Genomic DNA, 144,179 nt, shown 5'->3' with positions numbered 1-144,179 from the left:
TAGCTACGGACGTAGAGATTCATTTGACGTCAGGGGGGATGTTTGGAGAAGATGTTAAAAATATATTTATATATAATCAAATCACATGGTGTCACCGGCGCAAACCTCACCTGATGGCAAACTTGCATTTTTTCACGTCAAGCTGACATTTATTTGGAACGCAATTTAGCAGAGCGAGCGGCGACGCTGTCACGTCGCTAACGAAGGAAGCCCGTTAGCGCTGATGAAGACGAGCACATGCCGGCCGCACTTTTTGACACGCGCTCCATCAATGTCAGCGAATACCTGACGCGCAAATCTAATGGAGCGAAAAGTCAGCCCTGCAAACACGCTATTACGAGAAATCCATCTGTTTTGCTATGTATACGTAATGGGATTGTCAAAGTGGGAATATGAGGACCCTCCGTATCACATTTTCACCTTTACTGGATTTAGAAACCATTTCTTACCCGTCGGTGAGCGTACCACACACTTTACGCGAGAAAATATCATAGCACACCAGCCCGATTGTGTCTGAATGTTCGCGAATGCTGTTTGATAGCACAATCTTGGGATATTTCAGACGATATTTCGAGCGAGTCGGTACGTCGGCAGATTTCCTGGCAATTACCGTATTTTTCTGAGGTTTTCATCGTTTCCAACCTCCATATTAGAACTGCGTTACTCAAAATAGCAAACCAATTCTTTCCACGTACCTGTGTTTGAATAACAGGAAATAGAATGCAAAATAAGTAAAAATATGTCATTTACAAGGTTCAAAATGATTACACACATACACACACACACATATATATATTATATATATATATATATATATATATATATATATATATATATATATATATATAGCGACGTTGACTTACTCTAAAATAACGGGAAGCCACGGAATAGTTTGACGTCTTATTAGCTCTCCGCGCGTCTTGTTTATGAAAGCTAAATGCTAATGAAATTGCCTTTCCAGCTTTGCGTCCTGACAAGCTGACAAATAATCGATGGCGCAACATCCCAAAAGCCAAAGATGATATCCGCGTGATAACGTGCGAATTGAAGCGAGAAGCTCCTGCCCAACCATGAACTGGAAAATAATATCATATCAAAAGATAATATAGAGCTCCAGTGCTTATATCTGATGTGAACTGGAGTCACACGACATGCGCCAGAAGTAAAGGTCAGCATGCAGATTAGTTTGACAGACAGGCGGCGAATAAACACGGCAACATGAATAGGTCCGCTGACAGGAGAAGACAAATCTACCCCACGACGGCGTTATTAGCAGCATATACGCTTCTCATATGAATTTTTGATTTACGAGGAAGCCAACTTTTCTTCGTCCTACTTCGGTAAAACGTTTGCGCCCTCGCTCTTTTGTTTTTGTTTTATTTTAATGCAATTTTGCCCTATTTCCTATGAGGGTTTATACTATGAGTGTTTCAACGGAAATAAATTGTTATCACCTAACTCTGGTGTTCTCAAACCTTTTGGAGTCAAGGAAACCTTTTAGGGAAAACAAATCATTGCAAATGTGTAAAATATATATATATATATATATATATATATATATATATATGCTAACAACATGCTAACAAGCTAAAATGCTAATATTCAGCAACCTGCGAAGAAAAAGACACCAAGGAATTCGATTATTTAGATATTGCGTTATGATCCGGATTTATTTCTTATAAGAACTGAGAAAGGTGCTAAAAGTACCGTTGCAAAATGAGAAATGAACGAATTGCTGTGTTCCTGTGGCAACATGTGCATTTCTTTCATAGTTTGTCAGCAGATTTAAGGTTAGCAAGCTGGCTTAGAAACTCACTAATATGAGGAAAAACGCTGGAAAAGGTTAGCTTGCTTGGGAGATGACAGAAATGTCAGGAGTTGTTCTTGTTCAAATGTCAATATTTTTGCAAGCGCAAACGGGCCATCAAGACAGAACCTTTGCACTATTTTTTTTAACTTTCTGTCAACTTGTGGCATTTTAAAACATGCTCAGTGTCTTTTATTTACTCATCTTTATTCTTTTGTCTTCTTTCAAGTCCATTTTCTTTTAAATTCACTTGTTGAGCTTTGAGTTTGATTTACCGTATTTTCCGCGCTAGAACGCACACCTGATTATAAGGCACGCCTTCATTGCCTTTTTTAAAATTGTTTTATATATAAGGCGCACCGCATTATAAGGCACATAGAATAGAAGCTGCAGTAGTGGCTTGCCTTATGCATCCACTAGATCTTCAAAACACACAAAGTTATTAAAAACACATTTTTTGCACCTTGTCCTCATATAAATTGCTTCAAAAAAAGCATATATTGCATATCAAAATTTCAAATAGGGCGTTACAAAAATTTGAATAAAATTAAATTAAAAAACTATTTATATTAAATTAATTGAAAAAAATAATTTAATTTAAATACAATTAATTAAAATATTAAATTGAAATCAAATTATATTTAATTGAAATATGTTTCAAACTAAAATGCAGGGGTAAAATTTGAAGAATTTTCATGGCGGTTAAGTTACCTTTTTTATGCCCGTCAGTTTTTGAAAACATTTCAGGCGTGCCTTATAGTGCGGAAATTACAGTAAGATAGGTCCAAAAAGAAACGTCTAAACATGGTTGGTGCTAATCAGCGACTGAAAAAGTCGTCACAGCGCATCATCGCAGGCAGCCAATCACATTAAGGTGCTAACCAAGCGAGGGGAGAGAACAGGTGAGGCGCCGATCCATCAATTTGCCGGCGAAAATAAAAACGCCGACCGAGCAGCTGAGGCCCGCCGGCGTGGAAGCGGGCCAAGGACTGAGGAAGAGCGACAGCTGTCAAACGCTGTCAGACGACGCCCACGCGCCAAGGCCACCTTCAACCTGGGCCGTCTAGCGGGTATTTCCAGTCGGTGATGAGGTGAAGGACACCAATTATTTGTTTACAACTTTCGCTTCACTTTTACGGAAGACTTTGGTTTTCACGGAGTCTCGCTTGCAAATGTTTGCCACTTATTAGCCCAATGTACAGGTACTTCTTTTAATTTCGTAATGTGAAACCTCCGTAAACAGAGACGCGTTTTGCATGTAAAAACGCTAATCCGTTCCAATCCCTCAAAAATGTTCCTAAACCCTTTAAATGAACATTATTAAATTATAAATAGCCATCAAAAATGCACAGAATGCATTCGAATTACATTACTGCATAATAATCAAATATATCATGTAAAGAAAAATCAAAAACAAATCTCCAAAACGTTTTGAATTAGCAATAAACGATATGAATGCAGTTCACTTATTTGCCTTGAGATGGTGCTGGTGTGTCGATGACGAGTGCAGAGAGACACCTTTTTAGGACGTTTGATTTATATGTTTTTATCTTACATTTCCAATGATCCAGGAATCGTTTACATTATTTATTTTGATCATTATTATCATTTTGAGTTAGCTTGATTTTAGCCTTGTTTTCACCTGAAATTAGCCACAAAGTAGATGTTTACATGCTTTTAGGCTAAAGTCAGTGAAATTTCAAAATACTACTGGGTGATTTTAATTCATTTTTAGCGCTTGGTTACCTTGACGTGAGCCAAAAGTAGTTCAATGTTAGCCCATAAGGATCTTGATCATGTACCATGCTAGCCCAATCGCGCCCCGGTGTTAGTCCAACGTTAACCTGATTTTGTCTTGGATTAGCCAAAATTTGTGTTGTCGGCCAAATAGTAGCTCGATTTCATAGTCGATTAACAAATAAGATCGTCAACGAGAAACAGAAGCGAAGTTCGGATACATAATTCGCTCCAAGGTACACTATATCACAAACTACGTTAAAAAGAACATTCAAATTTGGGATTTATCTTCATTTGCGGGCACCGCGGCTTGTCGCACAATCTTTGCGAGGCCGCTTTCTGAGCATCATAAAGTCGGCGTGATGATACATAAAAAAACGCAATACAAAACACATACCTGTATCCACTCTCATTACGCGCACTCGATTTCAACGCAAACATGCTATTTATGATTTTTCATCCCCGAGCTCCGCGCGACAGGAAACGAGTGACGCGTGGGAATGGCCACATCTGCCGTATTACCTTTCTGTATTATTTTCATCTCACCTAAGCAGTGCATATACCCACGCGGCACGGAGCGGCCACTTTCATGCATACAGACATCAGCTTGGAATTTAGCCAATATTGGATTGATTGTGTTCGCTGTTTTGCAATATTATTTTTCTCTAAATCCAAAGCAGGATCGCGGGAGCGGAGCGTAGCTCTTATTTGATTAAACAATGAGTGCGTCCATGAAAAAATGATGAGTTGAAAGGTGATGTTATTAATAATAATAACGTAATTAAGTGGCCGGGGAGGCTTAAGGACATGTGATTGACTTTTGATGAGAAAGAAAAACACTGTTGTGCTTCTTGATACCGTCTCGTTCTTACAAGTAGGTGCATTTTATAGACCGTGAATCCCCAAATATAGGACAGGCCTTTAATTTTTGGGTCAGATTCTGGTCATTTCTATGTTACTGTGTGAAGGACGCACCAACAATCTATACTATTTTAAAATTATAGTATTTCCTTTTCCTTGTCACACTTTGCCATAAATAGCTGAAGTTGCGCACCAGTTTCTGATTGTGTGGAATGCCAAATAATTCAACGAGTCAATGGAATACTTTTCCGTAATCTCTAACCGGCGCATTCTTTCTTAATTCAGCTGGAGACTTCATGAGCCTCTCCGCTTTAGTCATATTTCTGTGCGTGAACAAGGACAGACTCGGACTATGGTTCAGTCTGCTTGCTTCTTTACTCGAAAATAATGCCGTAAAAACCTCAGCTAACATGGGCTACTGTTAGCTGCTAGCTCATTTAGTTACGGTAGTTATTATACGTAAGTGCTGGCGTCCGCTCCGTCGGGAAAGGGATAGACGACCCGAAAACCCGGACTAGCATTCATCGTGAGAGTGTTGTGTTTTTCACGTTCGCTGGGGCCTGGCCGCCGTTTGCCGAGGAGACCGGACATTAGCAAACATGAGATCGAGCAGCCAGACACTGTGTTTATCACAGCGGGGGACTTCAACCACTACGACCTCAGGACTGTTTTTCCTAACATTTAATTACTATTTTCTCCGTCGTGGAACGTCGTCTGCTCGGAAAGTCAACAGAATAGGAATTTCACTGTGTGCTATAGTATCATACATGTGACGATGAAATCTCTTTGAATTTTTGGATGATAATAAAATGCACAACTGGGCGTCAAAACTCGAGTTATGTCGCAGACGGATCAAGCTTCCCTGAAAGGTGTGGAATAAAAAAGAAAAACAATCAAATCTTTAAGTTACTGTTTATAGGACGCACCCATACGTTTTACAATTATATATTTATTTATAAAATCGTGTTGATAAGTAATAAGTTATCCTTGTGAACAACTGTTACACACGCTTGAAATCTTAACTCGGGCTGGAATCCACAATTTGCACTCAATTGCGAGGGTACGCCGCCAAGACCAGAGATGCTGGCTGACTTTGTGGGGGGAGAAAAAAAGAGAGAACAGATGGCTAACAGAAGATTAACACGATTAGCATCAGTGTGCCCGGTTTCCTTTCGGATTTTGTTCTTTGTGGCAAGAAAGCGTGAACTGGCGGCCAAAAAACAGCAGTGCGGTTTAGTGTCGCCTTCATTAGCAGGCGCCCTCCAGGAAGCAAACATTACGCAAGATAACAGCTATTGTTGTTCTCCATGCTAATTGTTAGCCACGAGGCTAACATGATTCTAATTATTAGCCAACAGGCTTTGTGTCTTTCTTTACTGGCTGCGGCATTTTGGATCCGGTAGCGGCAGCAAGCTCGTATTGATAGCAGAGGTTAAATACAATTAGCACATTCTGATAAAGACAAAACCTGACTGGAACCCCAAACCTTATTTGAAACCAAAGCCCTGATTTAAAGCTCTCGTGATAAACAACAAATGCAATTATACAGAAAACAGAACAAAATGATGCCACGTGTCAGAAATGACCTTCTTACATAATCTTTATCCTTCAAGGTTTTTTCTTCCAAGGTGGGAAAAACCAAATTGGTTGCTTTGGCACTCACAATCAAGCTAACCACTCATTTGTCTATTTGGACTAAAGGTGAATATGGTATTTTGTACAAGTTTCACACAATCAACTGGAAAAATATATTTGCTGACTCAAATAGCCAAGTTAAGTCCAGTTCCAGGACAACAAAAGCTGTCAGAGTCCGGACATGAGTACTACAGCTCAGATTACGAAGGACCGTCAACAACCCCGTTACGGAGAAGACCATCTAGGCACAAACGGCAAGGAGTCAGTCAAGTCCAAGACAGCAAAAGGTGTCAGAGTCAAAATCTGAATACTACCGCCCAGCTGACTAAAGACCACGAAGAACCCTGTCAAAGAGAGGACCACCTGTACAAAAACGCCTAGAAGTCCGAGTCAAGTCCAAGACAACGAAAGGTGGCAGAGTCCGGACTTGAGTTACGACAGCCCAGCTTCCTAAAGACCACAAAGAACCCTGTTACAGAGAAGACCACCTGTCCAAAAACGCCTAGAAGTCCGAGTCAAGTCCAAGACAACAAAAGGTGTCAGAGTCCAGACTTGAGTTACAACAGCCCAGTTTACTAAAGACCATGGAGAACCCTGTAACAGAGAAGACCACCTGGGCAAAAACGCCTAGAACTTCGAATCAAGTACAAGACAAAGTTGTCCGAGTCAAAATCCGAATACTGCAGCCCAGCTTCCCAAAGACCACGAAGAACCCTGTTACAGACCAAGACCAAGTCCAAGACAAAAGGTGTCAGAGTCTGGACTTGAGTAACTACCGCCCAGTTTACTAAAGACCACGGAGAACCCGGTGACAGAGAAGACCATCTGTGCAAACCGTACCACCCACGGGACAGAAAGTGTTGATTTCTCCAAGACGACATATAGGTGCTGCCTCCTCAACTCCTTTGTTATGGTTCCCCCCAGAGAAACGAGTGAATGATATCTTCTCTCCTGACAAAAGCAGTGACCCCCGCAGTGACAGGCGCGTCTATATTTATTCATCGCTGTAATTATTTTTATGCGACGTGACCATGGAATATGTCAAAATCCTCTCCTCTTGCGGCTTTTATCAGCCCGTGGTTGTCATCGCCATGCCGACGCGTCTCCTTTGAGCTCAAGCGCACGCCGTCGGACGTAAATAAACCTTTGAAGGCGTCACTGTCGCCTTAGTCGTTTATTTACCATTGTGACAGAATTCCACGGCATCTTTTGATTGGCTTTGTTTGCCAAAGGCATTAGCGCTTAACAGTCTTTTATATGTCTTATAAGTGGTTGCAAATTGAAAAGCTCTTGGGAATCAAGGAAACATTTACATGGGAAATATCAACGACTCAACGTCCCGCAATTTAGCGTCGCGATAAGGCGGCGGGACAGAACCAGGCTAAAATGGCCACCTCGAACCAAAATGGCCGCCATACTGTGTCTTTTCAGCGTTTAGCGTTTTTTTGTGAGTCTCCAAACTCCACCGCAGAACTTTGTCACGTCAAACTAGCTTCTGGGTTCGACCAAAAGTTGGTTCGGCGTGTTGGTCTTCTGTAGGATACATATCTCAAATTTGGTAGCAATCTGACAGAATCTTCAGAGTGCATGAATACCAAGAATCTTCTGGAGAGGATACTCACGGTAGCTATGCCGACCAAATTTGACCCTGCCACGTAAAATTGGTTTGGAGGACTGAACATGATTCGACGAAATTGCAAGGCGTACCTTTAAAGGTCATCCAGGACTGGGCAGTTTTAGCCGGAATTGTAGACTTTTTGTGTCATCAATCTTAAGAACTTTTTGTGAGTATCTTAATGATTGTCATAGGAGCTAGCAAATTTATCTGCCAAGTCAAACTAACCTCTGGGGCAGAAATGTCAAAGAACATGTTTGACATGCTCCGCTCAAAGCGTGATTTTCGCAAGTACGCCGACTTATATATGATTTTAGAAGCAACCTGACCATCTCTAGCTCGTCCAGAAAGAACTCGTGAAAATGTCCAATGAGTACCCAAGAACGGTCATTTCAAAAACCAAAATGCTGTCTTATAAGGCATGACTTCCTAATATATATTTATATAATTTTTTGGGCTCTGCTCAATATGGACACGCCTACCAAATTTGACATTGTTAAGCAAAACTGGATCGGAGGGATGAATCCGACGAAAATTGCATAGCCGAAGTTTGAAGGACATATGGAAATGGACACTTAACCATACATGTCACTTTGAAATTGCAGACTGCCGCTGTGTTTTCCATCGCGGCTTCCCGGACAATATACACGGACATGCCTACCAATTTTCATGCTAAGTGAAAGGAGCTTCAGGAGAAGATTGTCACATTTTACGGCGAGTGGCCCTGCGTGCGCGAATTAAATAAAAACAATGCGGGGTGGTTTTTCCAGACGTAAAATTCCTCAAACGGCGAAGAAGGATCGGGTGCATTTGCAAAGACGGGTGTTATTTTTTTTTCTCCTGTTGGATTTCATCAACACGTGTATCTAATGAAGTCTACAGTACGCACATTGCAAAATAATTGGCGTGTAAACATATCTTCGTCCTGAGAGAGAGAATCAACCATCTCCTGGCGGTAATTGCCTCGCGCAATAAAAGGCATTCCGTAATAGTCACGCTTCAAAACAACATGTTTGACGCGCCCGACTCAAGCGTGCGCGCGATTTTTCTCAGCTCCACGGCAACGGCCCGGCTAACTGGCCGAGGGCAGATCGATGGCGGGTCGGCGTGAAGTCAACCGGCAGCCATGTGCTCCTCCTTAACTTCGAGACGAGCGCCTTAAACCTCCAGACGCCCTCCGTCGCTTTCGCAATAGCGTGTAGCTCGTTAGCGCTGCGAGGAAAAAGAATGCGGTTGCAGAAGAACAATGTGCTTGGAGATAACGGCGCAACTTTGCAAAAATTCAGATTTTTGATTACCGTTTTTAACCTGCGTTTGTACTGCATTTTGGGTGATTGTTTTAAAAACTTGATTATAAGTCTGCCCCTGAAACTTTTGGTTACAGAGATCACGGCTGTCCGTTTTAAAACACAGTGCGTGTTATTAAAATGACAAAATTGCTTTTAGATGCGTTTCTACATCATAAATCGAGCGGCTGTTCCGGTGGGAGGGGGCGGAAACAAGAAGGAAGTTTCGATGCTTTTCTTTTTGACACAGCTGAATGTTCGCTTTTCTAAAAGTCATCATCACTATCCGACACGCTAAAATAGCTCCTCCCATTTAAATGTATGGATATCATTTCCTGTCGTGTTCTTCTTCTTCCTCGTCATTTTTTCCAAACAAGCTCTTTCACTGCCAGTCAAATGATTTGATGATCGTCTTACTTGGGATATTCTCCCAAGTTTTCTTGCCCCAAGTGACGAATGGCAAGAAGGTACGCCGTGTGGCTCCCCCTACCTGCTGACATGCTCTCGTGATTTTGTCTTGAACAAAATGGCAGATGTTTGAAGGACATGAGGAATTGGACACTTGACGATAAGCACCACCGTTCAAGCACACGTCACGAGTCCGAGGAATGAAAGAGACAAGTTAAGTCGTCTTTTCCTTTTCGTAATGGGTCAAAGTCCATTGAAAAAATTGGCCATGTAGCCTTGTTGTTGATGACGAATAGGCAAATGGGCAGTGCATGACTAAAGTGCATTTTTACAATGTTCTGTGTAAATACTCCAAACAGATCCATACTAAATCAAATTAGAGGTATATGTAATCATTTTAAGCCTTGTACATGTCATGTTATGACTTATTTTACATTCAAATTTGTTATTCAAACATAGTTGTGAGGAGAAAATTGGTCTGCTTTTGAGTTATGTGGTTGGAAGTCGACCCCCCTAATATGGGGGTTGAAAATGACGAAAAAAAAAAAACTTGACTTGTACTCTGAGAAATATGGTATATTATTTGAACAAAATTAGCCTTTCCTGGTTGTATGACATGTTTCGGGCAGGTCATGACATTTTTTTTTTCCCATTTAAAGGTAGCCGCCTCCATGTAGGTTCTGGCCACCTGTGACACCATAAAAATATGTTATTTTTTGACCGGTGTTGGGAATCTATTTTTAACGGCAGTGGTGGTATTCTGTCACAGCAACAGGGCAACGAGATATGGGAGCTGGAAGTTGCTCCCAAAACTGGTGAAGATCTCCCAAAGCAGTTCAACTACTTTGTTAGATATTGTTTCTCTGAACAAAAACTATATTTTCATTGATCGAACGTCAGGTTTAGTGAATAATAGCGTTTGAAATAGTAAATAAAAATCAATGGAGTTTGGAGCCAAAATCGTTTCATTGCTTTTCAAGAAACGGCAGTGGGGATAGGAATGCTTTATGTAATCTTCATTTCAACCTTGTTTCTTATAACATACTCATTGTGTCATTAATAATATCCGTTTAAAACACAGGTGTCGAACCCCAGTCCTCGAGGGCCGGTATCCTACATGTTTTCAAACCTGTTCCCTCAAAAACACCTGATTCAAATGATTGGGATCATTTTGAAGCTCCTGCGGAGCTTGCTAATGAACTAATTATTTGAATCAGGTGTGTTTGGGAAAGAGAACCGGAAAACATGCTGGATGCCGGCCCTCGAGGACTGGAGTTCGACACCTATGGTTTAAAAAAAAACAGACATATTTTGCACCAGGCACAAGAGTTTTTTCTGATAACTTCAGAAAGTGATTTCCGTAGTCTCACATGCTTCCTAAAGTGCCTTCACGTCCCGCCATTTCAGAACTTCACTATCTTCTCCAGAGCGCCTTACCAAGCCTCATATTTACTTTATTAAAAACGTTTGAGTATACCAAGACTGAAAGTGTCCAACAAGACACAAATTTTGCTTTTTAAACTTAAATAAATCGCTTTAACCTCCAGTATCGTTGTTGTTCACTGGCCAACGGCAGAACCCAGTTTGTTACTTTTGGTAAAGTTTTAAATCCATCGTCATATCCATGATAGACACGTCTACTAAATGTCACATTGCTAACAAAAGTTTTCGAGACAGTGGGGGAGATTAGGGAAAAAAAAAATCTGTGATTCTTGGCATTCATTTTTCAGTCTTCCTCATAGACAGGACAAAGTTAAGCATGAAATATGGCCCCTTTTCTACCGTCACTTCACCAACGATGAATAAACGGTTTATTCTCAAACAAATGAGTTCTGGCAAAATTTCCCTCAAGGGAATGAAGACTCATGTGAGCTGACGTTGACATTTCTAATTAAGATCATTTTCCTAATCGTTTGACGCTCACATTTTGCAACGGGCTCAGATTTTTTTTTTTTTTTCCTGACTTTGACTCGCTTCCCCGTTGCAGTTGTTTTGCGCGAGTGAAAAAAAAGCAACAAATAGAGTTGTGGGAAGATCAAAGTCAATGAGTCATTAATAAGATGGAAGACGCACGCGCGGCCGCCACTTTGCTCCCATGTGACAGGAAATGAAAGCGCGCTTGAATATTCATCAGGCTCCTGCTGTTAATTGATGTCACGGTGACAGGGGAACTTCTCAAACTCGTTCGCGTTGTCCCTGCTTTTTAAATTGCTTAAGTAGCAGCAATATGGGCCCCTTTTTATCTTGTGTTATTTGTTATTAAAACAAGACAATGTCATGTACATCTTCACTATTCGAGTAATCTGCTTGGATAATGACCCGACAAAGAAATGAGACAACACGGGATTTACTCAAGGGTCCTTGAAGCTTTTGCATTTTGACAAGGACCGTCATTCTATATTCTAGATTGCAGATCTTTATTATGGGCTCATATAGGGGTCTGAATTCCTGGAATTCCCCAAATATATAACACACTTTTAATTTCCACCGAAAAATGACGACCAAAAGGGTGCGTCCTATAAACCCATAACTTGAAAATGAGTGTTGGTGCATCTTATACATGGAAACAGTGAAAATACCTGAATTCGACCCCACAATTAAGGGCCCGTCTCGTTACTCTAATTATTACCCAACAGATCTTCAGACAATGTTTAAAAACATTTCCAAATGCTTGATTTAAGCATCTAACCTCTGCATTTGTTTTTGTTTTTTCTTACAGATAATACTAACTGCAAACAATTAAATTCAGAAACAAGGGTGAGGTGGCAGAGAAAAATAACACAAAAATGACCACAAAAAAACAAAGGAGCTGGACGGGACAGCTACATCATTGTCGACGCAACATCGACAATGAGCAGATGAGAACTGAAACAGGAACCTAAATGCACTCAAAACTGACGAGACAACGAGGTGCAGCTGGACAAGACACAAGGTTCATGCCAACAGGTGGACGCAATCACTTGAACAAGGGAACATGAACTAACATGAACACCAGACCAAACAACCCAGAAAAAAAACCCCATCAAAACCCAACTAAAACCTCAATACCAACCAAACCAAAACACAAAAAACGCTCAGAACAAAACTAATTCAAGCCCTAATCTTAAAATAACTTGAATCCCAAGTGCCTTCCTGCCGCGCCCCATTTTGTATTCAAGTAGGATTTTTATTCAAGCAAATAGTGTCTATATTAGTCTTAGATGACCTTTTGTTTGTTTTCCGTCTGAACTGCTACGAATGATGAATGTCAACTCTCAGCTATTCAGCTTACATAACGTTAATATTTAATATGGGGGTTATCTCATTTAAGCGCTCACAAATGCCACGTTCATTTCAGCCCAACAAAAACATGCAAATGGAAACCACCTGCCATTAAAATGCATTAAAGTGTCCAAAGCAGAAGAAAATATGCATATGATTGAATTTTAAAAGATGAGCCATATGTTCTCACTGTTGCACAACAACAGATAGCCCTCAACAATGCGAGTGCATGCGCGTGTGTTTGTGTGTTCAGTGGCACAATGTACTCGCCGAGACACAAGTGGACCGCCGTCTCCTCGCCCGCGTCGTTGTGCTTCCCGCCATTAGTGAGATGAATCCATTGGCGGGCGATTTGCATAAACACCTGTCAGTGCTTTGTCTCCCGCTGATATCTAATGAATTTCAAGCGTTGAGTGCGTCTTGGCTGCAATATTGTACCCCCCCCCCCGCGGCACCCACACGTCATCGCGACCCCGACGGCACCGTATCCTCTGCTGACACCCAGGCGTATATCTCAAGCTGTTTTTATTTCCCGCTTCTTTACTTTGTACGATAAACTTTCCAAGTTGACGGCTTTCATTTGTGCTCGTTAAGCCCTGAGAAATTAATGCGGAGGCGAAAAACTACTAATTGCTATGCCTAGGTATATTCAATACCTCATCACGGACACCAATAATATTTTTGACACCCAACTACCCAAGCTAAAAACAAACAAACAAAAAAAAACATGCAAATTAGTTTTAAAGAAAGACCCATATATTCCAATATAGCATTTTTCCCATTGAGAGATAGATAGATAGATACATAGCTAGCTAGCTAGCTATGTGATACATTGGATAGCTAGGTAGCTAGCTAGATAGATAGATACATAGCTAGCTATGTGATAGATTGATACATAGCTAGCTATGTGATAGATAGATATATACGTAGCTAGCTAGCTAGCTATGTGATAGCTAGATACACAGCTAGCTAGCTGAATGTGATAGATAGATACGTAGCTAGCTAGCTAGCTATGTGATAGATAGATCGATAGATAGCCGCACGTGCGTCTTTACTAAATAAGGTAAGGGCATTTTTTTCAATTCCTTTTTATTGTACAACATGTTGCAGTGTTTAGGTTGTATAATTTTTTTTTCTTATGTATTCTCAGGGCTGTGCTATGCAATTGCCTCAATCATTTGCCCCATTAGAGTGCACTAAGCCATTTAACGCCTATTGAAAAACTAAGAGGCTTACATGAAATTGCTCCCTTGTCCAACAAAAAAAAAAACAAATGGTATTTCATTGAAAGAAAAAAATAGAAGTGTTGAATTCCCAATGCATGGATAAACCAATAAACAAGGAATTTAAACAAAAATGTAGATTACACTGGCTTTAACTGGAAGGGTAAAGAAAACACAAAAGGCAGTCAAAGTGCATTTTAAATAATGAAGCATTAATCAAATTCAATTTTTTGCACAAAAACTAACCACATTTTTGGCATTATAAGGCGTGCCGAATTATAAGGTTCAATGCATGGCCAATGCTACAACTGCTTTTATATGATGGGTGCATTATAGGGCGCATAGAATAGAAGCTACAGTATTGGCTTGCGTTACGTATCCACAAGAGGGCGCTGCCCTAAACATCAACAAAATAATCTTTTACGTGCACCTTTTGTGTTAAAAATGCTACTAATATATTTCCAAACAATACGTGATCAAGCCGCAAAGCATCATGGGCGACGAGCAACACACCCCTGATTGCTTTAAATAGATCATGAATATCTTTTTGTATTCCAGTGATGGATGGCCGCTCCGCTGTCTATTTTTTTTTCCTTTTAGTCATAAAGACAGCAGAGGCCGTGGCTCGATATGAGCGTTTTCCACTAAATCGATGTCATCGTCATTAGCGCTAACAATTGCTGACGTCACGTTGCCCTGCGCGCGCTCTCTCTCGGGAGAAAACGGCGAGCGCTAGTCCGCCATCACAAACGGAGGCGGCTATAGGAACCGCGCATCACCTGGCCGGCGAGAAGAGCTCTTAGCTTTTATCTGCGGAGAATAGATGTCGCAAGGTCAGCCTTGAAGGTGAAACGCCTCGGCCGTCACTCACCCGGGCGCAGCCGGAGCGGCCTTAGGCGCCGCCGATTATCATTTCAACGATCCCTTTATGGCCGTGCCGCAACGGCTCTGCAATATGAACTTTTGATTCCCTTCATGCATATGAAAGCGTACCTGAGATGTGACTGATAATTCAGCCGTTGCTCATCTATCCCCCGAATGGGCCCCATTGGTAGCAAAGGCCATAAAAATCAATCACGGGGTCAGAAACCAATGGCTTTGATTCGCCCGTCTTCAAACTAGCGTGCGGTGATACGACTCAAATTTAGAGCGTCCTTATCACTTCGCATACCGATATCACAGCCGTTATTGATCTGATATCAGCTGGAACGATACACGCTATTGTTTGTTTAATATGCTGCTGGATACAAGAGCAGGAGCGGAGTTGGGAATGAACTGATTGTATACAAACGCTAAAATCGGAAATGACAAGCCGATACCAATTTTTGTCTGATATCGGACCGATATCCAATAGCAATATGAGATCATGACACCCCCACTTTCTTCCATGCCAAAGGCTTTACCACACCGGTGTTAAACTCAAGGCCCGGGGGCCAGATTTGGCCCGCCAAATCATTTTATGTGGCCCGTGAAATGCTGATTTGACTTTAGGGTTCTGGCTAAAATAGCAAACTTGCAAGTTGCCTTCAACATTTACAAATTTGGGAGAAAAAAACAACTAATTTTTGTTCCCAATCTGTCTTTTGAACAGTTTTTACTGACCTCTGATTTCAAAACTAGCAAAGTGTGCGACAAACTCAAAAATTTGACATAATTCGGCCCTCTGACAGAAACTATAACTACAATGTGGCCCACGATAAACATGAATTCGACACCTTTGCTTTAGCAAGAGTCAGTGTTAAAAACTAAAATAAAAAAAATGAACTTGTAAACAAACAAAAAACGAACGTGAAAAAACTTTTCAAGCAAGGCATCTTCATTTATGTGGTGCATTTCATAAAAAAGTTCACTCAATGTTCTTCACATACTGTATTAAAACAGAAATAAACAGCAAAGTTAAGTATAAAATATCTTAAATTGCGAACTAAATGTAAAGCATGAAACAATAAATGCTTCAAGATGCTTAAAAGGGCAAAAATAGAAATGTGGGGTAAAACCCGCCCAGTGGAAATATTCTGGTCAAAATATCTGATAGATTGTACGACATCCCCCAGATAAATGTAAATAACTTGGCCAAAATATGAAATATATGAATACATTTTCTCCTAACTGAAATTACTCATGATTTTCTCAAACAAAGCATATCCAAGCAAAAGGACGGAAGAGCCGCATTCCAATTCCGAGGAGGCATTCGGACCGGTTGCCGCCTCCCAACCGCCAACGGCCATCGCTAAAGCGATACATCACCATGACAACAGACACTGTGGCATCTGCCGCGCAGCAGCTGACGGCTGACAAAAATCATCTGCCACGCCGGAGGTCCCATCAAACCAGACGTTGGAGGTGCGACGTTTTTATATTTGACGCAGCCTCAATTAGTAACGCCGCCGCCGCTCGGACGTGACCTTCAACGCACTGCCGACTGTCGACCGCCGCCAAATGACTTCAACATTTACCAGCTCAAAGCTCCATGAAGAAGTTTTTCAACTCATCACGACAACATTTGACCCTCCGAGTTTCAGCGCATTAAAACCCAGGCGTGAAGCAGGACCAAGTGGACCAAGCGTGAGAAGAGTCTAAAATCTACAAAAAACGAAAAACACGATTTTAACGTTAGTGCCAGACATCCCGAAAAGAGAGTACCATAATTCTCCAAATATAGGGAACACCAGTGTGGAGGACGCGCCCTTAATTCAGGGTCAAATTCGGGTATTTTCTACGTTAACGTTTACAGGACGCACCAACAAATACAAAAATTATAGCAAAACAGAACGAATCTCCTCTTCGTCAATTCTTTTCTCGTGTTCATATCCATTAGTTATGTATTTTTAGCAGGTTTATTGTCTTTCAGATTTCCCAGCTCGTGAGCGGTCAGTGAAGGCTACGCCAGTGTCACGTTAAATGCGCTTGTTTGTCCTGTTCCTCGTAGCTTGAATGTAGTTTGAAGACACAAAGTTGCGTAGCATCCATCTTCCACCAAGTTTATGATCGCGTTTATACGCAACGGTTAATAAACAAGTCATATCAAATACTTATCAAATATCAACCTGATGAAGACGTCATAATCTTTACTCGATCCTCTCCATTTTAGTCATATTCGGGCGTGGGAACAAGGATTGACTCAGACGTTGGTTTAGTTTGCTTGCTTATTAAAAAAATAATGCTGTAACAACCTCAACTAACACCAACTGCTGTTAGCTGCAACAGAAAATTGCTGCTAACATCCGATCAGTCTTCCTCGAGTGGTGTTGAATAAAAAATAAATAGTTGCCCTTCATTTTTGGGGAAAAAAAATAACATGTCATATATTTGAGAAATTACGGTATTTCCCAATATGCTCAAGTGTGGTCATTGAAATCGCCGACCTTCGACGCAGATGTTTCTCGCTGTCTAAACGTCGTTTACCCTAAAAAAAAACAATATCCCTCACGGTCATAAATACTGCATGTGGGAAAACGCTTGCCCTTAAAAAGCATCACGAGCATATTTGCTCGTCCGTCCCACCGAGTTAACGCGGCCCGATAAAGATCCCGACCCGGCTCTATCCATCAACAACGTGGAGTGTGAGCGGGCCAATTTATTAAAAGTGTTCAAAGAGCGGAGCCAGGAGAGGTGAGTGTGTCACTTTGGCTGAGCGCGGTGATACATCAGCCGCCCTGTCTAAATACCGTACTCATTTACACCCGGAATACCGCACAAATCCCTCAAAGTGTCTTTTGGGGAAACACTCCGAGTAAACATTCCCGACATCTGGGAGCCTTCATTAACTTCAACTGCTTTGCTCAAACTCTTACTTGCGGGCTTGCTATTGATTTTCTCCCCCCCCCCCCCGGGGTTGTTGGCGGGAATCCCGGCGGGCCGAGTTAGAGCAGAGGTGGCAAAAGCAGTCAAACGTCGGTGGTATGGTGATGGTAACGTATTTTTCAGGTGCGCCGGATTATAAGACGCAGCCTTGATGGGCAGATCAATTTCGGGAAATTTCCATATATAAAGCACGCTGGGTTACCAGGCACATTACCGCACGGATTGAAAAGGCAACATAAAAACCGTATTATATGAATCGCCATATTATTAATTTCAAAGAAGCGATCTATTTCAAAATCTTGTCCTACATAAGGAGTTCCGCATTTTTGTAAAGCAATGCCTGGTAAATAGCTTATCAATCTATCACATTTTATTTGTATAGCCCTGAATCACCGAAGACTCAAAGAGCTTCACCGATGAAAAGAGGTCATGTGAAGACTTCTTTCGTCATACTCAGACATCTTTTGGGTGTAAGCTACACAACAGCATCCCCTGCTCAAAGCTCCCGGAAGGGGGAGGAAAAACTCAAAAAGTCCAATTTGGGGAAAATCAGAAACCTTCAGAAGGGACCACAGGTGGGAGGAGCCCCCTTTCAGGCCCACAGGGTGAAGTGGATGTTGCACGTACCAGATACAGACAAATAGATACACATTACATAGAAAAACAGGTACACAACATAGTATAAGTATAGTATAGTATAAGTGCAACATTTGTTTAGTTGATATATTTTAAATTAGGTTGACACAGGACAGGAAATATAGCGAAGAGCTCCATGACTCACTTGTTTCTTTGTCCTGCAGCCACACGGGCCTTGTTTTGCCAGTAATCGGAAATGAAATCGAGTAAATCAAGTTTTTGCTTGGTCCTGGCAGCTACTGCGTTGACTTTGCACCAATCGCTTATTTCAAAAATATACTGCCTCTATTTCCCATGATTCTTTGACACCGGATACATTTGTTCGACTTTCGGGATGACGAAAACATAGACACAACGATATTTAATTGAGAATGCAGACATAATAGAAAGCAATCCAGAGAAAGGCACATTGTCAAGTTTTGAGAAAATGAAAGATTTTAAGTGCGTATTACGGCCTGACAAATACGCTAAATATGTAAAACGAACCACACTATGAGGCACACTGTCGATTTTTGAGAATATCAAAAGACTGTAAGTGCGGCTTGTGGTCCAAAAAATACAGTGCTAGTTGTAAAATGAAAAAAAAGTGAGCGGGAGGGTACTATAACTTTCACAACGCTCGTACTCAAAAAAATGACGCATTTCCGCATTTTTAAACTCCATGACCTTGTAGTTTTTAGGACGGTACAAAACAACAGATCTTTCCCTGAACAGACATCAATCTTTTTGGATAAGAAATGGTAATAATTTGCCGTGACTGCCTCGTTATTGTCATTCACGCTCCCTTGTTCTCGCATGGCTCTGCAGTTTGTTCCTCTACCGCTGATCTCAATTCATCAAAAAGCAACCAAGATTTCAACCGCAGTGCAGAGGTCCAAAAAGCAACATGGCTATTTTAATTGGAAAAAAGTACAAATTGTTTTTCAAACGCCGCGGGTCAGAAAAACGAACACTAAAGTCCGGATACCTGCAAAATCCAATGAAGTATTTGCACTGTATTACTCCCCGCCCCTGAGTAATAAGTTAGACGAGGGGTTCGGGGACTGTTGGTATTTTTGGAACGTCTGACTTCATGGCTAGTGTTGTGACGAAAAGCGCTTAGAAGAGTTCCCAAGTCAAATAAACAAAGCATGAATTAACATGTATTAATAATAATGTGTTGCTCTGCTAACAAGGCCATGCACCAATGCGTGTGTGTGTGTGTGTGTGTGTGTGTGTGTGTGTGTGTGTGTGTGTGCATGCAAGGTGTTTATTAAAGTGATGATGAGACACAAGTTCATTGTTAAAGAGGTTACGTCTCCATATTTTGGGGGTTTGTTTAAATGTATATTTATAAGCAACCCTGGCACTTGAAAGCAGGCTGACCCATCTTAATGAATGGATTTATTCCGGCAAATACACCCGCCCAACTGCTTTCAAAATGCCCCCCCCCCTCTTTTTTTCTTCCCAATAACAAAGACGCGTACTTTTCTCTTTCGGCGATAACGACCAAACAGTACACATATAAAAATACCTTTGAAATAAATATATAAATATTTCCAGCGAGCAAGCTTAAGCCGGGAATCATAACACACCACAATAATTTCCCTGTTTCCATAGCGATAATTTGTTAACACCAATATTTATCTATGATAACAATAGCAACAGCCCACTTGGATTATCAAAAGGACAAACAGAAGTGGACCAAAAAGCGGGTGGAAATGAAAGTTGGGCATCGTTACAAAACGGAGCTTGGAACGCTACGACTCCAAAACAGATTCCGAGGCAACATCGCAACCAAATCAGGGGCCCCTCAAAAATCCCGACCGCCAAAACCAGGTTCCCAGTCGTAAAAACCAGGTCTATAATAAACATTTTTTTATTCCTGCCTTAGAATTCACTCAAAGTCCCAGGCATTTGAGCCGGCCTAGCATCGATTCGGCTATTGGACTTGCAAAATGTTTTTAGAGACTCGACCAAGTCCAACTCTGTTTTTAATTCCTGAAAATGTGTGTCCTCTGTCAAAAGAAATTTGAAATAAAGCTTTTAGATAAAAAAAAGTCATCTGACTAGTTAAGTGTTCTGTTTCAAGGTTTAATCTAAATCTTATTTGGACTTGGGCTTGGAGCTTTGTGATTTGGGCCTGACTTGGACTCGGACCTTTGTGATTCAGACTTTACATGGATGTTTTTGACTCGTACTTGACTCGATAAAGGTGGATCTGATTACAGCCTTGGTAAAACCGACAATAAGTCTAGGTTGAGTCATCCAACTTATGAAATGTAGACAACTATCTAGAACTAGAATGACTCTGACTTAGTGGACTCAGGACTTGACTTGGACCCGGTAAAAGGGGACTTGATTACAGCCACAGTAAAAACAACAACAAATTTAGGTTCGGTCACCCTGCTCAAGAAATGTGGACAACTATCTCGGAATGACTCTGACTTAGTGGACTCGGCACTAAACTTGGACTCGGACATTTGTGATTCAGACTCGGCTTGGACTCTGAGCTTTGCGACTCGTACCTACAACGTACGTACGTACTTTTAGCCAACTCCTAAAATGTAGGCGACTATCGGACATCTGACCTGACTTGGACTCGACATTTGTGATACAGACTCGGCTTGGACTCTGAGCTTTGCGACTCGTACCCACAACGTACGTACGTACAATTCCTAAAATATAGACGATGATCTAAGAATGACTCCAAACAGGAAGCGTTATTTCAATTTGAGTGCAATAATGAAATCATGGCGGGCCAAAAAAAAAAAAAAAGTCATCAAGGAGGGCGGACCCGGTCTTTGCCCGCGCTTAATCTTTGTCATGTTAATCTGTCCGATCGCAGCTGGGACACATCGCGGGAAGCCGATAGCGGTTGTCCCCAGCGACACCATTAGCGCACCTCCAAACTTTCCCATGATCCCTGCGCCTTGTTGATAACGGACACGCATGTGTTTGCGCAACATCTCCCGGGACGGAATCGATTAGCGATGAGGTCATAATTGCTGACGAAATCAGCCGGGGCTTAATCGATAGCGTTGGCGTGGGGATAAATGCGTTGGCCGCGAGAGGACAATTCCTCAGCAGGCTGATGAACGCGTGATAAAGGACATTTTCATTCATCCCGTCCAACCCGCCTGGCGGATAAGCTGGCGCCGATGGTGCGGCCATCCATCAATCAGCGGCGGGGAGGGGAGGTCAGCTTTGAAGATCAAAGTCAAGCGCGCGTGAGACCGTGCGCACGGACACGCCTTTGAGGGGAATGTGAGCGGATAATCACCTGCTGCAGTCCACCTTCAGCCGGCCCGTTTGTCTCCTAATCTTCAGGTTAACTGGACGTGGGAATAGATTAGCCTCCTATTATCGGCCCAGGGACATTGGTAACGATAAGTTCTTCAAAACTTTTGCTTTCGGGTGACAGCCTTGTCTAAAAAAGTTCTGGGAACAAACAAAATCAGGTAATATGCCAAACTGGTAAGTATCGGCGAAACACGAAACCGTTTTTGACCTTTGAGCGATTTTTGAATTAGCGATTTTATGTTTTCTGTAATCTATACTGCGGACCTGTATTTGTCTGTAATGTGTATCTATTTGTCTGTATCTGGTACGTGCAGCATCCATTTCAACCTGTGGGCCTGGAAGGGGGCTCCTCCCACCTGCGGTCCCTTCTGAAGGTTTCTGATTTTCCCAAAATTGGACTTTTTGAGTTTTTCCTTCCCCTTCTGGGAGCTTTGACAGGGGACGCTGTTGTGTACCTTACACCCAAAAGATGTACGACGCAAGAAGTCTCGACATGACCTCTTTGAAGCCCTTTGAGAATTCTGTGATTCAGGGCTATCCCGATAAAATTTGATTGATTGACCAACCAAAAAGTTTTGACTTTTTGGACATCCTGATGTGAGGAAGATAGCCGGTAGCGTCCGTACATTCTATGCACCAAGTGACCCTTTTCGACATAACGTGGAGAAGTGACGTGAGGACATAAGAACCTGCTACATTCCAATTTCAACTAGCCCATTTGTATTCTAATCTTCAGCTTAATAGGACTTGGGAATAGATTGGTTTTCCTATTATTAGGCCAGGGGATGAACAGAAACGTTTACAACAATCAAGTGAAAGCTCTTTAAAAGTTTTAGCAACGACAGCTTTGTCCCCAGAAAAATCCACTCCATACAAAAATGTTGTAATGTTGTTTTTGGGACTGTAAGGCACGTTAAAAAGTATTTAATGTTGTCAAAAATCCATTTTGTGTCTTTTGTAAGGATTTTGAAGTTCGATAAAGTTGAACTCATTTGCTGTACTTTTTTCCCCCTCCTTAATAGTTACCTTATAACCTAGTACATCCTATATGGGGACATTTTTAGAAATAGACCTGTACACTGAGACTGTATCTTTAGTCTGGATCAACTATCAGAATAGTTTTGCTTCATGGGGATTCCGGAAAACAAATACGGTGCCGCACGACTTTGTCCGTCTGTCTGTCCAGCCCGTCCATCAAATTTCCTGACGGAATTTCCGTGCTGAATGTTGAACTTTGAGCTCAATTGGACAATACCGAAGTTTTGTAGTCATCCAGAACTCGGCCTGGACCATTCTTCGCAGTGTAATCCGAGAATGCGTTGGTGCCAGTGGACCATCCGGACTGCATTTCAAGATGAAAATGCTTTCTTAAAGATTTTTATTTGTAGATATCATGACGGTAACATTGAATAATTTACATATACGCTCAAGTCTAACGGCTTGTTTGCCTGTCTGGTAATAATGAGAGGTCGGCGGAGGGAGAAAGGGATTGAATGGCTTTTGAAAGAATTGAAGATCAGGATGCACGCAGACGCCGCTCGCATGCCTCAGTCGTGATAAATAATGCAACACAGAGATCCACATATCAAAGTGTGATCTGAATCCAAGAAATATTACAGGCTCAGGGGGATCCAGAACGTTCCAACATTGGCGGGCTTTAGCATAATTGGCGACATTGTTTCTTAGACCACGCTGAGTCAGCGGAAAGTGGCTATGACTCATTGGAAGCTAACAAGCGGCTGCTAAGTGAACAATGCTTTAGCAGTTTCAGCAGTGTTTCGGTTCGTCTCAGATGTGTTGCTGTCGTTTTATCGTCGTGTTTCAGATTTTTTTTTTGATCGTGCCTTAGTACAGCGGGCCCCCGCGTTATGAGATGAATCCGTTCCGCGGTTGGGCTCGTAAGGCGAACTCACAGTATGGCGGGCGATCCGAAGGCTAATGCGTGAAACGGGTGAAGCCGACCAATAGCGGACCATCATCTCCGTGAGGAGACGCCGACCAATAGCAGACCACCATTGTAGGACGCGTTGCATGGAAGCAGTTTGACGGCGATACTAAAATAAGTGCAATAACCTGAAAACGCCACAGTCAACACCGTCAAACAACACAGCCAAGCCCCTAGGGTCATGACAGTTGTTTTTGTTGCAAAGCCAGAAAATACCATACAGAGGGGACGTAAAAAACTCAGTTCTCCACATCGCAACATGCAAAAAAGGTAAGCCAGGGACGCTGTAACACGGAGGTCAACTTTATTTTGTCTATTTGCAGTGTTTCAGCAGCATTTTTAATAGTTCGCTTTAGTTTTAGACACATTTCTGTTTCATCTGAATGCAGGTCCCCATAAGAATAAAGGACAAAGTTGGAACTCTGGTGTGCCTCCTCCATGAATCCTTTTGTCCCCGATAAGGCTTTCAAAGCGCTTCTTTCTGAGCGCCATGTTTCAAAGTCTATATTTAACGTGGTGGCAAAAAAGCATCATAAATCTGCAAGGTCCTCATCGCTTCTCGGCGCTGGCAGTCCAAATCAGTCAGCGTGAGAAAAGGCTGACACTCCCGCCTTTGCCAGCCCGCAGAATGCGGGCTATCTCTTTGGAAATCCTCCTGACTTGTGGATCATTTATCAGGCGGCGAGATATCCCCTATGCCTTTTGTCAGAGAAAACGGCATATTTTTGCATGGGCTTGGCGTGGCGTCCTCGCAATGACGGAGAGGTTTATCGCACCGCGACTCAAGGTAAATATGGAAGTCGACGCGTAATGTGGAATTCTAATGTCGAGAGCGGTTCACGGTCTTGGATTTCTCAATCAAATTAAAAAAAAAAAAAAACAACTATTTTTTGCAGAAACAAAATGGGCCTGGAAAAATCGCTTTTCACTTCTATTTTTGCCAACTTAAGGATCTCCTTTGACTACATTTCCTCGCTCGACTAAGGGGAAAATGGACAATCGAAAGAGCAATACTGGAATAGCTGTTTGTACATCAGTTCTGAGGTTCAGAGCTTTGCCTTCAGCCGGTGTGAAGCGCGCATATTCGTGCCTGTGAGATTCACGTTACACAGGAAGTTGTCTGGAGGTGTGATAGATAGAGAGAATTTTTTGTTTGTCTATATTTGCCCCATTACCGGCTGGCGTCCTTGCCCAAAGTCAGCTGGGAATGGCTCCAGCTCACCGGTGACGCTAATTAGGACAAGCGGTAGAGAAAATGCACGGATGGATTGCTCTGAAATATTTACCGGTAACATATAGTGGAAACCACAACAATTGGATGCCTTTAGTAGGGTTTTAGTCTAAGGTGAATACAACTCCATACATTACGAAAGTACGTAAAGATGAATCAGATTAATCAGAAGATATTTAAAACAGGACCAAATCACTGTCAAAAAAAACTACCAAAGCACTAAAAAAATCAGGACGGACACTGTTGGAAAATAACAAAGTTTGCTCGACATCAACTGAAGCAATTGTGAAAAAGACTGAGGCAAGATCAAGACTTTTGAAGTTTGAGACAGAAAAAAGACCTCGTCTTTCGGGGATAGAGACAGAGATAAGACCAAGACTTTTCTGGTCGAGACCAAGACGAGCCCAAATAAAATCTCCTTTGATTGAAAGTCCAGACCGAAACCCGTTAAAAGTAGTCTACATCATTAGACAAAGTAATATGATGGATTTGTCGGGACTGCGAAAGGAGCGGCTAAACCGCATGCACAAACCCATACAGTAACTCAACCTTTCAAAACTCTGCTTTTCTACTTTTGTTTTCAAGCATAATAATAAGAAAACGACCCATGCAAAGATTGAGAACTGAGGCCAGACCGATACGTTTGATATCGGGGGGGGGGCCAAGACAGGACCAAGACTTTTGGAGGTCAAGATCGAGACGAGACCAAAAACGGATCTCTCGAAACAAACAAAACCAAAGATGAGCTACTATCTTTTGTATTACATTTATAACAAAAACAAATTCACTTTTTTTTTTTTAAATTGTTCATTGAAACGACGGGTTTCCAAAACTGTGAAGCACTTGTGAAGCACAAATGACACATCGCTCTTTTAACGAGTTTTTTTCTTTGGCGGGTCGTGTCACCAGCTTTTCCCGGTGTCAAATCTGCGCATGGGCTCTTTCAAGGTTGGGAAACACTGCTCGAAGGAAAAACGACCGCGTGAGGCGGCGCCTTGTCTTAACGAAGGCAAATATGAATAAAAGAGTCGGCGGGGTAACGCAGTTCATGTAAGTTGAGCTCCCTCAGATATCCATCCTTAATCCATATTCAGCGCCGCTCTCCATTGATTGGGAGCGTTCCAGATAAGAGATGCTGAATCGCGGGCAGATAATACATTCTCCGGATCACAGGAATGCAAATCAAATCTGATACGCATGCAAATTTGTGGCAAAGTCATCTTAAAGCAAAAAAAAAAAACGATGTTATTAATTCAAAAGCCCAAATTTCTTATTTTAAGTGGGTATCTGCGTGATTAGCATTTGAGTCCCGGTTTTCCCTCCGATACTGAAAATATTTCGAGGGAAAGTCTTCTCTCCACGCCAGTGCGTTGTCTTGTATCGTACCTTTGTGCGACTGCGGCGAAACGTCCCTTTGGCCTTGTTAGATTGTTTATCAAATAGCGGCGAGCCGTGACAGGGACGAAGAGCCGCTCGCCTGGTTTCCGACAAGAACTGGCGGAACTTTAACGACAATCAATGGTCACATGCACAAAATGAGCGGACGGGCAATCCTCTACCGCGGGGGAATCCACTCGATTCGGCTTCATTTGCGGACCTGACTCGATTCCCTCCTAAAGGGTTCAACGTCGCCGGAAAACGTCGATGAATCCCTCCGGCGTTTCACTTTTTGCTTTAATTAACTTCAACCACAGGCTAAAAACGTAAAAATTACAACAAAAGAAGACTTTCTCAATCATTCAAATGCACTCGGAAATACATTTGAACATAAAGTGGGCTCCCGTGTTACGAGATGGATCCGTTCCGCTGGTGGACTCGCAAGACGAATTAACCCTATGGCGGGCAATCCAAACCCGTGTTAAATCGCTAATGTGTTTGGAACCCCGGGTAAAAACATTAAAATTGTACATACATATTAAAATTGGTACCAAAATAGTATAGTAAGTGGTACTTATATGTAATATACATGTATACAATCAGAAGATATTATAAATAATATATATAGAAAGGATTTATTTACCTTGGGTTGCCTAGGCTAGGCTAGCTTCGTATTTTTAGATTAGCTCCAGCTTTGTTTCCACATAAATCATCTTCTTACTTTTCTAGTTTACATCACTCGCAATCTTGGGAGCCATGGCTAACCCTTTCAACATTGAATTAAGCAGCAAAAAACACTATAAATACGCTTTTGTAATCACTCGCGATGGAGTAAGGCTTTATTGTTCCGCCATTTTGAAGCGAGTGAGGCTGACCAATAGCAGACCAGGATCTCCATCATGTAACGACAACTGAAAATAAGTGCATTTACTTAAAAACGCTAGCAGATGGAGACAAAACAATACACATACAGCCAATCCCCTAGGGTCATGACAGTTGTTTTTGTCGCAAAGCTCCCGGCTTTGTGACAAAAACAACTGTCAAATACTGTAAAGAGGGGACGGAAAAACTCAGTATTCCACATAGCAACGTGAAAAAAAACGTAAGCTAGGGATGTTGTAACACAGGGGTCCACTGTACTTTTACACTAAATGTCAAACATGGCATTTTATTTTCCAATGTTGCCCAAGGCTATTAACTCATGCATGCTCATTTTTAACAGTTAGGCTAAGATATGTTATATTATTATTGTCTAGTCTACACTGGCAGACTCACACTTTAAACTAAAACAATGAAATATGACCAGAGCAATTTTTACCTTGCTTGATGAACCACAAATATTGTTTAATGAGATACACTTTAAAATGCAAGAAGTGGACAAATAACATAGCAAATATTCATTTTGAAGGCACAATGCGGCAATTTTTTATTGATTACATGGCGCAGTCCGAAAAAAAATGTCTCTTAGTGGCTTCATTTGTGTTCGTCTAACAAACCACAAAATTTTTTCGATAAACGCGACAGACCCGACGGTTCATCTGCAAGATGACAGTACCAAAATCAATTAGTTCAACGATCCACACAGATGCGTTTCCCGCCTCAAAAGGGTTGAATTCCATCAGCGCGTTTTTTTTTTTTTTTTTTTCGCGCTCCCTCTCCACAATCCGGGCCCAAACGACTTTCAGGCTGCGATCAAAACAAAGCCGGGATAAGAAGCGGCCCGGCGGTGTTCGATAGAATTATGGTCTTCACAAGTCGTTAAAAATGAGAAAAGTGAAGCGCGGCGAAAAACAAATCGATGGAAGGAGCAGATGAGTCCAATTGCGCCTCATCAGAAGAATCCTCCGGGACTGCAAACCATTACTGCTCAATCCTGGCCCAAATCCCAACACAAAGCCGGCGTATCCTCGGATTCAGCGGCTGTACACTTGACATGAGCGCGACCCGCGGTGCGGGAAGGACGTCCTCGCTTTGCGTCCTCCTCAAAGTTGGAAACAAACGGTGTGTTTCTTCTCACTTTTCGGAAAGTTTACCGGAAATTTCCAGAAGTTAAGATGGGGAGTTTCGGAAACTTGCTGTAGAAACACAGACACATACTGTACACAGATATACATTATGTACCAAAATTCTTAGATACGCGTCTAGGTTCTTTTTCTTAACCTTAACCCTAACCCAAATCCTATATGAGGAAGGATCGACTTATAACCGTATAACTCAAAACAGACCAATTTTTTCCAAGAAGGTAAAGACGGCTTGACGGGGATGTCGGCAGGTGGGCGGAGAAACAGCGGAGGGCAACGTTCCACGCATCACTTGGGTGATGAAAGTTTGTGAAAATATCCCAAGTAAGATGATCAGCAAATCATATCCGAAGATTTCCTTTTCAAACAAAATGGACGGGTCCGAAGATGACCACCCGAGGAGGAAAAACAGGATGTACGTGGGAGAAACTATTTGACGTGACGGAAAGGGATGATGACTTCTCGGGCTTTTCGACGAAATAATATTCAGCCGTGTCAAAAAATACAGCTTTGAAACATCATATAATTTAGCAAAATGATTTTCAGCATCAACGCGCACATTGCCTCGCAGTCTTGTCTCGCTCCCACCCCACAAACAGCATATTATTCGACATACGATGTAGAAATGTCTCTGAAACTACTGTAATTTCCCCATTATAATAACACACACCAGAGAAAGAGAGAGAGCAAACGATAAGTGCTGATTTGCACTGAGTGGCTAATTGACCGTTGCAAAAAAAAAACAAAAAACGACCAAAATTCCAAAGTGTCAAAGAATATTGTCATCAGGAAGGAAGTATTTGTGCAGGTTTTAGTCAATTAATATTTTTTTTCTGGATTTTTACTTCATCTTTTTGCCTGCATAAGCGCAATGGTAAATGGACTCTCTCTTATATAGCGCTTCTCTATGAGTATTAAGAGACGTAAAAAGTGTAAATAAACACATAATCAACGATTAGCGAGAAGACGGCGCCGCGGTACCTTTGTGCAAATCGTTTTATACGAGCGAAGGTCCTTCACACGATAAAACCCGGCCTCTGGCCCGTCGGCCATTTGCAGCCTTCAGCACGTCGCAGCCTTCCCTGACATTGTTACGCTGGATGCCTGCCGCACAACGGCCAATTAAAAGAGAAAAAAAAAAGGTTAGCGAGTGCAAGCCAAGGTGAAACGTAACCTGAAGGATGCCGCGACTTTGAGAGCTGGAAGAGAAGTCGAACCTGCGACCATCTGTTGGTACCGAGGCCAGTGCGCCTGCTGCTCAACTGAATCAAGTTCAGCGACGGCGAAAGACAAAAAGAAAGTTTCCGAGCAAAGATCAGGGCTTGCGAGTCTGGATTATTGCTTCAAATGACAATTGAGGGTGCAAGTATGCGATTTAATAGTATTTACAGGACACGTATTGGGGTTTCCCTCACTACGCGTTTCCATGCGGCACACCAGCTAAACCCGTCATTAAAAGAAAATTAAGCGATAAGTTGCTTCATGTTCCAAATAATTTGCTCTTAATTAGAAAATAATCATGTTGTTTGAGCAGCTGATGCCAGCAGAAACCCTGTTGAAATGTATCATACCCCCAGAAGTGCCTTCACGTACCTCTTGGGGTATTCTCACCCCAATTTGAGAATGGCTGCTGTAAGAACGCAAACCTTTGGGTGATTTTCGACAAATCTAGTCTAGACACGGTTAGGGCTCCCCGGGTAAATCAAAATCCAAACTGTCACCCTCCTCCAGCCGTTGGGAAGTGATATGATATTTCCCATTTGTGCGAGATTTTGCGTACGCTGTGGATTAGGCCCTGGACGTCATTATTCAAGCTCAGCTGTTCTGTCGCACACGGTCCTACGCGGTTTGCCTCTCCACAATCGCAATGATTGTGACTCATAAGTCCGTCGTGCGTGCGCCAACATGAGTATTGATGACTCACTTTTTGGTCTTTCTGTCTTTTGCTACACGCGGCGAGGCTTTTATTAGGCCAGAGGCGCTAGAACAACAATTGGATTGGACTTAAACGTGCGCGGTGAGAGGCGTCGGCTTGCTTGAAAAGCTTCGCCGCCTCTTTTCATTAAAGTCAAGGTAAGTATAGTGACAAACATGTCATGTCACACAATATACTCAACTCTTTATTCCGTCTAGAATCAATGTAGATTGTCAGGAAGAGGTCAAGCTAGGCGCAGCAACAAGTGTTGATGCTATGCGTGAAAGTAACACGTCGCCAACGCAGAGAGAAATCCCAACAACAGGATGCAGTGGAATAATGTTAATTATGCTAATCATGCTAATCGGAGATGGTTAAAAAAAATGCTGACAGTGATTAGCGGCCGTAAACACAAGCCGAAGCTATCAGCACGCGATGCTAGCAGCGTTAGCAGCTAGCTCTACTCAATTATCCAATATAGGCGAGCAAGACCGTAGCTGACGTCAACAAGTTGTCCTGATAGCAAGTTCAATTGCTAACTATGCTAATTCAGGAAAGTTAAAAAAGACAACAGTGTCTGTTGCTAGTGGTTATCTGCGGCACCGATGTTAGAGACTAGCAGTGTTAGCAGCTAACAGTACTAAATTACCCAATATATTCGGGCAAGACCGTAACCGACATCAACAAGTTATCTTTATAGCAAGTTCAATTGCTAACTTTGCTAATTCAGGAAAGTTTAAAAAGACGACAGTATCTGTTGCTTGTGATTATCTACGGCGTCAATGTTAGAGGCTAGCAGCACTCGATGCTAGCAGTGTAAGCAGCTAGCAGTTCTCAATTACCCAATAGTCTATATTTGGGCAAGACCGTATCTGACATCAACAAGTTATCTTGACGGCAAGTTCAATTGCTAACTAAGCGGCTAATTGAATTAAGATATAAGTCCCCCAATTTCAAATACGTTTTCAATATGAGGCTTCAAGCCTAAAGGTTTCAAAGAAATGAGGGTGTTTCAATTCTGACAGGTGTGATGTTGCTGCGGCTCCTCTGTGTATACAAGACAGAAGTTGCTTCCATTCCATACGTGCACCTTTCAGAATGTAAGACTTCCCGCGAAAGGCCTCTGATCTCTGCCCCGGTCTTGTTTTCACGTCGCAAACGAACGCGTGTTTGTTTAGGGCCAACGACCTTGCTCTGAGAAAAATTCTTATGAAAAAATGAAGAGGACAAAAGACAAGAACGCACAGCTAACTGGAAATAAGTCCGCAAAGGTCGCACGGACGCGACCGCAGCCCCAAAGCTTTGAAGCCGCGAGAGGGGCCCGAGGGGGACGCCACCGGCCGCCCGCCCACCAAGACGTTATAAAAAATGGAAAAGACGCATGAATAAAAGATGGACGGCATCCGTCCATAGCAGATGTGCGCCGCGCAGGGAACTTGTCTGTGTGCACAACACGCCTGACGACTTTGGAAGAATGAAGACGAGTCATCATGTTCCCTCAATAATTGAAAACTTCTAAACGCTCAAGCCGGGACACCTCATTAAGCAAAGGGGGCATAAATGTAGTGGTGGTGAGAGCGTTGTCTAATAAGCATTGTAAATACTTTTGTTTCTATTTTATTGCATTCGTGGACTGTTTTATTTGCCATCATATAATCAAGCATGCCTTCACCTTTCACACCCTTCCTCCATCTGCTAACCGCTTTCCCTCCTGCTGTGGTGCCTCTACTTACGAAAGCCTCTCGTTACGAAACGTTCAGGTTACAAAACGCCTCCGAGGAAAAATATTGTCTCTAGTAACGGGAGAAAATCCAGCATACGAAATATGGCGAATAATATGAGACGCGAGACACCAGTGCTCGCTCCAACAAGATACATTATCATAACCCGTGATGTCGACTGTGTTTGTTAGTTTTTGATGCATTTTTATAATTTATTAACTTGCACACAAATGAGACAGTAGTTTTTCTTACCTTTACTGTGTTCTTGCTTTTTATCTTTGCTCAATTTATCCACACATCCCACCAACGATTTACACCGTAGAACATACAAACATAACATTGACATTAGCTATGCCTAACATTGTACATATTCACATAAAAACACATATGTAACATATCGTTTTAGGGACATTGGTGTTGTTAGCATATCGTTAGCCCTTTGGCTTAATGACATCACGCAGGAAGCACTTTGCATTACTCCAAACTAAACTTTAATAAACGTACATGCTCAAAATAATCCAAACACAAATATTCCTTCCCCTGTGGAGTTGTAAATCATTCAAGCGTCACTGGAAATGCAAAATAAAAAGGTACAAACTAAACGACCTAAAAAGGTCTCCCTCTCTCTGCATTCGTCACCAACACAATAAGACCGTCACAAGGCAAACAAGGGAACTAGTTTCAAATTATCAACTGCCACAATTCATACGGGTGATATATTTAAAGGCGTTTAGGAGCATTTTTGGAGTCTTGGAAAGGATGAGGCTATTTATGTGTACAAAGCGGCTCGATGTATGAAAGATTCACGTGACAAAATTACTTCTGGTATGAAATAATTTTGTAAGAAGAGGTACCGTTGTGTTCAACCGTTCTTTTCCTAACCGTAGTAATAACATTTCTCCCGACCTCCACCCGCTGCCGGTGCACCTGAGTCGCTTAGGTGCTACTCGGCCAACAATTGGATGGCGGCCAAGGAGAAGTTTCCCGTTTGCGAGGCTCTCGGAGGAAATGGCTTCCCCGCGGCTTGTCGGACCTTCTCTGATGCGGAGGTGATAGTGAGGATTAGCTGGTGGACTCTGGTGATTAGCCACAGGCCAAATGGGAACATGGGGCAATCACTGCCGGCCGTCGGACCAATAAGGACAAACACACACGCACACACATGGACACAAACATTTTGTCCTTTTTTTGTGGGAATAGCTTAAAAGAAGAAATATTGAAAAAATATACATTTTCCTTCCCTGGTTAAACCTAGTCGTTACTATTATAACAATATGGCTATTAAAGTTAATTTCCTGTACAGATGATTTTTTTGGAGTAAACGGTCTACATCATTTCCCTAAAAAACTGGATTTCTAAATGAAACATTAGGATTTGAATTAAATTTTGAATTTTCGGGGGTCAGCTTCATGACGCGGCTGGCACTTACGACCTGGAATGACCTTCAGCTACGCATTTTGACCAGAACCGCATTCGCCGATTGTAATAATGCACGACGCACATAAATTCCGGCAAGTACATATTGTGATGCGGGAAGCGCGTTTGCTGCGTCCGATGAGAAATTGTTAAGCTTGCGTAAAGTGCGCTTTGCATCAATTCTCATCAAGCGTTTGAATATTCATGCCGGCCCGCTCGGCCTTGGACGCCAGCGCAGCGCAGCAAATCGCGTCTCCTTCATAAAACCAAAGCCCATCCCGCAAGTCCGGCCCGGCCTTGGAGATGAAACGCTTCTCGCCGTTCGCCGAGATAATTCACCAAACGGGAGTCATCATTTGTTTGCCGTCGGCGGCTTTGATGTCAAGACGGGCTTTGATTGTCCGACGGACATTTTCAGGGCTGATTCCGGATGCCGCCGTTTGCCGTCTCTCGGATCCCGGCGGACTTTCGCTAAGGCTAAGGCTAGTGTCGGTGAGCTAGCAGAACGCAATTAAAGGCACCACCTGTTTCATCCTCCGCCGCGGCATAATTGGAAACCTCTGTCTGCCGGCGCTCGGCTGCAGCTGCCCCTGAAAAAATATCTCTAAAAATAACTGGCTTAGGGACAAGCGCACTTGTAAAATTCATACGTTTCCTCTTTCCTTCTACTGATTAGAAGAAAAATCGGGTGGTTTTCTTCGTGGCTTCTTCTGAAGTTTCACGGTGGGACGCTTTTTCAAATGGCAGAGGTGCTTCTCGTAATAAGCGCTATGTTCCAGGTAGGTTAGTGTGACACGACTAGTACAAAGAATGACCGGGTATAACAATGCAAGGATGAAAGCGGATTGATCGATACTTTAGATCGGGCTATCCGCAGGTTTGGGAGAAGGAAAATCCAATTAAGGCTTTGTAAGGCCTTATTTGAAGGCCAGATCAAACAAATTCGAGAGCTCTCATTCATTTATTTTGTCCATTAGGAGTCAAAGACTTAGGCTTAGTCTAGTAGTGATCGCTCGCTATTTCACGCCTGACCCATCGCGCCTTCAGTGCTTCAGTTTTTTGTTGTTTTTCTAAGGACTGTCACCTCAAAACAGCGGATAAGGCAATGCAGCACTCCCGCGCTTAATTTTAACGTGGAGTCTGACGCAATCTAACAGCCCTAATACAGAGGTCCCCAACCAACCGTCCGTAGCCCAGAACCGGTTCACGGACCAACTGGGCCCCACCTTAAATAATGATTATTTTACAGTTCATTCATGTATGCTTTGCTTGGATTGATCATACTTTTTTCTGCCGCCTCTTGCCACTGTTGATTTTACGTTTTGTAGTGAGGAAGGACGGTGTGGTTGAGAGCGGTCACTGTCGGTGACACACACGCAGTTCTGTCACTGTGAAATCTGGCCCACGAGTGTCGGTAGTTTGTACTTTCTTTGTAAGAATCTTGTCTTGCATCAAACTCTCAAGCGGGGTGATAAAACGGAACGGGACCCCTGCCCTTATACGGAATCTTGTTCTCGAATCGCGACACTTTCACTTTAAACTAAACCACTACTTTTATATGATGGATCGGGTGTAAGAGTGCAGAGTGACCTGGCATGTAGAAATGGGCGGGGCAGCATGAAGTTTGGGCCCCAAAAGAGACGTGTTTACCTCCTTACAAAACTTTGGAAGATCACTGGGCATAGGAAAAAAGCATTTTTCCGGTAAAATCTTTTAAACATTTTAGTACAAATTTAACATCCGTAGTTTATGATTATTATTATTGTAAAAAAAAATCTTGTAAAATTGATCTAGCATTGCGTCACTTGTGCAAATCCTCGATTGATGAGCTAAATGGCAACTGGTTTTCAACAGCTTGATTTTTAAAATGAAAAATTAATGATATTAATTTCATTTATTGCTTTCAACAAAACCAGTATTTCCTGAGTCCCAGTATTGCGGCGCCTTCACGCCCTTTTCAGCTTCCATTAACATTTACCATCTGCTTTGTCCGACCGAAACGCTTAGCCGACCCGATCGGCCGTGAAATTGAGCACTTAGGATCCTCTTTAGTCAATAGCGATGAAACAAAACTTAAAGTGACGTCGCGTTCGGGGGTCTTGCCGTAGGGGTCCGGATGAAATATTCATGGCGGCGCCGTCGCGAGTTCAAGAGGTCCGTGCGCGAACCGGCAATGGCATCGGGGTCCTCGGAGAGCTCTTTAGCGGCACTTTAGCGGCCGATGAATAACCCGAGCTCAAACGTGGTCAATGCGCCGACCGGCTCGAAGGACCTCCTGGTGGTCTTGCCAAAGGAGCCGTCCCTTGCATGTAAATGACCGACTTGACTCAGGTGTTTGCATTTGCAATCAATGTGGAGTGACTGCTTGCTCTGTTAACTGGGGGCTTCGCTCTCAGCGGGGGAGACGCAAGACAATTTCAAGGCGCCGCAGACAGGAAGTGGACTGCAGAGACTGCACGCTAATTTCCCAGTCTTTACCGAATGGAAGTTTACGAAAGGGGCAAGATGTGCGACGTGCGGATCGTATTTTTCCGTCAATTATGTCATGCCTCGGGCGTTATATGGTGAAACTAAATTTGACTTTGATATGCTGTATTCAAAGCGTGCATGCATTAAACGTGATGAAGAAAAGGGAAAAAAAATAACATCGTACAAGTGCGTGCATTAATTTGATGGATGAAAGCATGGTATGGGTGGCATGGTGGAACAGTGGTTAACACATTCGGCTCACAGTTCAGACCCGGGTTTAATTCCAGTTTGCCTTTCTGTGTGGAGTTTGCATGTTCTCCCTGTGCCCATGTGGCTTCTCTCCGGGCACTCCATAAACAATAATTGGACACCCAAAATTGTCCTTGGGTGCGTGAATTGTTTTTCGTCCCTGTGTGCAATGCAATTGGCTGGCAATCAATTCAGGGTGTTCCCTGTCTGGGATAGGCACCAGCAAGCTTGCGACCTTAAATAATGGTACACTTTGGAACATAGGGCGCAACTTTTTTCTCATGCTTTGAACCCTCATAGTCCCGTGTAGCATATCTGCAGTTTTAAATGACGAAACTTCATTTTCTGTTATCGTTTTGTTGGTGAGTTTTCTTATCCGGTGCATTTATAATCTGGAAAATATGGTAATTAGATAAAAATATATGGTGACTTAGAAACTACATATAGACATTAAATAGTCAATAAAATAAAGGTATAAAAATGTGAAGCATGCTTGATAAAGTATAAACTTGGTTAAGTATAGCTGTAAGTCTGATATAAATAATGCAACAAATAATACTAAGCTATAAAAGACTTAAAATAGCATGCCAAAAGACCATCATTAATTAACGAGTCAAATGGATTACCTTTCAATGTTCTCTTAACGGTGCACACCTCTCTTACTTGGATAAATTGGACATGTCCTAACTTTTCCATCGTTGTCTCAGTTTTAGTAATATTTCTGTGCATATACACAGAAGGACTTGAACGTTGGTTCAGTCTGCTCGCTTCTTTTATCCGAGACATCGCCACAGCAACCTCGGCTAACATGAGCTGCTGTTAGCTGCTCACGGCTTCTGACAACCAACTTTTATCCGCCCTTTAGCTTGTACCGTTACGGTAATTGTTCTAAGTAAGAATACTGTAAGTAAGAAAAATGACACAAAACCGCAAATCTGTGCGGAAGCCCCCATACTTTTTGCCTTCGTTTTTGAGGTACAAAAAGTGTCTTATAGTTGGGGAATTACGGTAATATATGAGTGCGCTTCGAGGGGGGTCGCGAAAGGTTTTCTCTTTCCTGGAGGGGCTTGAGAAGCAGTGACGTAACCCCATTTGAGAAGGGCCGCTCCGTCACACATAAAACGTGATGGAAATATGCTACGTGGGGACTTTCTGACCAACGGTTGGCACTTGTAGTGCAAAAGCAGCATGAGATAATGGCCATTGGAGATGAGCCAGAAGCAGCCCACAGCATCTCCATGGATTCACGAACGCAACAAGTGCAAGGTCGGGCGTCTTCGACTAAATCAGAATTCCGAGCGGCGCCTCGGCGGCGATGGAAGTACCGACGGGGGTCAGCGTTGTTGCCGTCGATGCTCTCCCGTTCGCCGATGCCGAAAGAAGTAGTGCGCTATATTTTTTTATTATTATGAGCCTGGGCGGTCATGACTCTGGCACTGCACCACCGTCGCCATGGAAACCCTTTGAAAACGCTCCAGCATCGCTTACGCTCATTAGCGCTCTGTGGAGGTGCCGCATTGTTTTGGGGATTTTTTTTTGGTTTTTTTTCACGGCGCACCTCCCTCGCCCCGAGCGAGGGCTGATGGTTTCGGAAACACCTGGCTCGTATGAGTGTGACATGGGAGGCGCGCCCGGCGAGTGGAGGCTGCACTTTGATCCGCGCTGACTCGCCGCTGCTGCGAATTCATTACGTACATCAGAGTAGTCGGAAACAAACATGGGTGGGAGGTCAGCGGGTGCACGCACCCCTCGTCATTGCATCATTGCTTGACATCGCCGGCCGCGCCGCCAAGGAAACGCCGACGGGAGAAAAGTACACACGTTGCGTACTGTATTTCTCCAAGTATTTTTGTCCTCGTTTTCGGGGCGCCAAAATAACTCGAAACGGACAAATTTTGTCCACATCTCTGTGTTTGAATAGGATTAATTTGAACGTGAAATAAATAATTGATTTGATGTACAGTGGGCCCGTGTTACGAGATGAATCCGTTCCGCGGTTGGGCTCGTAAGGCGAATTCACCGTACGGCGGCCAATCCAAACCTATGTTAAATAGCTAATGCTAATAAAGAGCTAATCTAAATTGTACATACATCCTAAAAATTGTAACCAAAATAGATTAGTAAGTGCTACGTATAATATACATGTATACGATCAGAAAACACTGTAAATAAAATATAAAGAAACAATTTATTTACTTTTGAGTGGCGCTTGTTATGCCCATATTAGCTAGTAAGAGTAGCCTAGGCTAGGCTAGCCGTTTTTGTATTTCTTGATTATCTTCAGCTTCAATTTCATAGAAATCATCTTTTATTTCTCTATTTAACATCACTAGCCATCTTGGGACCCATGGCTAACACATTCAACTTTGAATTAAGCAATGAAATGCACTATAAATACGCTTTTGTAATCACTCGCGACAGAACAAAGCTTTACAGTTCCGCCATTTTGAAACAAGTGAGGCCGAACAATAGCAGACCAGCATCTCCATCGTGTGACGGCAACTGAAAATAAATGCAATTACCTAAAAACGCCTGCAGATGGAGACAAAAACAATACAGCCAACCCCCTAGGGTCATGACAGTTGTTTTTGGCGCGAAGCGGGGAAAATGTCGAAAAGAGGGGACAAAAAAATTCAGTATTCCACAAAGCAACATGATGCTGCAAACCGGGGGTCCACTGTACCTCTAATCCGATGTAGTATGCATCCATTTTAGAGTGTTAGCACAGAACATGGCAAGAATGCACTTTCTTCCAGCGCCCGCATGTGAAATGCTAATAACATAGCATTATTTCCCACAATTAGATTACATTTGGACTTTTGAACGCGCATGCCCGTGGCAATACAGGGGAAAAAATTTGAAAATTAACTAATATTCCAAGGTTATTCTCAAATTTTTCAAACATATGTCTACACTTTAAGCCATCAAATAAATGTTTGTGATTACATTGGAATGCACTTGAAGGCTAAACGCCAAAATATAGCATTGATATCGATTCCTATAATGCCACAGGCTATGCACATATTTGAACCATCCTTATAACCTGCGGGCAGGACACGCCGAACAATGTTTTGGATCACTTTTTTCGCCCATCCATGAACATTTGAAATAGATCGTTGACGTCTATTGGCCGAGTTAGCATCCTTCGAAATGAAATTTAGATCCTCCTAGGAGAAAAAACTCGATGCCATCAATCGCAGTCAAGGTAGGAGAGCTGCCGCACGTGCGCCTTACGTTCCTCCAGCGTCAACGACATTCCCAGCGTAGATGATGACATGATGATTTGTTTGGCTAAGCAGTGTCCTCACAATGAAAACAAGCCCATCATATCAGATCAGACTCCGTGCCGCCGCACATTGCAATCTGTCATCCCTTCGCCGGCAGCTTTTTAATAAAAACAAATACAAGTTGCAAGCACATCTGCCTTAGGATTCAGGCTTTGAATCTCAATTTTTATTTTTTTGACGCCCTGTGGAATATTTATTCAGCTAAGTACCTCTTAACTAATGCAAAGAGTTTTGGAATGAAAAATATAGAACATAAATAAACTTGTTTTGCGCCATCTGACGTTGCAATATCGTCTTTTATTTCTGGCTCGTCCGCCAGAAAATTGTGTCCGTAACAGCAACGTGCATCCATAATAAAGGCATGCGGCATGTTGCAAAGGAGTCACTAGAACACAATTAGGCAATTGTTTCATTTTCCAATTCATTTGCTCTTATTTCGAAAAAGAAACATGCACTTTGCCTGTGTGCTGTATTGTGTCCAATTCTTTGCTCTTTACATCAAAGTCAATTCCACATCGAAGGGAACGAATTGAAAGAAGGAACTAAGGAGCTGAAATTTCACCCAGTTCAAAACGGCATGAACACTTAGTTATCACACTAGCAGCGGTGCGCCGCCCCTTGGCTAAAACACTGCCAGAATGATGTGGAAGAAAATGACCCAAACACGGTCCAAATAACTGCACAAGGGTTAAATAATTATTCGATGAAGATGCAGCCACGAAGGAAGCTTTCATCTGACTGGTGACGAGTGGAGTGTGTTACTCCGCCAGAGCTCCGGCTCACCCACAACTCTAATGAGAAAATGGATGGATGGAAGTCTGACAGGCTTCTAACATGGATGCTGCTTGCGTGTGTGTGTGTGTAAGATGCTTGTTCAGAGTGTGTGCATGTGTGAGTACAAAGGACCAATGAGGCGCTTCAACCTTTTGTAGTAATTGATGCCTCCACCTGAGGGCACTGCTTTCTAATCTAATAGAAGATAAATGTCTTGCGCCTCTTCGATTAAGCCGCCATATTGTGCGGCCACTCTAAGAATATTCTGGCGCCGAAGAAAAAGAAATCATGAAAATAAAATATCAAAAGTGAAGCGCTTGTTTGTATGGAGACGCTTTGAAGCCGGGGCGGCCGCCTCTTCGCTCTTCGTTTCTGCGGGCGCTCTGGACGCCGGCCGCTATTCCTCGCTCCTCTTCCCATTTGCTTCTTCTCTCCAGGAACAATTACACTCTCCCTCCTCGTGACTCCATCACAGGGGCGAGCGAGGGAGGGAGGGAGCGAGAGAGAGGGAGCGAGGGGGCCCGCGGGCCTCTCTCGCCCTCCTCCTTTTTTCATCCAGAGCATCTTGCAGCCCCGGCAGCCAGGTTCGCTTAGCCGCATGATATTTGCGAGATGTGTCTATCATGAGTACATACTTAGCACTTGTGTGTTTTTTGTGCGATCCTTTGATATTTACATCAAAGGGAAAGCATTGAAATAAGAGTCTATGGAGCTGAAATTTCTCCCAGATGGTGATAACATGTCAAAGTCCAACAAGGTCAGACCACTTAGTTTTCACATTACCAGGAGCGTGTCATCCCGTGGCACTAATACTGCCGGAATGATGTGAAAGAAAAAGACCCAAAAATGGTCAAAATTCCGAAGAAGTGGAAATTTTTCAAAATTTCATCCCCCAAAACTTGTTTGACCTAGCAAAATGACAATTGATGTGGTTCAACATGGTACAGCCACTTCGTTATCGCCCTAGCTGGACTGCGTAATCCCTCGGCTAAAATACTGTTAGAATGATTTCGAATAAAACGACCAAAAATGGTCAAAATACTGCGCAGGGGTGAAAGCTGCTGAAAATTTTCAAAAATTCAGCCCCCGTTTGATCTATAAGCATGTAGTTTGGTAGACTTGTCCATCATGAGTAGTGCCACAAAACCATCTCAGGAAGTCATGCCCTGACAGCCACGGGACGTCGGCCATTTTGGTTGGAAGCCGCCATTTTTTGGATGATTTCATTTCATTCATCAAAAGCGAATCACAAAGTTTAACAATCTATTCTCGACGATAGGTAATCCTACAAAATATTTGGCTTTTCGTCAAACAGACGGTTGGGTCTAGCGTAAGCAAAAAAAAAACAAAACAAACATTTATTCTGCAATTTGGCCATCTAAACGTATGAATAGTCACGGAAGCAAAAAGGAATACACGTAAGCATGATTCCTGCACGTATATCCAGATTGCATATTTGTGATGGTCTGGAGGGCGCGGGTGAGGGAGGAAACGGGGGAGGGAAGGAGCCCCCAGGCCTCACTCGCCCTCTTCCTCCTCATCCAGAGAGCATTTTTTTAGCTGCTGACTGCATGGATGCCTTGCCGGTACCGATGAAATATTGTTCTTTGTCGACGAAAAGCAACAAAAAAAAAAATGCGGAAAAAAAAACAGCCGTAATGTTCCGTCTTCAAGTCAATATTTCATTCTGTGTGTGTATTTCGTTGCACTGCATGCGACCGCTAAAACATCCACTCCATTGATTTAAAGGTCCAATAAGCGAAAACGGCAAAGTTACGCCGATTCGGTGACAAAACCCAGATGACGCATACCAACGCGGAAGCAAACAATCCAACTCGAAAGCGCCAAACCCTAATTTGATATCCAAACACGGACCGTTATTCCATCGCTTCCATCAACGACCTCTTAAAAGCAAAGCGAGTCTTTGAAGACCACTTTGCCTGATGAAATAATGAAATATTTGCCTTTGCGACAACTCGGTGGCGGGCCGCCTCGTGTTTGCGCGCGCTGATGAGCCGGCGCGTGCCAGAGCGTTAATGAAGCGCCGGGACGTCGTTTGATGGCGCGCTAACTGGATTAGCGTTTACACAGAACAAACCGTTTAAGAGCTCGGACGATAACGGCGCCGCATTAAGGCCGTTTTCTTAAGCGGGGACCGTTCTCTTTAATTCCTGCGCCGGGGTTGCCGTGGAGACCGCGTAAGCTGATGTTGCTTATTGTCGGTCTGTAAAACGCAATAAGACGCGGCGACGTCCCCTCGTGTAGGGCTAATTATTCGACCGCCGAAGGAACACACTTTGCTGATCTTGCCTGTAAGCTCGTTTTGTTTTTGGCACGCTTCTGCCCGCAAGCTCATTTTCGGCCTTAAGTGACGAGATAATTAAGGGAGAAAAACACATGGGTTGATGGTGCTAATAAGTGTAAAGGGCCTGACACAACAACGCCTTCTGTTGCCGTGTCGGCTAAATCGCTGACTTTCGGTGAATGTTTCAGTACTGAGAGGGCTTCCGAAAAAGTATTAGACAGGGGGTTTCAAAAAAAGGTTTTGAGTTTTTGCAAGGGTTCACAGCTCGGGTAAGGGTTAGGGAAAGTTCGAAGAAGGTTTTCAATCTCGAGTTGTAGTTTCAAACTATGTTTAAGGTTTGACCTTTGGGATAAATCGCAGACTTTCGGTGAATGTTTCAGTATCGACAGGGCTTCCAAAAAAGTATTAGGGTAGCTCAAGACGGGGTTTCAAAAAAGGTTGCGAGTTTTTGCAAGTGTTTACAGCTCAGGTTAGGGAAAGTCCAAAGAAGGTTTTGAATCTCGAGTTGTAGTTTCAAACTATGTTTAAGTTTTCACCTTTGGGCTAAAAACAGAGTTTCAAATTGTGTTTCGGATTAAGGACAGGACTTCAAACTGATGATCCAAGACTAAGGTTTCAGGTGAAGATGATGGAGTTTGGTTTCAATTTGCTTGAACAATCTTCGTTCTGTCTACAGTTTAAAATTCATTGTTGTTTTCTTCTTTATCAGACTAGTAGTAAGACTTAAAAACTTTTAAAAGAGGTTTTAAAACCTCAAGGTGACACTCAGGAAAAGGCGAAAGAAAAAAAATGCCGACAGAACCTCATAAAAACTGTAAGATTTTAAAGTTTTTACTTTCGAATTTTAAAGTTTTTAAGTCTTACTACTGTCTGATGAAGAAGACGGAGGTTTCAAATTGGGTCTCAAGCTCGGAGGGTTTGGGTTTCTAATTCAGGTTTCATGTCAAAGTTTTAGGTCAGTTTTTCAGATTATATTTACGAGCCAAGACCGGGATCCAAAGTCATGCAAGCCATATTTACATTTTCAAACGAGTCCTTTTAAAGACACCCACACTCAAAGTCGTAGATACTACTTCACCTGCATATTTGGAATTATTTTGTATCCTTCAAATTAATAAATACTGTTTACGGTACCCACTTTCCATTTTTTTTTTGGACTTCAGTTTACCGCTTTGCTGAAAATTCCCATTCATTATTAGGTGATACGCAAGGCTTGGTTGCGCCCGTACACGCAAACTTCCCGTAATCCCTGCTGACTGTTTCCGAGTGCAGAGCGCTTGGCCCTCGTTCATCTAATCTGCTAAGTAAACGTTTGCGCTCGCATGTCTAAATGCTAATGAATGTTGACATGGAAGCTCTCCGCTCGCCCGTCGCCAAAAAGCATCGCCGACCAACGAGAATTTATTATTCCCGCCGCCGGTGTGACGGCTGGAGCGCCGAGCGCAGTGCAAACAACCAAAGCGATTCATCAGGCCTGCTGTGATGCGCGTGTGTTAGCGTGTGTGTCGTTTGGGCGCCGCTGCCGCCGCCGGCCCGGTGAGCGCGAAGCGACTCTCCCCTTGTAGTCGGAGCGGCGCGTTATTACGCAAGGAAGATAGATGGCCCCGTCCGCTCGCCCGCCGTCATAACGTCCCTGTTTACTAATCCCCGGTAGCACACATATACATTATTAATCCCTGGGCTGGACCGGAGGCGCTGCACAGGTCCAGCCTGTGAATACCTGCTTCAATAAAAGGAGTTCCACAGGGATCAATGTCGGGGCTTTGTAAAGTTCTCAAGATTCACTTTTTTCATTGTTTGGAATGGAAATTTTGAGGAATTGAGATGAAAACATAATCAGGTCATCATCACATTATAAGCGGTGACCTGTTTGACATAAGAACATTTTACACCACTACCGCGCCGTGTATGATATCTGCCCCGTCGCCTCGAAGAGATTTGAGACTTTTCAAAGGGTTTTAAACGGAGGTCAGCCGCTGCTCTTGGGGCATGTTGTCGTCGGCACTATATACTTGTCCGCCTTGGAAACACAAACGGCGCTGGGATCGATACTTCAATATAAGTGTGCGACCTCAGGCTCGATTAGGAGCAGGCCGAGTCACAACGCGCTTTCATGGACTCTCGGTGTGGCGTCCTCTCAGATTCAAACGTCGGCCGAGCGGCACGTCCGGAGCGGCCGCCGCTCCATAAGTGGCGTTTTTTCCCAGCGAGAGGCCCGGATGCTTTTTAAGCAAAAAGCCGTCAGCGGTGAGGACCGGCCGGGACGGGATGGACATAAATAAAGTGATCCGCCAAGGGACACAATGTCGCTAATTGAATCCCGCCCGAGAAAAGCCAAAACGGATCGATTGATTTTCCTGAGTGCAGGCTTCCCATCGGCCTAACTAATAATCTTTATATCAATTACCGCTGCCCGTGTTGTAAACTTTGTGATTTCTCAAGATGTCAATTTGTTGACCTGGAAGTGAAAATGTTTTGCTACACCAAATTGCATTGGAGGAAATGACCTTCATTGATTGGACACGCTCAGATGATTAATCATTTCTTTTTCTGGTCCGCCTAACATTTCGAGACGACTTTGGGCTTTCTAGTCAGCTTTAGGGTTTCCGGCTAAAGTTCGGGTATTGATAATAGGTTTCAAGTTAAATCTGTGATATAATCTCGAGTTTTAAGACGGGCGGCCCGGTGGCGCAGTGAATAGCTGGTACGCCTTACAGTAAAAGAGACCTGAGTTCAAATCCACCTGACTCCTGGCTTCCTGTGCGGGGTTTGCATGTTCTCCCCGAGCCTGCGTGTGTTCTCTCTTCCCCCCACTTTTCAAAATCATCCATGGCAGGTGTGTTGGACATTCTAAATAGTCTGGGAGTGTCAATGGTTGTTCGTCCCGGTGTGCCAGCTGGGATAGGCACCAGAAAGCCCGCGAACCAAGAATGGGTACCGAATAATGGAGATAAGGTGTCAAAAAAAGGTTAGGGCTTTGATTTCGATTTAACAGTATAAGGGAAAATCACGCCATGGGAAAATAAATAAAATACTGAGCGTACGTTTAAGTTGCACCTTTGTTTGGTTGCTGGAGCTTGTCTTTACAGATGGGGAGCGTCTCATCTCCACCTGCTGCATTGTTCCCCGCCTGTCAATCATCACACATGCGCCGTGACATGCTGGTGCTGACAGCTGACATGTGACTGAGTTCACATGCTCCACTTTTTGTCGTGTTTTTCACGATGGGGTTTCCTCCTTTTGTAAACAAACAGGCTGCTTATTTTCAAACGATTCATTGGGTTCAATCGTTAGCGCCGCTTTGGAATTAGAGAGAGGTGCGGAAGGCGAAACGCCTTTGCCGGACAACAGAGCAGAGAAAATATGACGTGGAAACTGTGAATTGGCAAAACTCTCACGCTACTTGAAACCTGATTTCAAATCGATCCATTGGCTTGAGTTATGTTTTAATTTAGGATTTAAAGGAGGCGTGAAGGAAGGATGCCTCTGATGACTACAAAAAATAAAAACATGACCTGAAAACCATGAAGTGTAAAAACCTTCGCCACGACTCGAAACGCCATTACGAAATAATCTAATGGCGTGCATCGTTAGCAGTACTTGTATTACTACAGGATTTAAAGGAAGTGAGGCAGTAATCTTATGACTGCTGGACTAGGGAGCAGACAAAATATGACGTGGAAACCGTGAACTGACAAAACCCTCACGGTACTTGAAACCTGATTTTAAAATTGTCCATAAGCTTGACATTTGTTTTACTTTAGGATTTAAAGGAGGCATGAGGGACTTCAGGCTACAATAAAAAAACATGATGCGAAAACCACGAATGGCAAAACCCTTGCCACGACTTGAAACCCCATTATTAAATAATCCATTGGCTTGCATCATTTGTGCGACTTCAGGATTTAAAGGAAGCATAGCGGCGCTGTGCCTTTGATTGCTTGACTACAAACCCGAAAAAAAACATCCGGTGAAATCCAGGAAAACCAAAAATTGAAAACCATCACAAGACTTGAAGACCTATTTTGAAATGATCCATTGGCTTCAATCAGTTGTGCTACTTTGGGACTTAAAGGAGGAGGGAAGCGGCACATCGATGATTGCAGCCCTATTGACCAGGGGAAAAAAAAAAAAAAAAAACATTGACCGTGTAGCATAAGAGCATCAGAGTGTCTTTTGTGGTGCTGCCAGGTGATTGCATCTTCGACTCCCCGTGGAGCAATTGGACGTCTGGTTAGCAATTTGCTAGCCGTCCCACGGCCAATCAAATCAGCCCGCATTTACCGCTAATGCGCATTCACGCTACCTGTCACGCCGGGCCCGGTGGAGACATGTTTTGGTGCCGGATGCAAATGAATAGAGAATAGCAATCTGTCCGTTTTCATCAAGCGCATCACATATTGTGAAAAAGAAAATATTCAACGTTTGCGATATTCGCCGATTCATTTCAGCCCACCGTTGTGTCCAGGTTGTCTCAGCAGGACAACAAAGCAAATTTGGCTCCGGCCAAACACGTAAGAAATCTTTGGAAAGGTCAACATGTCCTCTATTGAACCCACTTATTAGGCTAGCGGCATGTGTTCTTGTTTTTGCTTGCTCCTTTTTTGAGTTTCAACACAAGGAGTCGATGAGACGTTCGAGTCGAGTACTTTTATATAGCCCTGAATCACCAGGCTTCCTCACAGGTGAAGAGGAATTACACACAACAACACAAATACGCAACGGCATTCTCTGAACAAAGCTCCCGAAGAAAAAAACTCGGAAAAAAACATCTGGGGAAAATAAGAAACCTTCAAGAGGGGATCGCAGCTGGGAGAGGCCTCCTTAATATTCACCAAACATCCACCAGATGTCGGCCTGTACCGTTCTCGACACAAAAACCTTAAACCCGTCGGCGAACATCTGGAAAACGTTTATGACCTTGAGCGAATCCCTGATGCGATGGAACGTTTCGTAAACGCCCGCCAGCGTTCACCCCTCGAGGTTTTATGCCACTGAAGGCCGAATTTTGGTAAGGGTAGAATCTCCGACCGGGTTTCGTTTATAATGGGGGGCACCTTCCAGTTTCCTCATGACACTTGCTGATCATCATATAACAACAGCGACCTTATTTATGATGATGGGGGGGTTCAAAAGAGCGCCTCCATATTACAAGGAAAAGGTCAGGAAAGAAACAGGGCCGCTGCAAGGCGACACACGTCCGTCAGGCTCAGATGTCTGCCGACCGGCTGTCAAGATGAGGAAATCCACTCCCGAATATTTCGCCGCGGGATTGAAGCGCATCGGAAGCGGGATTAGCCGCCGGCGTGGGGCGCATTGAGTAGCATTGACGGATTGAGTGGCAAGCCATCAAGCGCTGCTCTCCACGCCGCACGCCAGCGCCTTGTTGATAAGCCCCGGGCAATTCATCATAGTCAGAGGTACGCCGCTAACCTGCGCCGCGGTTGGCCGGCGAGGAAAGACGCTTTGCGGACGGCGTCATCTGGGCAATTACGGCTCGGGTTGCCGCCAGACGGCCGCGATGATGTCCAATCAAACGCCATTATGCCTTTTAGTGTACCATCTGATTGGCCAGATGACGCGAGTCTTTGCTAATCGCATTACCGCGCCGTAAACCTAAAGGGCACGCCGCTGAATTTGCCGGCCGTCTATTGATCTGAGAATGTCACGGGATGTTGGATTGTATTTGTTTAATTCCTTTATTTGTCCGGGAACGTGTACAGAAAACATGCTGCAAAAGAGACTACATGAAAATCGTTGCAAATGTGCGTCTCTACTGGGACATCCAACAAATATGCAACTGTCTTTCCCCCAATTTTTATGAGAATTTTTAAGTATGAGAGTGTCCTACAAATAAAAACTGAAAATGATATATCGTTTTGTTAATTCGACACCATATGAAAAAGATTGATCCGTCAGCCACAAAAGCAGAGTTTTGATGGACAGTTGTGCATTTTTATAACTACCGTATTCTTACCATTACCATAATGGGGTGAGCTAGACGCATAGGTGTCAAACTTCAGTCCTCGAGGCCCGGTATCCTGCATGTTTTTCGCTTTTCTCTACCCAAATGATTAGTTCATGAACAGGAGTTTGAAAATGATCCTAATCACTTGTATCAGGTGTGTTTGCGTCTGCGAGGACTGGAGTTTGACACCAATGAGCTAGAGGATGGGGATGTAACATCAAGTGCTTGTTGCAGCTAACCGCAGCTCATGTTAGCTGAATTTCTTACGGCACTTTTTTCAATTCAAGAAGCAAGTAAACTGAACCACTGTTCGAGTCCACACGTATTCACGCGCAAGAATTTGGCTAAAACAGAGAGAAAAAAAGTCAACCTCAGCAATACATTGTTTTACTTGTTGTGTATGTGACAGCTGAAATTTGTTGAAATGTTAATGAGACCGTCTTCTATAGTTGTAGGGCAGGCAGTTATAAATGTAATTAATCACAAAAACATCTTGCCTACTGTAGAAGCCCGCGTCATAAAAAGACCGGCAACCACCCGGCAGTAGTGCGATAAACCGGAAGCACGTGATCCCTTTCCAAAGGTGACACGGACACACGGCGCATAAACGAGAGAATGGCGCCGGCCCTTAATTGGATTTGCACAATGTTCATTTCAACAAACATGGCCGCTGTCGCTTGGCCGGCGTTCAATGTTAATGGCGTGATTAGCGCTTCCCTGGCCGCGGCCATTTATTGTGGCCCATTAGGCGTGCGCCGCTATGCCCTGCTGACTCAGACGCACTTAGTAACAAACAGTATTATTAAAATGGCTATCAGCGCCAAAATCTATCACCGGGAATGGCCTGTGAGGTCATCGCCGAGTGTACCCCGAGTGGATTGCCTGAAAGGGGAGGCCATAAATCCACATTCACGCCTTATTAGCGAGAAACGCCAAATGTGGCGGCGGTCGTACGCAAAAGGTAGCATCCCGCCGCACGCTGGGCGAGACGGTCTTAAAAATGAAACTTTGGATTTCTCTTTGTAATCGATTTTTCCCCCTTGGTGTTGAAAAAGCAACCGGAGATGAAATTATTTGAAATAAGTTTTGCATTTTGTTTTCCTTGTCCCTGTAACTCATGTTTAATAAAATAAAAAAAACTGTTTAATTTTGTACCGGTGAAGAAAAAAAAATGTTGGATGGATTTTATTCCCTGCAAAATCACTTTGATTTAAATAATACAAAACAAGCCGGGAATGGGTCAGAATTGGAGGTAAAAGTATCCTAATTTCATGTAATCGTATAATCGGTTGCGAATAATATTTCAGCGGAACTGGAGCGAATCATATCACACGGATGTGTTTGTAATGAATCAGGTCTGAAACGGAATTGGAGTCATGGCGGAACTGGAATAAAGTGTTTTACATTATAATTGGATTGAATCGTATCATAAGTGGATCGAAACGTCGTATCGTACAAGAATTGGAGCAAATTATCTTTTGCGTCATGATTGGACTCATCCCCTTTTTGTGTATCAAAGCCGTGCCATACGTGTTACGAATGAATCCTAATGTCGGAATGGTACATTATCAACCTCAGAGAATGAAGACTCGGTCCAAATAGTTTTCCGTTCCGGTATGCAACTCCCGCCCTCCGCTATACATCCAGATGAATGCTTCTGTTGGGACCCGATGGTATTTTACCCCAGCGTTGTTGTGTACTGGACCCGGCCAACCTTTTGTCATTTTCAGCTTGCCGTGTTCTTTGCTCCAGATGCAGCGGCGGCCCGGGAGCGCTTCATCGATCTGGGCTGCTGTTTTCTGCTTCTTATTGACCAGCGTCTGCAGCTGCCTGTCACTCACTCCAGAGGAACTTTTGATCCCCGCGGAGCTTCTGCTACTTGTACCAGTCACGGGCCAAGCAAAAAGAAGTCCGCGGCGACGAGACGACTTGTGCGGTTGCTTAAGGGTCGATACAAATAACGTGGTAATCCAAGCACTATTTTAGGAGTGGTGTATCATTTCGAAAATTTGCATACAGATTTTCCTTCCTGAAGCTGCCAGTAAAAAAAAAAAATGACTTGACTGATTTCTTATGAAAGAATAAATGAGTGCTCATACGAGCATACCGTACTTGTTTGTGCATCGGGGCTGCAGTCCTGAGTCTGTATGTTTTGTGTACAATGAACTAAACAATTCTTATCTTGAATGAAGTTTTCAAAAGAGGGGTCTGTGCAAGCTCTTCAACCAACACACAAAAACAAATCTCAGACACCCCACACAGGATGTCCAGTTAATGACTGCATTTGCATGAGTGATGCTCCCCCCAGCAAGATAACGGTGTGCAACTTCTCTTCTGTCAATTTACATAACAAAGTTAGCCATTCACAGGTGATTCAGGATGCGAGCTATAATCCTTGGTGTCATTTGGCACTTCGGTGGTCTTTATAGTTAAGTGTCAAATGGCTCCTCTCTGGTCTTTCTACTGTTAATTGTCTAAAAAGTCCTTCAAATGTTCATCGTCAACCGTAATGTTTTTCTTAGAACAGCATCGGCTTGCGACCTTGAAGGATCGCCGACGAGCTACCTGTGCGACACTAACTGGGGATTTGGACGGAAAAAAATACCTTCAGCATCGAGAAATTTCATTATGAGTACTTTATTAGGCTCACTCAATGATGTTAAACCAAATGTTACATTGCGGCTCTTGACTGACCTGACTGAACAAAGGAGCTTACAAATGAATTGGCTATTTCATTATCTGACTTTCATTTTCAAGGATAAAACTATATATTTTGTGCGTCCAACGGCCGAGGCTGAGAAAAGGCCGAGTCAAACGCCAAGGAGTCTGAGTCGAATGCCAAGGAGTCTAAGTCAAGAGAGACAACCATCCATTTTCTCAAAAACAGGTTTTCCAGGGCGGGCATTGACGTTCCAATCCCAAACACTGATGCGAAAACATGCTAGGATCTGTCTGTACCAGCGTGTCCTTGAACTAACCGCACTCGATGGACTCCGAAAGACAGCGGGAGAAGATTTCTTCACAGTGGTGGAAGTAAGGCCGCATGAATGTATTGAAGGCGCCGCGGCGCCTTCTTGTCGCTTTGGGTATTCCGCCGCGTTTGCCCGCGAGTGCAAAGCGAAGGCGCTCTTTGCATAAACCGCCTTTGATTGACTGTCGACGCATCCTTCGGAGATCACCGGAGGTAAACTACTGTATAATAGACACTTTTCATATTGACAGCTAACCGATAAAATGAATTCTCCGCTGCAGGATCGCGGAGGTGAGTAAACAAGGATCTTCGCCGAGTGCGGCGCTAATGAAATAAATAAAAAAGCTCGACAACATTAGCTTTCTTTTGTGCTATATTTGCAGTTCAAGACGCTCTAAACGCGCCCGCCGATGAAATATTCATTTCTCTTCGGCGTTCCCGCATCGAATTCGCCTGGCTTTTTCGCGCAAATGCGAATCCTCGCGCCGTGTGGGGATATTTATTGCTTTTCCACGTGGAACATGCAGAGAGCTTTTTCCCTTGAGTGGATTCCTCTTTCTTTCTTGATTGATGACGATAACTAATGACCACCAAGGAGCCATCTGGAACTCCTGGGAGTAATGTTTCATTTAGGGCCGGAATAGACTCGAACCGAAGCCCCGCTCGGACGGATTTGATTGAATTATGGTGAGGGAAGACACTGGCGTTCGGTTGCATGCATCCCTCCTGAAATTGGAAACATACAGAGAGAGCGGGGGCTGTGTGAAAAACTCGATTTCTACTCGGAATACGTTTTCTTTGAAAGCCGCACCGGGGTGTCACCGGATTCTTTGAACCATTGTTGCTTTGAGCCAGAGCGATATCTTCATATGAAGTCATTAGTGTTGTGAATGCCTTTTAAAAACTGCATGCGGTGCAATGTTGATTTTCTATTCCAGCGCTTCTCAAACGGGGGGGACGTGAAGGCAAATCAGGGGGTACGTGAGATTTTAACGGCGTGTCCAAATGTGTCAGCAGATCTAGTTTGATGCTGTTGTGTATCGACGACGCCTTCGCAAGAGGATATTTTATTTGATTAAATGACTTTTTTTGAACGGATTTTGACGCATTATGAAAAGGAAAAGACGGATTGACGTCTCCTCCGGCCCTTGGATGTGCGCTTCAATGAACCGGCATGGATGTGGGCAGGTGGGGGGACGAACAGCGAAGCGCAACTATCCACGCCCTGATCTCACAACAGTTGGCACTTGGGTAAAGAACATCCCAAGTAGGATGATCAGCAAATGATCTCCGAAGACTTCCAATTCCAAACAAATTGGACTGCTCCGAAGATGTGGAAGAGTACCGAGGCCGTTTGCGCAAAAAGCGAGCAGGAAGACGAGGACATCCCTGAAGAAAATGGGAGGAGTTAATAACTTTAAGGGTTTTCGACAAATTAATAAAGAGCTGTGTCAATAAAATAAAGCAAAAAATGTCTAATCATTTTCTAGTTGCGACATTAATTTTAGTATTTGCATCTACGCGCACGCGTACATTGCCTCGCGCTTGTCTCTTTTCCACCCCACCCCAATAACCGCAAAAATACATTCGTCAATATGCATGACAAAATTTCATCAATAAAAAACAAAACACAGCATGTGTTATAATTGGACAGCCATGATCTATGTAAGCACAAGTCAGGGGTATACTTATACGAGCAATTTGGTCAAATTCACCCAAATTGAAGTTGCTGTGCAATATTAGAAAAATGAATATGTGAAAATAGGCAACGCCAAGCAAACAAGTGGAGTTGCTATCAATTCGAGTGCCTTGCCCCCAACATTAAATAATTCAATAGTCAATGACCTGTGGGAACCCGTGCGGCTCGGGGATCAAAATGTCACCAACTCATCTGGAAGCCTCAGAGGTAGAAAAACAAATGAGGCCCCATTGTCACCACCTAACTTGTTAATTAGCGCGTGTAAAGTCTCACGCACGCAAATGAGCAGTGGCCTCGCAAGTCTTATATTGCTTTGTTGTTGCATCACTTGGCTCACCCGCGCTGTATGTGTGTGTTGTTTATTCCTTCACTTATTTAGCGGCTCCTTGGATGCCGCTTCAAAGGGAATACAAAAGCCACGAGGTTCTTTTTGCGAGCGAGGATCCAAGCAGGTGGCCGCGCTCGAAAAAAAAACCTCCGACGCTGCCAAAAACAACAACAACACAAATTTTGGACGAAAGGTCCAAATGTATTGGGCTAATAGAATTTGGATGTTAAGGTAACATTGAGAATAAAGGTTGTGGTGGAGCTTTATTTTGTTTATATATTAGAGGAGATTAAAACGCTTATAAAAGACATTGAAAGGCCGCAATGTCTTACACTTGAATCATGTACCAATATTGTCAATATCTGAAGGTACTGGAATACAATATGTTTTCAAAGCCGTCATATCCATTTCGTTGAGGTACCGGCTAGTAAATTCACGCTTCATGTAAGACTAATGTCAATCAACTCTATAGCAGATGTAAAATTCGACTAGAATGGCTTATCTGGGCTGTGTTTGTCATGAGTAATAGATATGGCCCATAAAGGCGGAGTAACTGCTCGATTACAAGCCCAGCATGTAATTGTTCCTGCGTTTGTTCCAAAGCTATAAATTGCTCGGGCAAAAACGCGGCGCTGGCTTGCGTGGCGCCCGACTGGGTGGAAATTGATTAGTGTGTGTAAATGTGAGATGGCGGCTCGCGAAGCCAAACGTAAAAAAAAAAAAATAATAAAACGGACAAAAATGACCTTTGGAGGCCAAAACAAAGAGGCACGCTAGCATGGCAACCATGACAGGTGCTGCGCGCTATAGCAGAGCTGCTAAATGATTAATAATAGCCCGTGGCTTGAGGTGTGATGACTACGCCGGGGAACGTTTACTGGCCCTTCCTCCGGACCCCCACAACTTGCGGCACCTGCAGCAAGCGCCGCTTGCCAGAAAACACCATCCACACCCCCCGCCCACGCCGCCGCCTCGCGAAAACGCTTCTGGCCACCCGACACATCTGCTCGTTCCACGCACGGGCGTCAGCCATTGCTCATGTGCAATTAGGCATCTGAGATCGCAAATCAGGATGTATCGTGCCGCTGTTTTATTTCTTTCTTTTTTATGCAGGCGCTTGGAGGGACATGAAAGCGAAGCGCACCATTACGGAAAAAGCATATATCATTAATGCCACTGTACGGTATGTCACACTGCGTTTGTTGCAGGAGCCAGCAAAACAACGCTATTATGTTTTGTTTCATTTGCACCCCCCAAAAATGCTTCGAAATGGCTATTGAATAAGTCAAAAACATAAAAAACGTACATGCAAATGATCCGAAAATATGCTAATATTACAACCTCATCTTTCATTACCTTTAAAAATTCTTACAAGAGCAATATATAAAACATACATATGCGTAATATATACATAAACATATGTACAGTACTTATATACACACAGATACATACAAACACGTACAAATAAATAAACACATGCATGATTTTATATATATATATATATATATATATATATGGTTGTTCGTCCATGTGCGTCCATCTCCTGCCCGAAGCCAGCTGGGATAGGCAGCAGCAAGCCTGCAACCCGCTTGAGGATAAGCGGCTCTAGAAAGAACAGATAAACCGCACTGGATTATAAACCGCAGGGCTCAAATCGTAAGTAAAAAGTTGCGCAACATTCAAAGGACTGTAACCTTGTCAAATTTTCTTCCGCCTCCATGTGTTACGTATCATTTTACAGGGCATAAGGCGTAGAATCGGACTATATCAACATCTAAGCTTTCGTTTTCGCAGCCCAAAGCGCAATTTTGCGAAAACGCATCACGTCCATCCATTCTTTAAAATATAAATCTGAAAGAAAGAAATCTTTGGAGAGCCACAACTCCATATCCTGCACACGCCGCGACGTCCCAATAACGATGATGATCTCCCTGCATAATGTTTCACCACTGCACTGAAACGTGAGCGCTACGGCGCGGAGCATAAAGCCGCGTGTTGGACACGATCAATCGTCGTGTCGCGCTGCACTGCAGTGGCGCATCCATCATGTTTCATGCAAGGTCAGGCGCTAATGAAGGGATCTTTGAACAGGCTAAAGTCTCGCTTGCTTGTGGAGTTTGGCTCACAATGTGCAAATATGCTACATTTGCGCGCGAGTGTGAACTTGTAATTTTCTCTTATTTATTTTTTTACACTGCATTTTCATTCGCCGCGCCGAGCGTAAAAGCCTGAGGGAAATCACAGTAAGCATTTCCCCCCCACCGCTTTAATAGGTAGACCGCCACCCAAGCATTCAGCCTCGTTCTTTGGACTGTAAACACATGTCATGGCCATTACTGCCAATATCACCTAAAAAATAAAAATTCATAACACTTATTTATCCCGCTCCCGCACAGCTTTCAAAGCGCAAACAAAGACGCCGCGTTTCATTATGGAACAGCTCTTAGCGGAACACGATTTGTTTACCCGCTGTAAACTGTGTGCACGTCGACCCTTGACGATTCTGTTCCGGTACAAACTGCATTTATTCTCAACTGCTTCTCCAGTGTATGAAACGGAATGAATAGAAAGACCGCGGATCACAAAGCTTTAGCAAAGACGTGCTATCCTGGTCTACAAAGTGGTCGAAATTACCTTCTGTGCTGCTTACATAATGAGTAAATGCTAAATCTCAAGTCCGAGCTAACTGCAGTGGACCCCCGTGTTGCAGCGCCGTGGCTTGCATTTTTTTCATGTCGCGGGTTTTTTCGTTCCCTCTTTATCGTGTTTCCGGCTTTGCGTCAAAAACCAACTGTCATGACCCTAGGGGGTTGGCTGGATTTGTGTTGTTTTGCCTCTATCTGCTGGAGTTATTTACTATTGCCGTCAAACTGCTTCCATGCAACGCGTCACTCCAATGCTGGTCTGCAATTGGTCGGCGTCTCCTCACGGAGATGCTGGTCTGCTATTGGTCGGCTTCGCTCGTTTCGAAATGGCGGAACGATAAAGGTTTGATTGGGAGTGTTTAGGCCAGTATTGGACGCAGTGGGCCGGACGAAGAAAGGGCAACACTCTCAAAGCAAAATGTTTACATTTCCGTGCAAAATTCCCGCCTCCTTCCTTGGGTCGACGCATCTTCGGTACACCCAAAAGCGATTTCCCCTCTCCGTTTCATTGAGGTTAATAGTCTCCAGACGCCATTAAATTAATTAAAAGCAAAATGGAGCCGGCACATAACAGAGATGGATGTTTGCCGGGCCGAAAAAAAGATATTTACAGGTAACTTAATTACATTCACCAAATAAAACACATCTAGGTCACAAAGAGGAGAATTCCAAATAGGCAATTAAGTCAGCGGTAAGAGCCTTAATAAGGGAGGCAAAGTACATAAAATGAAGGGAAGTGAGCGAGCGTCAGTGCAAACGACTTTGCCTAACACCATTCATCATGGGACTAAGTGCTAAGATGGTGTCGAGCTTCTAAATTCTAAGAGCATTAATCCCGGATAGCAGGGCTCATAGCATGCAAAAATCAATAATAGCAATAATAAGTCATCTATCTGGAAGCCATCCAAATCCTGACTGGCTAATTATGCTTCCCTCATGAATATGCCTCCGGGTTCTCGGTGGCGGGAGGAGACGAGGAGCGCGGCGGGGGCAACAATAGCGCCGTCGCTCATCCAAATAGCTTTTCGCTCGCCCGTCGTGGCTCTTGATCACGCCGACGTCACCTTAGGGGACGGATGCTGGACGTCGGCGTCTCAAAGTGTGACACCGCCGCATTTCATCACGCGAAGACGGCGCAAAGCTTTTTGTCTTCAGACGTCATATCGCCTGACGCCGGGGATGGGGTGTGATCGTGTGACTGGACTCAACGGGATCGCACCTCCATCTCATTCCTGGCTGATGATCTTTCTCAGCGACATCTAAATTAATCGCAGAGGATTTTACTTTGAAACGTAGCGCGGATTGGAGTCGAAGCTTTGGCTGATAACGAGACTCAACCGATACCCAAAACAACTCCTCAGATGCACAAATATTTGTGGGACCTCGGTCCCAGACTAAAAAATAAGAAAAGGTCTGGAAAGACCTCGAAGATTTGGACCAAGACTCCATCAAGGCCTGTAGATCCAACTAGGTGGCAACACTTGATCCAACATTGGCCTGAAGACTTCCAAAGTGACGAGTCAAAGATTTGACCAAGAAGAAAGTGAGGTACTCCAGAATAACCTGATAGATTTGTCCCAACCAGCACCAAAGTTGTTGGTCTAACTCTCAACGAAGAACTGAAACCTTCCCACCGGATTGGGATCATGTGACTGGACCGGACACTATGCCGACATGATGTTCGATGAACTTCAAGCATCTATTTGATCAGAAACCTGATTTAATTTGGAAATATTTCACTTTACCCAGACAAATTTCCAGTGAAGTCAAAGGTTCAAGCAAGGAGCATATCATCTGGTCCACAACTCACAGAACACTCAAAACATCTGGTCCAAGACTCAAAACTCAGAACGCGTGCTCCAATCGCTTTCAAAAAAGGGTTTCAACAAATATTAAGGCAGCGAGGGTTTTAAGACCGGGTTTGGGTTTTGAAAACAACGCTTTGGGCTTGCAACTCAGGGTTTCAAGTTATGGTTTCAGTTTTTGGTCCCCACCCCGTGCCTCTGAGGTCTTTTCTCTCACCGAGAATGTTTTGAGAGAGCACTTTCTACTCTAACCTAATTCTATCCTTTAAGATGAGTATCCCCTTAACTTTAATCCCCGGTCGCAATAGCAAAAAGCTTCCGTCCCAGAAGTTTGATCCCTCAGGGCCGGATGCCCAAATTGCCCTCCGCTTCAAGCCGGCGGTGCTTTCACTCCTTCCGTCTGCAAAATGACACAGGAGAAATAAAAAAGCAGGGAGTGGATGGCATCCAAGTATTTTGACGTCGTCGCTGAGCTTTTTATACTCTTTCTGGAATCCGTCATCCATAAAATACGAAGAGTACCCGTGCACTATGGCTGTCAAATAAACATTTGGAGTGGGCCTGACCCGCTTTCACTTAACCCGCCCTCCCCTCGCCGCTCATCACGCCATGATATCATAGCGTAGGGGGGGCCGATACGGCCGCGTCTCGGTTGGGAGAACAACGATAACGGCGATGCTGCGCTACAACTAACCTTTTGTAAAGGTCGCGTATAATCATGAAAAAGCTCGGGCCGTGACTTAATGGAAATACTTTGCGGCGGCGGCAGGGGGTGAGGATGGCGTGTTAGCGCTTGGCACGGATGAACGGGAAAAACACTCTCATCCATCAGCGCGCCGGCTGACTTCATATCTCTTTAATAAGTGACAGCGCGACACAAGCGGTAAACAAGCCGCTGCTGGTTTTGCGAGCGACGAAGGCCCGACGGTATGAAGTGACCGAGCAAAAAGGAATTGATTTCATTTCGTCAATTCATTCTGCTTCTCGGATTACCAGTGTAAAATTTCAACGTAAGTCTCGACCGTAAGTCTTTCTATGGGGCGACTCGGCAACAAACGGACGATCCAAAACAACGGTTGAGGGTTTTTGGTTTTGGTTAAAACAGAGGAGCATAAAATCGGCGAGAATGTACACCAAAAGGTAAAAATATGGTTTACGCCATGTCGTGTGACAGCGACTACAAAAATTCAACACGTGAGGCTGGAATGAGCTGATTGGTGGACGTAAAAACAAAAACTGAAAAAATAAACATAATTACAACCACTGATTATTGTAAAAACATCTATTCATCTGTTTATTAATTTTCTCAATGAATCAATGAATTTGAGTTTTTACAAACATTTAAATTCTAATTCTAAAGTGAATCAATTACTGGTTTGTTCATCATGTAAAAAAATGTCAGTAAAAGTACTGATGATTGTGAAAGTTTTAGTTTGATTTAACACAAATATGATCAAGCAAGTGGATTCTTCATCATGAGTACCTTTTCATGACAGGAAAGATCGGTGTATTGTGATATACAGTGGACCCCCGTGTTAAAACATCCCTGGCTTATGTTTCTTTCATGTTGCGACGTGGAATACTGAGTTTTTCATCTCCGCTTTACGGTATTTTCCCACTTTGCAATAAAAACAACTGTCATGACCCTAGGGGGTTGGCTGTATTTGTGTTTTGTCTCCTTCTGCAGGCCTTTTTAGGTAATTGCACTTATTTTTCTGTTGCCGTCACATGACGGAGATGTTGGTCTTCTATTGGCCGGCCTCACTCGTTTCAAAATGGCTCTTCACCCGTAAACGAAACTGATCTGTGCTCTCGCGCTTCGGTCGCTTCTCAGAAATGAGGGAAATGTTATCTGCGCACCACAAAGTCGTTTTTTTTCGCAGTTTTTCCTCCTCACCTTTGGAACACCGCCTCACTCTGAAGTACTGTAACATTTGAAGCGGTGTTTTTGAAGCGCTTTGACTGATTTAAATGGAAAACACCATTCATAATAGCACAAAAATCATGATACGAAATCGGATTGATGTCGAAAACGAAATATTAGGAAAATAAGCCTGTATATTGAAAACCGTATTGCGAAACACGCGTTGCATCACTTGGTATCGCAATACATCAATATTATCCGCAAGCACAAGTAAATATCATCTTTACAATTTCAGCCAACAAAGTAAGCATCCTCTGGCACAGCGTATTTGGAAGAATGCCCTGAATATTTTAGCCCGCTACCTCTCATATTCGCGTTGCTTGCTTGCTTGTGGGAAATGTTCTTTTCTTATCGTGCTCGGAGGAACACAATACTGCTATCACGTTTGTTGTGCAATCTGTTTTGTGGCAGAAAGAAGTCCAATACAATCTTTTTTTTCTTTTTTTTTGGGGGGGGGGTGTTTTTTTCATTTCGCATCCATGTTGCACAATTGTATCCTGCTGTGTTTACATCACTGAACATCGTGAATTCTGAGTGGTGGGTGGGTGGGGGTGGGGGTGGCGGGTGGGGGGGGGTGTACTTTCTTGTTTGCTTCTATTCCGTTCCATTTCCTAACGTGAACCGATGACAAGCATGTTTGACTTTTCCACGCTCGGTTCGTGCTTTCAACCGTAATCTGGTTATGTTGCGTTTGTGCTCTCGCAAACATTCGGCGCCGGAGTACGCTTAGTCACATTAAGTGTGCACAACTTGAATCCAAAAGTAAGCGGCGGGCTTTCGAACGACATTTATGCACTCCGTGTCTAAGAAAACACAAATTTAAACCCCCGGGCCATGTTTGATTTTACTTCTGATTCAGCTTGTGCGTGACCTGGAATTTTTAACTATATTTTACTTTCGTTTTTTTTTTTTTACTTCTGAGTATACAATTCATGCCGATCCGTGTGAAACGGCATGGTAAAAATAAAAATGACTCGTAAGGAACGCAGCGCTGTTTTTCTAACGAAACATAGAGAAAAAAAAATGACGTATGAGATGTGTCAGGAACGGGTAAAACAAAAATGAGTTTTTAATTTAGGCGGGACTATCAAACAGCATGTCCGCAAAGAATAGAACGTTTGACACATCTTATAATGGAAACACATTTCGGTGACTGATGTGTAGATGTGGTAATATAACGCACATTTATATGGTTTTCATAGCTAGAACAGCCCTCTTAGAGAAACCGTAATTATGATTTCGCCTGTGACAAAAATAAATTCGACACCCCTCCATCATGAAAATGTGAGACTGAAGGGAGTATTGCGTCATCAGGAACTTGGAAAAAGCAGCAGTAAAAGCCTACCAAAGGATCAAAACAACCCGAAACTTCAGATTTCATTAAACTCGTATCCCATGTGATTTACCGATACCGATTACCGGCGCTCAACTAAGACTGTAACCGATATACCGTCTTTGTTTAATTCTAACAAAAAGTCTTAACTCATTCAGAGTCAAATCTCTTTTTTTTTTTGTAAACAAAAGCTATGGAGAGAATGTCCAGACTGTAAAAACGTATACACTGGTCCCTTGTTTATCTCAGGGGTTCCATCCTAAAAATAACCGATGAAAACCGGGAGGTAATGATAGTCATTCACATGTATTTCACAGATCGGCGAGCTTAACCAAACATCGACCGCTTTGACTTGAATTCAACACTGAAGTAACATATGTTGCTATCTGGGGATACACACATGCTGTTTAAAAAAAAAAAAAAGATAATAATGCAAAATATGAACTGCGTTATAGCGACAGACTACTGCAAATACGTTTGGGACTTTATGACCATTTAGATTAAGCTATTTTCAGAGCTTTTTGCTCCATAAATTCAAACGTTTGAATGTTTGGATTCTGTATAGACATAAAAATGCGTAATTGAAATTCAATGACATAGTGTTATTTTAAAATTAACATGAATTAACATAAGTACAGTACATAAAGCTTTTCAAAACTTCAAACGAATTGCAAATGGAAATTTCACAAATTTTTGCTTTCATTTGTAAGAAAATTGGCTGTATCAATGAAAATTTAAATACCGTATTTTCCGGAACATAAGGCGCACTGTATACAAGCTGCAGCAGCAAAAATTGAGAAAAAAAAGAAATCATCTTTTGACACAAATAAGCCACTCTGGACTATAAGGCGCAGGGCTCAAATCACGATGAAAAAGTGGCGACTTATACTTCGATAAATACGGTAATTTCCAGGAGTTAACATTTTCAGACTGATCTTTGAACATACGTCGGCTATTTTTAAGAGGCCGATTGAGTCATGGAAATGCGGAGCGCCAATAATTCCTACCCGAATATTTTGCCCGACTATAATCGCGGCGTTTTGCCGGTCTGAGAACGGTACCGACGGCGCACAATTACCGGCTTTAGGAATGAAAAAAAGCCGAGCGGTTTTGTCTCATTAATTCCCGCTCCGAGTACACGTCGAAGCCTCCCACGTGCACCCAAAATAAATAAATAAAATAAAGAATAACACGGCTCTCGGTAGACTTCAAAAGAAGCGTCTGATACAATAAAGGCGACGGCGGCACAGAAAATGTAATCGGCGGCGCGAGATTGAGTCCAAAGAATTCCTGATCTGTTTTTGTCCTCCGCCGCATTACATTTTGTCAGGTGGACAAAGTTGTCAATCAAGTCGGCAAAGCTATTTTACGTCGTCAATAGGACGGAGGAGCCGGCGTTCGCTCCTTCAATAGAGGCCGAGAGATTAAAGTAGGCCGAGCGGAGAGGAAGGCAATTTTCTGGGCCCGCGTATTGACACTAAGACTCGATCATCTGCCGCATTGTATTTCTGATCTGCCCCCAGAAAGACGGCGCCGGAGGAACGCCGCCGCCGTTTCCTCCGACTCATTTCGACGGGAGGGCCTCCTCCTCTCCTTCCATCATCGGAAGGTGGAGGAGATTACCGAGGTGTTTGCGCGTATTAAAACACAGATTGGCGTTGGGCCCGGGCTGAATAATGCATCAACATTCAAATGACCGGCTTTTGCGCGCCTTCGGGATTTGCGTCTCGGCTTTTACTGACTCGGTTTATTATTTCGCCGAGGCGCCGGGCGACTTCGAAAAACAACCGTTCTGGAGACGGCGAGGCGCTCGTTTTGGGTGAGTCTCGGTTCAATTTCCAACTAGGACATGGGTGTCAAACTCCAGTCCTCAAGGGCCGGTATCCTGCATGTTTCCTCTCTAAAACACGCAAATGGTTAGCTTATTGGCTAATGATTAGGATCGTTTACAAACCCCTGCAGAGCTCGCTAATGAGCCAATCATTTCGGGGATGACCTGAAATCATGCATGATACCTGCCCTTGAGGACTGGAATTCTACACTTGTGTTCTAGATGATTAGGGTCACTATCAGGCTCCTGTAGAGCTTGCTAATAAACGAATACTTTGAGTCAGGTGTATTGAGGAAAGAAAACCAGAACTCATGCAGGATACCGATCCTCGAGGACTGGAATTCTACACTTGTGTTCTAGATGATTAGGGTCGCTATCAGGCTCCTGTAGAGCTTGCTAATAAACGAATACTTTGAGTCAGGTGTATTGAGGAAAGAAAACCTGAACTCATGCAGGATACCGATCCTCGAGGACTGGAATTCTCCACCTGTGTTCTTGATGATTAGGCTCATTTTCAAGCATTTGCAGAGCTAATAGATTGAATCGGTGTGTTGGGGAGAGACAACCGTAAATCGGGCAGGATACCGATCCTCGAGGACTGCAATTCTACACCTTTGTCCTTGATGATGAGGCTCATTTTCAAGCATTTGCAGAGCTAATAGATTGAATCGGTGTGTGGCTGAGAGATAACCGGAAAACATGCAGGATACCGGCCCTCCAGGACTGGACTTTGACACCCAGGACTAGACCAATAGAACAGTGTAACCCCATCTATTTGTTGTACATACATATTAAAGATTGCTACTAAAATAGAGTGTTGATTGCTACATGTATATACTATACATGTATAGGATCAGAAAACATAAATACCTGAAAGAGGGGACGAAAAAACCCAGTATTCCACATCGCAACATGAAAAAAAACGCAAGTCGGGGACGCTGTGGTCCACTGTAAATATTGCACACTTAAACACCAAACGTTCCAATCAAGCCATGTAATTTTCCCCCACAAAACTCCATATACGGTCCAGTAAATTGTCATTTATTTTATTCAATGGGCAGCGTGCGGCGAAATTGTTCACAATGGAAAAGAGTCACAAGGAACGGGGAAAAAAAATACCACGGGCGAGTATTAATAGACGAGAGCAGGCGGCTCCAAAAGCCTCTTGAAGCCGTTTGCCGCGTAAGGGGTTAAGAGGCGCGTTAAGTATTCACCACATGAATATTCCATCAAAAGTGTCCAGAAAGTGCGCCATGACAAGCTTTTGAATAGCAGAACTTGCAAGCGGAGCATGTGGAGTCAAAGGCTGCTCTAATCTATTCCTCTTCCAATAGGTGAACAAAAGTATCACTACTGTACTCTATTACTGTCGGCCATTTAATGATCATGTCAGCGTTTCCGTTCAAAGGCTCCCCTTCTGATCCCCTTATTTGAATTCCCTTGAACTAGAAAATGGATCTTCCTCATCTATTGAGAGAGCGTAACCGGATCCGAGGAGTGCTTTCGGACGGGAATTTTGATTAAGGACATAAAAAGAATGAGACGCGCCCCGCGAAACCGCCGGCTTTCGGGAAATTCTCTCGGCGACGGCGGGAGCGTTCGGCGACGAGGACGCCAAAGGAGCTTCCGCCTGAAATTAGGAAGGAAAAAAAAAAAATTCCGGGGAAGATGTCGGTTCAATAAACGGCCTTGGTGAGGATTAGCGGGCCGCGTCTCTGGATGTTTTTCCCTTCACCGCGTTTGCAAGTTTGATCAGCGGCAAATTAAACGGACGCTTTTATCTCTCTCCTTGTCTTCCTCGTTGGCGGTAACCTTGAATGTCTTCCCGTGACGTAGCCAACTCTGACAAGTATCCATTTTAGCCCCGGGGAGCTGAAGATAATGAGTCAAACGTTGCCTTTATCCGCCATCCGTAGCCGCGATCGCCGCGGATTGAAGGTGGCGAGCTACGGGGACTCGGGGAGCGAGGAGAAATCCCGGTCGCCCCAATTCTCGCGTATATGTACAAAAATCTACATACGTTATTTTTTGGACGATGAACCACAACTTTTTTCTCGCCATTTGAGCCCTGCGGTTTATAGTCCTGTTGTTTTTTTTTTTGTTTTTCCTCGATAAAAGAAGAAGAAGAACATTCCTGTAACTGTTCCATGTGTCAATTTATGGAATAACTATGAAATAGAACTAAGATGGAAACCTGCTCAAAAGATGCGCTCAAAAAGACTAATATTGAGTATTAGAAGTATGAAACGCAAAAATTTAATAAGCTCTTGTATGAAACTTTGTGACATGTAAATACAGTATGGATGATTGTGTGTGTATAAATATATATATGCATATATATATGTACACATATATATACATATATATATATACTCACACACACACAATTGAAGATTTTATATATGAATTATGTGCGAGATGTTCAATAAAAGACTCAGCCAATCAAACAACTGGAGGTAATTTCTTGGCGTTAAAAATATCCATTGATCCATACATTTTCGATAAATATATTAAAATAATAATATTCTACAAATATGTTGCAGCCATGTTCAGTCTGTTGAAGATAAAAAATGGTTTCTATGAAAAAAAAAAAAACGCTTCCATATCCTATGTTCCTGCATAAATATGTGATGTTATGTCCTGCAGCTGTTTTTTTTTTTTTTGCTGCTGCGGCTTGTAGTCAGGAAAAATGGTACGTACCGTACACATACTGTATACACATATAAGTATTGTATATGCATATATGTGTAGGCGCACACTTACACTATATATATATATTTTTATCGTTATAATATGACTCTAGGTGTTTACTTCCACAGAAAAAAAAATTCAATATACAGAATTGGTCCGGCGCACCACTTGGCGCGCTATTCATTGTGTCTATAAACGTCCCACCCAAAGCTAAACTAATATTTCTGATTTAGAGCGTCGGCGTCGGGGTCGTTACGAGCTCGTTCCCGGCGGCGCGAGGCCTCGTCATTAAACCGCCAAGAGTTACATCCTCGCTTGCTAATGCCGCGCCGCTAAGCATTCTGATTGAAGCATTTTTACGTGCGCTCATATAAGCGACATTAGCGTCTCTTTCAGCGAGGCCTATCGGAAGCGCCGTATCGATCGCGACCCCCCCCCCGCCGCCGCCGCCCCCGTTCCGAGTGAACTGCTGATTTACGTCGAGGAGGAGTCCCGGAAGTGGTAAAATCGTCAGGGGGAGGAGTCGATCAAGTCGGCTAAGTGTGAATTTGCAATATTCAAATCTGTACTTTTCGTATGGAGGTTATCAAGCGGACAAAATACGAAAAAATGTTACAAAGAGCCTAAAGAGACACGGGAGAAAACAAACAAAACAATGTTCCAACGCCAAAAACTTTAGGTTCCATCACAAAGATCCTCGTGTTTTGAAATGAGTCGATGTACGTCCCACGAATATGACTTTTGAAAACATATTTGCAAATACAATTGAGTGCATATGAAAGTATTTTTTTTGAGTCAAATGTTCACAGCTCAATGTCTCTATGTGTGTAGTTACCGTAATTCCCCAAATATTAGACACGTTTTATTTCCCCAATACGAAGGCTTGATGTACAGGTGCGTCCCATAAACAGTAATTTAAAATTTTGATTTTTTTCCTACAGGCGAATCCGTCAGTCACATAAGCCGAGTTTTGACGCATAGATGTGCATTTTTATATTACTTACGAGAATTACCTTAATGCGATGAGGTCCGCCATATACACGGTAACAGGAAATAACATAATGTGACACGGAAATTAATTGTGTATCCTAATCACAGATACGTCCTATATTTGGGGAATTATGATTACCGTGATTTTCGGACTATAAACTGCGAGATTTTCCTCATGTTTTGAGCCCTGCGGCTTATAGTCCAGTGTGTCTTATCTGTGTTTTTTTTGTCGTCGTTGTTGTTGATTTGTTTTTGTTTTTTTGATGTGTGTATCTTTGTCTAAATTTAATAAGTGAAGGTACAATATAAAACAAAGAAATTATAAACTTCATATACCATCGTTTTGTATAAAGATCTGATATTTTTACCTGCGGCTTATAGTCCAGCGTGCCTTATCTGTGTTTTTTTGTAGTTGTTTTTTTCGAGCCACCAGCAAACAAATGTGTGTATCTGTGTCTAAATTCAATAAGAGAATCTATAATATAAAACAAAAAAATGATAAACTTCATATACCATCTTTTAGTGTAAAGATCTGATGTTTTTACCTGCGGCTTATAGTCGGGTGCGGCTTATCTGTGACAAAAATATATTTTTTTTTTTTTGCTCATATTTTGCTGCTGCGGCTTATACACCAGTGCGCCTTATAGTCCGGAAAACGCGGTACATATAATTGCGATTTTCACTTTCTGGTATTTTCTATGTTGTGCATTAAAAAATAATAAATAAATTGGACTCGCTGGGTTATTCGAACCCACATATTCACCGAAGAAAAAAAATATAGAACGACTACACCATTTTACCCATGGTGCTTTTTTTTGCCGAGAACAACAATCAGACAATCAAGCGTTAGACACCTGCACTTGCAGGTAACGACCGCTCGGGGGGGCGGAGGTCGCACGCTGCGCCGCGCACGCTCAATTGGAAGCAGGTGCGGCGTAAAGACCTAATCACATTTGCGGCTCATTACCCAGCGACGGCGCGCGCATATTTGCCTCTCGGTGTCCTTATTAATCAGGCGCGGGCGACCCCGAGCGCTCCCCGCCACTTTTCCGCACGACTCGCTACGAGCAACAGTCGGCCTCAACGAGCTGATGAGACCACCTGCCGCTTCTAGAGCGCCGCCGGCCGCACCTGCATCATCATCATCACGCGCCGATTGACCTCGGCGCGCTCGCCAAGTCGAGGAGCGGCGAGCGCTTGATTGTGGCCTTATCGCCAATCGGAGGAGTGTTTTGCAATCTACTCGTGTTTATCCACTTTGAGAGGTCCGGCTTGTTTGGGGAAGAGAGGCGTGGCGGAATAAGCTGGAAGGGGGCGGAGCTAGGCGCCATTCTTCCCAGTTGAAGGGATTATGAGGGTTTCGGAGGATATCCGGTGGGAGGGGCATTCAGTGGGTAGTGTTGGTCGGATCGAACCGTTTTTGTGGCAAAATGGGAGTGTGTTTTTTGTTTTTTAATTTTAAATTCAATAACACTAGCTTGTTAAAAAAAGACCATTGTGAAATTGTGAAAAGACCATCTGAAATTTGAAATGTGATTTGATTTTCGTTAAGGACACGCGTGTAGTCTGGTGATTGATCCATTTGATGGATTAATTTGAATTCCTAGCTCAGTATGGCTATTTTTGAGAGAATGTGTTTTTTTTTTTCTAAAGAAAAAAAATCTTGACTAAATTTTATTCAACATGCACTGATTTGAATACTTCCTGCTTGCAAATAAATCGCCGCGAAAAATGAATAAAAAATACATTATTATATTTACTATTTACTCAAAGGGTGCTTTCCTCACCTAAGGGCTACGTGATGTATTTTTTTTTCTTCCGAAAGAAAGAAAATAATAAATATTAAAATAAATACATGATGTAATTTATTTTTTCCCGAAAGAAAATAATAAATACTAAATTACTAAATAATAAATACTATTTTTTTCAGTAGTTTGCTCATTTTCACACTTACAGCTTGTAAATAAAGGACTATCTAAATATATATATATATATATATGTGTGTGTGTGTGTATATTCATAAATATAGCCTATTAATACAGATATTTCAATACAGATTTTTATAAAGTAATTGAGAGCATTTGGAAAAAAAAAAGAATGATTTATTTAAGTTTTTCCGTATGTTTTTCTGCCTTATTCATTTACATTCAACATTTATGCAAGATAAAACATTTTAAACTGCGAAAAATGACTTTTGGCTGTTTGTGCAAATATGTCGGAACGCCCTTGAAAACGTGTTCAAACACGCCCGAATCAAAAATATTTACTCCGCTTTGGCAGTTCCGCGCTCGCGTAGTCCTCTGCCAATTCAAAGTGTGGAAGGGGATAAAAATATTCTCCAAAGCGTAATAGATTAGCGGAATTGGGATGATCATCTTTGCATGCGAAGAGTCTGGTTTGCTCCTGCCGGGCGGCGTTTTGCATTGTGGCCGTGTTATCTTCTTGTTCGCACCCCCGACGGAAATCTCCCAAGGACCCCGAGCTCCCTTTCCGGCGCGGCCCTGGAGACCGTCACGGCAGCGAGCGAAGCGCCGAAAGTGGGACAACAAAATAACACGACAATAGGCTTTCACTCGCATGAATATTTCATGGCGGGTTCACGGCTCGCCGGCCCGATCGGACGAAAAAAAAACTGCAGAAGCAGAACGAAAGGTGATGGTTTGATTTTCCTTTTTTCCTTTTCGTTTGTTATCTTATCCTTGGACCGACGTGTCCTTGGAGGCTTCTCTCTGCGCTTTACCGACCAACCAATTTTCCTTTTAATCGGAGTATACATGTAATATTAGTACTGATTTCTTTTCACTTTAGAATGTCCAACATGCGCATATTACCGTGTTTTCCGCACTATAAGGCGCACCGGATTATAAGGCGCACACTCAATTAATGAGATATTTTAAAACTGTTTCCATATATAAGGCGCACCGGATTATAAGGCGCACACTTAATTAATGAGATATTTTAAAACTGTTTCCATATATAAGGCGCACCGGATTATAAGGCGCACCCTCGAAAAATGACATATTTTAAAACTTTTTTAATCACAATGTAGTGATGCTCAAAGTAATAACAATAACTCAAGTAACTCTAAATTCTCAATAACATAATAACTCAATGACAATATGAGCAACCTTGTTCAACTGTAAACACACAAAAGAAAAAGGTAAAGCTTACTTTATCACTTCATTCCCCATTTACAAATCCCAATCTCAATATTGATCCATATATAACCGGATAAGGCGCACCATCAGCTTTGTAAAAAAAATTAAGGCTTTCAGGTGCGGGAAATACGGTAATCTTTTTTTTTCCATTTAAAATTTTTCATCTTACTCTAATGTGATGGGTTTTATTTGCTAGCAACAATGCTAGCAATCTGCTACCGATGTTTTTTTCGATGATCGCTGACGTAATGTATCTTTAAATCGTCAGTGCAAAACAAAACTGTAATGGTCATCGCATCGTTTTATTTCACCCACGTTCGCGTCGTCAACAAAGATGGGCGTTTTACAATTTTAGTTTTTTATCTGCGAAATGGTCATACATCACCAAAGGACCAGCAGATTATCTGCACCCCTTTGCCGGTGAGTGAAAAAAAACAATGGCGGATGAAAACGCCTTTTTCCGTCAATGCATAGTTGGTCTTTTTTATTTTTTTTATTTCTCTTGGCAAAACAAATGTTTGTGAGTGACAAACCAACATATGTCGTTTGTACATTGCTGTTAAGTTTAAATTCTAGACTTGGACTGAGATGACCTTGAAGGAATTCTACTCGGCGCTTTACCAATCAATCACTTAAATTTGGTAATCAATTGAAAACTGTGAAATTTTTTAGCTCTCACAATAGCAGTTTAGAACATTGGAATGTTTTCTCGCGACGTTTAAGCGGAGACAGCGAGCGATGAGAAGTCTCCAGGAAGGTGAGCAAAAACACGACAGCAGGTTTTGGTTGAGATAAATATTTCAGGGCAGGATCACGGCTTGCTGGCCAAAACTGAAAAGAACAACCGCAGCGGCAAACAAAGGTTATGCTTTGTTTTTAGGACGCTGGCTTTTGATCCCCAGACACAAGAAAAGATTTAGCCTCAGAGCGTTCAATTTGCAGCTCTTCCGCTTCAATTTTTCTATTGGCAAAATAACCCGTTTTTTGGGGTTTATATATTAACACCAGAGGGCTGACATGAAAATTTTCAAAAGTTACAATTTTTGCCTTGGGCGTCCCTTATCTCTCATTCAAGTTTTGTCGGACACTGCGGGTGTCCCTTTTCCAAAATGGACGCCTGTCACGGCCAGTCAAATGTCAGATTCGATTCGATTTTAAACATAGTCCGGCGGACACTAGGACCATGTCTCTTCTTCAGAACATCCCTTTGCCAACGCTACCTCATGGTTTTCACGCTGATTGTCTCACCCTTACTCCCGTCGCACCTGGGCCCCTGGTGTCACATACACCGCCCAGGACCGGACTAAGACTCAGGGTGCCAGACTGGTGAATACCCTGCGGGGTTTTCCGTTATGCCTTTCTGGGTGTTCGGGTGGGAGCTGCGTGGCCCAATGTGGCGAGGCGAAGAAACCACACGTTGCTGTGCTAGTGGAGATCTTTACTCTTCGCATGCCATCACAAAACTGATACAACAAAGTCCAAAACTGCAAAGACAAAGCCAACAGGTTCAAAGCATCAAAGGATCATGGCGACATGCCTACTGGGTGAGAGACATGGTCCTAGTGTCCGCCACAATAGTCCGTTTTTCCAACGCATGCTCTGAAGATTCTCCTCAGACCTTTATCTACCTTTTTTTAAACAAAGTCCGTTTGAGGGTATATCCTTGATATATTTCGCTTGTATCGACACGACAACGTCGATTTTAGACACTCTTTCTGGAAAGCTAAAGATTGCGATCGTTACCTCTACCGCCGCCGTTTGTCCTTCCCTTCGCTCTTTTGAGACGTCAACATGACTGCGGCAAAGAAGGAAGGTCATCAAAAGACTCGTACGCTAAACCCCAAGATTTCCATAGCATCAAAAGGCCGCTATATGCATCTGATAGCAACGAGGAATGCTCAGATGTGTCAAATACGATGGAAAACCGCGAACTCAAAGACGTACGGTATACAGTCCTCGGATCAAATCCTTTCATATCATAATAACAGCTTACATGACACGCGTGGCTGAATAGCGGCTAATGAGATTTGTTCATAACGACCGTGTGATCAGCTCTTTTATTCAATTGTTGACTCTCGACTCAAACGAATAGCTCGACAACTCCGCCGCAACTGCGTTATTTACAACGAGCTACAGCATATATTCTCGGGTATTTATATCATTTGCATTTTGAAAAAAAACAAGCTAGCGCTCGTGGACGGAGCAGGTGAAAACGTCCGCGCCGGCGCACAACCCTGAGCTCGACCGACCGGGCTCATTCTTATTCAAATTACACCGTGCGCTAGCTCATAAACATAGCATTAGATTATGCAAATGAGCGGTCCGCCTCTATTTTCAGCTAATTCCTTTTGGGAGACGTTTTAATTTAAAGCAAAAAGGAAAACAAAGCTGCAGCGACGGGGCGCGCGGCGAGGCAATTGCGTGAACGTAAGCAAGTAAAGTGAATAATAATCTCTCAATTTGACGATCAATCAGTCATCGGCGAGCACTTCATTACCACTTTAATGCGTTTTTAAATATGGAAGAGTCTCGACTCGAGACGCGCGCCAGCTGCTTGTCAGTCACACTGTTAGTTTGCCGCAGTCGTGTCCCGACGCTAATGACGCTAATGACCTTCGTCGCTTTCAGAAGCATCACGCAGCTGCCTTTTACTTCTTCTTTATACGCTGAAAACCGTGCCTTACCAATCAGAGAGACAAGTGACGCTTTGATTTCTCCGGTAAATCAAAAGCTTTGTTAGCTTAGCTGGCTAAAGCCTTGCTTGCTTGTTGACAAGCTAGCAATACATGAAGCCAAAGCGGGTGCAGTGGAAGGCAAAAAAGAAAATATAAGCAGGAATTGGCTATGAAATATTATTCTACGGATAAACATTTTTTATTCTTTTTGGTAAGTAGTTTGCCACATACAAGTCTAGCTAACTGCTAACAGTAGCTCGCTAACGAGTCAGTTCCTCTAAAAAGATTTTAAAGTGGTGGCCACTGTTTACCGTGTTTATTTATGAAGATCATTCTCCGCCGTCGTCTCATTGAGTCTAATCGCCGACGGTTAGTTCGGATTATTTTACGGATCGACATTTTAGATGATTATTTGGCAAGTAATTTCTAGCTAACAGCTATCAGTAGCTCGCTGATTAATTAGTACCTCTAAAAAGTTTTTTAAAAAATCTATTAATTTTATAAAAAGATTCTAAAGATCATTCTCCGCCGTTGTGTCATTGAGTCAAATCGGCGACGCTTTGTTCGCATTATTTTACGAATCGACAGTTTCGATTTTTTTTGGTAAGTAATTTGCCACATACGAGTCTAGCAAACTGCTACCAGTAGCTCGCTAATGAGTCAGTTCCTCTAAAAAGTTTTTAAGAATCTATTTTAATTTTATAATCATTCTAAAGTGGTGGCCGCTGGTAACCGTGTTTATTTATGAAGATCATTTTCCGCCGTTGTCTCATCGAGTCTAATCGTCGGCGGTAATGGATGACTTCTTAGCGGTTTTTTCGCAGCTGGCGTTCACCGAGCACAATTGAAAGTAAATGGCCCCGAAAATGAAGCGAGGAGACACCCTTAGTCACACATTCCCCAACTCTAATCAGGACGGAGAGTCATAAAAAGATGCATTTAGATGCAAACGGTTATGGCGGAACCTTTTGAACTCTGTTCGACCCCCACTTCCTGTAAGTCATTTTTGGGCTGAGTAACGCGCAGGAGGGGCAGCGCTACATGGAACGATGCTTCATTTTATGCCACAAATCAATCTAAATGACAAAGTCGGGGGAAAATAAATGCTGACAAAGATGAGCTAACCGGTTTTACATTTGCATGTTTATTTGTCGCTATCGCGATCAAATAAATGTTTTAGTGAAGTAGATTGTGGCTTATTGCGACTCTTGTCGTACAAAATGTTCCACGTGACCCCGAAAATATACATCTAACATTTCCTTCTCCTTCTCTTTGACCTTGACCCTTTGGCCGTCTGGCATCTCAATATGATTTACTTACAACGGTAACATTGCAAACGTACAACATGAAATGGCATTTTCCTGAACAAAAGGCTTATTTTATTCTGCAGAAGCCACAGCGACATGAATAAACAGCTGATTTGTGGCGGCCATTTAGGAGTCCATTTCTGCGACTGCGCCTCTACTATCTTCCGCCAGGCCCAAGAAATGGAACATTTTAAAGCGGCATGAATAAAACATAGCTGGACTGCCTGTAAACTGCAGTTTGGAATGTTTTGATTGACATGATATTGTAAATCAGGCTATCACGCAGGAGCTATTTAACGGTTTACGGTGGGAGAATACAAATGAGCCATTGTAAGCTGTATGTCGCATGACAACCCCCCCCCCCCCCCCCCTCCACGCCCTCAAAAAAATGTCGCAAATGACATGCAAATGGGTTGAAGGAAATGTTCCATTCCAATATCATTCCCATTGTAGACTACGTGTGGTCGTATAATTATGTATTTGGAACATGACTCATTGCTCCAAGGTCATTTTTGTGCCGTTTGTTTCAGGAAAATATCAACAATTGTATATTTGTGCTCAGAAGAAGATTCTGCATTCGTCTGTCAGCGTCACGCAAATGTAAATACAGTGGACCCCCGTGTTACAGCGTCCCTGGCTTACGTTTATTTCATGTTGCGATGTGGAATGCTGAGTTTTTTCATCCCTTCTTTAGGGTATTTTCCCGCTTTTGTGACAAAAACAACTGTCATGACCCTAGGGGCTTGGCTGTATTTGTGTTTTGTCTCCATCTGTAGGCGTTTTTAGGTAATTGCACTTATTTTCTGTTGTCGTCACATGACTGAGATGCTGGTCTGCTATTGGTCAGCCTCACTAACGCATTGGCTATTTAGCATAGGTTTGGATTGCCGCCATACGGTGAATTCGCCTTACGAGCCCAACCGCGGAACGAATTCATCTCGTAACACGGGGTCCCACTGTAATGTCTTTGGGCAGCATTTCTCAAACAGGGGTATGAGTATCCCTAAATGAGATAAATGTTTTTGCAGTTTTAAGTAAACAAGCGAAGTAACTAGAACAGGAAGCAAGTTGTTGTTAAATGTTCTTCTAGTTATTCCTTTGCGAAACGTATCCCTTTAGCTTGCTATGTTTGAGCACAAAGAAGACGACAATTTCCTGACAGAAGGTCAATTTAAACAAATATTTCGCTGGCGGCTCGTCTCATGTGTTGCGTTCATGATACCGAAATAAATCCGTGAACAGCGGGTGTCAAATCCCCGATTATTGGGGGGGGGGGGTGCATATAAACGACTGGAGTTGGGGGCGGTCTCAGATGTGCGAATATTGCACGAACAAATCCGACGTCAGCCAATAAAGACGTAAAAGGTAATATTTAACAGAAATGACCACAAAGGTACAATTGCTTCAAGTTTCTTGGAGCAGGGGCATTTAAAAATCGCCTTTGTCAATTAGCCACATGCTGCTTCTCCAAAGACATTATCATTCGATTACATGTAGAGGCCTCTTCTGGTAAATTTCCATAATTACTTACAAAAAAAAAATGCAGCAAATGAGATGCAAAATGGTTTGAAGGAAATATTCCATTCCAATTTTTCCATTGCTGTCCAAGGCGAGATAACGCATCAATGAATGGGAATGAATGTGAAGAAGAGAAATAATCAGAGCTCTTCATTAGAATGCCACACGCCGCTCCTAATGTAAACAAATGTGGGATGCACTGTAAAGCGCAGGCGGGGGTCGCCGCCAATGTTTACTTTTGCACTAGGAGAACGCCATCTGTGAAGTTGCGCTTGATTCAGCCGGGGAAGGAGCGGCAAATAAGCCTCTCGGCCGTCTGCCGCTGGCTGCCTTTCAGCTGGACTCCGCCTCCACGCGGCTCGGCGCTTATTAGCCTTGCAGAGGACAACAATGTCCGGTCGGGGAACGTCTCGTGTAGATCCAAAGACACGGGCGAGCACGTCGTTGGGGGTGGCAAACAAACCTGACAAGTTCCTTAAAGACGTGATTTGAGTCACTTAAACCTTGTACGTTTTCACGATAGCAAATGTTGGGCTGGAGTCAAGACCGCGGTAAACAAGACCAGGACTAGAGGCTTTTGACACTAATAAATAAGAAGAATGACAAATGAAACAAATTAAATTAATAAGTAAAATGACCAGTATTTTTATTTCCACGATGTTGGGAGCAAAACTTAATTTCTCTAAATTTTGTTTTAAGTACTACAATGGGAAAAATTCTCGAATACAGTGGACCCCCGTGTTGCAGCGTTCCTGACTTATTATTATTTTCATGTCGCGACGTGGAATACTGCGTTTTTTAATCCCCTCTTTACAGTATTTTCCTAGTTTTGCGACAAAACAACTGTCATGACCCTCGGGGCTTGGCTGTATTTGTGTTGTTTGGTCTCCATCTGCAGGCGTTTTTAGGTAATTACACTTATTTTCAGTTGCTGCCACACTTGCCTCCCTGAAACGCGTCACTACAATTCTGGTCTGCTATTGGTCGGCGTCTCCTCACGGAGATGCTGGTCCGCTATTGGTCGGCCTCACTCGTTTCAAAACGGCGGAACGATGCAGCTTTGTTCTGTGTTGAGTGGTTACAAAAGCGTATTTATTGTGCATTTTAGTGCTTAATTCAAATTTGAAAGGGTTAACCATGGGCACCGAGATTGCTAGTGATGTTAAGCTAGCCAGGCCTAGGCTAGCCTAGCCTAGACTTCTGTAATGAAGCAATCTGTTGGCTGACTTTAATTCTTGATCACAAAGAGTCAGAAACTCATTTTACATCATTGAGATTTCGTCTCGATGCTTTTGCAATTATTAGCATTCATTGTGAAACGGCGCGGCATCATCGGCCGTCTGTGACGGCTCGCTCCTTTACGGCCGACTGATTTAAGGCCAAAGTCGGACGCGACCGCTCGGAACACGATCACTCCCCAGTGGCTTTTTCATCCTATTATGGATGTTCCTCAACTGCCGAATCAAAGCAGTACAGTCATTTGTGGTCCAATTTATCTTGATATTCTCCATGAGACGACTTTGTAGTTGAGCAGCGCTTTGATGTGCACTTTGGCTTTCGTCCGAGCTCAAATGATGTAAGTGATCGCCAACCGGATATGGGACGCTTCGGTGACGGATCACGTCTATTTCCTAAGTTGTGGGGGTGTTTTACATCTCAGTCTAATATGCAAATAAATAAAGCTTAAATTCTACGTGTACAATGACAATAAATATATTCTATTTGATTTACTGTTATTCTGAATTTAGAATAGGACAGTCAATGCTGTAAATCACAGGTGTCAAACTCAAGGCCCGGGGGCCAGAACCGGCCCGCCACATAGTTTTATGTGGCCCGCCAAATGCTGATTTGATTTCAAGTTTCTAGCTAAACTTTCAGGTTGTTTTAATAAAAAATATAAAAACATTCTGTTCAAGATCCATCTTTTGAACAGTTTTTACCAGCCTCTGATTTCAAAACTAGGTAAGGATGTAAATAAGCGAATATGGTGTTTATTAGACACGTTTTCCTATTTTTAAGTCCTAAATTTTCAGAATTTTAGAGAAATTCAGGGGTACGTTAAAATTTAAGCAATGACTGACTTATTTAGACTGTTTTTAGATGTATTCCGGCCCTCTGACAGAAACTATAACTACAATGTGGCCCACGATATAAAATAGTTTGACACCCCTGCTGTAAATCCTCATTGCAGACTCGGATTTAAAGGTGTAGTCAAGACAACGCCGACTCATACCAAAAAATTAGTACCCATACTGTGACAAAATCAAGACTTTTAAATCGAGACCAAAACTATGTCGAACGAGACAAGACTGCATGCATGTTCTCATTGATCGCAGCTGGATTAGTCTCGAGCGATCTTGATTTTAAAAGAAAAATCCAGAATTCTAAGACCGATACTGTCACACCCTTGACCCAAGATGATGAGAGTGTTAGGAATGTCAACAAATATGGAGGTATAAAACAACGAATCATTTAATTTGAAGAAAGCAAACAAGGTGGCCAACAGCATGCAAAGTAACAAATTAAATCTCAGAAATAAACTTCAAACAAAAAAAACTTGAACCGCAGACATGGAAAAACACAAGAACAAAACTAACGAAGACTAGTAACAACATGTCAACTCACTGACAATGACCTGAGAAGAACTGAGAGAAAACTGGACGAAAAAATACCCTCTCATCAAACGAGAAAACACGCAACACCTGGACAAGGGAGCTGACTGGGCAAAACCAGGGAATCAGGTGGACACAATCACACCGACGAGGACAGACAGCAGGAGATCCAAACATGAGATCCAAAAACCCCACAGCCCCAAACACAACTAAGAAAAACCCTGATACTAATCCACAACCGAAAACCAACAAATCCCAACAGAACATGGCAGAGACAAGACCGGATCAAAAATGACAAATCTGTAAAACAACACAACAAAGAAAACGTTGTCCAAACTCAAATGGGTGTTGACCGGAGACTCATGCAAGAAAAACATCAACGGCGAGACTTTTGGGAGCTGCCACCGGCACGCTGTCAAACGTGACAATGAGTCATGATGGCGCAAAGCGAAAGAGACAATGTTGTTTGCGGAATGAGCCGCAATCGATACGCCGCGTTTAATAACATTTCAAAGATGATGTATGATTGACGCCCAAAAGAAACACGTCGCTTTTTCTCTTCATCTGACAACAACAAATTGGACGTAATAATGAAATGACAAATGTCTGCGTCTCTTTTTGGGCCAAACACAGGGGTAGAAAAAAAAAAGGTCTTATTTCATTTTTCGTTTTCTACTACATCTCAACCACAAAGTTCGTAAACTGAATATGTTGACTCTTCAAATCAAGCATGCTTCACATTGGAAAAACTTGGTATTAAAACAAGATGTTATTTTTATTTTTGCTCGTCTATTGAAATTTATTTTTGATAACTTTGAGGGAAAAAACACAATTATTATAACAGATTAGCTTTTGACCACTAAATCTTAATACTGTTTTCTCTTTTTAACTCCTGTGGACGTACATTGTTTTGCTAACGCTAATGCGAAGCCGACATCAGACGTTTGTTTACGTCGGGATCACGCAGGAGAGCCTCTCGCGGATTAGTTCTACTGGTGCAGTTTTGAAGAAGTTCATATTATAGTACAAATGTGCACAAACCACTGGGCCGCGCATTAATCCCTCCGGATGCCAACGGAACCTACGCTAGAATTAGCATTTATATGGCCCGTCTTTGTGCGTCCGAAAAGCAGACAGAAGCTCTGTCAGAGCTGAGCCGCCGACAGACGAGTCCTCCGGCTAAGTCCTGACATGAGACTCCTGTCTTCAGGATGTCAGGACCGAATATTAGCATTAGCTTTAGCGATTGTCGGCATTTGTCTTCTTCGGGCTGGCTAACTTTGGCAATCTTTACCGACTGTTGAGTGACGGCCAGCTTACTGTCATTTTCCATCAACAGCGAACTATTGTGGTTGGCGAAATAAACGTGCGACGTATAATAATTGCTCAGCTGACACTTTGCTCTCACCCACCTCAGTCTACTGAAATTGTCAACATATGTTTTCTTATGAGAGATCCATCAGTCTTGTTGGGCTAAAGCTATCTCGCTGGCTAACCTACGCTCCAGTTTGCCGACACCCATCTTACATTCACCAAAGCATGGTACAGTGGACCCCCGTGTTACAGCGTCCCTGGCTTATGTTTTTTTTCATGTTACGACGTGGAATACTGAGGTTTGTTGTCCCCCCTTTACGGTATTTTCCCGGCTTTGCGACAAAAACAACTGTCATGACTCAAGGGGGTTGGCGATATGTGTGTTGTTTTGTCTCCATCTGCAGTCGTTTTTAGGTAATTGCGCTTATTTTCTGTTGCCGTCATATGACAGAAATGTTCGTCTGCTATTGGTCGGCTTCACTCATTTCAAATGGTGAAGCTTTGTTCCATCGCGAGTGGTTACAAAACCATATTACGTAGTCCAATTTACTGCTTAATTCAAACTTGAAAGGGTTAGCCATGGGTCACAGGATTGCTAGTGATGTTAAAAAGAGAAGTAAAAAGACGATTTACATGGAAACAACATGACAAACAAAACATGGAAACATGGAAACAAATAACAAAAAAAATACGAAGTACGCTACCCTCACTAGGGAAGAAGGTCATAACAAGCACCACTCAAAGGTAAATAAATCCTTTCAATGTTTTTTATTTATGATGTTTTCTGATTGTATAAATCTAGCCTTGCCCGTATAAAGGCATTATCTATTTAACCCAGCTGTCTTCGGGCAGTAGGCAGGGCACACCCCCAGCCAAACTAACTAGAACATTTTAGAGATTACTATTATAAGACCAGCTCGATTAATGTTCATCTCAGTCTTGAGTTAAAGCTAGAGGTAGAACTCCCAGATGATTTTTAAGCTAAGCTTGTATCCATTTGAACCTCTTATATTTACTGCCACGATTCATTTAAGTCAAACTAGCAAGCGGAAACTGACCGTTGTCAGGCAATCCATAGCGGATGTTAAAAATAAACATGCCCGGCATTTGTCAACTCGTGGCAAATGTTGCGCTAAAGCGACCGAGCAGTAGCAACCCTAGCAAACACGGCACTCATGTTGTTTTGCGTTCTGCCAATTCTTTCTCAATACATTATTGTGCCTATAAATAAAACCCCCCAAAACCAGCCAAACAAACACGAGTCAAATATTGATTTAAAATACAGCCGTGCCTTTAACAGCGAGCTCCAAAGAGGATTTAAATAATCCTGTTCTGTCCAGTCGAACCACAGCAAAATATTGTATTTGTTCGTCATCCATGAGTCATCTTTAGCACTGCGTGCAAATCGTTATCCAAATATTTTTGGAGGGATGATGTAAATACGAGAAATACTGTAGTAAGCCACGTATAGCACCTCTGCCTCAGTGCCAAAAGCGTCCAGGTTTGAATTTCAACTTTGCTTGCTTTTTCCATGCTTTTGTAAAATTCTGACTTGTTGCCACATTCCACAAATATGTTTGTTTCATTCAAAGCGGCCGTCAACATTTTGGAGCTTTTAACCACGTTCCAATGTTGATTTCTCACCCTTAACGTTCCCCAAGTGTTATTTTCCTTCATTGATGTGTTTTTAAGTAATTCTTGCTTATTCTGCACTCTTGCACCCCCCCCCCCCCCCCCCCCCCCCCCCATACAGATGAAAACTGGTTCAAGGACGTTTATGACGCAACTCCCCTACGCCTCCATGCACCGCCTACGCAACAGAAAATACACCCCAACCTTGTCTACGTGTTTTAGTTCCGTTTTAGTTCTGGAACTGAGAAGAAGAGATTTTGCCAAGTAAACGGCAACGTTTCGTTTATTAGCTTCAACGTTTTACCGAAGAAATGCCGAAGTGGCCAAAATATGTGTTTGGGAGCATACAACTGGACAATTAACTTGAGTAATAAATAAAGCGCCGGTGGGTGGAACTATTATGAATATTGAACATGAGGAACGAGTGTTAGTGGGAGCGGTCAATCGACGCCATTTTGCAAGCTAATGTGAATTAAATGCCTGTTTTTGGGTCCGTCTCCGTCAAACGCGAGCCTCGGGAGCCTTCACAAAGATACGCATATTGCGTGGGCCGCCGCCATTGAACTACGTCACGAAGGGGGTAAGGCAGCCACACGGTAAGAGGCAGCCTCTGCGAACAAGGCATTTTACTTCTGGTTCAAAATATTGGTAACATCAAAGCCATTTAATCAGAAATTAAACCAACAGTGTGCCAAATATACTTTACTCTGTGGAATGAATCAAATGTCATGTTATTGCCCGTTATATTCTTAATAATTTGTCGTCTGTGCCCTGTGATCACCCGGCGTCAACTCTAGCCGTCTCGTGACTCGAACGAGGACAAGCCCGATAGAAAATGAACTGCCGTCTGATACGGTGTGCTAATTTGTCGCGTTTGATGGACACGTGTCCGACTGGAGGGGCACCGCAAACCCTTCGCCAACTATCACGTCAATGGCGGCTTGATGAAGGTCAGCGAAAATGACATTGATCGTCTTCCCCAAGGAATGATATAATGCAAGGGTCTAATTGATTGGAAGTAAAAGTGAGTGTCCAGCCTCGGCGGGTGCTGTGCCCAACAATCTACCCCCCACCCAACTTCAAGCACCCCCCCCCCCCACCCCCCCCAAGCCATTGTGCCATCCAGGAAGGTCTCGTCGTCGCTTCCAGCTGAGATGGAAAAACCAAGCCGTGCTCTATCTGCTGTCATTTCTCATTAAAGAGATACCGATCGCTCCTGACACCGTGTAATTGATGAATGGTAATTTCTGAGAGGGAAAATTCCGGAAGAAAATCACACTTTGAATTGGAGACGGGAGGGATTACGATACAGAAGCTAAAACAAGTGCTCATTTTTTCTTAGAATAATCAATGTTTTTCACGAAAATGCTAAAAAAATTAACGCGTATAATGTAATACGTAATTATGAATTTGGGGTTATCTTTATGGTACAACACTGAAGCTTTGAGAAAATCAAGCCAAAATTCAGAATATTTTCAAATGTTAACAATAAACAGCAAAGTTGGATCACTTTCATGAATGAATAAACGATGAGGATTTTTAATACACTCAATGGAATTATCAATTGTCCAAAGATTTCTCTAAAATCAAATCCAAGTCACGAAAACGCCATTTTCAGAATAAGCAGCCCAGCAATCTTTAAAATATCTTTTCTGCTCAAAATAATATTAATAATAATGTTGGTTGGCTGGTGTAAATCTCGGAAACCGTATTATACGCAAGAACAGAAGAAAAATGCGTTTTGAGGGTAATTTTGCGGGTGTGTATTATACACGAGCGAGTTATACATGGAACTTTATGGTTATCGATATAGAACAGGAGTAATAAAAATAATAAACAATTAGCTTCATGCATGAATATGGTTGATCCCAAGACAGGTTAAAACCGGCAAATACAGCAAACATTTTTATTTTTTTTTCTTGCAGCATACATTTTTTGAAGTCCATAAATAAACACGTACAAAAAATAAAAGATTCATTTTATTTAAAAGCCAAAAACTGTCTTAAAACAGCGACAAACATAAATGCACGAATTTGATCGCGCTTATTCTCCGATGTGATTTATTCTCTCAATCAGAGAGAAGAAAAATCAGTACCGAACAATTTTTTTTGTTTTTTTTTTAATGAATCATTTCCCTTTTTGACAGGTATCAAACGACGGAATTGAAGCTATTGTCGGATCAGGTGTTGTGGCACAAGAGGAGCTTTAAAGCTGCGCCGGCGCGATAAAAGCGCCCGGCAATTAGAACTTGTTGCGGCACAAAGCTCCCCCAGAAGGGAAGACGGTCCTTCTCGTCGCAGGTTTAATTGCTTCCCGTTGGGTTCCTCGGCGCAACTCGAACCGTCGACGTGAAAACGCGGATGGCGTGCAAGGCGCTTCCTTTACGTATCCTGATTTTTCATCAGCGGCTTCTTCTCTTTCTTGTTTTTTTTCTCCAGGTGCTCTGCGGTGCGTGTACGCCAGCTCGATAACGAGCTCTTTCTTTAATTGGTCAGCTAATATAAATACTAATAATAAAAAGAGCTGAGCGAGGTCTGGCATCTCCTAGCAACAGCAGTGATTAGCATCACCGGGAGAAGTAAAAAAAGCAATTAAACAATGCTAATAATCGCGTAAAAATGAATAAAAGAATCATGATATGGAAGCTTGAAGAAATTTAAGAGCTTCCAAAGCCGATAGTTTGACTTTTTTTATGTTTATGTTTTATCTCAGCATACTTGGGGTTTCAGTGACATTTCCGTATCAACATTTTCTTCTTGATCTACTTCTGGAGGCAGTTCTGGTTCCAGGTACATTTCTATGCCACCGTCGGTTGGAGTGTCGGTTCAAGTTGAGCTTCCAAGTTTCAATTTTACTTTTAGACGTACTTCATGTTCCAGTCCTACTTCTAGTTCTGGTTACAGGCTAGTTTTTCTGTATTTGCTACACGCAGCATCCACTTCAACCTTGTGAGCCTGGAAGAGGGCTCCTCCCACCTGTGGTCCCTTCTGAAGGTTTCTGATTTTCCCCAAATTGGGTTTTGGAGTTTTTCCTTCCCCTTCCGGGAGCTTTGACAGCTGTTGTGTACCTACACCTAGAAGATGTCTCAACATCACCTCTTTTCACCTAGGAAGCCCTTTGAGACTTTGGTGACTCAGGGCTTTGCAAATAAAATTTGATTGATTGATTGACTGATAGTTTAATACTTCAAGTTCCAGTAACACTATTCCTTTTTTTTTTTCTATTCCTTGTTCCGGTTCCAGATCTATCGATCCATTTTGTGTTCCACCTCCAGTTTCGGTTAAATTCGTCTTGTCGTTCGCCTTCCAGGTCTGTTTCTTGTTCCGTTTCGAGTACCGCCTTCACTTCCATTTAGATGATACTCGTCCATCTACTTCAAGTTTCATTTCCATCTCCAGTTTTCGACTTCTAGTTACAATTTAATTTCTAGTTCCCCTTCTAGCTCCAGTTAATTCTCATTCCACTTGCAGGTCTGCTTCTAGTTCCCCTTCCTTGCCGATTGCAAGTCCTGTTAAAATTGTACGGCTAGTTTAGGTTTTTTTTTCCAAATATACTTCACATTATCCTCAGGCTTCCTTACAAACGTGCATTTCTTGAGGAGAATTATTATGGGAAACCTAAGAAGACGTTATAGGATTCCGCCGACACCCTGGATCTCATATAGTGCGCATGCCCGTTTCTGAGCTTCTAATATCAAGGCATCATTGTTCATCGAATGTGCTTAGCCCAACAGCTGACAAACAAATGAATCAGTGTCACATTAGCTGCATTTTCAGCCCCCATCCATCAAAGTGACGCCATTGGACGAAATGCAACAATGTCGCCAGGGTGTATTCCTTGCAGTTACATCGCTGTCAGACTTTTCAGTTTTCATCTTAGTTGTTGAACACCCCAGTCATGTTGCGATGTCAGCCAATCAGAGGCGGGCGCGGCACTAAATCCAGCAACGGTTCTAAAGCGACCGCTTTATACCTATGCTACAAAGCGATTACAATCCAAATTGATTGTCGTGGGATTATCTCGGGATTTATGCAACATGAAGAAATTGGCTTGTACTCGTTTTGATAATTAGGGTTTATTCCAATTGATATGAAACATCCTTGCGTTAAAAAGACGATCATTAGTTCGCGGATGATTAGTACGAATTAAGAGGGTTTGGGTTGAATAGGACTTTTAAATCACATCAAAATCACGGGTCAATATAGCCTCTGAGAACATTAGGAATATACTAATTCCTGCTATATTTTCCTTTCAATCACCTTCTTTCCCTCCCTCAGATATGCGTCTTAAAATCGTTCCTCGTTTGACTTCTTTCCTTCTACCGAGCACCAGCGCTTAGAATTACTTTTTGCCTTCCTTCATTCAGTCTCATTACTGATTTACTTGAATCCACTTTCTTTGATCCTAATGACTCAAGGTATTTTACCTGGATTTAAAAAACACAAAACAGAGAAAACCGCAAAAGATTCTCCTCCCCCACCGTCTACACCAGAAGTCACACACGTGACACGGAAACAAACCGAGGCGGTTCCAATCAAAGTATCGATTGAATCTGGCCTCTTCATGTCTTTCATGCTGTGATTACTCCGAGGTGAAGTATCACATGATCCCAGGACACAAAGATCAAAATCCATAAAGCGTGTTCAGGACGTAAACAACTTGTAGACGCAGAGTCGCCCGCCGCAGCAACAGCCGAGCGCTTCATCGCTCACATTATGGAGCTGCCGGGGCCGCCGGTGCGGAGCGCCCGTTCGCCATTGGTGATTAGTGGAAGACTGCGCCCCGCTGTTGGAAGTTAATCACATGACAAAGGGCCGCTGGGAAGGATGGGCGGTGGAGCGGGGTGGACAAAGGTGAGGATGAAAGCGGGTGAAGTCGGATGAGGGAAGTCTCAAGACAAGACCCGAAGTTTAATTGCCTTTGGATTATCTTCTAGCCCGCTGGTGCTATGGGTTGATGACCAATCCCGATCTTCTCAACTCCACAAAATCGCCGTCAAATACTCGAGTTACTTTCAACAGCCTCCACTGACACTCGCTTCCACGCCGCTCCTACTTGCGGGTCTTGTCCAAGGTCTGTTTGAACGCTACGTTTTCGGTTCTCATGATTCTTATTCATTTTTGTAGGCCGTCAAGTCAAAATTGAGATTTTACTTCCAGTTTGACTCCCTAGTTTCAGATCTTATGCTTGGTTTCTTGCATTAATTAAAGATGTCATTCAACCCTCCTTTCATGTAGTTTTACATTTGGTTCAAGTTTCATTCTACACATCAGTACGTGTATTTTTAGTCATGGTCTTGTTCTACTTCCAGTTCTAGTTGTACTTTGAGTTCTACTTCTAGTCTTCTTCCCGTTTTTATTCAATTTCTAGATCTGCTTCTAATTCCACTTTTGAGTTACACATCTACCTCCGGTCTCATTCTAGTTCGCTATTTACATCACAACCAGTCCTAGTTATTGTTTCTGTCCAACTTCCTGGGCCACTTCCACTTTCTGAAGTGTGTCTCATTCCATAACTTCTATCTTGTATTTCCCCTTCTCATTATCTTTCTACTCTACTCTGCTCTGCTCTACTGTTTCTACTTCTAGTAGTAGTTTTACTTCTTAAGTTCGAGTTTTACTCCTCCAATGGTAACATTGTATCTCAAATGTGTCTGTCATTTCTAGTTAAAGAGTTAATGAAGGTGAATATCATTGTCCTAGTATAGCCAGTTTTGATGTTGGCTTGTATTGGCTGGTGTAAGTAAGATTAAATTAGAACAACTTGCGCAAGGAGAGTTTGTGACTGTAAAACTGTTGTAAAATTATAATCATTACTCTTAATTTTATACATATCGTGTCAACCCCGTGACCGATACGAGGTTTCGCCCATGCTTCACAGTCGACACATTGGTCCCAGTGTTTTGCCTCTCAGCAGCTAGCAATGCAAGCGGCAAGATTTACACGCCGGCGGTGGAAGGACTGAAAGGTGCGTATAGCGATAAAGTGGCAGTCGAATAAACACAAATACAAGAACATTTACAACACCAAACAAGCCTTAAATAACATTTTAAAGGTTCGTGTAGGAACGAGTCAACAACACATGGCTTTTATACCCCACTGTGTGGTATATTTCATTTCTATTGCACCAGACAAATCCTGGCTCTCTGTTAATCATATTTACAGCCTTCCCGTGTCCTGTGCTTTAGCTTTTACCCATTGTACTGTATGTGCCCCCCCCCAAAAAAAGGAGCATTGAGTTGAGGCAGGGTTGCTATACAGCACAGGTGTCGAACTCCAGTCCTCGAGGGCCGGTATCCTACATGTTTTCAAACCTTTTCCCTCAAAAACACATGATTCAAATGATTGGGGTCGTTTTGAAGCTTGCTAATGAGCTAATCATTTGAATCAGGTGTGTTGGGGAAAGAAAACCGGTAAAAATGCAGGATGCCGGCCCTCGAGGACTGGAGTTCCACTCCTAAGGTATACAGGTAGGCAAACAGGTATTATACCAGCTTTCTCTTGCTGTTTAATATTTTATCAAATCATGTACTGCAATGAAGTTTGTCATCAGAGACACTTCCTGTAAACGGTATTGTGTATCTGGACGTCAGTTGATGCGGTATTTGATGTGGTCATCAATACGTGAGGTGTGAAACTATTCGAGGCCGGTTATGAAATGAACAGGTAAGAGGTTATGCTTTGTTGATTTTATATAGAATGCCACTCAGCTTCAAATAATCAAACAAGAGTTTGTTGAGATTTTACAGAGTGAGGCGGCCTCAAATTACCGGTAGCTAAATGTGAGATAAATTGAATTGAAGTTGAGTGTTATCGTATTAAAATGTGTTAATTTCTGCCAAGTGTCGATATTGTGTCGTGGAATTGTGCGCGCAGGTGTTCCTCCAGTCGGCCTCTTTATGAAACCGGCTGTTGCTCCGTGCGGACCAGATTCACTCTTCATTAATTGGACCACTGCTCCCATTTGTTGCCGTGATGCATTCATTGTCGTGTCAACATGCAGGAGCATCACTCAGCAGCTGCAGCTGGCGGATGGCTTTGTTAAGACGACGCCACACTTCACTGCCTTTGACGGATTCATTTGGGGGGACTTTGAACCCCGGGAGTCCTAGTTATTGTGGACTCGCGTTTATCGGACGCTCGGCGGTCGAAAACATTCGAACGAATTTGGCAGGCCACCGCCAAGGTTGAAGCATTAACTAGAAGTGATTTGTGTTGTTCGGCCATCTGTATGCTAGCATACGTCAGAGTCGCGCAAGTCGACAGGGCCGAAAGCTTTTTGAGCGTATCGTGGCAGGGAGCGGTTTAAAAATACAGTGGGCCCCCGTGTTAGGAGAAAAATCCGTTCCGCGGTTGGGCTTGTATGGCTAATGCCTTTAGAACCCCAGGCAAAAACAATTGTACATACATATTAAAAATTGCCACCAAAATAGTGTAGTAAGTGCTATGTATATATAATAATGTATACAATCAGAAAACATAATTGAAAAAATATATGGGCATATTCCCTCCCGTATTCCCTAGTAAGTGTAGCCTCGTATATCTTGACTATCTCCAGCTTGGTTTCCATATAAATCACCTTTACTTCTCAATCGCTAGCAATCTTGGGACCCATGGCTAACCCGTTTAAGTTTGAATAAAGCAGTAAAATGCACTAAAAAGACATTTTTGTAACCACTTGCGATAGAACAAAGCCTTACCATTCCGCCATTTTGAAGTGAGTGAGGACGAGCAATAGCAGACCAGCATTCTGTTATTTGACGGCAACAGAAAATAAGTGCAATTACCTTAAAACGCCTGCAGATGGAGGCAAAACAACACAAATACAGCCAACCCCCTAGGGTCATGATAGTTGTTTTTGCCGCAAAGCTGTTAAAATACGGCTAAGTGGCCGAAAAAAGTCAGCAATTCATGTAGCAACATGAAAAAAACGTAAGCCAGGGACCCTGCAACACGAGGGTCCACTGTACATGTGAACATACATGGAGGCCAAATGTTAAACAGCAGTTTCCCCATCACACTACATTTTTTAGAACCCCGAGACAAGAACACGTTTCCTCTAGCTAAACTACGTCATTTATGTCACCATCCTTATGAACCTGGCTCACACAGGTTTTGTAAATAATTACGAACATAGTGCTAAAATCTGACTACAAACGCGTTAAGTGACAAAGTGCGAGAACGGCGGAGGCTAACGGTTATTAGCTTGCTTCAAGGATGTGAAGTGCGGCACTCATTTGAATATATTCACCTCCGTTTATTTACAAGCTCCAAAGAGGCGCCTCAAGAGTGGAGAAGGGATGGTAAAAAAAATATAAAAGATGACTGAAGAAGAGTAAAGCAGCTTTGAGAGAGGGAGAGAATGATGAAAAACAAATTGCTTCATGAGGAAAACGAGTGTGAGTCATATCCCATCTTGCAAAGAATTGGCAAAAGCGATCTGGCAAAGTAATGAAAATGTCGACCATGTAAATACAAGCCGGCGTGGCTATAATTACATTTCAAATCCACTATGGCTAAAAGTCGCAGCCTGGATCTTAATAACTTCCCTCATGAATCAATTTCAATTTCTGCGCGACGATCGATCGCGTCGGATGCGGAACGCGGCCGAGAGCGCGGATTGTGATTTTTAACTCGGTGGGGGTTGATTAATTTCTCTTTATTCCTCTCGGTGGAAAATGGAGGCGGAGGCTTTGTTTGGAATGTTGTTTACATTGTGGCCCTCTTTCCCCATAAGTACATTTGACGCAAAACCGTGTCGGTAAGATACGGCGGCGGCATTGTAAATCGCCATCAACGAGCACAAAAATCACTCTCGCTGACAGCGTCAATCAAAAGTCAGCATTACTATTTTTTTTTGGTAAAGACGTAAATTGTTGATATTGGTGCTCATTAGATTGTTTACCAGCGCTTCGGCGCATTACTAAAGCATTATTCCCCACCTCAATGTATTATTCCGCTATGTGAACTTGAAACTATAAAATCCACCCTACACCAACAAGTGCAATTCGATCCCTTTGTTATTTTTTTGGACAGTAGTGATTCAACGTGCTGAAATTAAAGCTTTTTCCTGTTTGGTTTTTATGTCATTTACAGTAATATCATAAATAGGAAACAAATAACAAAGGGAATGTGTGATTTGAACAAAAATTATCGCATCTGCTGTGAATACCATTTTGAATGTTTTTCAGTTATGCAATAAAAAGCTTGATTTAGGCAAATTAGGTGGCAAAAATGAATAATTCCTGATTACCGTGTGTTTCATTTTAAGGGAACCAAGGCTCTGAAAATAATTTCACAGCCAACATTACGCTTTAATTCCCTTTTCCACTTTTGGATTTTACCATTGTGCCCTGCAAATTAGGGACTCAAACATAATATGCAGTTCAATCAAGCAGTGGGCCACATTTCATTTTCATAATAGATAGATGCTGAAATAAAGAGGAAAAAGCATATATATATAATATATATATATATATATATATATATACACACACACACCGTATTTTCCGCACTACAAGGCGCACCTAAAAGACTTACATTTTTAAAAAAGCTGATGGTGCGCCTTATAATCCGGTGCGTCTTATATATGGAATCAATATTGAGATCGGTTTCTTTTGTGTGTTTACAGTTGAACAAGGTTGCTCATATCGACTGAGTTTAGAGTTATTATTTGAGTTATTATTGTAATTACATTGAGTATTACTATATTGTGGTTGAAAAAGTTATAAAATATGTCATTAATGAAGGGTGCGCCTTATAATCCGGCGCGCCTTATAGTGCGGAAAATACGGTAAATATATTTTGGTTCATTTTGGCGGGGGCTAATTCGTGTTATTTTCTATGGGTAATATTGCTTTGACTTTGTTGCAACTTTTTGTAATATATTACCCATGAAAACAGATTCCTATGTATGCATACACGTGGATGAAACACTTGGAACGATGCAATAAATACCCAATTAGGTAAAAGAAGGCCTGTTTAATTAATTGTAACCGACTGCCTGTAAAATGTCTGTAAAAACCCAACTGTTAATTCAATTGGTAACTCAGTCGAGAACAAACCGTACCGGATTATTATTCACGAATGTAAAAAAAAACAAACAAACACATTTTGACATAGTGGAAGGCCGGCGATTGCTTGAGCAGCCAGCGAGGTGGTCAGCGAAGATAAAGTTGGGCTCCTGGTGTTCCACAGCGCCGGCGCCTCTTTGTGTACGACATGACAGTTTTACAGCAGACAGCTGCTGGCTCCTCTCAGCTGTAATTGGTCCAGCTCTGCAGCAACACCATCTTTTGACATCTGGCAGACGTCGTGCCGAGAGAACGCGCAACTCGCTGCGAGCCCCAGATCGCGACGAGCAACACATTTCATGTCACCCGATATAACGTCTGCGCTCGGCGCGGAAATTCTCCTCTGACAAAGCAGCCGAGACAGCGGCATAATTCCGACTTCCTCCCGACTCACCTTGGCTCGGCACCGCCGAAGAAGCTAATTACGCTACTAACTCGGCGCTTGTACATTTGCCTTTTATAGCTGCTTGCAGAACTCCGGCTCGCCGTTTATGAAGACCTCTAACGAGTAGACCCGCCATCTGCAGACCTAATGAAAACATATAAAAATTAGAGACGCCATCATCTGCAGTTTGATGGCCAATGGCGGAGCCCGAACTTTGCCGCCATGCCACGCCCCGCCTCATGATGAAAAGTCATATGCTTAACAATTGAACATCATCCATCTGTCTGATATGGCCCGTCTGAATATGAAAGAGGTCTAATAATTCGACCGTGAGAAGAAGGTTAACGTGTCGTTTCGTGTCAGCGCGGCGGCAGAGTGACAAATGACCAAACGTCATTTACCCATCTCCCGGGGGTGGCAGCTTCTTCATGCAATCCACTCTTGGTCTAGATAGGAACTCGTGAGGAGCCATTGAGTAGATATGGATAGGACTTGTTTGCCGTTGTGTGATTTCTTTAAAAGAGGTTGCTAATTGGTCAAAATCCTTAGCGTGTCATCACTTCTAACCAAGTATATACAAAACACAGCCACATCAGCAAAGGTCACCCGAACTGGGAACTTGAATATCAAGGTACGTACGCATATATAGTTATACATTTCACCGTTAAGTTAGACTTCTGATTGGGATGAACTGGAAGATAGAAAAATAACATTTTAAAATCCAGTGGACCCCCGTGTTACAGCGTCCCTGGCTTACGTTTTTTTCATGCTGCGATGTGGAAAACTGAGTTTTTCTGTCCCCTCTTTATGGTATTTTACCGGTTTCGCCACAAAAACAACTGTCATGACCCTAGGGGCGTGGCTGTATCTGTGTTGTTTTGTCTCCATCTGCAGGCGTGAGTGGTTACAAAAGTGTATTTATAGCGCATTTTATTGCTTTATTCAAACTTGAACGGGTTAGCCATAGGTCCCAAGATGGCTAGCGAAGTAAAAAGAGAAGTAAGAAGATGATTTATATGAAAACCAAGTTGGAGATAATGAAAAAATAAGAAGGCTAGCCGAAACTAGGCTACCCTTACTAGGGAATATGGGCATAACAAGCGCCACTCAAAGATAAATAAATCATTTCTTAATGTTTTATTTATGATCTTCTCTTTACAAGTATATAATATACATGTATATTATATATGTAGCACTATACTATTTTGGTAGCAATTTTGAATATGGATGTACAATTTTGATGCTTTTATCTGGAGTTCTAAACGCATTAGCTATTTAACCTACGTTTGGATCACCCGCCATACGGTGAATTCGCCTTACGAGCCCAACCGCGGAACGTATTCATCTCGTAACGCGGGGGCCCACTGTATATGATGAATCGGCGGCACAAATGATGAATTGTAAGCTCAGTGTGTCGGCTTTGTGCTTTCACTGGATGCATTTCTTCAAGGGGATGACGTGATTTTCAGCATTTGCCCCTCGTCCTCCCCGCCGAGCGTGACGTAAAGGCAAAGAAAAAAAGGAAAAAAGGAGCTGATGAAAGCGAGGCAAAGGGTCATTAAACAGCAGGTCGGGAGACAGCGAGCGACAGCGAGGGAGACATCGAGTCCCAACTTCATCAAGATGGATCACTGGCATCTGGCGCCTTGGAGGACCTAGTTAGTAACCCTCCTCACAAGCCCCTCGCTCGGGTGTGAATCATGAACGCCAGCCGCTCGCTTGTTGTATCTTTTGTCATGCCGGCTGACCGAAAAAGTACGTAATGAAGGACCGTGTGGAGAAATATCAACACAAACCCGTTTTTAATCAGATACCATTAATGGCACTGTGGCTAATGTCAGCTGTTGCAATCAACAAACACTTACCGCTGTGATTAAAAGTGTTAAAAACAATCATAAATCACGCTTTTTCTTCGATACATACATGTGCGAGTATTCATGCGCGGCTCTAATTATGCGCGTGGGGGAGGGCGGATTTTTGTTTATCCGGCGCAGATCCTCATAATCAATTATAATCACAACTCTAAAGCTTAGGATTTGGTCATGTGCCGATCCATATGAGCACCACTGGCATGAGGCTGGAGTGGGGGCGGGGGGCGGAGCATGCGGGCAGCCGTTAGACACGCTGAATTAAAAATAAATAATTACCGGCTAGGAATGCTTTAGTCCTACGAGCAGCTTGCACGAAGGAGTGGGCAGATTGATGGCGGCGAGAAGAGGCAGCGGGAAAAAGGTCAAGGGGGATGCAAGCAATTGGGGGGGACAACTCTCGGGAAGGAAGTCGATGCATGCAGCGTTGACTCGGTTTGCTCGTCCGTTGTTAGCTTAGCACTACATCACCAGTCACGTCCTTATAAATGTGTGCAGTGAAATGCAACATCAGAGCGTAGCAAAAACTACTACAAATCTGTTCATTTTCAATATGTCACCAGGTGTCAAGTTACAAGTTCAAATCTTGAGTGCGGACTTCCTGCGTGGAGGTTCAACAAAAGTTTACAGGCTACAGTTTTCCCCAATCTAGTGCAGGGTCATGCAGAGGGCGGGGCCATTGGAGTGGCGGCCACGGGCATCCATCTGGGTGGGAATCAAAATGGCTCCCGACCTCACACTCACCACAGGGTCACTGGAAACCTTCTACATCCGGACATCCGCTTTTCATTGAAGGGGGCAGGAAATTAGCTGTGCTACCATGAAGTGATCACTAAATTCTCGACTGTAAAGACTTCGTTTCATAAACTGTGATTCTATGACCACACGTCTTGTTCAACTAGTAGCAGTGTCATTTCCCAAGTCTGGTCGTTGTTATGGCGATAACGGCCACAGGTATTGTCGCAATCAGATTAACACGATTGACATCACAACTATCATACGCTATTTTCGACTGATGGAGTCATGTCCTTCCATAGGCGTCGTCCACGTTTAGATCAGGAGAAGAGTGAAGCGGAAGGGATATTAGCGTCGGCGGGGCCTCGGTTGGTTCGTGAGCGCTTCGGAGCAATTGTTTGTTTCCAGTTTAGTTGGCATTTGAAGGAAATTGAAGAGTGAATTTGAAACGAGAAGTGGCGTTCGACCCTGCACGTTGTGACCCCGATGCAACCCTTCGCCAACACGCCTTCGCCCTAATCCAGAGCTATTGCTATGTCCGAATTCCTCCCCGACGCTATTACGCCGGCACACTTCACCGTAACGGTGTCCATCGCTGCACAAAATCACAGCGAGGTTATGGCTCGGCAGATGAGGCCGAGGCGAGACGCAAACATTTTACCGTGGGGACGGACCTTTATTATTTTTCTGACCGAGCTTATTCTGGAAATCCGCCACAATTCGCCCACCCGTATTCCAACACCACCACTCCCAAAACCCCCGCCGCCCGCCCCTTCTGTTATAGCCTCAACCTTTCTTATGGCTGTCACTGCAGGGAGCCAATTAACACATTGTGTCCGAGGGAGTCATTCCTCCCTTGTGTCTTTGTCACACTGCTGGCTAGTGGGCCGAGCCGCACAAATTAGCAGTGTGGGCTGGAAGGCTCAATTACCTTTTAAGGGCTTCGGAGGTAGTCGGTGTCAGGCTGCCGCCTCGCAGCTTCCTTCCACCTGCCTCCACAAGCTATCAAATAAGGGCTGGGAGGAAGTGGGGCCGCTTGCTGTGTGATGCTCACGGTCAAATTTCCAACTGATATCATCCGCACATCTGATTCTCAGCATCCCTTCACCCCCTATTTCTCCCGTCTCACCCCTCCCTGTTTTCCTAGAGGGAGAGGGGGGCATCCGAAAGTCCATCGGATCACGCGCGCTGATGGAGGTGTGGTCTCGAGAGGCAGGGCCACAACGCGGAGGTTGTTATCTGACGGCGAACATCTGACATGGATGAATACTGAACTGCAACCGGTCAAAAATGGGGGAAAAAACTACACAGCGCACGTCAGACATCTCAAGCATGAAAGCAGCCGCGGGCGTAGCACATGTCTTATTCAGTACATGTTCAGGTACTACGTAGTATGACGTTCTCAGGTCAATTAACGGAACCCGGAGATCAAAGCAAAAATGGTACATCGCCATTTGAACGTGATGCTGCGTGCGAATGTAGAATCGAGAAAAGCACAGTGGGCCCCGTGTTACGAGATGAATCTGTTCCGCGGTTGGGCTCGTGAGACAAATTCACCGTATTGCAGGCAACCTAAACCTATATTAAATAGCTAATGCTTTTAAAACCGCAGGTAAGTATTGTACATATATATTATACATTGGGACCGAAATAGTATATTAAGTTCTACATAGGGTAACCTATTCTAAGCTAGCTTCATATTTCTTGATTATGTCCAGCTCCGTGTCCGTATAAATCTTCTTCTCTCTTTAACATCACTAGCAATCTTGGGACTCATTCAACTTTGATTTAAGCAGTGAAATGCACTATAAATAGAGTTTTTTAACCACTCACGATAGAACAAAGCTTTACCATTCCGCCATTTTGAAACGAGTGAGGCCGACCGATAGCTGACCAGCATCTCCGTGAGGAGACGCGGAACAATAGCAGGCCAGCGTTGTCGTGACGTGTTGCATGGAGGCACTGAAAATAAGTGCAATTACCGAAAAACACCTCCCAGGGTCATGACAGTTGTTTTTGTCGCAAAACCGGGAAAATACCATTAAGAGGGGATGAAAAAATTCAGTATTTCACATCGCAACATGAAAAAAAATGTAAGCTAGGGACGCTGTAACAGAGGGTCCACTGTACTACAGAGTTTAAGACGCTAACACCGGACTGAGAAATACCAAATGTAAACGTAACTCAATTTCCTTATCAGGCCAACAACAAGACAACTTCTCGCCCCCCAACACACACACACTCCCAGGTTACGAGAACATCTACTCATCTCCGTCCAGAACGAGAAGTCATCGGCGTCAGTTGAACTGGCACATTAGCCAAGATGACGGCTTACAATTTATTTATTGATAGTGATATATTCATCTGGGTGTATGAATTATGCATGCGGTCCTAAGGTCTGCATAAATCTTTGCACAACAGGAAGGGCACGGTGATGAAAGAGCAGGTCCGCCGCCGAGTCGGCACGGCGATGATTAGTGGCCGCCCGTCAAGTTGCAAATCAAGGCGCGGCGGCGAGGCGTTTGCACAGACCGCCGCGCCTTGTCGTCTCAACGCAAACATAACCTGACTGACTCTCTGGCGACTAATTGCGCCGCTAATTAATTGAGTACAGTGAACCTTCATCCTCCATGGGGAATAGGGACTCGCACCCCCCTAATCATTAGTAAACGTTTGCTAATATTGCTGTTGCGCATCCCACCGCCAGAACTTTTAATTTTGCCCTTTTTGGGCTTCAAAGCCAAGATCGTTCAATATCATTTCAAAACCGTCAATTTAGCCGTAAAAATATTTCACTTCGAGGTGATGGGGGGGTGCACTGGAGGCCTGTCAAAAAATGACTCATTAAAAAGTTGAGATTTGTTTTTTTTTATACTGAAACAACAAAACATGTTGAAAAAGTATTTGGCGCGCGTGCGTTCTGCAAGTTCCGTCCCTTTATGATACCTAGCAAAAGTTCTATCCGCTTTGATAAATGCGCTTTTGAGTCGTGCCATTTTCACAGCTCCGCTTTGTGTTTAAGCTTTGAAGTGGCGTGGGAGGTGAGCACGGGGAGAACGACCACTTTGGCCCGCTACCCAGCCTCGTTTCGCTTACATGCAAATGAGCTGGAGAGATGTCACCTGATGCAAACATGTGCTCGGCCGCCTGCCTGCAAATCTTTATTTCAAATCCAAATCCTGTATTCAAAGTCTCATTTGAGATCCCAATTTAGTTTGACATCTTAATGTGAAATACTAACCCAGCCTTGAAACCTTTTCTAAAAGAAATATCTTGAAGCCCATAACACTGTTTTGAAAACCTCATTTGAAATCCCACCCCAAAACACTAATAGAGAGCCTCTTTGAAAGCCCTACCTTGACACACAAACTCTAGGCGAAAACATTTACTCTGTTTTGAAACCCTAATCTTATTTGAAACCTTTGCCTGGCATAGCGTTATTATCCGTCAGAAAAGGGAAAAAAAAACCCAGCAACCTTTTCCTTTCCTTTCTTTCCCCATGTCACGACCACTAGGGGTCACTGTTGTGCAGGCTGATTGCTACTGCCTAACCCCCGCAACCCACCATCCACCCCAGAAAGGATCAAAGCCCTGTGCCCATATTAAAAGGACCCAACAGCACTCCTCACATCATCAGCATCTACCAAGGCCATCTCCGCCTCTCAATTGACAGCATTAAGCCGTCGAAATGTTTCAGATGTGAACAAATGAAATCAAATGTGTGTAAAAATACAAAATATGGACGTATTTTCGGAAAGGGTTTGCCTCCCGGTCACAGGACGACAGTAACATACGGCGGCCACTTCGTTAGGTACACCCGCACCATCTAATCCAAATCCTGGATCCATAAATCGGATTCTTGGTCAGGAAATGAGCACAATATTTCAATGCCATTAACCAGCTTTAAAAACTCCCTGATTGCAAACTGTACTTTCAACAACTTAAATGTGACTTTAACTCTCGAAATTCAAATGTAATTTCAAACGTTAACCTTGATGAAAACCCTTATTTCAGTTTGTAATCACTAAACTAAACTAAAGTCGTAAACACTAAACTACCCCGCCATTCAAACCCTAACCCCGTGTTTAAACTTGAGTTTGAAACCGTAACCTAGGGAAGAGAACTCCGGTTCCTCGAGAGCTATAGTCTGCCTATTTTCGATGTCTCCCTCGCATTTCACACCTGCTTCAAATAATCAGCAAACCCCTCGGAAGCCTGATAACGATCCTGATCATTTCGATCAGGTACGTTGAAAGTGAGACGCATGGAAACTGGAGATCCCTACCCCTGTTCTAACCCTATTTTTGCAACCCTACAATACATCCAACCCTAGCCTGAAAACCAACCTAACCACGGCCTGGAAAAAACAAAACTTTTTTCCCACAATTTCCTGTGGAAAAATACCATATTTAAAACAAAACAAAAATCCAATCCAAAGTTAATCATCATGTCTACATGATTCCAGCGAAGACAGGTCGGCGGTCTTGGCGATGCCTTTGGATCACGACGTCCTCGGCGAGAGCAAAAGTTTGAATGCCTTCTTAAAGGTCGGCCTGGCTTTTTCATCCGGGAGGTAAATAAACATTTGAAGCAGAAAAGAAGTGCAAGTGGAAGCAAAGCCGGTCGGCAAACAAAGTCATCCATCACTGACCCGCGGCCGGCGAGGTAAAAAGGTCGGCCGTAGTTAACCTTTATTGGCTTTAATGGTTCGCGGGCGCAATCAAGCGAGTTGGGGGTCCCCGAGGGCGAGCGCCGGCACTTTAGAGAGGTCGCCGCCTGCGCGCCCGCCTCGCCTTTCGCATCCAACCTTCCATTACTATTTGTTCTCATCGCATATGTACGCCGCTCCCCTTGTTCCAATGTTTTTCCGACGAGGAAGCCCTGAACTTCTACAAGTTTCCCATCACGCCGATTTCCTGCAATCCCTTCGAGTAAACGCGAAAAGCCTTCAACTTTGACTTGAGGACATTCGTAAAAACTCTCAAACTGACATGAAAACCTCATTTGAAACTCGAGTCAGGGTTTAGGTGACAAAAATCGTAACTCTTCATTTGAACATAATTACAAAATCAAACATTGTGATAAGATAACACTAAAAACATGCTTATCATAATCCTAGATGGAATACCAGCCGCGTCAACGATTGACAGTTACGTATTTTGCCGAAAATCGTCATTAAAATTAATAAAAAAAATAAATAAATCGGATGGCTGATAATCACGTAATTCTACTACGAACCTGGGGATATTCTGTATCTCCATTTCGTTTAAAATTAAATAAAATTGAAGTCAAATTTGGACAATTGTGTTATTTTCAAATTTGACAAAACTACAGGGAGTTTTTTAAAATTTGAAGTCCAGTGGATTTCCATGTCAGCTCCCGTGATTTTCGGTAGAATTTCACGACAAAAACATATCATGTCTTCAACGTATTCTGTCATTTATACAGCCATACTTTACCTTTATGTGAAATATCGCATCAAACTATCAAACTTCAAAGGACAACGAGATTATTTAAAGTTCAGAATAGCTAATTCTTCGTTTTAATGTTTGAGAGAAAACTTCAGCCGGGGTTTGCACCGAGCGTCTCTAAAACCGCGGCACGATTGTCAAAACACACCGAAGGAATCCACTTGGCTCAATCACTCGATTAAAAAACGACTACTAATTAAAACAAAAAAGAGAAGCTTTCCCAATCAAGAAGTGCGCTGCAGGAACATAAAAAGTGTCTCCCAAGGTGATTAGCAAAGATTCATAAAGCTGCCGGGTACTTTGCATTAATTAAGACGCCATAAAATATAAATCAAGAGGAGTTTGTCGCAGTCGATATTACGAAAGGGAGAAGCAATTGTGCGGGAACGCACGTGCAATAGTTGCGCGTGAGTGACGTGCTCGGGTGAGCGCGTGGCTCCATTATTAACACCGGCGATTATGACTTTGTCAATTATTAACGAGCAGCGCTCGGGTTTCCGCTGCACACAAATCAAAGGCATCACTTTGTCAGCCACGGAACAACGTTTGCTCGCGGGGACTCCGAAAGTCTACTTTTGGGGACCGCCGCTTCCTGCTTGGAAGTTGATCGAGGCCGTGATTTGCGGACTTTAAAACTGGAACCCTAGTTTAAGTCTGTAATCCTTCTAATGCAGGGGTGTCAAACTATTTTTGATCGTGGGCCACATTGTAGTTATAGTTTCTGTCAGAGGGCCGGAATACATCTAAAAACAGTCTAAAAAAAGTCAGTCATTGCTTAAATTTTAACGTACCCCTGAATTTCTCTAAAATTCTGAAAATTTAGGACTTAAAAATAGGAAAACGTGTCTAATAAACACCATTTTCGCTTATTTACATCCTTACCTAGTTTTGAAATCAGAGGCTGGTAAAAACTGTTCAAAAGATGGATCTTGAACAGAATTGTTTTTATTTTTTATTAAAACAACCTGCAAGTTTAGCTAGAAACTTGAAATCAAATCAGCATTTGGCGGGCCACATAAAACTATGTGGCGGGCCGGTTCTGGCCCCCGGGCCTTGAGTTTGACACCTGTGTTCTAATGTAACCAATTATGGAAATCCGCTTGATTTTTTGATGATATCACAAAAGAATCAATGGAAAAGACAACACCAGGGAGCTGAAATTTCCAGCAGATGGTTAAAACATGTACAATTTCAAAATGCGACGATTCTGACATTTCTATGTGATTGCAGCAGGACATGCGAGATTTTGTACACAGAAATAAACATTGTCCAAATTTTGGACGATAGAAAACCATTATAATTACAATTTTTGAGGTGCATTAATAGGATTTATTACCATGATTTTCCTGTAATATTTGCAAATTCCGTTGAACGGCAGTCAAATGGATAGTTATATGTTGACATTTGTTTCACCTCAAGGCAGTAGGTGGCAGTAGAGACCCGTCAAAGTGTCATTGTCACTTCACGGGCTACAGACAGACCATAATATTGTTTAATAATTTTACGAGTGTTAATAAAGTTAACCTACATACAGTATACATGGATAGAACTGATATCACTGAACAATTTGAGAGATTGAAAAAAAAATTGAAAATAAAATATCACGGCTTTTAAAAAATGCAACATGTATGGTTTGCAGAATTGGTAAACTGCATCATTGAGGTGTGTGTGAGGTATCAGGTGTTGTTTTGGCAATTTTGACGTTTGAATTGATATTCAAATTCCAGTAAAGTTCAACTTTGGGTTTGTGATGCACCAATTGGCCAGGCGACTCGGTGGAGTTTTCATGTTCTCCCCAAGCCTGCGTGGATTATCTCCGGGCGCTCCGGCTTCCCCCCGCACTCCAAAAACATGCAAGGCCGATGAATTGGACATACCAAATGGTCCTTAGGTCTGATTGGCTGTGTGAATGTTTGTTTGTCTCTGTGTGCCCTGCGATTGGCCGGCAAGCAATCCAGGGTGTCCCTCGAAGTCAGCCGGATAGGCGCCAGCAAGCCCGCGACCCTTGTGAGGAAAAGCGGCTATAGAAAAGGGATAGATTGGTAATTGCGGGCCCTGAAAATCTAACCGTATTTCCGCTTATCTTTTTAATTAATCACAATGCTTCTACTCGATTTAATGTTTCAATTTGCAGATGTTAACGATAAAAGCTAATGACCTTGATGAAATGGTTTGAGATGAACAAACTATGGAGTAAAATCATGTTTTAGTGGCAAAATACACTAGTGGATAAAACAAAATTCACACAAAGGCACTTTTTCCTGAACTTTACCAACATGAAGTCATTTTCAACGTTTTGCAGAGAAGTCCAGTACTTTGATGTCCTTGAAATACAATAAAAAAGCAGATATTGTCCATTGCACCCATGAGAGCAACAAGGGCGGCGGCAGAAGGTTCTTCACCAGACGAAGAGCAGCGGCGAGCCATTATTCCTCCATTGCTTAAGCAAGATTTAATCAGTTTGAGCAAAGGTCCGATTATATCCATATTTTAATCTACAAACATCTTATTGCCATGCTCTCGGGCCTGAGATTAATACGGAGACATGGACGACTCATTAACACATCTGTTGAATCCCAGCTAGTAAAAAAAGAATTCCAAATTAATTGACGTTCCAGCCTAACCCTAACCCTAACCCTAACCCTAACCCTAACCCACCTGAAGGGCCCACTAATGCAAAATATGACAGTGGGTATTTTTTAATTGGCTACGTTCTTTTCCAGGTTAAAGTTCATAGAGTTGCAAAAAGTTGGCTGTCCCCAAGTACATAAAGGGTGTTGGTCAAAAACGTCATGGGCCTTATCAGGGTGAACACAACTTACAAAAGTGATTTATGTATCTTTGGTGTGTATCGCCGTGGATGGCAGGGAATGCAGATAAGCCGCACTGGACTACAAGCCGCAGTGCGCAAAACATGAGTAAAAAGTCGTGGCTTATAATCGGAAAAATACAGTGTTTTTTTTTTTTACATTCTATTATTTTTTGTTGACCCGTTTCGTCCAACATGAATTTTACAGGCACATCTGCAAAATATGGAACTCTTGGGCATATATAGCCGTGAATGGCAGGGAATGAATTTCGAAAAAAAAAAATACACAGATAAACCGCACTGGACTACAAGCCGCAGTGCTCAAAACATGAGAAAAAAGTCGCAACTTATAGTCTGTATATGAATTTTTTTTATGTTCTACTATTTTTTGTTGACCTATTTTATGAATTTTACAGGCACACCTGCAAAATATGGAGGTCTTTGGCATAAATCCCTTCCCCCGCACATTCTGCAGCTGTGCACAGGCCCTGTGTAAGAAGCCATAAAATGACTTTTTACACAATTTCCCTGCCAAATTCAGATTAAAATCCTGGCTTTGTATTGAAAAAAAAAACACAAAAAAAACACGCATCCAAAAAAATATCTGGACTTTTTGACAGATGCTGTTTCGCTGGCTGATACACCATATTGATTCTTGAAAAACACTCAAACCAACACTCCAAAGCGCCAGGTTTTAGTGCATCAAATGCATTACCAAAGGAAAAAAAAATCCACTTTATTCAAAATGGAGCTTTTTTGTAATCTTCCTATTCAGCTTTGGCACTTTTGCAGTTGCGCGTGACCTTTGACACCCCGCGAGCGGAGTGGCACTCGTTAATGCGCGCCATGAAAGGATCTGAAGGAAGTGGCCATGATGCCTTCTGCCTGACGGATAAACAAGCGCCGCTGTTTTCTGTTTAGCGTCACAATGGAGAGAATGTTTTGTGCTTTTTCACTCCTGCTGATGCTCTGTAGACTTTCTCCCTTGAATTATCATTTTTCAAAACGCTGTTTAACATTCACGCCCATGCACTTGCTCATCAGCCGGCCAAGTCAAAATATCCTGATATCGAATAGAACTGGTATGTTTATGAGGTCGCGGATTTATCTCGGAGGAGTACTCATGTCCAGCTGCCCTTTCCTTCAGTCATGTATTTGCATTACTTTTTAGTACCGTATTTTACGCACTAAAAGACGCACCGGATTATAAATTGCACCCTCAATTAATGACATTTTAAAACTATTTCCATGTATAAGGCGCACCGGATTCTAAATTTGCACCCTCAATTAATGACATATTTTAAAACTTTTTCCATATATAATATGCATCGGATTATAAGGCGCACCCTCAATTAATGACGTATTCCAAAACATTCTCCATATATAAAACGCACTGGATTATAAGGCGCACCTTCAATTAATGTCACATTTTAAAACAGTTTCCATATATAAGGTGCACCGGAGTATAAGGCGCACCCTCAATCAATGACATATTCCAAAGCATTTTCCATATATAAGGCGCACCGGATTATAAGGCGCACCCTCAATTAATGTCACATTTTAAAACAGTTTCCACATATAAGGCGCACCGGAGTATAAGGCGCACCCTCAATCAATGACATATTCCAAAGCATTTTCCATATATAAGGCGCACCGGATTATAAGGCGCACCCTCAATTAATGTCACATTTTAAAACAGTTTCCATATATAAGGCGCACCGGAGTATAAGGCGCACCCTCAATCAATGACATATTCCAAAGCATTTTCCATATATAAAGCGCACCGGATTATAAGGCGCACCCTCAATTAATGACATATTTGAAAACTCTTTGAATCACAATGCAGTAATAATCAAGGTAATAACAATAATATCACAATAAATCTAAACTCTCAATAGCATAATAAGTCTATGTCAATATGAGCAACCTTGTTCAACTTTAAACACACAAAAGAAACAGGAAAAGCTTACTTTATCACTTCATTCCCCATCTACTGATCCCAATCTCAATATTGATCCACGTATAAGGCGCACTGGATTATAAGGCGCAAGGTCATCTTTTTTAGGTGCGCCTTATAGTGTGAAAAATACAGAACTCAAACTGCTGATCAGCAAGCTCCATCCAATCTATGAATCCTGCAAAAAAAATTCCGCAAGCTTGGAACTGCCAATAAACATTTTTGACTGGCAAAAGGGTTGTAATGTATTTGTAATGTAATGTAAGTTGGAAGGGACAAAATATTTGGAATTGACTCGACCCAGGCAAACTATGTTTTTATTCCTTAAAATTAACGCCTAATTTAAAAAGAAACTTGAATTAAAATATTTCAAAAAGCCATGGTTAAAGATGGAGCAATGTGAAATACTAAAAAGAACGTATACGTATGGTAGATGTTTATTTGAACTTAACATGCTACACGTTTCATGCTAATGCAAACTTTGTTTTGACTCTCACACATCAAAGAAAACATCTAAAGCCCAATCGGAACGGTCAAAAAACCCGGTGTTGAAGTGTTGCCGTTCCTGCCGTCATCATCTCACATTCCCAAGATGAAAAGACAGAATACTTTCAAACGGACGCCTGTTTGTCCCTTTCTGCCGGTTCAGAGAACAGAAAAACAGGTAAATAATAAATGAGCATATTTAGAGCGGTGTCCTGCGCGTCCGCAGGGGTTTGAGTCCCGACACGTCGCGGAAACAAGCAGGCGGACGCTGGACCGGTCCCGCTTCTCGCAGGTTTAAACGGATCCGCTTCTTGAAAGCTTTGAGGAGGAGTGTGAAAGTTGCTTTACGGAGGCGTCGGGAGAAACAAAAAGGACCGCGAGGTGTTTCCGGAATGAGCTTCTCCGAGCGTGATTGAGCGGCGGAAAGATAAGGACGGTGACATTAGATATCCCGGCGGGTAGGGAATGGGCGATTAATCTCATTGCGCATGATGATGTGTCTGAAGTGACTGCCGGTGCCGCCGGTGCCGCGCTCGCAAGCGCTCTCGGAACGCTACTTGGCTTCCAAGGGCAAGGAGAGCGTCCGCGCGGGGCCGCCGCATTGATTGCTTCACGATTTGATTAAACTCTCGGCAGCGCTCCAAATGTAAGACAATAGCATCGGGATAATCTCACCTTCCCTTCTGAGGTCGTGTGTAATGCGGTTTAACGATACGGCCGCGCCTAAAGCCTCGGCCAGGACATTTGGAGGAGTTAAAAAAAAACAACTGAAAAACAGCATTCAGATCAGAAACGGGACGACGGAACTACCACCTTTTCTACATCAGTGAGTAAGCCTAAAACAAGTCGGTGAGTAAACAAGGACAGACATTTTTCGGTTTTATGTTTATGTAAGGCCCGGGGTAGACAACCGGGACCATCACTGTAAGTACAGTAGGCCCCCGTGTTACAGCGTCCACGGCTTACATTTTTTTCATGTGGCGATGTGGAATACTGAGTTTTTACATCCCCTCTTTAAGGTATTTTCCCTGTTTTGAGACAAATACAACTGTCATGACCCTAGGAGCTTGGCTGTATTTGTGTTGTTTTGTCTCCTTACGCAAGCGTTTTTAGCTATGTGCGCTTTTTTTCTGTGCCGGGGTTCCATGCAACACGTCACTACAATGTTGGTCAGCTTGCCTTATTATGCCTATAACAAGTGCCAGTCAATGGTAAATCCTTCTTAAGTTTTTTAATTTATGATGTTTTCTGATTGTATACATGTAAATTACATATATGTAGCACTTACTATACTATTTTGGTACCAATTTTTAGATGTAATTACAATTTTGATGTTTTTACCTGGGGTTCTAAACATTAGCTATTTGAGATACAATGAAGCGTCTTTGGAGCCCAACCGTGGAACACACGAGGGCCCACTGTAATGATAAGAAATGTGGGAATTAAGTCCAATCAAAAATAAAGTGAAATATATGACAACGAATCGTCAAAATAAGTCACAATTTTATTGACTTCTGGCAGAATTGAGTAAACCAGCTGCCTCTTTGAAGGTATTCGCCTCATATTTGTTATTCCTCTCCTCTGTGGGCAGTGGGGAGGGGTGAGCGATTTCACATGGAGGGAGCAGAATAAAAGTAAGATTAAGCAAACATGGATACGATTCTGATGCGTTATTAAAACTAACATTTTTTCCGTAAAATACAAACATTTGTAAAGTTATTTGATTCTGAGGAATAAACCTAATATAAATCAATCAAAGCTCCGGGTACGTTCTTGTAACCTCTGAGCACAAACGTATGGCCACGCCTGGTCTGGAAGAAAGTTTTAGGACCAGAAATTTCACATCCAATATCGGATTGGTGCAGGCAGCGCCACGCTAAAGCAGAGCACCAGTGGCCCGTGGCCAACGTCTTAGTAAAGCTCATTAGAGGCAAACACGGCTGCACATTACAAGCGCACACTCCTGAGCGGGAAACCAAAACCCCCAGCCAAGCGCTAATTGACGCCGCCGCAGTTTGACTCGTTCTCACGTACGTGTTCTTCAATCCGGCACAAGCGCAACGGCTAACATCATTGCTATAATTGCTATTGTACATAAATAGTTTTTCCTCGGCCTGTGCGTAACCGCCGCGGTGGCTGGCTCTTACGGAAATCGTTTCAAGCACAAACTGACTTTGGCTTGTGCCGTCTTCTGAATACTTGACTTTTTAACATGTCTGTGTAAAGAGGAACTGCTTCTACATGTCACAAATCTAGAAACAATCATTTGGTTTCTACGGCTCCGGTCTTTTCGGCTAGCTCCTGTTGATTGGTTGTTAAAATATTCAACTTGAAGGAGACAGAGTCCAAGGACTTGAAACTGAACAAAGGGATTTTTTGTTTTTGCTCATTTTGTTTATGGGTTATTAAAGTCATTGAATCCATCAATTCTAGATTACAAATGTTGTTACAGTGGGCCCCCGTGTTACGATATGAATCCGTTCCGCGGTTGGGCTCGTAAGGCGAATTCACCGTATGGCGGGCATCCAAACCCGAAAAACATCACATTTATACAAACATATTAAAAATTGATACCAAAATAGTATAGTCAGTACTACGAATACATATTATACATGTATACAATCAGGAGACTTCATAAATACAGAGTATAGAAAGGTTTTATTTACCTTTAAGTAGCACTTGTTATGCCCATACTCCCAAGTAAGGGTAGTCCAGCGACCAATTGCAGACCAGCACCAATACAGTCAATCCCCTAGGGTCATGACAGTTGTTTTTGTCGCAAAGCAGGGATAATACCTTAAAGAGGGGACTCAGTATTCCACATCGCAACATGAAAAAAAACGTAAACCAGGGAAGTATATCTGTATATCTATTCCTGAAATTAATGGATGACAAGATGGTAGTGTAAACTTTGGATTAAAATAAAAAACAAACCAGTTACAACATGGCCATAGCGACACAATACGCAGGCAGCATGGTGTGTATTCATGCACGCTAGTTATAACTGCCATCTTTTCAGGCGAACCTCCTGCCGCCCCTTCTTTAACCCAGGTAAAATTTTCCAAAGCTTCCACTGATTCGTAGCAGGACTATTGGTCACTACTAGCAGAGTGTGTTTACTGAACACAAGTCCTATCTTTGAAGTGAGGGGTCAAGAGGTTCAGTGAATTATGATTTTTAAAAAAAAGCCAGATTGACAATGACACCTCTACTTCCTTCGCCCCGCGAAGAAGTAATTTCCTGGACGCGGGAGCCGCTATTGCGCCAGTTAAATCAGAAATCCCGCAGAGGTGAGATTTGAGTGGAATCTTCTTTTTGAGGCCCCCTGAAACTCTTGACTTTTCATTGCGTCTCCTCTGCTCACTCCATTAAATCCAGCAAATCCCTGTAATGATGACAATTAACCTGAAATAACAGTAATATTAGCCGCGCATGCTAATTGACTAGACTGTTATTAATTTTGACGTTAGGTTCCAATTAAAGATAGCCAAACACTGATTTCATTTCCTTTTCATTTCGGGCTGGCAGATAAGGAGGCCATTGATCACACCTGAATGACTCGCTATGTGAGCGTCGCTAATTAAAGAGCCAGATTGCAATTAAGATTAAAGTGGCTCAAAGTTTTCAGACACACAAAAATGTGTCTACCGGAGAGTGTGATGTCACATAATCTGAGGACCACCCAGGGGCCGGCAATTAGTCCTCGCAAGGCCCTTGACTGGACTGCTGGAAGGATTCTGAAATTCACTTCAAAAACACTGACGAGATCTGGGAAATGAAACCAAATAGTTTGATGAATTTGTTATTTTAAAAACCGCCGATATGAAAATTGGCTTACGCCCCTAATCCATCGCGGTCCAAATACAGTGGGCCCCGTGTTACGAGATGAATCCATTCCACGGTTGGGCTCGTAAGGCGAATTCACCGTATGGCGGGCAATCCAAACCCGAAAAACTTCACAATTGTACATACATATTAAAATTTACTACCAAAACTTTATAGTCAGTGCTACATGTATATAATATACATGTATACAATCAGAAAACGTCATAAACAATTTACCTAATAATTTACCTTGAGTGGGGCTCGTTATGCCCATATTCCCTAGTAATATCTTGATTATCTCCAGCATCGTTTCCTTAAAAATCATCTTCTTAGTTCACTCTTTAACATCACTAGCAATCTTGGGACCCGTGACTAACCCAGTCAAGTTGAATTAAACAGTAAAATGCACTATAAATACGCTTTTCTAACCCGTTTTGTTGCCCGCGGATGAAGACAAAACAACACAAATATAGCCGACCCCCTAGGGTCACGACAGTTGTTTTTGTCGCAAAGCCCGGAAAATACCGTAAAGGGGATGAAAAAACACGGTATTCCACATCGCAACATGAAAAACACGTAAGCCAGGGACGCTGTAACACGGGGGTCCACTGTAAATGCGTTTTGATGAAGGCAGTGATTACTGCTTCAAATCAGGGATTCGTCATGATTCGTCCAAGATTACACTTGTTCTTAAGATGTTCTTAAAACCATTCCGAAACATTCTTAATTGTTTTTCGCGCCAAAGGGACTGGTCCAAAATTTCCTGGCCAAACGAAAAGCAATTAAGACGGAACACTTAAGCCCGTTGCAGAATATCTTATGACATACGCGGCGAATATAACTTAGGTCCTTCTCCGTAGTATAATAAAATCAAGTCATTGTTTCCGGCGAGGCCCATTTGCAAACATGCTGTAGTTGTCAAAAGTCTGCAAACGCTGCGAGGTGAGCGTGTCATTTGCCTGGCCTGTTGTGGGGAAGGGCGGCTCATTAAAAACAATGCTGTGGCGCGCGTGCATAATTACGCCGTGCCTTGGATTTTTCTTTTTTTTCCCTCCCATGCAAATGTTGACCTGATTTTCCTAATAAGTCAAAGCCAACCGGCCGACGTTCCCGGGCCGTGACGTTGAAAGCCATGCAGCCTAATTAAATGAAATCTTCCTGATGTGACGGGCGCCTGAGCAGCAGTACGCTAGCTTGTTTGGATGAGCGATCTACTTATTAACGGTACGAGCACAGCCAACCTTCCTTTTTTTTTTTTTTTTTTAACTTACCGCCGGTGCGAATCCACATGCAGATTCCCCACTGCTAATGTAGTGAATGTGATTTGTCATTCATTATTCATCCCGCTCACTTTTACATGACCTTCTTCAAGTCGCGCTAATGAGCACGGATTCTCGTCCGACTCGTCTGCTCAACTTGGACGAACGGCACCTCCATATCCTTGCGTTCATCGCTCACGTCGCCGCGTCGTCATGAACTCCGTTTTGTGTGTTTACGCCGGGTTGTTTGCTAATCTCGTATTGCGGTAATAAGACTTGTTACTCGACAACGGAGTTGTTACGGGACTTCCTGTTGTGTAAGAGACCCCAAAAAAGAAGGTTTTGCTTTTCATTGCGCCTTGCACCAAAGATGGTGCCCAACATTTACCACTTAAAATGACATTTAACCTTGTTTGTAAACCAGAAGCTTTGCTACCAATTCTTCCATCTGGCTTTTGCAAGAATCTTGGATTATTGGCAGTGTACCGTATTTTTTGGACTATAAGCCGCCACTTTTTCATCATTATTTGAGCCCTGCGGTCCAGTGCGGATTCTCTGCCGGTTTTTCCTACCGGTCAAGCAAATGTGTGTTCAAGGAGTCAGTTTGAGGGAGGGTTAGGGTTAGGGTTGAAATAGAACTGAAAATATGCGAATGAATCAATGGTTGTGCTCAAAAAGAGTTTTAAAATATATTATTAAATATATTTAAAAAACAGGTCCAAATTCCAATAAGATCTTGTATAAAAGTTTGTGACCTGTAAATTTGATATACGGTATACTGAATATATGATTGTATTTACAAATATATGATTGTATATATGTTTTATTTGCAGTGTGTGCAATGTTCACTAAAATAAGCTATCCATTAAACAACAGGAAACAGAATTCTATCGAAGTATTGATTTCCAGTTTGAACTGATACTTAACTCTGCAGTATTCTGTTGGTAATATCCATCCATCCATTTTCTATTAATATGGGACTAAATATGCAGGCGTGTTCAATCTGTTAAAGAGAGGATGTTGCAATTGGTAGACTATAATAAAAATATTATATTATATATATATATATATATATATATATATATATATATATATATATAATTTATGTTACTACCGCAATACGGCTGCGGTTTATAGTACAGTGCGGATTTTCCGTAGCAAAAGATGTTTTTTTTGCTCAATTTTTGCAGCCGCGGCTTATATACCGGTGCGCCTTATACTCCAAAGAGCGCAGTACCAAACATAAAACAAAAACATCAACATAACTTTGCAGAAACCTCCACCCTTGCCACAAAAGTGGATCGTACGAGAAATTGCTGTTTCTGACGGAAGCGCCCTATTGAATTTTGTCATTACTCGTCCAAATCCCATTTAATCAACAAGAATCCTAAACACACGTTGCCACGGCGACAGCGCCCGATTGTCTTTCCGTCATTTGCCGCGGCGTCGTCGCTGAACGGATTCCAAATGATCCCGAGTAAGTCGTCCTCCTGCGTGCTCCGCGCTTGGCAGCCAAAAGAATAATTAGGGCGCTTTTTGTGGTTTGAAGGCAGGTTGCAAATTGATTGCACTTGAACTATTAGCGGATTTATTAAAAATGCACGTCCCACTCATTATCCCGCCGGCTTGCTGTCTTCTATCGTGTTCTTACATTGTGCTGCGCGTGTGAGAAAGAATCTCACTTGCGGTGTTAAATGTAAAATGTCCTCTCGCACGAGCAGAGCAATTCAGCATCGCCATTACCGTGTACATCCAATCACGTCGGCCTTGTCTTCGTATGCTCGCTAACAAAGTGCCTTGTAGGAAAAAAAAAAAAAAAAAAAAAAAGGTAATAAGGACAAATGAATTAATCAGATGGGGAAATTGCAATTAGGCATGTTCTTAAGTTCAACCATGAAATTATTTTTTTTCATTATTTCCTTGTTATGTAAGGCTCCTTAATAATAATTTAAAATAAAATGCATGTACGAATCCAAAACTGAAAGCTCTCCAGGCATTCTTTGCAATGGAAAAATGTCAGCCATGTTAGTTGCCGAGTGCATGACTGAACAAAAGGGGACACTAAAACCCTGATCGGAAAATCATTTTAGCCGATCGAAGCTACAAGAAAGCCTTTGAAATTTAACTTTATTTGCAACCCAGTTCAATAATAACATTTTTAAACTGATATTTGGATGACAGCAAAGAAATACAGCGCTAGCAGCAACTACTTATCGATTTTATTTTAAAAGCTTAGCTTCGCTAACAAATGAAAACAGGTTAAAAATAAAATCGGTATCTCGAGGTTTGGGTAATATATATTTGACTAAACAGACAAACAATATAACAAATGCTCATAGGCAATGTTCACTCTTATTTTTGTGCATTCACTTAAACTCCCTGAGCAGGCCTTCCGTGTCTCTCTCCAATTGACGTGTTGCTAAACGCACTGCAACTATTTTTGTTGGTTTTCAACTTGATCGCCTGTGATTGTTATTCATTTTTTTTTCTAAATCCTGAACAATAGGTGTTACAGACATAACAGTTAGCATAGACGGCAGTATGCTAATAAACATGCCACAACCCTAACCCTAACCCTAACCCTAACCCTAACTGGACAGAACTCATAATTGGCAGATATAGCTCTCCGCATGTAGCTTCATTAGCGTAATTATGTAAGAGAAAAGTAGCCACACTGTACTGTATACTTTTTAGTCCAATAAATACGGTATATTTCTTCTCTTTATTCCTCAAAGAAAACTGATTCTATTACCGCATCTTACTAAATATTTTTGACCGTTTCCAAATCCGTATTATGCGACGGCCGGGTGCCTAAAGTGACTGGTCTTAGTGGATGAATCATTATCCAAATTCTTCACATTCTATTCATTTGTTATATATTTTGACTAAGCATAGGTGTCAAATTCCAGTCCTCGAGGGCCGGTATCGTGCATGTTTTCCGGTTTTTTCTCCCCAACCCACCTGATTCAAATCGTTAGTTCACTAACAGGAGCTTGAAAGTGACCCTAATCACTTGAATCGCGTGTGTTTGATAGAGAGGGTTCAAAAACATAGGATACCGGCCCTCGAGGACAGGAGTTCCACACCTATGAAGTACAGTGTGATTGAGTGCTGTTTTCCTCATCGTTGCGTGTTAAATATTTGTAGACATGGCATCTTCATCATTATCACGCTCAGGTACTCAGCTATGGACCACCTGCTAATTTAGCAGCGGGTTTCCTTTTTTTCCCGGCCCAAACAAAACAAGATCAATTTTAATAGCAGTATTAAAAAAAGAAAATAAAAATCAAGTTCCAGATGGCTTAACACCAAGCGGTCACACAAACATTCTCCCAAAGCCTTCCAGGCATTCAGAGGTTGTGTTAAGTCAATGGAGTTGCTGTTATCAAGCTGTGCCGAACACATGCTGGCACGCCGTTTGAGCGGCGCGCCGCCCAGTCGGGAAAAACGCCACTCAAAATCGCGCGCGGGGATACGTTCGAGTCCCGAAAGAAAAAAACAGACCTTTCAAAAAGGGGAAGCAAGGTGAACGTGTGACTGGCTGTGTATTAGCCATTTTTAAGGCTTGCGAATAGTGGTTTTTAACAGCGCCACCTACAGGAATTAATGGCTGATCTGGTAGAAATTTGAACGTTCAACCGCATGTTCCATCGTCTTCTGTTTGAAGGACTCCGAAGGCTTTCACCCGCACCGCCTTGGCAGAGGTAAGATATTTACATACCGAAGGTCATCTAGCAAAGGTGTCATACGCGGGACATCCATAAAGCCGTCCGCAAACTTGAAAGCCGGCCATACTGCGAGGGGCGAAGTCGCGGCAGCTGTGGCCGTCGTTCGGCGGATGGATTAATGTCTGGTAATCACACTTCATTATTAGGCCCATCTGCCCCGTACTTTCCAAGATGGCGCCACAATTTAAGGAGAAAGCCAAGCGCGCCTCTCCCGGGACTGGCTTGAATGTCACCAGGCGGGCGACGTGTGTGAGGAACGTTGGGCTCAAGAACATTTGGAGGGTTGTTGAAAAAAAAAAGACAAAAAAGGTCAGCGCTTCAATGCCAGGAGCCATGATGATGTCATTGTCCTTCATCACATTTTGTCTCTGCTGAATCAAATTATTTGGATGTCAATAAGCATAAAATTTTCCGTCGCAAAGTCCCAGCTTTAATATTGAGCACATCTAAGGATTGATGTAACAGATCTGAAATATCTGGAAAAGTTCGGATCGTTAAGAACAATCTGTCCATAGTATCTGTTTGACAGAAAAATACCACTAATATATATGTAACCTATAAATCTTTTGTAAAACGTTTATGGCCATACCACCCTGAGAATGTTCCGATCTTGGAAACTAAGCAAGGTTGGGCCTGTTGGATTGGAAACCACCTGGGAACACCGGATGCTCTAAGCGTCTAGGTGGAGCCCATCTTTGGTCTCTTCGGTTACAGAGAAACCGGTTGATTTTTTTCGATTCCGGCAACCTCCAAAGTCTTCAGTCAGTCATTCCGTCTTTCTAGCGCTGGATGACAGACAGCTCAAGCAATTGGGATTGAGTATTCCTCAAAATCAACAGGGCTCTCACTCTAACAATCGCAGAGAGTCTCACTGTCTTGTCAGATCGCTTCGTGCAAACTGACTGAAAGTACAAGGATTACTCAAGTGTCTACAATTGAGTCTCTTTAAAAATGAACAAGTACAGTGGACCCCCGGGTTACAACATCCCTGGTTTATGTTTTTCAACTGTCATGACCCCAGGGGGATTGGCTGTATTTGTGTCGTTTTGTCTTCATCTGCAGGCGTTATTAGGTAATTGCACTTATTTTCTGTTGCTCTCACATGATAGAGATGCTAGTCTGCTATTGGTCGGCCTCACTCGTTTCAAAATGGCGAAATGGCTTTGTTCTATCACGAGTGGTTACAAAAGCGTATTTATAGTGCATTTTACTGCTCAATTTAAAGTTGAGTGGGTTAGCCATGGGTCCCAAGATTGCTAGTAATGTTAAAGAGAGAAGTATGAAGATGATTTATATGGAAACCAAGCTGGAGATAATCAAGAAATACAAAGTACGCTACCCTTACTGGGGAATATGGGCATAACAAGCGCCACTCAAAGGTAAATAAATCCTTTCGAGATTTTTTATTAAGATGTTTTCTGATTGTATATATGTGTATTATATATACATAGCATTTACCGTATTAATTTGATACCAATTTTTAATATGTATGTACGATGTTGATGTTTTTACTTGGGGTTCGAAACGCATTAGCCATTTAATATAGGTTTGTATTGCTCACCGTGAACTCACCTTATGAGCCCAAACGCGGAACGGATTCATCTCAGAACACGGCGGCCCACTGTATCTTGGTCTTCAAAAACCTTAATCCCGGAGAGTACGGTCATCTGGGATGAGGTAGCGTGGAAAATTCAGCTGACCCGATTTGTAACGTGATCTACCTCAAAACCATTCCGGTACGCAGTATCGCGCGGCGTACCCATGAATCGCATTCCTATTAGCTAATTCCGTACATCGTTCTTGCTTTCACGTGAACGTCTGAAACGGTTTTCACGGCGGCTAAGCGCCGTACGTTCCGGCGCCAATGCTCATCTACTCGGCTTTATCGCGGTCATCGTGAGACGAGGCGGAGTCCATATTTTCTATTTTCTGCCGCAATGCAGACAATTAGCTGCGCCCACCAGCACATTCAACAAAAAATGATTTTTGCCTCCGTTTGTAGCCTTCAAAGCGACGCCGGCGTTTGTCTGCTTTCCGAAGAATTTGCTCGCTATCTCATTAAAAGTTGCCGTGTTTATCTTTTGCCATAACTTAATTGCCGCCGGTGGAAACAGATGTCTCGACACCTTTCATTAGGCAAGGGTGGGCTGCGAGATCCAAGAGTAGCGCTCCGCAGGCCGCCACAAAGACAGCAAATGCGCGCTCATTGGATTAGCCGAGGCGGCGAATGGAAATTAAATAGCATCTTAATTTAGCTTTCAGCCCAACAACACAACATTCTTTGGAGTTTAATGAGTCTTCGTCGAACGCTCACGCTGAGTGTTGCGTGACGAAGAGTTTAATTACGTTAGAAAGCAAATATATGAAGCTGTAAGTTTTGCTTTCAACGCAACATCACACGACGGGCGCCGCGGCGGCCGCCGGGGCAAAACGACACGGGCGCCGTTTAGAATGAGGTAATGAGGCGCGGCCCCAGGTCGCCTCGTTCCCGCTCGGTACTTTGGAGCGTGGCCGAGCGGCTGAACGCAACGTGGCGAGCGGTCGATTCGAAGGCCATTATCAACGAATTGTTGATTTCCTCTGAAATAAAGAATATCGGATAAAACTCTTTTAGTTATTTGTCGAACAAGATGAAGCGTCGAACAAGCGGAATGAAAACACGGGGAGCGGGACATACCACGCAAAATTGCGCCGTATTTTCCGGACTAGAAGGCGCACCGGTATATAAGCCGCAGCAGCAAAATATGAGGAAAAGAAATGATTTTTGTCACATAAAATGAGATATTTATGCAAAAAATGGTACATGGAAGTTTCTATTTTTTTTTGCTATTTATTTTTTGTAATTGTCTGCAAACAGCAAGTCTTTAACTGTCTTTAACAGACTGACATATTTCTAGAAAATGGATGGATGGATGTTTTCAACCCTAACAGAATACTGTCAGTTAAATAGTAGCATTTTTTTTTATCTCCTTTTGTTCGATTGATTATATTAGTGAACATAAAAACACATTGCACATAATTCATATAGGCAATCATAATTCATTAATAAAATCATATATACTGTGTACTGTTATAACATTTACACGTCACAAATTTACCCAAAATTTTATACATTCTCTTGTTCAATTTAAACACATATTATTTTAATAATATATTTTTTAAACTCTTTTTGAGCACAGTCATTGATTTACATATTTGCAGTTCTATTTCATTGTCGCATTTTAAGTAGAAACCTCAAAAAGATAAGACATTTGTTTGCTGGTGGCTAGCAAAAATAAATAAATAAATAAAACAACATCAGATAAGCCGCACTGGACTATAAGCCGCAGGGCTCAAATCGCGAGAAAAAAGTCGCGGCTTGTCGTCTGAAAAAAAAAAAAGCGTACATTCAATTTTCTTACCATTAACATGTTCCTTTTTCAACATCACTTTTGTGTTTCTTCTTCCTTTTCTTAATCAAAAAAGTTTGTTTTACAAACGACATATCTAATCACAATTAGCATTCATTAAGAGGGATCGACTTTTCCAATTCCCGCGCGCCGGCTAATCAAACACCCAAACGACGACTTTAAAAATCCACAGGCGGTAAACGGACGGAGCTTCGCGGTCCAGCGAATTTTTGCCGGTGGAAAATGTTTCCGCGTCACTACCAGATAACCCCGCCGAGTATGAAAATCACGCGATCCCAAAAGACGGCACGCCGTTGTGCTGTCAAAGGAGCCGTCAGGCTTCCTCCTCCATCTTCATCGTCACGGTAGCGCTCAGGACCGCTGCAGATAAATCCCCGCCGCCACTAGCCATGCCGCTTATCACCCGCGCCATGATGCGGTTGCAGCATACGCAGCGAAAAGAAGACTGATCTCCACCGCGCGGGAAGTCACAAGTGGCGCGCGCGCGTCAGATTGCCACTTCTTTCCAACCCCCAGTCAGCTCATTTCACGTCCCGGGTAATTAAAGTTGCAGAGTCGACACCGTTCTTAAGATTTAACATCTTGATTCCTGGAAAAAAAAAAAAAAAAAAAAATCGTTTTTTTTGACAGGAAGCTCTGCAGGCTTTTAAGAATATTCTTTCTGGAAATGACAGCCAAGCGAAATCCTTTTGATCAATTGGATGTGACGTCTTGTTAGAGTGCGATAAGGAGGTCATTTTATGGGCGGGTTTGTGTGGATAACGCTGGGGCGTTTTTGGCGAAGATGAGTTGAAATGTTCCGAGCCTTGAACGCCTCGTGGAAAACATGATACAAATGAAATAAGATAAGCGTAAACAGGTGGGGCCTTTATCACTACGCTCCTATGGAAGTAGAATTTAAGATCTATTAGAGTCATCAAAATACCGTATTTTACGGACTATAAGTCGCACGGGTATATAAGCCGCAGCAGCAAAATATGAGCAAAAAAAGTTTTGTAATTTATAACCTGCACCGTAGTAAGTCACAGGTAATAACATCAGATCTTTACGCAAAAACATGGTCTTGAAGTTTATCGTTTTTTTTTCGATATTTCATTTTTTTGTAATTGTCTGCCAACAGCAACATCTTCTCTATAACAGACTGAACATGTCTGCATGTTTAGTCCAAAATATTTATAGAAAATAGACGGAGATCTGTTAGTTAAATAGCAGTTAAAAATCGAAAATCTCCTTTTGTTTGATAGTTTATATTAGTGACCATAATAACACATTCTACAGAATTCATACGCAATCAGAAATACATCAAAAAAATCACATATACTGTGTACTGTACATAACATTTACACATCGCAAATTTACCCCAAATTTTGTTCATTTTCTTATTAAATTTAGATGTATATTTTTTTTATTAATATATTGTTTTAACTTATTTTGAGCACAGCCGTTGATTCACATCTTTTCAGTTCTATTTGATAGTTTTAATAGTTGTTCCATTACTTGGCATCTCAAACATACACACATTTGCTTGCTGGTAGCTAGCAAAAACAAAAAAACCAACAAAAAACCCCCCCAAAGATAAGCCGCACTGGACTATAAGCCGCAGGTCTCAAAAATGAGGAAAAAATTTTCGTCTCGAAGTCCGAAAAATACGGTAACGGAGAAGAAGAGGAAAAATTGGGCGAGGGTCAGAGTATGGAATGCGACCAACGAGGTCTTTGGCCTTTCCCGGAAGTTTTGAGATCAACTTATTTGGGGGGGTAATGCTGCTTCATTAATATCCGATCTCAATCCACAGTTTTTCATGCACAGTACATTGCGCAAAGAAAAGACGGTCATGTTTAATGAGTTCATTTTTCGGCCTTTGGAGAATTGCTGATCGCGGCAAATTTAATGGCGCTCAAAATGTATTGTTTGTTTTCTCCGCAGCCATTTTGCATGTGAAATTATCCCGTCGCACTGTCCTGCACGCTTCACGGCGCCCCGATGCCTCATTTGCTTGCCCCCTTATCCAACCGTTTGACACTCACAGCGCTGCCCATGTAGATAATTGCGCGCACTTTCAGGGGGTGGAAGTTAACGCGGCGCCGCAAGGTCGTGCCGATCAGCATCGTAGCGGTTTTAAAGCGGCCATATTATGCTTCACATCTGTTGTGTTTTGTCAAGATACTCCAAGGTTTAAGCATTAAACATTTTTAATCTGTTTTTGCGTGTTTTTTATTGTATTTTTTGGTTATGAACCCTTCGGTCGACTGAGGAGAAAATTAAAGGATTTTTTTTCTGATAGGAAAAAGAGATTCAGTTTTTCAGTTAAAAACTGAAGAAAATTTGCTTTACAGGAAACAAAGACAGACTAAGATTTTTTAAGCGCTCGTCTAGCAGGCCAATGAGTGATATGCGGAGCCAATAATGGAACAATATTGGAATGGAACTTAAAAACATGCAAATTATTATGATATGTATGATAATTGCGTAAATGCCAAATAATAATCCGTATATTACTCGAAAAAAGTCAAACCTAAAGCCCATCCTTCACATTCTAGAGCCGCTTATCCTCGCAAGGGTCGCTGGCTAGCTGGTGCCTATCCCAGCTGACTTGGGGAACCCAAAACTGGTCGTCAGCCAATCGCAGGCACAAAGAGACAAACAACCCAATCGCGCCTCAGGACAATTTACAGCGTCCAAAACAGTCTGGAGTGTGGGAGAAAACTGGAGTGCCGGAGAGAACCCGCGCAGGCCCGGGGAGAACATGCAAACTCCACACAGGAGCCAGGTGGATTTGAACTTGAACCTCAACTGTGAGGCGGGCGTGCTAGCCCCTGCTCCGCCGAAAAACGAAAGCAAAAAATGGGATTTCGAGTTTTGACGTATAGCGTATAATTTCCATAACATGTCCCCTTGAAAGAAACCGACCCTGGTCTTGGGACCCCCGCTTAGAAGATTCTGACTCTGTGCTCATGTTTAGCGACGGCGTGTATAAATTTCAAGTACGAATCTCGGCCTTGATGTGCATGGACCAAGGCCGGATGCAAGATGACGGCGGGGAGGGCGAGCGGGGGGGGCGGGGGAAGCACTTTTAAGGCGGCGGGTTTCCACCCTGATAAAATGAACTTGACAGGTGTAAAAGATTTAGTGGCTGCCATTTAGAGTGATCATCTTTTCTCCCTTTGTCAGCAGGTAGAGCGACGCCCTTGCCGCGTCCTTGATCCCGCTTTCCAGGACTTAGTGGGATATCCCCTCCCACCGCCGCCACCTTGGCAGGCACGGGGGCCGCTCGCCGACTAATGACTGTTATCGTTGCCGAGCGGGATGATTATTATTAGCCGTGAGCCGGCGTACCCCGGCCGCGATTTCCATCGGGTACTTAGACGAATGACTGCAGCTGTGTGGGCACGGTTGCACTTTAATCTGCGGATGGTTATCAATCAAAAGATTATTACCGTCCCCTTGAAAAAGAATCGCCGCGCTTTTGTTGTCGGCTTCCATTTCCGCTCGCCGGACCGACCCCCCCCCCCCACCCCCCACCCCCTCGAAACCGTGTCACAGTTCGCCGAGACTTTCAGCAAACTATGAAATTAAATATCGGAGCTCCTGCTCGGATTGGATTTAAACGTGGCCATTACTCCGGCAAATGAATAGGGGGAAAGAAAAAAAAAAGAATAAAAGAAGCTAGATTAACTTTTTAAACGACGGCGAGAATCCTCCAGTGCTGCTGCCTCGTAATTGGCTAATTAGCACCAGCGTGATGAGTCTTAATCCGTCCCGGTGGCGAGTGATAGCGCAGATCCGTATCACCGCGCCCGAGTTGCAACTTTTTACTGAATCTTTCGCAGACAATAAGAAAAAACAATGAGGGGAAATATGCCTAGAAGGTTTGCCTTCAAAAATCGGCACGCATCCCAAATCTGTTTATTGCTTCATGTTACGTTGCGGGTTACGCAGGCCATATTACCGTCACTTCGCAGATAGTTAACACGGTTTATGTTTCATGGTTAAAAAGAAAACAAACTGATGTCATTTGTTGGTGCCACCCAAAAAAAGCTAGCAATATCAAAAAAACGGAAATCTATTTCCCGTATTTTCCGGACCGTAAGGCGCACCGGCATATAAGCCGCAGCAGATAAATATGAGCAAAATTTTGATTTTGTCACGGATAAACCGCACTGGACTATAAGCCGCGGGTAATAAAATCAGATCTTTACGCAAAAAGATGGTATATAAAGTTTATATTTTTTTAGTTATTTAATAATTTTGTAGTTGTCATCCCCTCTTTAAATATTTATCGAAATTGGACGGATCAATATCTGTCAGTTAAATGGCAGTTTGAAATCGAAATCAATACTTCAATAGCATCTTTTTTTTTATCTCCCTTTGTTTATACATAAACATAGTAACACAATCTACACAATTCATGCACAATCATAAACACATAAATAAAAGCACATATACTGTGTACTCTAGCAAAAAAAGAAACAAACAAAAAAACCCACAGATAAGCCGCACTGGACTATAATCCGCAGGGCTCAAATCATGATGAAAAAGTCGCGGTTTATAGTCCGAAAAATACGGTAGTTGGAAAAACCTATTGACAAAAACAGAGAAAACAAAATCATGTTGTAAATCATTTTCTGCAGGGAGGGAAACATACTTATGGGAGTTGAGGTTTAACAGAAAGGTTAACCAATAATTATGGCCGTGACGGCGTCTCCACCGCATTGTGCACAATGACACAAGGTTTCTGGTGATTTAACAATTTCCTTCTGCGCGTTCATACATTTATTATCATCCCTCCTCCTGTGTTTATCGCACACTAAATAGGGCTGTCGCTCAGAGGATAAAACATCTCAATAAAAGATGAAAATTACTGTCTTGGTTATAATTAAATCGGTTTTACAACCCACACATTTAATGCTCAGGAAACGTTGGACTTTCTGCTGAGAAGAATGAAAGGTAAATTCATGTATTAAAAATTAAAATAATAATAAAAAACAATGTTTAATTAATTTATGATAGGATTTGTATAGTGTAAAAGATAAAAAATAGCGTTTTTTCTGCTTTTACATGCATAATTGTAAAAATAAAAAGCAAGATTTTTAGCATTTAGCCTACAAGTACCTTGAAAAATTCTTGCTAATACATTCAAACATATTTATAACGGATTCCACGGTATGAATTCATAAGCCGTGTCACTTGTATCACCACAATCGTTTATAACCTATATGATAAATCGGACGCCACAGCATGGGCGCGTTTCATGTCGGACGCACACTCCGACACATGCTTTTCATTAGCACGCGCGCACGTTTGTACTTCCTGCTAGAGAGCAGAGCAGCCTGCCGGTGCAGCACATTTAACAAAAGAGCAGCACAGGCGGGAGACAAACCTTTGCTCTCAAACATGTGTTTTCCCTCTTGACCTTTTTAATTTGCCGTTACCAAAAAGGTGCTCTCCAGAGTCAAAAGCTCTTCCCGCGGAGATCCGTGACCTCCTGCGGCCGAGCTTGTAAAAAGGCGCGGGCTGAATGCATCGGCTGATGACTGAGGCACAAAAGGTAATTTTTTTTTCTTCGGCGAAGGAGAGGATTAATAGGCTCCTCGTGTTTTGCTCTCGTTTACGCTTCGTAACGCGCAAACATCATGCAGGATGATCATCAACGCGGGAGAAAAGAAGAGAATGCAATAAACGGATATGGACCCTGGGGAATTAGTTTTATTTAAATTACTCCAAGAGATCCACTTATCCACAAATCTATGCCACAAAGAAAGACAACCAAGCAGTAACTGCTGACTTTCTTTCATAAACCGTATAAGTCTGATGAGATACAAAATGGCTACTTATTTACGTACGCTGCACATCGTAGGCTGTTGTTTTCCGTGCTTTGAGCTGGGACATTAAAGCACCGTCCAACATGTTTGAAGGTGCACTGGATTATAAGGCTCAGTTTCTAGGAACAGGTCTTTATTTTGAAATTTTCCTACACAAGGCACATTGACTTGTGCCGAGTTATATATAATCGTGTCAGGTTATAGAGGTGTGTTATTAAATAACAAATTCAAAGCAGTAGATAAAATGAATCAAACTTAAAACAACTTTAACTCTAGATTTTGTTCTATTAAGATTGTATCTTCACTACTATGTAATCAATCAATCAAATTTTACTTGTAGAGCCCTGAATCAATGAAGTCTCAAAGGGCTTCACAGTTGAAAAGAGGTCATGTTGAGACTTCTTTTGTAAGAAGACTTACAGAGACATCCCCAGGTCAAAGCTCCCAGAAGAGGAAGGAAAAACTCCAAAACCCCAATTTGGGGAAAATGAGAAACCTTCAGAAGGGACCACTGGTGGGAGGAGCCCCCTTCCAGGCTCAACAGATTGAAGTGGATGCTGCGAGTACCAATACAGACAAATACAGTTACGCCTTACAGACAAGTACAGATACACAATACAGATTACAGAAAATGTAGTATTTGCAGACAACTGTAAAGTACCGTACTTTTCGGACCATAAAGTGAAAGGAGAGAGTTTTAATGAAAGATCATAATAAGGTGCACCTGATTATAAGTCATTGTTGAGTTTTGAGAAAATTAAAGTGTATTGAGGGTGCCTTACAGTCAACTTATTGTTTGTAATGTTTGTAATCTCTGCAGTGTAAGATTTCCATTCCATCCACCTCATGTGTGTACTCTGAATGTACATTGAAACACGTTTGCAAATACGTTCAAAAAAAGTCTGCTAGTCAAATTGTCTTTTCCACATTTCCATAGTTTTGAGACCCTTGGTGTGAATCGTAAAAAAAACGTCAAAGCCTAAAGCAAGCTATGATAATTGTGGCGAGGGCTCTGTTCAGAAAGAAAGTGAAGATATGAGACCAGCTGGAAAAGCGCCTGAGAAGTGGCTTTGGAGGGGCCAAAACACTCATTATGAATGAGGAAACACCGAGAAGCTTGCTCAAGAGGAAATTTTCACAAGTGCGGTGTTTCTAATGTAAAAATTCCAATATAAGGGGGCTCTTTGGGAGCGAGGAAGGCAGAGAGCAGGCCGCTTTGAATCACTACAGCTGAGGACTTTCTTTGAAAATGCCTTCAATTGGCCGAGTTCCAAATGAAAAAACCGCGGCGAGTACGGGTGCGGTGATAGGTCCGCGGAGGGAACGAAGAAGCGGCAGATACCGGCAGACATCTTGGCAATTTGCGCCGCACGTCTCACTTGTCACCTCCGCCAGATCCATCACGGCCGTGATTGGAGGCGGAGGTCAGGTTAGCATCTGGGCCCGCTTGGAGAGAGCGCAGGGGCGAGCAGCTTCGGCACGCTTGGCCTGTTTGAGGTGATGCAAAGCATTTCTGATGGATGTGGAGCTTCCGTTCCATCCATCATCTTTGCGCCCGGAAGGGCTTTCATCTTCCACAAACACGCTCTTCATCTCTTCCACCTTGTCTTCCTCCGAGGCGTTTCTGTTGTCGTGGTCACGGACCTGGGCAGATGACTGTCTGGAGGGTCACCGCCTGGGGGGCTTGCGCATGGACTGGATGGAGGTTGTAACAACATTGCACCCCCTCAAAGAAAAACTGCACGCCAAAGTACCACCACCAGGACCGACGTTAAATCATGCGTGGTGTGATTGTTAGAAAGAAAATGGAAAAAAAGAACTGCAAGGTAGGGTTAGAAAACTTAAAACATTGGACAACTGAAGGCAGGAATCATTTTGTGGAATATCTACAATCACAACGTGGTAGTTTACTATCAGGATCTCTTCTTGATTCTTAAGAGGACTTCAAGAACCTTAGAACCTTGAAAACCTTAATAGTGTCACCACCTTGTAGTGGACCCGTGTTCCATCTATCATCTTTGCGCCCTAAGATTTTGTCTCCCACAAACATGTTCCTCATCTTTTTCACCTTTCGGCACTTTTGTCGTCGTAGCGACGTAGAGTGGGCAGATGACTGTCTGACTTGTCGTTCACGGCCCGGTTCGTGTGTGCTCCTGGAAAGAAAGCACTCCGGAGCAAGGCGATTCCTCACTGTACCTGTCTCATTATTTATTAGTGCTCTGACATGAGTAATGCACAAGCAAATGTTTGTTGACATCCCATTAATTGGTATCAGCCCGACCGGTGGATGCTGCACCCTGGAAGTTCACACAACGCGTCACCTTCGCCTGACAGTCGTCGAGGAGATGCAACACACAGACGCCGCATTAATCACGTCCAGGTCTGAGCGCTCGGTGCGGGCCTGCCACTCACGTTATATCTCTCAAAAACCGCAAAACAGGCACAAACTGACACTGAAAATATTCCCTTTTCAGTCCGCATTTGTGTCACGCTATCTTTTACAGTGCCAGTTATTTGCGGGGTGCGACGACCAGATGTTTAGGACCACAAGCTAGATTTGATTTATGCTAGTTGCAAGATGAGAAAATATATGTTCACATACATTCAAATGATCTTATTTGCCTCAGTGCTGGTTAAGAAAAAGCTGACGAACGGTTTTCAGGAAGGTTAGCAAAGAAGCCTCACCCTGGCTTGCTTGTTAATGGGTTTAAAATAAAAAAAACACTCAATCTCACAGATAAAATGTCACCACCAACATTACTGGGGATGATCAAATACCAATGCAAAATACAGCAAAGTTTTATAACGTGATGACACTGTTTACATTTGGTGCAGAGCATTGTGGGATGTGTTATGTTAACGTACAGAGTACTTTTGGTATGTTGGTGACCCTCGTATTATGTATTTAACTTCAGTGATATAGTAATAGCTTTAATAATTCTGAACAATTCTACAACCGAAAAAGTTCAGCAAAAGCATCCGGGTCAGCGTCCAATACTTTGCCGTGGTTGTCGAAAATCCGGCTTCAAAAACATGTGCCGATGGAAAATCTTGAGTTTGTTTTTAACAGCATTGTTTTCAAGAAAAAAATGTTCATTTGTTATTTGTGCCAACCTCTTTTCCCATTTCTGGACAATTTTAGATGTGTTTATGCATATGTGATGACACTTCAAAATTAGTTTGTTTTGTCAATTCCAACTACAGCTCAATCAATATCAATAATGTACCATTTGTGGTAATCATAAAATTTCGCAGAGTGTTCACAGTTTGATTGAAAAAACAGACTAGCCATGCTTGAGAGGAATCAGCGCTAATGGTAATAACTTCTGATTATGATAGAAGACAGCAATTGCAGCAAGATCTGTGGACCCTATTGCATCACTTTAAGTCCTCAGCATGCCATTCGGACCTTATTAATTGCTCCACGTTGGTTGTCGGACTGGTGAGCCCATAGCATTTTTAATATGCCGCTGACCTTTAACAAGTTCATTTACGACTCCTTCCTGTTCATTAAAATGGGGGACTAATAAACGTGAAGACAAGTTGCCCTCAGTCAGAGACAACGTTGAAGATGTCCAAAGTGGATGAACTTTGTGACTATGTTATCTTAATTACATGGATGTTCACTAGAGGTGTCCAGTAGTGAAAGGGTTTCATTACAAAATCATCCCACGGGCCGAGATAAGGCCACTCGTGGGCCAGAACCGACCCGCAAGCCGTATGTTTGACACCTCTGATATGCACAGTTATTTTACGTTTCTTATTCGGAGATCATGTTGACGTATCTCCCCAGATGTTTGTGTGTGCACCAAACATTGCAAGTCCACGATATTTCACTTCTCAAATATGAACTCTGAGATCCGCAAGTCTTACTATCGCAAAAGATAAGAGTGAGGCCTTCAAAGAGGTTCTTCTGCTTTCAATCGCGCTTCCTTCGCTACCGGTCCTGCGCGGCTGCCTTTCTCGTTTCTTCCGTCGTACATAAAAGGAATTATTTGAGGCGCCGGTGTCCAATTCTGCACGCCTCAGCATTTCCAAATCAATGCTGAACAAAAACGGATCCCCTCACATGAAATTCTGTGACTCGCACCTACGCACGCGCACGTACGCGCCGCCGGCCGCTTTTGTGCTGGTGGGCTGCCATCCAGCAATGCGGGTGAAGCTGGGTGGCCGCTCTCTTGAGTGTATAATCACTCTTATCTCCGCCATGTTCCCACAGGCTCAAACCATCAATCCAGCGGGGGTGAGAGCCGCTGGGAAAGAGAAGAGATTTTTATATTGTGAGTATCAGTAGGATAAACAAAACATCTTGCAAGGTTTGCCCACACATCAGAAACATTGTCGTTTAATTGGGAGAGCACCATCTGATAATATCTCCGCCGAAACATCACCGACACACAGCACACTTATCTTCCGTTTTTCATGTTAACATCTGAGTCATTTATAACACATGTATGCAATGATAGGAGCAGAAAACCTGCACAACGTGTAAACCAGTCGGCTGGAATTAAACTTGCGGAGGATAAAAGATGGATGTAGGAATTATATCTGCAGGGCAGTGGTTCTCAAATTAGCATACAGGAAGGGACGACATTTTGATTTTCGAATCAACTCTTTCGATGCCAGGTGTCATCCAAAAAGGCAAACCCTATAAAGCTAGCCGATTTTGAGTGGATTCAATTTTTTACCTAAAAAAGAAGAAGGTAAGATTCTACCTTATTCTGTTCTCTAGTAATCACAGTTTGCTAATTGGTCATTTCAGGGACACTAAAGGAGAAAATTAGCTTTTTGTGAAAAGGTGATTTTACTGCATAACAGTGACTCTGACACGAATACATTTTGGTTTAGTGGCACCTGAAACATCTCAACAGTCCTTCCCTTTGTGAAACAATGAACAAAAACAACGAAAATGTGTTTTTGGTCGCAAAATAACAGTTTGGATATATGTATTACATATATATGCTACGATTTGACAGTACACAAAATGACTTGCTGGTGTTAAATTAAGTGTGTCGCAATATTTGACTGACAGGAGAGTCACTGGAAAGACTACAATCATCACACTGGGTGAGTCAAACATTAGCACTTCATTTAAAGCGTCCAATGCACCTGTGTGCCGTTTTTTGATTCCTACCGCAAAATTGGAGCATGCAGAGTGAGGAGGTTTGCACGCTAGCGGTTGATTCCAAATACTCTAAGTGGATGTTGAATTCTTCTTCGGCGTTTGCGTTCCAAAGTGTCAAGCGTTTAATTGCGTCGGTTTGCTGGCGAGCTGGCCAATCATTAGCCGCGTCGGAAACACCATCTACCTTCATTTAAACTCCGATTAGAGTCGCTCCGAGTGGAGTGAGCGTCGGCGCCACGCTGGGCTGGCCGCACCCCCCCCCCACCAATGCTGCTGACACCGTGTTAGCCCATGTGTCACTGTCGGCGTGTTCAGCACAAAATAGTGACTGCGAAAGGAAATTGCCTCAAGAGTTACTGTGTGAGAGCTTTATTTGGCCGAGGCGAGTGGGAGGCCGCCGCCGCGTGCTCTCCAGAAATATTTAATGCCCATGAGAGAGACATTTTTAGTGCTCAGACTTCACGGGTATGCGCACAAGTTGCCGTTTAATGCCACGGGTATAATGAACAGACATTTTTGAAATCATCATTTTTCTTCCGCTGCAGTTTGGGAGAGACGCAAAGAAATACACTATGTGTCATCCTGACGTTCGCAGTATAAGCTAAACGGATATTTGAAGACTTTATTGCAAACAATCAATATGACGACAACTTCTTAGTCTCATTTATTTGTGCTCGTGATGGAAATTTACCAGAGTTGTCTGCTGAATGTGATTCGATAATATTTCACAGGGTGTCTTTTTGTCCAATTTTATTTACTGTATGCACTCCGCTCCAAGGAACTGTCATCCCTTGACAATCTCTGGTCCGACACGAACTGATAAATTGGGCAGATATGGAGCCTGAATCCCGCCCCTGCAAATAAATCATAAATCTTCCTCTCTATCTATGCAATCTATGCAAGTCAAGTTTATTTGTATGGCCCTGAATCGCCGCAGTCTCAAAGGGCTTCACAGGTGAAAAAGGAATCATACAGAATTCAAAATACATAACGGAACCCCCTGAACAAAGCTCCCGGAAGAGGAAGGAAAAACTAAAAAAATCCCATCGAGGGGAAAAAAGAAACCTTCAGAAGGAGCACAGGTGGGAGGAGCCCTCTTCCAGGCTCAAAGGCTTGCACAAGTTGCCAAGAGCTAAAAATAACACATCGTGCCATATTAAGCAGTAAGTATCAGTGCAAAGATGCTTTGATGACAGGCGATGCCATCGGATAAGAGCCTCCTCACAGTCTGACCAGGTGGCTCCATCCTAACTACGTGGTAATTATAAAAACACGAATCATATTGATCCTCTTAGCTCAACAGCCTTTGAAAACACCGCATCAAAACATCAGTCTAAGATCTTCACGGATGCACTCTTAAAAGTCTTAAGCCACCGGAGATGCAATCGATGAAACAATGGATATTCATTGAAAAAGGAGGCTTACCCCCGTGAAGTAACGAAGAGTCACAGTCATCGATTTCTGAGAAACGAGTCAACTTTAATGTAATTTTCACTTGTTAAAGAAAGGTGAAAATTAACAAAGTCGTTTTTGTCTCATTTCAAACAACGTGTTCAAGTGGTGGCGTGTTTTTTGTTGCTGTTTTCACAGCTTTGAAATACAAAGTGTTTAAAAATTAATGACAAAGTAGGGAAAGCCCATTAGTGTCACTTTCTGGGAAAAAAAAAAAAAAAGAGTAATAATTTGACCATATTTGGACATATGAGGCTGCTGCTGGACAGAGAATATTTACAAAAGAAAAAATAAAACAAAATATACGTTTTATTTTTAACGTAGGTAATAACTACTGTAAAGGGATTGTTTTGAGTGAAATATCTTTGCTCCAACTCAAACACATTTCATCATAATTGCACGTCGTCACGGCTTCATCAATGAGCCGCACTCGGCATCGCTAAGTACTCAGAGGTAAGCGCTAGTAAGCGGTATTGCTTTATCCTGATAATAAGGCACCGTTTTGAGAGATTATCCGTTTTTTATCACGACGCTTACGGGTCAGCGGTATACAACGGCGTCACACCGGGAGCCACGGTAATATTTTTGCATGCAAAAGCTCCGAGGTAATTTCTATTTCTGTGTCGCAGAGCAGATTAATCAGATTAGATGCGAGGCTCTGGCGGGCCACCTGCTCCCCCTCCCCCGTCGAAGGCCTCTCTCGCATCCCGACAAACAGTCGCATCCCTCACTGCGGACGGCCATTTATCCTCCATTCATCTTCATTTCCACCTTGTCCCACATGATGTAGCGACGCATCCGGCCTCAAAAACACCAACGCGCGACGCCGGCTTGCTCTTTCATATTTCCAGGCGCTTGTGTTTTGTCGTCTTGGCAGCCGGCGCGATTTATATCGTAATTATCGAGGCGTCCCCTCGTGGGCATGCCGTCCTTTGAGGCAGAAGTGCGAGGTGCGAAACATGCTCCCACGCCTCAGACAGATGTGTTATTTTTTATTTTATCTCGCTGTTGGCTGCGCGGCCAAGTGAAGTGTAAAATCACAGAAAATGTTGCTGCGCCAAAGCTCCCCTCGGGCTGCGAGTCAGCAACAGGTCTCCGGAATCCGTGTAAAACCAACACTAATAATAAACACGGCACGCCGTGTCGCACGTAGCTCGGTATGTGTTTGTTCCTTGCTGCTTTTACAATATTTAATGCCACGGTTTTTCCGTGTAAACCGTCGTCTGCGGGTGACATAAATAAGACGCCCGCGCAGATGGGAGCTAACACAAATCATGACCTTTAAAATTAATAAAAGGGAGAAAAAAGGGTAGCGCTCCAAACAAACTTGGCAGGAGCGGAATTTAGATGGCGCTTGTGCTACGCTGGTCCAAAGCGACAATTTGAGTGTCACATAAACCCAACCCCTGCGTATTCGCCCGGTAACACACCAGAACGCGAACAACGCCGGCCTAGCTCACAAAGTGAAGGTCCAACTTTACACTCGCCATCCCCCCACGACGCTGCTTGAAAATCAGTCATGTATTTTGGGGTTTTCCCACCAACAGGAATAAAAAATAATACCTTGCGCTTCCGCAGTCGGCACAGGGAAAGGTACAGGTTTTCCGCACCTGCGCAGAAAAAGAACACATTTACGACACACAAAGGGAGGCCAAATACATGGAATGAAGTTTTTTTATCAAGTGCAAAGGCGGGAGCCCGTCTGTGAAAGTGTAAAGGGCGCTGTCTTGTTCCCATCATCTCCTTGACTGAGTGCATATTTGTGTTAGTTCACACTTGCCTGAGGGCAGAGCGCTGTATAACTCAACTCGGGCTGCAAGTGCCAGAGGCAGCGCTCTGGCCCGCACTTAATAAATAACGAGCAATAAGAGGGCCTATTGTGATGGACTATGAAATATACAGCATCCAGTGCCCCTTTTCTTAAACAATTTATACACCGGGGCTTTAAAAACAATCCGATCCAGAGTTGTCAATTCATCGCCGTTGAAGCGTCCAGATTCACGGACAGAGCAAAGTTGAGCTTCGCCCCTCACAGTTAGTCACTTTTTGGCCAAACTTGTGGAGTGGAAGTTTTCAAACTGACTTCCTGCTGCAAAGTTTGACCAATGTGAGACTGGCGGTGCACACTGAGGGATGCTGGCTGTTAAATAAATGATTCCCCCAAGAGTTCATGCCTGGCGGGGTGAACACAACAAGCTGTCTCAACTGAGAAAATCGCTGCTTGGGCTTCACTTCCATTTCTGTGACTCACCAAAATAAATGTATGCGGTGGAGGTGATTTAATCACAGAGACACAAAGGGAATGTTGTGTGGGTGGTAAAAGCAAAAACAGTGATGTTGGTAGGACCCGGAGTGGGTTTTTTTTATAGGGGCACCTTAAAATCACGTTCGGGCCAAGCGGACCGATCCAGGAAACGTGTTAGGCACAAGTTCTAGCCTCCAAACCGGAGTCCTCACTTAGAAACGATTTAAATTTCCAGAAGCATAATAAACATTCCGTAATTTTCCTTTCTAGTGAATAAATCTCCCTAATCATCCAACTCGATCAAGTCATCAACCTAACCCACCTTTCTACGAGCAGCCTGTTGACTTACCCTATCCAAATACCCACCTTTGGTACCCACCTTCTTCTACCCAACTATCTACCTCATAATATACCCACCGATCATTCCTGACTTACCCTATTCAAGTACCCACCCTGTTCTAGCCACCTCTCTACCTCATAACATACCCACGACTACACCTACCAATACTGACTTACCCTATCCAAATACCCTATTCAAATACCCACCTATCCTACCCACCTCTTTACCCTATAACATACCCACCACTACACCTGCCAATACTGACTTGCCCTATCCAAATACCCACCTATCCTAACCACCCTCTTCAACCCACATCATACACGACTACACCAACCCATACCGACCCTCATAATTCCCTGACTACACGGTCAGTCCACGGTGTACCCCGTTGATTAGGTCACCGTTCAACCACAGGACAAACAAACATCCCGTCTCATGCAATTATATCTACAAATGCAAGTTTTCTGATTTGAGCCCAGATCCTCCTGTCTGTGCGGCGGGCCTGCTAACCACCATCTCAGATGCGCTGTCTCTAACAGACAGAAACATCAAAAAAGCACCCCGCTTGCTACTGCTTTAAATGACTCGGTACAATAATAGCGGAGGCCGAGCAGCTCTCCACATGAACCGGCAACAACCTCTATTCCCTCCAAGCACTTTTATCTTTGGAGGATGCGAGCGCAACTAGAAATCCAATCTGTTTCCCTGAAATCACTCCCACGTCCGCTTCCCTTCTCCGAGTGCCTCTGGCTGCGCTGCACTGCTCGAGGACTCTTGACGCCAAACGTCACCCGGGCTGCCAACCTGTGACCTTCCAAACAGAGCTCACTGCCGCTTCTAATCAAAAACCATCGCACACCTCATCCGCCATGTCCTGACAGGGCGAGAGGTTCTTGACACTGGATAGGGGGTGGGTGTACACTCGTTTTTGGACTATCTCTCTCATTTGAGAGCACGGATGGCCGAAGAGGAACATTTTATGGAGGAGATTGGCGCTGCTTTTTTAGATGTGCTGTATCCGCCTGCATGGAGTACATGTCCTGGTCCAACATGGCCAACTTTATGTGTTTTTTTGGACATGGGTTCTGAAGACTTTCTGGGGGTCTACACATCATTGACAAACCTACTAAATTCCATGTTGCTAGATGCAAGTGCCTTAAATCACCCTAAGGCTTTTTTTTTTTGTGTGGTTTCACACTTTTTTTTTCCAACTCTTGATGGGCATGGCTAGCAGAGTCCATGTTGCCAAGTGAGACCATCTTGGGGCGCTGAATTTTCTTTCGAGAAGCCTGGAAAAACCCTCATGCCAGTGTTACTGCCTGCTCCAATTAGACGAGCTCGACACATATCTGATTTAGGTTTAAAGTTAGGTATAATCTGAAGCCTTGGAGTATTTTTGTTTTGTTTTTTAAGAATTTTCTCTGGTCCTGGCCACCTGCTGCTTTATGGCACCATCAGTATTGCGTCCTGGCATCCCTTCCTTCGTGTCATCCCCTCACATAGCAGCCCTAAGGGCATTCGCCGGGGACCTCTACCCACATGGGACCTGCTGGTCCTCCTGACACCTGTCTGCCTTGGGTTGACCCCAGTCACGCTAGGGATCACACTACAATACCTCCCAGTCGTAATCTGCCAGCACGGACGCACTTTGACGGGCAGACACGGGCGCACGTCACGCCGCTGCATTCTGAGCGCAAAACAACATTCTGTTGAGCCAGAGAGAGACAAAAAAAACCTCTCCTATTTTCTGGTCACTTTCACCATGTGATGGTCGCTTGCTTGTCAGGAGATACTAGGAATAGCATTATAAAAGTTTTATGAAACTGAAGAACCCATTGATTTGGAAATGACGCTGTCAGATCAACCAAGGATGGGAAAAGAATGAGCCGGGTGCCATGGATGGCATTAGCAAAAATAGTACATGCAAATATGATTTTTTCTGAATCTCTTATCAATATTTTTTCCTATCTGCTCAAAGAAAAAACAAACAAACAGATGTAGTCTTTGTGCACACAAATTTGCACAACCAACCAGATCATAACCAGAGCAAAACAACTAAGCAAATGTCAAGCATTCATATTTACATTCATATATGTCATATTGGGAAATATGGATTTCAGGAGCGTGTGTTAAACCGCCAAATTGGATTCGACGTTGACTCCAAATAATTTTGTTTCCTCGCGCAAAATGCCTGCGGCAAAATGATCCAGAGGATTTTTGTCTTGCAGATGTTGGGATTACAGCTATGTCTTTTCATTTGTTCAAAGGGATCATCTTCATCCCCTCGTAGCGATGCCTCGTTGGATCTCCTTTAAAAAAAGGGAAAAACAGTGGCTGAAAGATATGCTAATATTGTCGTGCATTTTTAAAAACCAGTTTGTTGTTTGCAGCATACTACAACAAAGTACCTCAGAGGTACCTCCAGCAAAAAGTTCAAATCTTTGTAAGATGCTTTTCAGAGTACCCAAATATGCATTTTACAACGGAATTGCTTTAATTGAATTCAGACTGATTCAACGAGGTCGTCATTTGTTTGCCGGTCAAAAAAAAGGCTCCTCATCAGCGGCGCTTTTTCGGCATTTTTTTTGGGACCCTGTTCTTCCACCCAACCCAGTTCCCAGCAATGGTCTCCAGCTAAACCCAGGTTTATTTCCATTCTTATCACAGCAGTGCTGAGATCCCTCAAATGAAAATGTTTTTGTTTTTTTTGTCCCAGCCAGTTCTAGCTAAGTCTCATTTAAACAATCAATCCGCTAAAACCACTTAGGAAGAAGCCCCAACAAGATCTTGGATGATAAAGACACCAAGAAAGTCACTTGGAATCGGCTCCTTGTTGCGGACGTGATTTCGGTGTATGATATGTACCGATAGTTTTTTTGCACATCTCTGATCCTGCCCGAGCATTTAAAAAATGATTATAAAAAACAAATAACACAGGCAATATGCATTACGTCGGCCTACGGCCCCCGCCATTTGTCACCGTCGCACTCGCTGTGCTCAGAGTGTCACGTCGCGCTAGCCCCGGCGCGCGGCCGGCAGCGTGACGCCGAATTCAGCCGACGTTCAGTTTGTTTGTCATCTCGCTACCTGCAGAGTCGCATGCGACGGAGGCAGCCCTGCCAAGTGACCCGTGACATGTTTCTTCTTTCGTTAAATGCGCTGCTCAGGCGGTCGCTGACACCACTGCCTTATTCTGCAAGTGCTCGTCTGAAGGAATTTCTGTTGAAAGAACTACAACAACTCGGCAATACGCGCAGGATGTTTAATTTAGACAGTATAATTTGATGGACTTTCTCACATTTGAGATGGTTGTATGGTAAACACTCAACGTTTTGACTATGTCTACACACCTACGCCAAAGGTAGGGAACTGGTTCCTCGAGAGCCATATCCTGACTGTTTTCAATGTTTCCCTCACCTTTCACACCTGGTTCATATAATCAGCTCATCAGCAAGCCCTGTGGAAACCTGATAATGGTCTTGATGATTTCAATCAGATGTGCTTTGTGTGAGACTATCAAAAAAAGGCTGGATATGGCTCTCGAGGAACCGGAGTTCCCTTCCCCTGCACCTACCTATCAACGTCATCTGTAAATTTCCCCGTAGTTGGACTAAAGGTCATCAAACCATCTCATTGGAGCTTTCTCAAACATTCAACTACTCACCTACGAATCTATGGCAAACAGGAGCTCACGGTTTGACTTTTTTTCTCCAAGAAGCATCTGTGTGAGGGAATTTGCTACTGAATGGAAATCTGAAAGCTCCAAAACTGCTGGCAAGACAAACAAGTTTCAAGATCAGGTCACCTGCGACATGATACAGTGGCGGAGTGGTCGTCTCCAAGCTAAGAGGTTCAATCCCCCGACCATGTCAAAGTGTCCTTGAGCAAGAAACTGAAGCCCCAGTTGCTCCTGATGCTGCGTCATCAGTAGGTAAATGACTAGTTAGCGTAAAGCGCTTTGAGTACCTGGAGAAAAAAGCGCACTATAAGTGAAAGTCCATTTATTTACCTTTCTTGCTGGCTAAGGTTTTCCACTGCACTTCTTCAAACATCCAAACGACGTCACTCCAATATTCAGCAGCTTGCCCCAGGTCATCTTCACAACGAGCAGCACGTGTGATAACTGATGTTATTAAACGTGCAGATGTTCAGCGGCTGCACGCACACACGCTGAAATGATCCCGCCTCGGATTGATAAACAAACACCAAGTCGAAGAAGGCGGCCAGAAGCGACAAGCGGGCCGAGCGAGTTTGTGTCGGGGCTCCCGCAGATGTGTGAAATGTGTTCTTGTCGGCCTTCGGGGAGGCAAGCTGCAAGACTAGACGACAGTTTGAGGAAGCGCACAGGGGAAGAAAAGATCTGTCCTCCGCAGAGACCTTGTCTGCGAAAAGCAGATATGGCGCCAGCAAAGATCCGTGGACAAAAAGTTCCCAAAACACAACTCCCCCTCTCAAAATAGTGCCGAGCGTTGAAAGGATGCAGAAATGTCTTGACGGAAGGAACAGTGTGGAGCCACCTAGGGACTTGAAGAAATAGCCATCTGTGTCACATGCTAAAGCTTTTATTTCGGATGGGCTGTCAAAGACTTATTTTTGAAATCGCTTTTTCACTTTGAAACTTGTTCATACTTGATGTCTCCTTTGGACTTTTTTTTTGCTTGTTTATTCGTCTAATCAAAATACTTCAAACATGAAGCTGCAGGAGGCCACAAGCCAAGAAATAATGAATTGTCGTTATAGATGCCATTCCCAGCAAGCCAAACAGCTCCACTTCTACAAGAACAACAAGCAGCGGCCTGGATCGGATTTCTGAATGATATACTGAGTGATTAATCCGTGCATATTATCAGATCTGGTCAACGCTGAGGTTGGCAAGGTATAAATTCTCCGATTCGGAATTAAAAGCGAACCGTTTGTCCATCCCATTGTTCTTCACATCAAAGGCACGTCACGTCATAGGGAAAGCATTGAAATAATCCACTAGGGAGCTGAAATTTTACCGAGATGGTAAAATTCCACCATGGTACGGTCATTTAGTTATGACCCTAAAATACCGCGGGAATTACTTGGAAGAAAATGACCCAAAATTAGTCAAAACACTGCACAAGGTTTAAGCATCTGTATGTGGGCTCCCGGCTTTGAAAAAAGGAATTTCGCACTCCTCTTCATATTGGGTCACGCTCGGTGTGACAAACTGGCAACACCATGGGAGCAAATCTGCATATTCTCCCGTTCCATTGGAAACATAAACTACTCGGTGGAGAAAAGTTAGCGTAGCGGCAGCAGGTTGAATGGCCTTTGATCAGATCCGCAGGAGAAGATTAGAAAGAGGAACAAACAGTTAGTGGTGGCAAAGAACAATCTCTGAACTCGACACGGCGTCTCCTTGATGTGCGACAGGAACACATGCGGGCGTGGGACACCAGAGAATACGCAGGAGCTAATTTAAATGGAGCTTTATTTTAGCGGCGCAATAGAGACGGGCCACAGAGGAATCGCTCATCAAACAAAGCTGCAAGCGCCTCGGTGCTGCGGGAAGAAAGGAATAATAATTGTGTACACTCTGAAGGTCTCAGATTTGTCATTAGAGAAGGAGAGAACAGAGGGAGAAATAATGGGCCAGGGACTTGTCGCGTTATTTAAAGAAGTTCCAATCATTAGGCCGCTGTGCCGGGCGACCGGGGAAGCCGCCGCCGCCACAACCTCCTCCGGCGATGCCGGTGCCATCAAAGAGGATTAAGGTTAAATAAGTTTACGGGGTAGTTAGACCGGCGAAGCAGCAGGGACCGCCAGCTCAGCGAAGAAATAACATGAAATAATACGTCCGACTGAGTTATCCAAAGAAACTGAAACGGCCTCACATCTATCCAGCAGGTGTTCGCTTCCAAGGTGAGTGACGACCAACTGCGACTGGGCTGAGTAGATCAGCGGCTTTGTCCGCAGACGCTGGCAAAAGCTATGAAACGTTGGACACCACGTTGTGAATATAATCCTAAATCAGCTCCATGGGCTTCCGTTGCCGTCGCTAGGTATTGGTAAATGGACTTTTACTTATGCAGTGGTTGGGCTCATAAGGCCAATTCACCGTATGGCCAATCCAAACCTTTGTTAAATAGTATTTTAGAACCCCAGGTAAAAACATCAAAATTGTACATATTAAAAATTGCTACCAAATAATATAGTAAGTGCTATGTATATATAATATACATGCATACAATAAGTAAACATCATAAACAAAAATATAGAAAGGATTAGTTTACCTTTGAGTGGCCCTTGTGATGCCCTAGTAAGGGTAGCCTAGGCTAGGATAGCCTTTTTCGTATTTCTTGATTATCTTCAGCTTTGTTTCCAGATAAATCATCTCCTTACTTCTCTCTTTAACATTGGTAGCAATCTTGGGATCATGGCTGACCCATTCAACTTTAATTCAGCCGTAAAATGCACTTTAAATACACTTTTGTAACCACTCGCGACAGAACAAAGCCTTACCGTTCCGCCATTTTGAAACAAGTGAAACTGAACAATAGCAGACCAGCATCTCCATCATGTGATGGCAACAGAAAATAAGTGCAATTACCTCAAAACGCCTGCAGATGGAGGCAAAACAACACAAATACAGCCAACCCACTAGGGTCATGACAGTTGTTTTTGTCACAAAGCCGGGGAAATACTGTAGAGGAGGGACGAAAAAACTTAGTATTCCACATCGCGACATGGAAAAAAACATAAGCCAGGGAGGCTGTAACACGAGGGTCCACTAGAATAGCGCTTTTCTACCTTGGATACTCAAAGCGCTTTACACTAACTAGTCATTTACCTACTGATGATGCAGCATCAGGAGCTTCAGTGTCTAGCTCAAGGACGCTTCGACACGGTCATGATGGTTGGGGGATGGAACCCACAACCTCTCAGCTGGGACACGACTCCTCTACCGCAGAGTTATGCCGCCCCTATTGAAAAAGGTATTGAAAATCTGAGGCCTCTTTTTGGAAAACGCAGTCGAGTTGTCAACACCATTGACTAAGTATCATAGGATAATTTTATTCTTTATTGCTGCAGGAGAATTACAAGGTGCACTCAGAAAACTCACACGAGCACCGGGACAACCTCGTACGGGAAGGCCGGAGCAAATATTTGAATCACTCACCCACTTTGCAACTTATTATTGGACAACATGGAATTTAATTAAAACCGAGCTGAATGAAGATGCTGAATGGATACAGAACACCGATCCGGACCTTTCAATCTTGTTGGATGAAATGCCAGAAAAATTTCCCGTTTTCACTGGCTTAACAACCTGGCCTGCGTCAAACAATTCTTTTTGGAACGAATGTTCTCAATTTTGCACTTTTCACAATAGTTTGCCAAGGGCTTCATCACGGAGAAGTGTCACGTTCTTGAACTCTTGGCAAAAAGCATCTTAATTGTTTTGGAGGCAGCTGCTTCCCCCTTGTCGGCCATTGTGGCATTGAGGAACAGCGACGCCGGAGGCCATTCAGAGCTGTGAGATGACTGAGTGCAAGGTGAGAAGCTCCGGCAATCTACTGTGGCCACGGTCCTAAAAAAAAAAAATTGGCAGCAAATGAATCCATTATTTTTTGTAGAAATTTCGTTCATCGCCTTATTTTCAATTCAATTCAATTGAATGCCTACGTCCATCTCCATTAGATGCGTTTGGGGTCATCTAGACGGCCGGGTTAAACAATGGACAACACGGGCACTTTAAACACGCCATGGATTCTCCAATAAAAGCCCCGCGCTCTTTTCAAAACGCCTCCGTGCGGCGCAAATGACAATGAATAGATTTTAATAGGAACGGGCTTTTGGTCGAGTCAGCTGCCCGGAAAGATGAATGGCTATTATCGGGACGATTTGATGATTTGTTCGAGAACAAAACGAGAGCTTCATTAGCTCTGTTTCTGTTTTGCTGTAAATGAGCATGTCACACTTCCTTCCCTGCCATTAGTCAAATAGACTCATTTATTTCACCCGTTGGATTTTTTTTGTTGAAGTACCCGCGGAGGCCGACGGAGAGGAGATACAAATACGAGCCGACGGTGGGAAATATTACATACGGCGCGGAATCTTTTTATCCTGGCGTAAGTCCCGTTTTCTTTACGGGACTGTTTGTCCTGGGAATGAAACTACACTAAGCACCTATCGCTTTGCTTGCGGAGTCTGTCGGAGATCAGACGACATCACACGAGCCTCTCCTGACAGCGCGGAAGCCTCTACTGACAGCTGGATGAACGCCGGCGATGTGACGTTGACTTCAACGCCGTGACAACCTATCATTGGAAAACTGCACGAGTGTGTCCTCGCTAAGCAGACGTAATTGGAGATTCGCGCGGGACCGTTTGGAGGATTTCACCTCACGAGGCCGACTTCATAGATTGGCTCAAGATACTGAGGCATACTCCAGTCCTCAAGGGCCCGGAAGCCTGCATGGTTTACGGGTTTCTCTCCCCAACGCACCTGATTCAAATGCTTGGCTTATTAGGAGCTTGAACATGAATCTAATCGTTTGTGTTTGACATAGAGGGTTCCAAAACATGCAGCCGGCCGTCAAGGACCGGAGTCTGATACCAGAGTCCAAAGGCATAGTCTTTGGACACTGAGGTTGAATGATGAATATGCGAGTTTGGTTATGAACGGACAAGGCCTTAGGTAGCCTTCCTGACATGCTTACCTACTAATGCTTCATAATTAAATTTTGCAAAGCAACCTCCGCACCCACTTAAATAAGATTATCTCTAAAAAACTTATGCCATCAACAAAACAAGGGTTGACTTGACCGCCTCCATTGGGTCCTGCGCTGGTCGACCATCACGGGTTAGGAGTTGGGTCGTCTGCGGTCCACCTGGCTGGAATGTGGGATGGTTCCTGCCCAATGGCTTTGCCTGCTGTCAAGACATCACTGCACTATATAGCACAATATGTTTTCTGTCATTTATATTGTTTCTGTGTCTGGTACATGCAGCATCCACTTCAACCTGTGGGCCTGGAAGGGGGCTCCTCCCACCTGTGGTCCCTTCTGGAGGTTTCTGATTTACCCCAAATTGGGGTTTTTGACTTTTTCCTTCCCCTTCTGGGAGCTTTGACAGGGGATGCTGTTGTGTACCTTATACTGAAAAGATGTCTCTGTACGACCTCTTTTCATCTGTGAAGCCCTTTGAGACTTCGGTGATTTAGGGCTATATGAATAAAATTTGATTGATTGATTTGATTGAACAAAAACTAGCCTTAAACGACTTTTAGCTACTTTCGTACGGTGTTTGTACAACTACAGGTTAATCTAAAACTGAAAATAAAAACCAAGTGCATCGTAAAAACAAAGCCTTTCCCCACGGGGGGGGGGGGGGGGGGGGGGGGGGGGGAGTGAAAGAGTTTGCCACTTTACATCCAAAGCATGTGCAAAACTTTGCAGTGCTTTGTACTATTCCGACGTCTTTTTGGTGTCAGATCTGATCGGAACGATTTTATCTCCAAGAGCTACAAACTTAAATATACAATTTAAGCATCTGTAGTGACTTCGATTTCTTTGTCTTACTTTTTGCCCGCGAATTTGCCTCCGATCGACTCGTAAAAGTTAAAAACCGTTTGGACCGAGGTCAAAAGCAACCGTTTTGCCCGGACGCGCTCACTTTTCACTCGCCGGAAGGATGTAAATAATTACGCTTTCCATTTACCTTATCTTTACCATTTGTTACAGTCGCTCCGACTTTTGCTCGGATTGAGTTTCGGCTCCTTTTTAATGTAATCCCAAGCAAATTGTTTTCCGCGCACCGCCAGCATTACTGTGTTGTGTTGAACTCTTTAAGTCTCATAAATTGTTTTCTTCCGCCAGCAACGGGGAAAGCACTTTTGGACCCATCTCATCTGGCCCAGTTTAATCTCTTTGACGGCCAAGGCGGGCGAACGCGCCGAGTTGAGGTCGGCCGCTACGCCGAGCTAAATTAACTCCGGGGAGTTTGGGCAAACAAACAATATTTGTGTCCTGATCTCCCGCGGCCCCCCTGAAAGGAGAAATCTCAAGCAAAGACGGCGTTGCGGCGCCTTTATGATGATATTGTTCCCGGGCAGCCCAGCTCAGCAGTCGGCGTATGAATAATGAAGCCGAGCGCCGATAGCTCGGAGAAGCGGCGGATAGATATTAGCCGCCCGCAGATATTCAGGTGTTGTCGGGATGTGAGGCGCGTTGCCTTTTCATTATCGTCAAAGCTAAATTCTCTTTTTGCGCGGATGCGCTGGCGCTCTTTCAAGTGCCGAATGCGCGCGTGTCACAACAGCTGCCGAGCGCCGTCATCAAACTGTCACGTTGCCCGGGAAAACACACACTGTAACTAACGGAGAATGAAAGAAATTGGCAGAGGCGACAAGAGTTTGGAAAGCCGCCGCCAAGTCGTTTCCGCGTCGACGCTGATGAAGAGCTGGTTAATTGGAGGGAGCGTTTCATAAATGTAATTGCCTCTTTGATTGTGCTCATCGGATCGCTCGTCTGCATTGTCCGCGTCATGTAAGAAGTTTGAAAACGTTACCGAAGGCTCTACGCGGAATCGCGATTTTCATCTGCCGGTTGCGCCGAGATACCCATGATGGATTTACCGATTGCGCGGCCTTGAAAAAAATATCTCAGATGCTGAGACTATTATGCAAATGAGCTCTCGGGTAGAATCTTGAGTCCACCGCCGATTGCCACGGAATTGTCTTTTGGCGGGCGTCTCGATTTTCTGCTTTTTGACTTGCAAATGGACGGGGGCGACGTCCAAAATGTAACATCGTGTTATAGCGCGTGCACTTACACGATGAGGTTCCTGAGTATCACGAGAGATCCAGTCTCTGACAACGATCCGTACCGGTGCTCGATACGTACAAAAATACGACTACGGGATTTCTCTGAATGTTTTTTCAAAAACGGACTTTATAATCCACTGCGCCTTGTATGCGGATGTGGAATTGATTTTGAATATCTTTTGAGTAATTTGCTTAACTGGGTTGCGCCATGCACTTTCGGAAAGAACTTTATGACGCAAAGCCTTTTAAAATGGATTGAGAACCATACCCAGAGTGATAGTCGTCAACCCACGTCATTTGGTGCTTGGTCCATTTATTTTTTGCAGGTTTGGCGTAAATTACCCACATCTAAAAGTCGGTAAAAGACGGTATTGAATTGTAGGCCTAGAAAAATGGTCAAGTTTTACGGGAAGACAAGTTGACCTCAGTTAAACTTTCATTAGAGGCAATCAAGTCCAAATCTCCATTGGAGGTCTGCGGCTACCGCCACCCGTGACGGAACGTTGCTTTGTCAATAAAAGATGGCCGCCGACAGATCATCCGCGATGTTCTTTGAAGAACACCGGCCCTCGGGCGCTTCTGCTGCGGCGCTTCTTTTATTAACAGGTGGGCTTAGCGTACCTGCGCGGCGGCCATATTTAACGAGTCAATTATTCAAAGCGCTTTGACATTTCAAACGCGCGGGCGACACAAACGCATCGCTTTGGATGTGAAGCCCGAGGTACGGCGCATCGCTGAAGAGAAACAGAGGGCTCATTATCAATCGCACACAATATGATTCTTTGTGTACCGTAATCCTAACGACTTATGCAAATAAAAAAAAAAAAAAACGGAATTAATTTTAATGAGCGCATAACAAAAAGGACCACAGCTAATTAACTAAATTTCCCCTTTGAATAAAAACAGTAGCGCTGACCCCCTGTTGGAGCTAAAACAAAGGCATGGTGGCGTGGAAAAAAAATTAATTATAAAACATTTATATAACCGTGCGAGTTTTCTGCGCCACCGCGCGTCCCACGGGAAAAGGAAGAGGAGGAGGCAGATTGGAAGGTGCAAATATCTACAGTAGATTTGAAGCTTCAAAGCTGAAGGAGCTGCGTGCTATTAATTCATTCAGCCTGCAGGGACTCCACAAAAGCATGATATGTGCATATCCATTTGGAAGTTAGGTCTGAAATGTAGGTAGAACAATGCGGATGCGGTTCAAAGGCGCTTATGCACATACCGATAATTGGGCAGAAATTGAGCATTTTTCCCACCCTTAGTCAGCAAAGGCCCAGTTATCGAATGTTTCCGATTTGTGCTACTTACGTAACAATAATCAGGCCTAATGTGATCATGTTGTCCCTAAAATTTACCAATTTTGATCAAAGTCAGCTTAAGTCCAATAACGGATAATTCTAAAGTGGGGTACACGGGTTCCAATAATCATGTTGAATTTGGATCCATACACGGCCCCGAGATTGGCTGTGAATCATCTCGCAGTGGACATTGCGCAAACACAGCTGGGATGGATTCAAGGTCACCCTCTGATGATTAGAAGTATGGAAAATAGACATCGTAAGTCAACGTGCGCGTACCCCACTTTAATGAGCGAAACACTATTTTATTTCCTTTCTCCTTGATGGTAACAACAACGAGACGGCAACTCACCATCAGGTGGAGTCATTAAGCGCGACGCATAATAACGACTGAAAGGACACGGACGAGAGGAAGCCATTAAGAGCGCC

This window comes from Hippichthys cyanospilos, chromosome 19 (genome assembly GCF_059441005.1).
Source record: "Hippichthys cyanospilos isolate Australia breed blue-spotted pipefish chromosome 19, RoL_Hcya_1.0, whole genome shotgun sequence".
NCBI classification, from domain to species: Eukaryota; Metazoa; Chordata; class Actinopteri; order Syngnathiformes; family Syngnathidae; genus Hippichthys; species Hippichthys cyanospilos.
Note: the sequence above shows the minus strand (reverse complement) of the source record.